This window comes from Aquarana catesbeiana, linkage group LG03 (assembly GCF_042186555.1).
Source record: "Aquarana catesbeiana isolate 2022-GZ linkage group LG03, ASM4218655v1, whole genome shotgun sequence".
Classification (NCBI taxonomy): domain Eukaryota; kingdom Metazoa; phylum Chordata; class Amphibia; order Anura; family Ranidae; genus Aquarana; species Aquarana catesbeiana.
Genome location: NC_133326.1, coordinates 312,831,784 through 312,966,968, shown reverse-complemented (window position 1 = coordinate 312,966,968; position 135,185 = coordinate 312,831,784). Strand labels below are relative to the sequence as shown.

Sequence of the window (135,185 nt, the reverse complement as noted above, 5' to 3'; positions counted from 1 at the left end):
TGTAGTGGGACTTTTATGACTTCATCAACCTGTGTCCACCATCCCAAGAGATGTGGATTCCGTAACTAGAATAACCAATACATCCAAATTGGTTAACGGTTTTAGGGTTAGAATAAAATACCCTATTAGTTGCTTATGGTTGGGCCCAACGAAAAGGGACGGGGAAGGAAGAAGTTGGGAAAGGGTAGAGGGGAGGGTAGGTATACTCAAAAATCGATAACAAGTCTGTCTGACAAACAGCACAACATTGTAAGTTATAAGTGCAGCAGCACTATGAAAAACCTGGGGACAAATATGCCGTGGGTCTCATCCTCTACATTTTTAAATAGCTCCATTCTATTAGACTTATAATGTATCCATGTGGCCCAGATAGCATAAAATTTGTCAAACCTATCTTTACATTTTGCCATCCACTCCTCCGCTGCCATAATTGAGTCAAGCAAACCCACCCATTCATTTCGCCCCGGAATGTGGGTCGACTTCCAGTGAACGGGAATCAGACGCCGGGCAGCATTTAAGAGGTGTGGGAGTATTGATTTTCGATATTGACTCAGTGGGGTGGATGGCACATGCAGTAAGAACTCCAACGGAGAGTCTGGTAAATCGACGTCTAGAATAATTTTTATCTGGGCTCTAACATCCTGCCAGAAGGGCCGAAGCCTCGGGCACTCCCACCAAATATATAGGAAAGTGCCCCGAAGCCCGCAGCCCCTCCAGCACGCAGCAGAGGTTGTCGGATACATTTTTGCCAATGTCGTTGGTACCCTATACCAGCGAGTTAACAATTTGAAACTATTTTCTTGCATTTTAGTGTCTATTGAGCACTTATGAGTGAGCTGATAGAGGTTGCTCAACTGGGCTTCCGTAAATGTGTGCCCCAGGTCCCTTTCCCACTCCCTTACATATGTAGGTTTATTCTGGGACTCCGCAGACTGCAACAACGCATAGAGCAAAGAGATAGCGTGAGAAATAGGGCCCTCGGATTTACATAGTTTTTCAAAGGAAGTTAGAGATGAGGGAGGTCGTACAGGAAGACCAAACTGGGAACGAAGCCAGTCCAGGGAAACCAACCCTTGTTCATGTACAAACCTTCCACAACGAACCTCCCCGTCCTCTGTCCAGGCGCGGAGATAAGAAAGGTGCTCTCCTGGAGTGAACCAGGGGAAGCCCCCCAGTGGTGCAAGCGGGGATATTGGTTGTGATAACCGCTCCCGTGTATTTATTGCATCCCATAATTTCAGCACGTGAACAGATATCGGGGACACGAAGCTCGAAAGGCCTCTGCTCTCTCGTGGGAGCCATGGGGCATGAGACAAGTTGCGCCCCGCCAGAAACTTCTCGAGAGGAACCCATGATTTTGTGATGGTGTGGTGTTGCCAGTCAAGAATTCTCTGCAAGGCCACTGCCTTGTAATACCTGCGTATAGAAGGGACTCCCAACCCTCCCATATTTTTAGGGTGTTGCAGCGTGTGGAGAGCCAAATGGGGTACATGACCCTGCCAAATAAATTTAACAAACAGGCTGTTGAAGGCCGAGAAAAGAGATCTGGGTAAAGCAATTGGTATCATCTGGAGAAAAAAAAGAATTCTTGGCAGTACGTTCATTTTCAGGATACTGACTCATCCCATCCACGAAAAGGTAGTGCAGTCCCACCTTGTTAAATCACCTTTAATAGTTGTGAGTAGAGGGGCGAAGTTACATGAATATAGTTGTGCTATGTTAGCTGGGAGGTCCCAAGTCTAATTCTAATTCTGTCCTCTGTTAGCCATGAGGGTGCTTCCTGTGATGTGTCATGAGGATAAACACTGCAGTTTTGGTTACTGAAGCCGCCCGATTCCCTTGTGAAGACTGAAGATAAGAATAAATTCAATACCTTCGCCATCTCCCCATCCTTTGATGTCCTTCCTCATTCTTTATGGGGCCAATATGGTCTGTCCTCCCTGTTTTACTGTTTACATACTTAAAGAATTTTGCTCTCCTCCGCTATGTGTCTTTCGTGTTCTATCTTAGCTGCCCTAATTGCACCCTTACATTTCTTGTTGTATTCTTTATAAAGTTGGAATGCTGATGATGATCCCTCAACCCAGTATTTTTTGAAGGCCTTCTCTTTTGCTTTTGTATGCTTTTATATGTATTTTAACATTGGTGTTAAGCCATCCAGGACTTTTGTTAATTCTTTTAAATTTATTACCCAATGGGATGCACTGGCTAATGCCCTTATTTAATATGCACTGAAGCCAATTGACCTGTGATCACTGTTACCTAAATTGCCCCGTATTTCCACATCCATGATCAGATCTGTATTGTTGGTAATCAGTAGATCCAGTAACGCTTTATTTCTAGTTGGGGAGTCTACCATCTGACCCATGAAATTGTCCTGCAAGACATTTAGGAACTGGCAAGCCTTAGACGAATGCATGGTTCCCTCCTCCCAGTCTATGTCTGGATAATTAAAATCCCCCATTATGATAACACTTCCCATCCTTGCTGCTAATCCAAATTGTAATAGGAGGTCTGCTTCCCCCTCCTCCCTCAGGTTAGGGGTCCTATAGCCAGGGGCGTAACTAGAAATAGCAGGGCCCCATAGCAAAATGTTGTATGGGGCCCCCCTGCAAACTGCCCCCCCCACAGCTGCCCTAGTGTCAATGCAGCGTGACCTGTGCCCAATGCAGCCTGACCTGTGCCCAATACAGTGTGACCTGTGCCCAATACAGCATGACCTGTGCCCCATACAGCGTGACCTGTGCCCCATACAGCGTGACCTGTGCCCCATACAGCATGACCTGTGCCCAATACAGCCTGGTCTGCCTGTGCCCCATACAGCTCCACCTATGCAGAGGAAGAGGCAAGCCACCTGGATCAGCAGAGAGCGGGATTGCCCACTGTAATAGCTTTCATTTGAATTTCCTGTCTTCCCGGGGCTCATCGTCACATAGCCCCACCTCATGGCCCAACGCCTTTGATGACGTCACATGTCCCGCATTGGATCGGCGTTCTGTCTATCAAAGGCACCAGTCCAAAAGGTGGAGCTATGTGACGTGAGCCCCGGGAACACTGGAAGTTCTAATGAAAGCTCTTACATCGGGCAATTCAGCTCTCTGCTGATGCGAACAGCTCGCCTCTTCCTTTCCTGTCTCTTCCCCTGGCTGGGAGACTGTGCCGGCAGTGCTCTTATCCTCACTGGGCCCCACTCGGCTGTGGGCCCCATAGCGCCCGCATGGGTCGCTATGGTGGTAGTTACGCCCCTGCCTATAGCAAACTCCCAGTATTATTTTCCCCTTAGCTTCATCCCTTTGGAGCTCTACCCATAAGGATTCCACCTCCTCCCTAGCTCCCTTAGTGATGTCATCTCTCACATTCACTTGTACATTATTCTTGATATACAGGCATACCCCTCCCCCTTTTTTACCCTCTCTATCCCTGCGATAAAGGGTATACCCTTGAATGGTTGCCAGCCAATCATGAGAGCTGAAATTCACACAAAATCCAAATCCTCCTCGTACAACAGTATCTCTAGTTCACCCATCTTGTTCGCCAGGCTCCCTGGCAATGGTGAACATGCCACGTAGTTTAGACTGGTTGCATACTATCCTCTTATTGGGTGTTCCGGGATTGTAACTAGGACTTGTTACTATACTTACCTTGGGTTTATGTGCTTTAGTCAACCTACCACTAATGCCCCCAATACTACCCTCTGGACTATGTTCCATGCTGACTATCTCTACCTCTGGACCCTCCCCCCCATTGCCTAGTTTAAAAACCCCTCTAACTTTTTGGCCATCTTTACTCCCAGCACATCTGCACACTCCTCATTAAGGTGCAGTCCGTCCCTTCTATAGTACTGGTGACCGACTGAGAAGTTGGCCCAGTCTTCCAGGAACCCAAACCCCTCCTTACTACACCAGATTCTCAGCCACTTGTTTACTTCCCTAATCTCCCTCTGCCTTTCTGGTGTGGCTTGATGTACCGGTAGTATTCCTGAGAATACTACCTTGGAGGTCCCTTTCCTCAATTTAGCTCCCAAATCCCTAAAATCATTCTTTAGGACATTTCATCTGCCTCTGACTTTGTCATTGGTGCCAAGCTGCACCATGACAGACTGGTCTTCCCCAACCCCTCCCAGCAATCTGTCCACCAGATCCATGTTGTGCCAAACCCAAGCACCCAGTAGACAGCATACAGTTCGGTGCTTCAGGTCTTTGTCACAGACTGCCCTCTCTGTCCTTCTAAGAATTGAGTTTCCTACCACCAGAAACTGTCTATCCTTTCCCTTCGTTTCCCCCCCACTCTCACTGAAGGAAGTTTTCATCTGACAGCTAGGAGAGTCCCTCAGCTCCAGCAGTGCTGGTCCCTGACTGGTTTCACCAATTTCACTCAATGGAGCGTACTTATTGGGATGCTCCAGCCCAGGATCAGCTTCCCTTGCACTTCCCCCCCTATCCTTCCTGACTGTCACCCATCTACTCTTTTCTGGTGCCTGCACCTCTTTGTCTCCACTTGTCTCTATGCTGGCCCCTGGTACGTTCCGGGCTCTCCTTTAGTATAGCGGGTCTTCTAGGTGCTGACAGTTGCTTCCCTAGATTCAGAACCTGGGCTTCCAGGAAAACAATGTGCTTACATTTTGCACAGCAGTATTCGGCCTCGATCAGATAATCAAGGAATGCATACATGCCGCAAGATGTACACCGAGTCGCATCTCCACACCCGCCGGGCATCGTACCTACCAATTTAATAAGGATTGGGATTATACCCTGTCCAAATTACCTAACAACTAGCTTCCTGACACTATTACTCAACAATACAATACACAGGTACTCAACAAGACAATACACAGGTACTTGCAGACTACGTGCACTCGCAGACCCACGTGCACTCGCAGACCCACGTGCACTCGTAGACCACTTGCACTCGCAGACCCACATGCACTCGCAGACCCACGTGCGCTGGCAGACCACTTGCACTCGCAGCCTACGTGCACTCGCAGCCCACATGAACTCGGAGCCTGTATACTGTATATACAAATAACCTTTTGGGGACAACAGCATACACAGACTGTACACACAAACATTTTATTTAGTCATAAGGACATAATTTTTTTTTTTGTCTGTGTAGTTAAAGCGTTTGTTAACCCAAAAAAATAAAAAATGGATCCTGCTCCTTCAAAGCATGTCATATGACACAGTGCTTGTTCTGTGTCATTTGCCCCCCTGTAGCACCTAAAAAACCTGGCTGAGCCTGCCAGTTTCTCCCCACCCCTCTGTAAACTGACCACGGTGCATCATGGCTGCTGAAACCAGACACCGTGGTCAGTTTATGTGCCTCTGTCATCAGCAGCCTGCTGCTCTCATAAAACTAACCTGTATACACTATCAGCACTGCCTCCTATTGCAGTGTCCCCCTCTGTGAATGATTTATAAATATAAATGCTGTAAATACCTAATTTAAGAGCTGAGATTGCGATCACATGACCAGCCAGCTCTCTCCTCCTCCCCTCCAGACTGACATCAGCAGAGGAATCTCAGCCCTGCCCGCTACATCTCTCAAAAGAGGAAAAGGAGAAAGCTGGCCAGTCATGTGATCGCAATATCAGCAGTGAAATTAGGTATTTGCAGCATTTATTTCTATAAATCAAACACAGAGGGGGATACTACAATAGGAGGTAGTGCTGATGGTGTATACAGGTTAGAGTGGCTTAACAACCACTTTAAGACATTTTACTTCCAGTATATCAGCTTACTATATTCTCTCGGACAGGCAAATACAGACTGGGGAAAGGAGGAAGCAGCAGTATGAGAACTCAGGTGCTACAGCACTACAGTGCAGTCAGCCTATGACTGTATGACAGGAAGCTTGTTGACAGGAGGAGAGTGAAGCTTGATGACATCAGTATGTTGTTGCTCCCTCCGTAGGCACCTTTAAAAAAGGCACCTGTCGTTTCAGCTAAACAGCAAATCTTAGATTAATCCTCTGCTAAGTCAGATCAGAAGGGTAACAGATAACATATATGTGACATCCGTGTCCATTAGGTTTTTCTTATCAGCTTGCCTTGGGGGGGAAATGTACATACGTAATCCTTATGGGTGGCTGGGTGTAAAAACGGATGGTGCATTTTCCAATGTCTACCCATGTCACGGAACGTCCCACACTCTGCTTGAGTGCTTCCGTCAGTATACCACTTCCGCCCAGTCTGGATATAGATATCAAAAAGGAAAAGAAAGGCGCCTCTAAGTGCAGTATGTAAAATTTAATAGTGACAGATGTATTATGAGGACGGCCAAGACGACCGTGCACTCGCAAAATGGATTATTAACGTCAGTGCTATATACAATGAAGTCCTGAAGGAATTTGAAACAGGGGTACAGGGCACAGATGTCAGTGGTTAAATTAACAATAATAAATAAATAAATATACAAACATAAGGTTGACATTGAATTAATATACAGGTGTGTTACATGGTCGGCCGGGTGTCTATATGAATGTGTTATAAAGGCGGCCGGGCATTTGTACACATGCAAATAGGGTCGTAAGTCTAATGTTGAGTTGACAATGAATAAATCTACAGCCGTGTTACAAGGGCGGCCAGGCGTATATACACATGTTTTACCGGGGCAGCCAGGCATCTATGTGCACGTGTTACAAAGGCAGCCGGGCGTTTGTACACATGCAAATAAGGTCGTAAGTCTAATGTTGAATTAACAGTGAATAAATAAAAAAAAAAAAATGTGTAGCCATGTTACAAGATTTTATCATGTCTTTTAACACTCAACAATCTTGTAAGTGCTTTTAACCCTTTGTGCACTCTATTAAATTTTACATACTGCACTTAGAGGCGCCTTTCTTTTCCTTTTTTATATCTTCAGAGTTGCTTCTCCTCTAACCAAAGTGCTGCCAGAAGTGCCATCTCATCACTATCATCCCTCTGACCAGCTACCCACCTCCACCAGAGCGCCCTTATCACCTCTCTGGATATAGATATCAGATATTCCAACCGCTCACAAGTACAAAACAAGGCGACACTTGTTTAGGTGCTAACATGGACTCATTTTTATGGACATGGACATTTATTAGAACCAAAATTACAAGTCTTTTTATACCGTTAAAGAGGAGGTTTCCCCCTCCTGCTAATATTACTCTAACAATACAACTGCAACCTAATTAACCTAATTAACATGAATGCGTTTTCTTGTTTGCTTATTTCTGTTCTGTTCTATCATTTTTAGATGTAAAATTCATCGTGACCAAACCTGCTACCCCTGAAGAAGAGGTCTAGCTATTATACCTCGAAACGTTGGGTCATTTTTCTATTGTTGTAAATCTATTTTCTCAATAGAATTGGTTATTGTCCTATGTTTATAATTCCCCCTTATTCATCAATGTGTATCCATTTTAATTATGCATAATTGTCATATGTCATGGTGACCTCTTTTTAAACTTTTTCTAATAAATATAATATATTTGAATATCTCTTTCCACTTTTGTACTTATATTGTGAGTGACCCATTCCAAAATTCCCATTAGAGGAGGCACGCTCCTTATGAGTATTTTTGTGTTTTGTACTATATAGGGATGTGGGATTATTTCACAATTCAAATTCATATTGGGGTGACATCATTTACTCGAATCCAAAGTAACACCACCTCAAGGGTCCCTAGGCATGCTACTCACAAAGCGCACCGTTCCCCCAAATGCCAGGGCCCATAATTGTAGGCAAGAGGCTGGCATTCAGTCCCCTCCAAAAGCCTGGATGAGTCTGTCACAACCCACATCTGGTCAGGTCCACGAAAGCAGACTGAAACTTCTTGCTCTCTGTCTGAATGGATGGACATCTGCTAACATCTGGTAGCCTATAGCAATACTTTGCAATCTATTTTTGATCCATTAGTGCTGCAGTCTTTCCCTATAATAGCCAAGTGCGCCCTTTTTTAATTGTACAAAGATAAATAATTTCAGAACTTTTTCCACCTTTAATGTGACCTATAAACTGTACAACTCAGTTGAACAACAAACTGAAATCTTTTAGGTGGAGGAAAGTAAAACTAAAAAACTAAAATAATAGGGTTGCATAAGTGTGCACACCCTTAAACTAATACTTTGTTGAAGCACCTTTTGATTTTATTACAGCACTTAGTCTTTTGGGGTATGAGTCTATCAGCATGGCACATCTTGACTTGGCAATATTTGCCCAATCTTCTTTGCAAAGACGCTCCAAATCTATCAGATTGCGAGGGCATCTCCTGTACACAGCCCTCTTCAGATCACCCCACAGATTTTCCAAAATGTTAATCTTCTGGTGAAGCCATTCTTTTGTTGATTTGGATATATGCTTTGGGTCATTTTCATGCTGAAAGATGAAGTTCCTCTTCATGTTCAGCTTTCCAGCAGAAGCCTGAAGGTTTTGTGCCAATATTGACTGGCATTTGGAACTGTTCATAATTCCCTCTACCTTGCCTAAGGCCCCTGTTCCAGCTAAAGAAAAACAGCCCCAAAGCATGATGCTGCCACCACCATGCTTCACTGTGGGTATGGTGTTCTTTTGGTGATGTGCAGTGTTGTTTTTGCGCCAAACATGTCTTTTGGAATTATGGCCAAAAAGTTCAACCTTGGTTTCATCAGACCATAACACATTTTCCCACATGCTTTTGGGAGACGTCAAATGTGTTTTTGCAAAATGTATTCGGGCTTGGATGTTTTTCTTCGTAAAAAAGGGCTTCCGTCTTGGCACTCTACCCCATAGCCCAGACATATGAAGAATACGGGGGATTCTTGTCACATGTACCACACAGCCAGTACTTGTCAGATATTCCTGCAGTTCCTTTAATGTTGCTGTAGGCCTCTTGGCAGCCTCCCTTACCAGTTTTCTGCTTGTCTTTTCATCAATTTTGGAGGGGCGTTCAGTTCTTGGTAATGTCTCTGTTGAGCCATATTTTCTCCACTTGATGATGACAGTCTTGACTGTGTTCCAAGGTATAGCTAATGTCATGGAAATTCTTTTGTACCCTTCTCCTGACTGATACCTTTTAACAATGAAATCTCTCTGATGCTTTGGAGGCTTTCTGCAGACCATGGCTTTTGCTGTAGGATGCGACTAAGAAAATGTCAGGAAAGACCTACTAGAACAGCTGAACTTTATTTGGGGTTAATCAGAGGCACTTTAAATGATAGCAGGTGTGTACTGACTCCTATTTAACATGAGTTTGAATGTGATTGCTTAATTCTGAACACAGCTACATCCACAGTTATAAGAGGGTGTGCACACTTATGCAACCACATTATTTTAGTTTTACTCCCCCCACCCCCCTAAAAGATTTCAGTTTGTTTTTCAATTGAGTTGTGCAGTTTATAGGTCACATTAAAGGTGGAAAAAGTTCTGAAATTATTTATCTTTTTCTCATTTTTTACATCACAGAAACCTGACATTTTAACAGGGGTGTGTAGACTTTTTATATCCACTGTCCATATTCAGGGGTCAGGAGTTTGTAATGTACACAATGCAAGGGTCAGGTGTACACGTCGGATTGTAGAGGTCAGAGGTATGTAACAAAGTGCAAAGGTCAGAAGTGTGTAATGTACAGATTGCAGGGATAAGGAGTGTTTACTGTACAGAATGCAAAAGTCTGAAATGTGTAATGTACAGTGCAGGGGACAAAAATCTATAATATACAAAGTGTAGGGGGGGGGGGGTCAAAGAATGGGCAATGTACAGAGTGCACAGATCAGGGGTAAAAGTAACTTACAACCTACTGAATAGAGTACAGGGGTCAGGAGTATGTAATGTACATAGCTCTGGAGTCAGGAATATATACACCCTGGTCCACAGAATCCTGTTATTCATTACACCTCCTTTATTCATGGCACAGCAGTACCCCTCTGAGGCATTCCAAAAACAAACACTCCCAAATACATACACAACTATTCACATACATACACATACTCACACCAACTTACATACATGCACAATAGCACACACTGTCATACGCATACCAGCTACCACTTCCTTTTCTCTTAAGTGCCTCTACTTGCATCACTGGCTGTTCTTCAAGCCCCTACAGTTCTATGTCCCTGCCAGAGGCGTATCTAGTGAAAATGGCGCCTATGGCAAGCACTGAAACTGCGCCCCTGTCAAAACATTTAAAACCCATCGCTCAGATAACCTTAACAAAAAAAAAACAGCTAACAAAACTACAAGTCAAGCTCTTGAATTACCCCTTACACCAGAGTCAATAGCGTTACATCTTATATATAGTTCCCCCTTACATCGAAATCCACAGAGTTCCCCTTCACACTGGGAAATCTGATCTAAAGAATGCTGTGGACTCCGGCGTCAAGTTTATATACACTGTAAGGGGGGGGGGACTCTGACACAAATGGGATCTCTGCGGACTGGGATGTAGGGGGGCCTCTGATGTGAGGGGGGTCTCTGGTTATCACAGAGTCCAGAGATCCCACTTACATCAGCGTTCCCCTTTACTCCAGAGTTTGCAGAGTTCCCCCTTAAAGCAGTGTGCCAGACAATAAGTATTTCTAGACAGGGGTCAGGTCAGCCATGGCAGCCCCCTCACAGCACAGAGCCTTTTACTTTATCTGACCAGCCTCCCTCCCCCCTCCCCAGTATGTGTGAGCATTTTCCCACCTCCATGGGACTACAAACTCCAGCATAGTAGGCTGTGCTCTTATTTCTCTGATGCTCCCCAGTGCCCCCCACATACAGTGTGACTGAGAATGATGACTGCACTAATGTACAAGACGACACCTCAAAAAATAATTCAGCTGTCTTCAAGTGATATTTCTCATCCCTTGTGATACCTTGGGTAGTGACATATCCTTTTTATGGAGAAATCTGGGGTTTATTAGACCCCTGATCCCTCCTCTGCCCTCCAAGGCATATTGGTTGCTTTCTTAGCTGGTACCAGCCAGGTAAATGCAGAACCGATATTGGAAGTGATGAAATCTTCATAACTTATGGCCTCAGTTTTCACAGAGGAGAGGGCGAGACTGATGTTCCTCCTTCTTTGTGCGCTGCCAATCCAACCAGATGGAATGGGAGAGCCTAGGAGAACAGGGGGGGGGCTGTGGCTGAATGTAGCAGGGATCATTTTTGCTGTGTAAAATGCTTCATGGCTACAGCATATATTATCCACCCTCGGCTGATGTGCAAAATAAGGGGAAGTGGTTGGGGACAATAAAAAGACACACATGATGTTTTTACCCCTCCCCCAAACACAAGTGTGAGGGCACATTCACATAGGGCACAGGAACCCATGTCTCATGCAGAGACTTTTACCGGCACAATGTTATGTCCATCCTCATGCTGATGTTCCATTTCTATTAGGACATGCACCCTCAGGACATATTGGGACACAGTGTCTTTGTCCATGCAGCTATGTGTCCCAAAATAAATGAATGGGACACTGGCATCAGGATGTACACAAAACTGTGCCAGTAAAAGTCTGTGCATGGGAGATGGATGTCTGTGCCTTGTGTGAACGAGCCCTAAATGAGGGCCAAGGATGTATGTCACTGTCTCATCATCATTACTTTAATAATTACACTCAGTACAGGAGAAGTGGCTTAAAACACCTGTAATATGTGACTATCATGATAATAATAATTGAAGTAAATAGCAGCCAAATGTGATCAACGAAGATGATCACATATAGCTGTGTATAATTCAGTCATGGGAACAAGCCAGGGCATGGCATGGGTGAAGGGGGCTTTGTGTGTGCTGTCTTCACTGTGACTATACCTTTTCAGAGAAAAATAATCCTCTGAAGTCTTCATGGTTCTCACTTCAGTTCCCTCACTCAGTAGAAATAGTGTGCTGCTGTGCTGTCACTTTCTTTGTGTTCACACAGACACTGCACTGATGAGGATGATGATGAGGAGGAGGACAGACACTGCACTGATGATGATAATGAGGAGGAGGAGGAGGAGGAGGAGGACAGACACTGCACTGATGATGATGAGGAGGAGGACAGACACTGCACTGATGAATGATGAAGAGGAGGAGGACAGACACTGCACTGATGATGATGAGGAGGAGAAGGACAGACACTGCACTTATGATGATGATGAGGAGGAGGAGGAGGAGGACAGACACTGCACTGATGATGATGATGAGGAGGAGGACAGACACTGCACTGATGATGATGATGAGGAGGAGGAGGAGGACAGACACTGCACTGATGATGAGGAGGAGGAGGACAGACACTGCACTGATGAATGATGAAGAGGAGGAGGACAGACACTGCACTGATGATGATGAGGAGGAGAAGGACAGACACTGCACTTATGATGATGATGATGAGGAGGAGGAGGAGGACAGACACTGCACTGATGATGATGATGAGGAGGAGGACAGACACTGCACTGATGATGATGATGAGGAGGAGGAGGAGGACAGACACTGCACTGATGATGAGGAGGAGGAGGAGGACAGACACTGCACTGATGATGATGAGGAGGAGGAGGAGAAGGACAGACAAGGCACTGATGATGATGATGAGGAGGAGGAGGAGGACAGACACTGCACTGATGATGAGGAGGAGGAGGAGGAGGAGGACAGACACTGCACTGATGGTGATGATGATAAGGAGGAGGAGGACAGACACTGCACTGATGATGATGAGGAGGACAGACACTGCACTGATGATGAGGAGGAGGAGGAGGACAGACACTGCACTGATGATGATGAGGAGGAGGACAGACACTGCACTGATGATGAGGAGGAGGAGCAGGACAGACACTGCACTGATGAGGAGGAGGAGGAGGAGGAGGACAGACACTGCACTGATGATGATGAGGAGGAGGACAGACACTGCACTGATGATGAGGAGGAGGAGGAGGAGGAGCAGGACAGACACTGCACTGATGATGATGAGGAGGAGGAGGACAGACACTGCACTGATGATGATGAGGAGGAGGAGAGACACTGCAATGATGATGATGAGGAGGAGGGGGAGGAGGACAGACACTGCACTGATGATGATGAGGAGGAGGAGGACAGACACTGCACTGATGAGGAGGAGGAGGAGGACAGACACTGCACTGATGATGATGATGATGAGGAGGAGGACAGACACTGCACTGATGATGATGATGAGGAGGAGGAGGAGGACAGACACTGCACTGATGATGATGAGGACAGACACTGCACTGATGATGATGAGGAGGAGGAGGAGGACAGACACTGCACTGATGATGATGAGGAGGAGGAGGACAGACACTGCACTGATGAGGAGGAGGAGGACAGACACTGCACTGATGATGATGAGGAAGAGGAGGACAGCCACTGCTGCTGATCTCCCCTCAGTCCTAGCCCGCCGTCTTCTCAAACTTATTTACTGGAGGAGTCAGGCAGTAAAGTAGTATTTTGATATCTCTCCGCCCAGCTGGAACTTTATTGCCATTAACTGCATACAAGGGGGAGGAGTTGATATTCCAGCAAGCCGAATTAGAAAAAAGAATCCCTCCATTCTACAGCCTCCTGGGACCCTATGATCGATCTCATGGGGCCCAAAAAAATATGATTTAGACTACACAGGAACCATGGCCTGCAGGGAGAGGGGAGTGCATGAAAATATTGCCTGCAGCTTCATCAAGAGGATCAGTCTCTGCATAAGCCACTGGCAGTACAGCCGTCCCTCCTGCTGGGCATGTGGCTGGGCTTTGCTTTTGCACTGATAGGACCCCGAGCCAGAAGGCCTGCCAGAGACATCTCCTGACTAAGTCCGCTCCACAGTCCTGTCGAGAAATACACCGGCCCCAATGCCACTGCTATAGTCCTGGCTGTAGCATCCCTGACAGCGGGTGGTGGAGTGATATTTAGCTGTCAGGGAGGCTGTAGCCAGAACTATAGAGGTAGCATCGGGAAATGCGGCCATCGGCCTGCTTACTCCGCGACCAGTGACTGCACTCACAGGAGTAACACAGCCAAATGAGAAATAGTCCCACTCGCAGCGGTGCCATTGTCCTTTAGCAAAGGTGCTGAAAAGGAGATCCTGCCTATGCTCGGGAGCCTGGAGGGAAGAAGAGACCCCCTGGTAAGTGCCTTGCTGCCCAGCCACTCACCAGCGCCCCTTTCATATGGCTGCCATACCCTAGATACGCCACTGGTCCCTGCTCCTACCGGTTTGAAAAGTCCTGAGGAGGGATGGCATGTTGGCTGTGCCCTGTTTTAGGCTACCCTCCTTGTGTGTGTGTGTGTGTGTGTGTACACAACTGTGACTGCAATGAAGACACATATCAAGTAGCCAAAACACCAGAAAACATAGGCAGAAGTGTCATCGGCACCTGGGGGCTCCAAGAAATAAATAAAGAGATACAGGCCATGTGCCCTTAAGTTCCAATGCTAGTAATATCTATGACAGTGGGATCATGATCTACCCATCACATGGGCGCAATCAATGGGTAGATTGTGTTTATCCTGTTGCAGAACCCTTGTACAGCTGCACAAAGAGTGCTTTTGAATTTACTGTGCCTTGAAAAATTATTCATACCCCTTGAAATTTTCCACATTTTGTCATTTAACAACCAAAAACGTAAATGTATTTTATTGGGATTTTATGTGATCAACACAAAGTGGCACATAATTGTGAAGTGGAAGGAAAATGATAAATGGTTTTCAATTTTTTTTACAAATAAATATGTGAAAAGTGTGGCGTGCATTTGTATTCCGCCCCCTGAGTCAATACTTTGTAGAACCACCTTTCACTGCAATTGCAGCTGCAAGTCCTTTTCGGTCTCTACCAGATTTGCACATCTAGAGAGGGAAATTTTTGCCCATTATTCTTTGCAAAATAGCTGAAGCTCTGTCAGATTGGATGGAGAGTGTCTGTAAACAGCAATTTTCAATTCTTGCCACATAGGGGGTAATTTACTATAGCGCCAAAAAATCTGGTATGGATATTAAGGGGAACCCCGGCCAAAATTTTAAAAAAAAATGCCGTGGGGTCCCCCTAAAAATCTATACTAGACCCTCCAGGTCTGGTATGGATTTTAAGGGGAACCCCGCGCCAAAATTAAAAAAAAAAAAATGGCGTGGGGTCCCCCAAAAATCTATACCAGACCCTTATCTGAGCACGCAACCTGGCAGGCCGCAGGAAAAGAGGGGGGGATGAGAAAGTGCCCCCCCTCCTGAACCGTACCAGGCCACATGCCCTCAACATTGGGATGGTGCTTTGGGGTAGCCCCCCAAAGCACCTTGTCCCCATGTTGATGGGGACAAGGGCCTCATCCCCACAACCCTTGCCCAGTGGTTGTGGGGGTCTGCGGGTGGGGGGCTTATCGGAATCTGGAAGCCCCCTTTAACAAGGGGACCCCCAGATCCCAGCCCCCCCGTGTGAAATGGTAAGGGGGTACAAAAGTACCCCTACCATTTCACAAAATAAGTGTCAAAAATTTTAAAAATGACAAGAGACAGTTTTTGACAATTCCTTTATTTGAATGCTTCTTCTTTCTTCTATCTTCTATCCTCTTTCTTCTATCTTCTAACTTCTATCTTCCTTCGGTTTCTTCCTCCATCTTCTTCCTCTTCTGGTTCTTCTGGTTTTCCTCAGGTGTTCTCGTCCGGCATCTTCCTCCACGGCGTCTTCTTCTCGGGCCGCTCTGCATCCACCATGATGGGAGGCTCCCGCTGTGTGACGCTTCTCGTCTTCTGACGGTTCTTAAATAATGGAGGGTGGGGCCACCCAGTGACCCCGCCCCCCTCTGACGCACGGGGACTTGACGGGGACTTCCCTGTGGCATTCCCCGTGACGTCAGAGGAGTTGTTTGTTATTTAAGAACCGTCTGTTATTTATGAACCGTCAGAAGACGAGAAGCATCACACAGCGGGAGCCTCCCATCATGGTGGATGCGGAGCAGCCTGAGAAGAAGAAGGGAAGAAGAGGCCGTGGAGGAAGATGCCAGACAAGAACACCGGAGGAAGAACCAGAAGAACCAGAAGAAGAAGAAGATGGAGGAAGAAACCGAAGAAAGATAGAAGTTAGAAGAAAGAAGATAGAAGAAAGAAGAAGCATTTAAATAAAGGAATTGTCAAAAACTGTCTCTTGTCATTTTTAACATTTTTGACACTTTTTTTGTGAAATGGTAGGGGTACTTTCGTATCCCATTACCATTTCACACAGGGGGGGCCGGGATCTGGGGGTCCCCTTGTTAAAGGGGGCTTCCAGATTCCGATAAGCCCCCCGCCCGCAGACCCCCACAACCACCGGGCAAGGGTTGTGGGGATGAGGCCCTTGTCCCCATCAACATGGGGACAAGGTGCTTTGGGGGGCTACCCCAAAGCACCCTCCCAATGTTGAGGGCATGTGGCCTGGTACGGTTCAGGAGGGGGGGTGCTCTCTCGTCCCCCCTCTTTTCCTGCGGCCTGCCAGGTTGCATGCTCGGATAAGGGTCTGGTATGGATTTTTGGGGGGACCCCACGCCATTTTTTTTTAAATTTTGGCGAGGGGTTCCCCTTAAAATCCATACCAGACCTGAAGGGTCTGGTACAGATTTTGTAGGGGACCCCACGCCATTTTTTTTTAAATTTTGGCCGGGGTTCCCCTTAATATCCATACCAGACCTGAAGGGCCTGGTATGGAATTTGGGGGGACCCCCACACATTTTTTTTTTTTTAATTTTGGTTTGGGGTTCCCCTTAATATTCATACCAGACCCAAAGGGCCTGGTAATGGACTGTGGGGGAATCCCAGGCTGTTTTTATCAATGAACTTTTATGTGTATTGTCGGGACCGACAATTCATTAATAGCCGGTGTCTTGCCGAGAAAGTTCCCCGGTGGATAAGGACCCCCATGTACTGCGCATGCGCTGCGCTTGCACAGTACGAACGACTGCGGAGCCGCCGAAAGTCTCCGAAGTTGAACAGCTGATCGTCAGCTCTACACGGCGCCTGCGCACTACATTCTGCCTTGAGTCCAGGTTCAAGCCCCACCTTCCAAGTGGACATAGAGTTAGAATAAAAATATGCCGAACGAAGCGAGGCCGTGCCTTAAGCGTGGCGAGCGAAGCGAGCCCGCGAGGGGCCCTGTTACAGGCGCCCTGCACAGCTGACTCACAGGTGTTCAGCTTCGGCTATTTTCGGTGGCTCGTACTGCGCAAGCACTGCGCCTGCGCAGTACAGGGGAGTCCTTATCCCCAGGGGGGGAACTTTCTTGGCAGAACACCGGCACTAGCGCTAGCACTTTTAAATGACTTTTTTCTTCCTTTAGAAATGTAATTTTGCTGTCAGACTGTTCTAAACACGGGAAACACGCGCCACTTTACAGGCATACTATAGACACCCCCCAGGTACGAAATTTAAAGGAATATTACACTTTTATTGTTTCACTTTAAGCATTATTAAAATCACTGCTCCCAAAAAAACAGCCATTTTTAAAACTTTTTTTACATTGATACATGTCCCCTGGGGCAGGACCCAGGTCCCCAAACACTTTTTATGACAATAACTTGCATATTAACCTTTAAAATTAGCACTTTTGATTATTCATGTTCGTGTCCCATAGACTTTAACTGTGTTTGCACAAATTTTTTGTCTCTTCGCATGTTCTGCTGCGAACCGAACAGTGGGGATGTTCGGCCCATCCCTAGTTATCATTGAGAGAATCATGGGGTACAACTTGTCAAGCAACTCGGAGGTCCAAAGTCGCCCAACTGTGAAACAAGTCATATATATTTTAATAGAAAGGAGCTCTCATTTATACTCATAAGAAATGGATGAGACCTCGTGAGCTGCCAAAAAACCATAAACTACCGTGAATTAAAACTAAAAAAAGCTGCCTGCACTTCCCACACTTCCCCACAATGTGAAAAAACAAATGTATATAAATGTGCCGCGCTACTCCTAACCAACAATCAATACAACCTAAACTGTAAAGAAAACTGGATGATTTGTGTAACATAAAACAGTGAATTGCAAAATAATCCAATCATAATATAAAGTGCTCGAAAAATAATAATCCAACCATAATGTAAAGTGCTCGTGCTCCGTGAATCACACACAGTCCATAATAATATAAATATAATCAACACAGTCCATATAAAGTAATAAGGTGTCTTCATGCAATGTGCACTCCTCCCCCTTCAGTTGTACCCTCACCTTAAGGGCTTACAAAATAAGCCAAAAGATGTTTTCAGCAGATATCCTGGACCATCCTTCTATCTCCTATAAGTATACTGGCTGCTGTGCGCTGGTACTTCTCCCTGGTCCCCTCCTGCTCCTGATGATAGCCCAGCTTTAAGGGGATACCTGTTTTCTCCTGGTCACTTCCAATAAGCCTCCTCGCATATGCCACATAGGAAGAATAATAGAGGCATACAATAGTGTGATACCATCTAAAAAATGTTTAATCTTAAAAACGCTCAAAGTTCATACAACTCACATTTACATAGTAACAAAATGCTTCTAAAGTGCTGTAATGCTGTGGTGGTGAGGGGGGGATAGGGTCACCTGAATCCCAGATCTGCAGCCCCTGTTTCTCAGCGTTCAATCTATTCTCTGCCTCCTCTCCAGATCACTTCATGCTTCCCACACGTCAGACAAGTGCAGGTTTCTGCACTGATATCAATACAAATTGCACCCCAAAGTCGCACCAATTAAAACAGTGCAATTGTCACCGCTTTGACATGTCAAATCGCACCAATGTGAACTAAAGCTGACACATACAACACTGCCTATGCACCAGCTGAATTCATCACCTGCAATTCTCTACAGCTGTTATTTATAAAGATTCCATCTTTATCATTAACTTGCAGGTGTGCAAAAGCCTAGGTTTACATTGGAGTGATTTGTCATGAGATTTGAGAAATCAAATCACATGACTATTGGCAGCAATGGCACTGTTCCAATCAATGCAACTTTTTTGTGGCGCCGCACCAATTTGCTAAAGTAGTTCCTGCACTACTTTTGCCGATTTCAGGTGCGACTTCAATAGACATTTGTGTACGAAGCCACACGGATGTCTATCAAGTCGCACCTGAAATCACGCTGACCTTGCCACTTTGAAAATCGTGCTACTTCAAGTGAAGTAGCACAATTTCAAAGTAGCATCAATGTGAACCAGGGCAAAGAGATTCGTTTTTTGGTGCACAAATACATATTGAAATAAAATATAAGATATTGCACTTTCCCAAAACCACCACCCACAAAAACTAAAGAGAAAGAAAAGTAGAAGAAAAAAAAACACCACAACAAAGCTCAATAATGTACTTTTAATTTACCAGCAGAAAAAAAAAAAAAAAATTACATTCATTTACTAGCTTCAAAAAAAATTTGGACAGGATATGATTTTAAGGGCCCTGCTCATAGGAGCTTACAATCTAAAATTTGACAAAACCTTAGAGTGGACACAGCTTTAATTTCAGTGTATAACGGGCAGCACCACATTTTTATCTGCAAGATTATAGAAACATACTTAACAGTCATTCTTACAAAGCATTCCAACATAATATTACAAAAGACTTATTCAAAACACCCACCACCAGCCCACAATCCACACATACATACATTGGTGACCATGTTCTGCTGGAAGCTGCATTTCGGTGTACACGATTAAACATGAGATCAAAAAGAGTAGGTCAGCAGATGCTTCCAAACGATGTTTACATGATCAGACAGGAACAATACATGCACAACATTGACAGCATGGCCACATAAACCCACTTTTGATTGAAGAAATGCACAAGAATTTCATCAAATCTATCTAGTTGGGCATTTGTCAATATGCACAATATCATTCCTTCTACCCCCACAAATCACAGCACAAAACCTGACCTTCTCAGGCCAAACAAACCCCCCTACTGCAGGCCTTTATATAAGAGAGGTTTTATTGTTAGAACACTGACACACCCAATAGAAGTACACGCCCACCAGTATCTTTCAATCTGTCTCTTCATGTATGTCTAAAGTGATTGCACCTGATGAGCAGGAACACATGATACTATTCGCAACTGTGTTAGCCCTTGGCTATGTGCATCAAATCTCCAACTACAGGACAAAGATCAAAGTCCATTTGCATCCACATAAACAAAGTAACAGTTTTCTAAGCATATGTACCTGTGAAGTGTAAACCCTAAAATTTGAAATGTCCAAGTCCCTGGGCATGATTAGTGCTAATAAACATTAACATCAGTCCCTGGCTGAAATGAGCTTCCAATCTAAAGTCCAAAATTTACTTTCTTACATTAGAACCTATTTCGACAGGAGACAAATAAAATGCCAGCATGTCTTTGGATTGTGGTGAGAAACCCACACAGGGAGAACATATAAACTTCAACACAAGGATTAGCATGTTGGGGAATTGAACCAACATCCCAGGTGCTGCTAGACAGATCTGCTACCCACTTAGTCACCAGGCAGCCCCACACATGTTCTCTGCGTCTCTGTGGTGTGAACCAGCCCTAAGTCCATAGCCATGCTCAGTGTCACAAGCAATTTGTCCTAAGTATTGGGACGCCTGCCTTTAAATGCACATGAACTGTAATGGCATCCCTGTCTTAGTATTGGGTTCAAAACTCATTTGGCCCACCCTTTGCAGCTATAACAGCTTCAACTCTTCTTGTCCACAAGGTTTAGGAGTGTGTCTATGGGAATGTTTGACCATTCTTCCAAGTGCATTTGTGAGGTCAGGCACTGATGTTGGACGAGAAGGCCTGACCTACAGTCTCCTCTCTAATTCATCCCCAAGGTGTTCTGTTGTGTTGAGGTCAGGACTCTGTCCAGGCCAGTCAAGTTCCTCCACCCCAAACTCCCTCATCCATGTCTTTATGGACCTTGCTTTGTGCACTGGTCCAAATGATTTGGTGGAGGGGGGATTATGGTGCGGGGTTGTTTTTCAGGGATTGGGCTTGGCCTCTTAGTTCCAGTTAAGGGAATTCTTAAGGCGTCAGCATACCAAGACATTTTGGACAATTTCATGCTTCCAACTTTGTGGGAACAGTTTGGGGAAAGCCCCTTCCTGTTCCAACATGACTGCACACAGTGCACAAACAAGGTCCATAAAGACATGGATGAGCAAGTTTGGGGTGGAGAAACTTGACTGGCCTGCACAGAGTCTTGGCCTCAACCCGATAGAACACCCTTTGGCTGAATTAGAGTAGAGACTGCGAGCCAGGCCTTCTCATCCAACATCAGTGCCTGGCCTCAAAAATGCACTTCTGGAAGAATGATCAAACATTCCCATAGGCACACTAAACCTTGTGGACAGCCTTCCCAGAAGCTGTTCTAGCTGCAAAAGGTGGGCCAAATCAAATTTTAACCCTACGGACTAAGACTGGGCTGCCATTAAAGTTCATGTGTGTGTAAAGGCAGGTGTCCCAATACTTTTGGCTAAATAATGTATCTGGAAAAGACTTACAATGGTGGTGGAATCCTCCTACACATAAATACTACATTTAGACATAGTTATAGGACCTGAGAGATGAGACAACTTCTCTACATGAAGCAACATGTTTGGGATTTGAACCCAGACACTCAGAGATACCAAGCAGAAGTTCTAACCTCTAAGCCACGGAGCTGCCACATGCAAGAACCTCCTACACATAACTACACATAAATACACATAAATACTGCATTTCTTTGGACATACAGGTGATGGAATTACATTACTCAAGAGTTATTCTTCTTGATTTATTCTGTGATATTTGGTGTTTTTTGTGGGTGAGAGTAGAATATTACCCTCAATTTTTTGGGAATTACATTTTGATTTCTGATGTTGGTACACATATCACATTTTTGGGCTCAAATTGTGAATATTTGGAAATAATAAAAAGCACAAAAAATTGTGATTCATTTTAAATTTTCAACAGCAATGGTATTGTTTGTGGATTGTAAAGACACCTGTGTGAGTTTGGGGTAAAGCTTGTTGTGAGATGAAGAGTTACAAGTGAAAGTGACAGAGAAAAATATATTTTACCAAAACATCAAAACATTCCACATTGTAGCATTCTTAAAAACAAAATATTTTAAGTAGAAGCAACAATATTGCAAAGGAAAATTTATTTCACAGAAAGATACATTTCATCTCAACATTAAAAGGTTTTTTTTTGTGAAAGTTAGAATTGTTCCATTAGAATCAATGGCTGAAACTTGATTTGGACTAAAATAGAGCAGATTTTCACTTCAAAAAAATGCTCTCTAATTAGCTCTCATTTTGGTATTTACTATAGCGCCGGGTAAAAAAGACACTGGAGCTAAAATGAGAGCTATTTTCAGGTCTGAGCATGCTCAGTTGTGTTGGCACCTAGTTGTCCAAAACGGGGAATTTTTCACTTCTCAGACTTTTAAAGATATTTCGGTGTAGAAATCACTTTTTCACAAAGTTTAAAAGCAGATTATCTTTCAATAATATACCGCATATTTCAGTACCATTTAGGCAATCATATCATGCTCTAAACATTATTTCCATGTGCACTACTCCAGGTTTTAGCAGAGTAAGGGTTTGGGCGCTATTTGGTTTCAGGGAACTATAGTAAATTCGATTTTGGGAGTATTTTCTCACCAGTGCTATAGTGAATACAGATTTAGCGCTAATTACCGCAAATTAGTGCTAATTTGCGGCAATTAGCGCCGCAGCTCTATAGTAAATGACCCCCTGTAAGTTTAGGGTCATTGTCCTGCTGGACGGTGAACCTCTGCCACAGTCTCAAGTCTTTTGCAGACTCTAATGCCGCACACACACGAGTGGACTTCTCGTCAGACTGAACTCCAAAGGACTTTTTCGACGGACTTCCGACGAAACGGACTTGCTTACACACGATCCCACCAAAGTCTGATTGTTTCGAATGTGATGACGTACGACCGGACTAGAAAAGGAAGTTCAATAGCCAGTAGCTGCCCTTGCGTTGTTTTCGGTCCGTTGGACTAGCATACAGACGAACGTTTTTTTCGATAGGAATCGAGTCCGTCGGAAAGATTTGAAACATGTTCTATTTCTAAGGTCTGTCAGATTTTTCGACAGAAAAGGTCTGATGAAGCCCACACATGATCGGAATGTCTGACAGATTCGTTCCGTCTGACCTTTTCTGGTCCGACGGAAAGTCCGGTCGTGTGTACACGGCATTACAGGTTTTCTTCTAAGATTGCCCTGTATTTGGCTCCATCCATCTTTCCATCAACTTTGACTAGGTTCCCTGCCCCTGCTAAAGAAAAGCATCCCCACAACATGATGCAGCTACCACCATGTTTCACAGTGGGGATGGTGTGTTCAGGGTGATGTGCAGTGTTAGTTTTCCGCCACACATAGCGTTTTGCTTTTAGGTCAAAAAGTTAAATTTTTGTCTTATCTGACCAGAACTCCTTCTTCCACATGATTGCTGTGTCCCCAGCATGGCTTCTCGCAAACTGCAAACAGAACTTCTTATGGCTTTATTTCAACAATTGAAAATTGAGGTAGTTGCACGCTAATATGGTGTGAAATGTGAAACTTAGAAAAACATATAATAGTGATAACTTTTTACTGCAGCTGTGACTAATGTGCTCCCACAAAAATCAGTAAAAAACAATATAGGTGTGACAGTGCTATAAAAGTGAAATAAACAATTATGGTGATAAACACTGATATTGCAATAATGTGAAAAAAGTCCAAAAAACATAGAATGAATGAATCCACGTTGTGCAAAAAAATAAAAAACAAAACAAAAACAAGCTTGTGTGATATCTTCAGACAACCTCCACAAACGGAGTGCTCCCACCACCTCATGCAATGCTTACTCACCTCCTTTAAACGACCCTGCAAGGGGTCAAACACGCCTTGCACCCTGTGCAAACATTCCCTCCCAGGGATCGTCAGAGAATCTTGGTGGCTCAAAGGATGAAAGTAATCAAAAGCAGGTAGGTACTCCACTGTGCTGCTTCAAACTTTAAATCCACAATGGCTACCGGTAACTTCAGCAACACATGCAAAAAAAAATAAAAATGAGAGAAAGTGCCTCCTATAGTGCAGTATCTGAGGGGATAAAAATGAAACCACTTCACCCCAGCTAGCATTGAACTCACATTTCATGAAATTTTAAAAGCATTAAAAATGACATAGTCTCACTCAGTAGTAGTAGTCCACCTCAAGTGCCCTCTGACAGTGGGAGCATTTTCAAGGGCCCCGAGGTCTCTAAAGATATGGAACTGTCACCTTCTTATAACAAAAGCTGTATTATACACACGTCTGTGGTGACAGATATTTCCTATATCCCCTCAGCGAACTTTTCCAGTAGTGTTGGATGAATGTGTCCCCTGCCACAACTCATGGTTTCATCCAGTAACCGCTACTTCATCACTGAGTCCTGTAGTTAGAGGACGGAACCATGATGTGTGGCAGGGGACACTCCCAGAACTTTTGCTGGAAGAGAACAAAGGTAGTATACTATTACTCCTCTTCTATAGCAGGGGGCTAATGTCTTTGGTGACCTGACAGGGTCTTGTCCACCTTGCCCTGACTGGAATAGAGACATGCACAATCTTTCTATTGCCTCTTTTTGAACCTGAAGTGAAGGGTGTGTTTTCTGAGGGACCTCAGTGTTTGCACTTGGTGACTTCTTCTACCAATGCACAAAACTGCAGGGAAATTTCTAACCATGACATGAATGAGGACATGCCTGGCCACCTATGGGGACCACCTACACTGTACTGCCAGCTGCCGAAATTGGTTATCCTATAGAGCCCTTTCCCTAGCTAGTCTCTATGGGAAGTACAGGGGTTCCTGAGTGAACATTCACATACAGCCGCTGATTGGGTCCATCCCGGCGGATAGCCCCGCCCCTGACAAGTCTCCTCCGTGCCACAGGTGGAGTCCCCAGCCAACTCGCACTGGTGACAATCCCCGCCTCCCCCCGCCGCTGCTCGCCCTGCTGGTGACCCCGCCGCCCCGCTGCATTATGGGATGGAGGATCGGAGGAGGCGGCTCGGGATCTGATGGCGGCGGATCCCATCCGGTTAAATTGGAGGCAGATGACCTCGGCCAGCGGTCCGGTCCCTCATTCCCGGCACGGGCATCGCGCTGTGGCCATCCGGGAGCTGATGATCGTCTTTGGAGGCGGAAATGAGGGCATAGCGGAGGAGCTGCACGTCTATAACACGGGTGAGAGGGGGGACCGGGGAGGGAGGAGGCCAGGAGGGGACAGGGATCAGGGCCTGAGCATTTCCCGTTATCTACAATGGCGGAGCACTGTGCACACTCAACTTGTCTGCAGGTATACCCATCTATACACAGAGAGAGGACATAGGACTGTATGAGAGGAGTCACTGATCCATCTATACACAGAGGACATAGGACTGTATGAGAGGAGTCACTGACCCATCTATACACAGGGAGAGGACATAGGACTGTAGGAGAGGAGTCACTGATTCATCTATACACAGAGAGAGGACATAGGACTGTATGAGAGGAGTCACTGACCCATCTATACACAGAGAGAGGACATAGGACTGTATGAGAGGAGTCACTGATTCATCTGTACACAGAGAGAGGACATAGGACTGTATGAGAGGAGTCACTGATCCATCTATACACAGACAGAGGACATAGGACTGTATGAGAGGAGTCACTGATCCATCTATACACAGAGAGAGGACATAGGACTGTAGGAGAGGAGTCACTGATTCATCTATACACAGAGAGAGGACATAGGACTGTATGAGAGGAGTCACTGACCCATCTATACACAGAGAGAGGACATAGGACTGTAGGAGAGGAGTCACTGATTCATCTATACACAGAGAGAGGACATAGGACTGTATGAGAGGAGTCACTGACCCATCTATACACAGAGAGAGGACATAGGACTGTATGAGAGGAGTCACTGATCCATCTATACACAGGGAGAGGACATAGGACTGTATGAGAGGAGTCACTGACCCATCTATACACAGAGAGAGGACATAGGACTGTATGAGAGGAGTCACTGACCCATCTATACACAGAGAGAGGACATAGGACTGTATGAGAGGAGTCACTGATCCATCTATACACAGAGAGAGGACATAGGACTGTATGAGAGGAGTCACTGATTCATCTATACACAGAGAGAGGACATAGGACTGTATGAGAGGAGTCACTGACCCATCTATACACAGAGAGACGACATAGGACTGTATGAGAGGAGTCACTGATCCATCTATACACAGAGAGAGGACATAGGACTGTATGAGAGGAGTCACTGATCCATCTATACACAGAGAGAGGACATAGGACTGTATGAGAGGAGTCACTGATCCATCTATACACAGGGAGAGGACATAGGACTGTATGAGAGGAGTCACTGATTCATCTATACACAGAGAGAGGACATAGGACTGTATGAGAGGAGTCACTGATCCATCTATACACAGAGAGAGGACATAGGACTGTATGAGAGGAGTCACTGATCCATCTATACACAGAGGACATAGGACTGTATGAGAGGAGTCACTGATCCATCTATACACAGAGAGAGGACATAGGACTGTATGAGAGGAGTCACTGACCCATCTATACACAGAGAGAGGACATAGGACTGTATGAGAGGAGTCACTGATCCTTCTAAACACAGAGAGAGGACATAGGACTGTATGAGAGGAGTCACTGATTCATCTATACACAGAGAGAGGACATAGGACTGTATGAGAGGAGTCACTGATCCATCTATACACAGAGAGAGGACATAGGACTGTATGAGAGGAGTCACTGATCCATCTATACTCAGAGGACATAGGACTGTATGAGAGGAGTCACTGACCCATCTATACACAGGGAGAGGACATAGGACTGTATGAGAGGAGTCACTGACCCATCTATACACAATAGGACTGTATGAGAGGAGTCACTGATCCATCTATACACAGAGAGAGGACATAGGACTGTATGAGAGAAGTCACTGATTCATCTATACACAGAGAGAGGACATAGGACTGTATGAGAGGAGTCACTGATCCATCTATACACAGAGGACATAGGACTGTATGAGAGGAGTCACTGATCCATCTATACACAGGGAGAGGACATAGGACTGTATGAGAGGAGTCACTGATTCATCTATACACAGAGAGAGGACATAGGACTGTATGAGAGGAGTCACTGATCCATCTATACACAGAGAGAGGACATAGGACTGTATGAGAGGAGTCACTGATCCATCTATACACAGAGAGAGGACATAGGACTGTATGAGAGGAGTCACTGATCCATCTATACACAGAGAGAGGACATAGGACTGTATGAGAGGAGTCACTGACCCATCTATACACAGAGAGAGGACATAGGACTGTATGAGAGGAGTCACTGACCCATCTATACACAGAGAGAGGACATAGGACTGTATGAGAGGAGTCACTGATTCATCTATACACAGAGAGAGGACATAGGACTGTATGAGAGGAGTCACTGATCCATCTATACACAGAGAGAGGACATAGGACTGTATGAGAGGAGTCACTGATCCATCTATACACAGAGGACATAGGACTGTATGAGAGGAGTCACTGATCCATCTATACACAGAGAGAGGACATAGGACTGTATGAGAGGAGTCACTGACCCATCTATACACAGAGAGAGGACATAGGACTGTATGAGAGGAGTCACTGATCCTTCTAAACACAGAGAGAGGACATAGGACTGTATGAGAGGAGTCACTGATTCATCTATACACAGAGAGAGGACATAGGACTGTATGAGAGGAGTCACTGATCCATCTATACACAGAGAGAGGACATAGGACTGTATGAGAGGAGTCACTGATCCATCTATACTCAGAGGACATAGGACTGTATGAGAGGAGTCACTGACCCATCTATACACAGGGAGAGGACATAGGGCTGTATGAGAGGAGTCACCCATCTATACACAGAGAGAGGAGTCACTGATCCCTCCCACCACCACCACCGTGCGCGCAGGGGAATCCCGCCGCCCACCACCACCACCGCCGCGCGCGCAGGGGAATCCCGCCGCCCACCACCACCGCGCGCGCAGGGGAATCCCGCCGCCCACCACCACCGCGCGCGCAGGGGAATCCCGCCGCCCACCACCACCGCGCGCGCAGGGGAATCCCGCCGCCCACCACCACCGCGCGCGGGAATCCCGCCGCCCACCACCACCACCGCGCGCGCGCGGGAATCCCGCCGCCCACCACCACCACCGCGCGCGCGCGGGAATCCCGCCGCCCACCACCACCACCGCGCGCGCGCGGGAATCCCGCCGCCCACCACCACCACCGCGCGCGCGCGGGAATCCCGCCGCCCACCACCACCACCGCGCGCGCGCGGGAATCCCGCCGCCCACCACCACCACCGCGCGCGCGCGGGAATCCCGCCGCCCACCACCACCACCGCGCGCGCGCGCGGGAATCCCGCCGCCCACCACCACCGCGCGCGCGCGGGAATCCCGCCGCCCACCACCACCACCGCGCGCGCGCGGGAATCCCGCCGCCCACCACCACCGCGCGCGCGCGGGAATCCCGCCGCCCACCACCACGCGCGGGAATCCCGCCGCCCCCACCACCACCACCGCGCGCGGGAATCCCGCCGCCCACCACCGCGCGCGCGCGGGAATCCCGCCGCCCACCACCGCGCGCGCGCGGGAATCCCGCCGCCCACCACCACCGCGCGCGGGAATCCCGCCGCCCACCACCACCACCGCGCGCGCGGGAATCCCGCCGCCCACCACCACCGCGCGCGGGAATCCCGCCGCCCACCACCACCGCGCGCGGGAATCCCGCCGCCCACCACCACCGCGCGCGGGAATCCCGCCGCCCACCACCACCGCGCGCGCGGGAATCCCGCCGCCCACCACCACCGCGCGCAGGGGAATCCCGCCCCCCCCACCCCCACCACGCGCGCAGGGGAATCCCGCCCCCCACCACGCGCGCAGGGGAATAAACCGCCCCCCCCCCACCGCGCGCGCAGGGGAATAAACCGCCCCCCCACCGCGCGCGCAGGGGAATAAACCGCCCCCCCCACCGCGCGCGCAGGGGAATAAACCGCCCCCCCCACCGCGCGCGCAGGGGAATAAACCGCCCCCCACCGCGCGCGCAGGGGAATAAACCGCCCCCCCCACCGCGCGCGCAGGGGAATAAACCGCCCCCCCCACCGCGCGCGCAGGGGAATAAACCGCCCCCCCCCCACCGCGCGCGCAGGGGAATAAACCGCCCCCCCACCGCGCGCGCAGGGGAATAAACCCGCCCCCACCGCGCGCGCAGGGGAATCCCGCCCCCCCCCCCCCCACCGCGCGCGCAGGGGAATCCCGCCCCCCCCCCCCCCACCGCGCGCGCAGGGGAATCCCGCCCCCCCCCCCACCGCGCGCGCGCAGGGGAATCCCGCCCCCCCCCCACCGCGCGCGCGCAGGGGAATCCCGCCCCCCCCCCCACCGCGCGCAGGGGAATCCCGCCCCCCCCACCGCGCGCGCGCAGGGGAATCCCGCCCCCCCCCCCCACCGCGCGCGCGGGAATCCCGCCCCCCCCCCACCGCGCGCAGGGGAATCCCGCCCCCCCCCCCCCCACCGCGCGCGCAGGGGAATAAACCGCCCCCCCCCACCGCGCGCGCAGGGGAATAAACCGCCCCCACCGCGCGCGCAGGGGAATCCCGCCCCACCGCGCGCGCAGGGGAATCCCGCCCCCCCCCCCACCGCGCGCGCAGGGGAATCCCGCCCCCCCCCACCGCGCGCAGGGGAATCCCGCCCCCCCCACCGCGCGCGCAGGGGAATACCGCCCCCCCCCCCCACCGCGCGCGCAGGGGAATCCCGCCCCCCCCCCACCGCGCGCGCAGGGGAATCCCGCCCCCCCCCCACCACCGCGCGCGCAGGGGAATCCCGCCCCCCCCCCACCACCGCGCGCGCAGGGAAATCCCCGCCCCCCCCACCACCGCACGCGCAGGGGAATCCCGCCCCCCCCCACCACCGCGCGCGCAGGGGAATCCCGCCCCCCCCACCACCGCGCGCGCAGGGGAATCCCGCCCCCCCCACCACCGCGCGCGCAGGGAAATCCCTCCCCACCTCGCGCGCAGGGAAATCCCCCCCCACACCTCGCGGGGGTAGCCCCCACCTTGCGTCCTCGCGCATAGGGAAACCCCCCGGGGTAGCCCCCACCTCGCGCGCAGGGAAACCCCCCGGGGTAGCCCCCACCTCGCGCGCAGGGAAAACCCCCCGGGGTAGCCCCCACCTCGCGCGCAGGGAAACCTCCCGGGGGTAGCCCCCACCTCGCGCGCAGGGAAACCCCCCGGGGGTAGCCCCCACCTCACGCGCAGGGAAACTCCCGGGTGAATCCCCGACCTCGCACTCAGGGGGCTTCCCTGCAAGCGCGAGGTGGGGGGATTCCCCTGGGGCTTCCAACTCTACAACTAGATCCCCATTAAAAGCAGCACACACATAAACACTTGTTAGGCACACATTTAACCCCTTGATCGCCCTAAATGTTAACCCCTTCTTGCCCTGTGTCATTAGTACAGTGACAGTGTATAATATTATAAGCACTGGTCACTTGATTTTTTTTTTTTTTTTTTTTTGAGGATAAGTTTTTATGTTTCTTCAAAATTGGCAGCTTTTTTGTTTATATAATAACAAATAAAAGAACCCACAGGTGATCAAATACCACCAAAAAGAAGATCTATTTGTGTAAAATTTTATGATGTTGTTTGGGTACAGCGTTGCATGACCGCGCAATTGTCAGTTAAAGTAGTGCAGTGCCTCATAATAAGAAATGTCCGGGTCATGAAGGGGGTAAAATCTTCCGGAGGTGAAGTGGTTAAAGTCCGATGAGCAGCATTGAAAGTGAAACTAAAGTTCTGCTGTCACAGTGAGCAGGCAGGCTTCCTATTGCAGAAGAGACATGCAGTTTGGAGGGTGGTAGTACCACAGCTTGTGATGGGGCAAGCAACAGGCTGCTGTGCAGGAACAGATGAGAGTTAGGAGACTTGACTGGGATAGGTGAGTTGGGAAAGGTCCTTCTCTTGTTGATATATATATTTTTAAAGGGGTGTTCGGGCCGCAATTTTTTTTTTTTTAAGTCAGAAGCTACAAACACTGTAGCTGCTGACTTTTAAGTAAGGACACTTAGCTGTCCAGCGAGCCTGCAATGTCGCCCCCCCCCCCCCCCCCCCCCCCCCCCCCCCCGAGGCCGATCCATCCCTCAGACGCCTCCATGCCGGCACCTCCATCTTAACGAAAGGAAACAGACAGTGGAGCCTTGCGGCTTCGCTGCCCGTTTCCTACTGCGCATGCGCGAGCCGTGCAGCACTTTGAATGGCCCCGTTGTTTTCTGGGACACACACGTCCCAGAAAGGCAACCGGGCCGCTCGCCGAAGAGGAGGAAGCGCCATGGAATAGGAAAAGGCAGATTAGGAAGACTGCCTAGCAACAGGGGTTTCAGGTAAGTTAAACTTTTTTTTTTTAAGAATATTAATTCAATTTTTTATTTTAGGGTTGCCCTCCGCTTTAAGAAACTGACAGTCTTTTAAGCTGTAGTGTTATGAAAAAGGTCTATTTAGCTTTTTTTTTCTGACAAAAGCCTTGCTCTTGATCCTGAAAACCCAAAGTGCTTTGTAGTTTTTTTTGTTTTTTTGAACTATTATTCAATTTCCCCCATTTCCCCTAAAGCTATACAGACGTTAAAATGTCACGAAAGTTCTGTTTTAACATGGGGTAATATATAATGCTATAACAATGCTCCACTTTTAAAGCATATGCAGTGTTTACAAGGTTACTGTATCAATTTCTACATCCCCAGAAACAGTGATTATTACAGCTGGTAGAAGCATAATATAAGATATTTTTTCTTAATTATATGCATTTGTTTCTCAACAGTTACGAATCAGTGGTTTCTCCCAGCAGTGAGGGGGGATATTCCTCCAGGTTGTGCTGCTCATGGATTTGTCTGTGATGGGACAAGGATTCTGGTTTTTGGTGGAATGGTGGAATATGGAAGATACAGCAATGATCTATTTGAATTGCAGGTAAGAGAAGGGTATAGTTTCCTGTGCCTAAGGAAAAATATGACTATAATAGCTCCATTTTCATATTTGATTAGTTGTCTGGGAAATATATTTATCTGTATTTCAGGGCCGGTTCACACTGGTATTGTCACAGGAGCGCACAGATTCACATGCAGTTCTGCGCAGTGCGATTTTAGCCCATTCATTTTGAATGGGCTGAAATCGTACCGCACCAAAAGTAGTGCATGCATACTTCTATACCATGCAATCCGATGCTGGCAAGCATAATGCGTTTGGGGTATTATTGACTTAATATTGACACCCGCTGCAGATTGCATTTTAAACGCGCACTGAAAGCGTGTTTCCCACAACACGTTCTGGTGTGAACGTGCCCTATATAAAAAAAAAAAGTATTTTGCAGCATAACATTATTAGATGTCTGCATTAGTTTTCTTTTTCTCAAGCTAAGTACACTTTCTGCAAGTACATAAAAATGCTTGTTGATAGAATTCTAGTATCCTTGTAGAAGAGGGGGGTGTGTTTGTCGTCAAATTAGGAGTGCAGCCTAAGTTAACAATGCTGTTCCTCCATGAATATAGCACAGTTAGTAAGAGTTGTCACCATAGGATAGGGAATAATGCGATTGCAGCCTTTTTTGTACCATGTACCATGAAGTGAAACTGTGTTTTGCACATGTAGGGAAATGCAGCATGTCCACTGCTGCCCTCTCCAGCTGCATACACTCATATTTCCTTTGCTCAATTTCCACTCTGTTCAGGCTCTGGGAGTGAGTTGACATATTTGGTACTTCCAAGCTCGGCAAGTATGTCGCTCGCTTCCCCGCCACCCATGTGGCAGGTCTGGTGCGTGACCACTCGGACCCAGACAGCAAGTCCTTTGTCCAATGTAAGCTCCATGTTGCGGTTTTGGAGCATAGACAGGCCATAATCTTCTCCCTGCTTGTGTTGACTGGCAGGGCGGTAAATGGAAGGCGCAAGTATGTGCAGTTGGGGAGGGACGCATTTTATGTCAATCTGTTACTTTTGAACAGTATTGAAAAAGCCATTGAGTAGTTGAACAAACATTTGTACGGGTTGTAAGGAGAGGGGAAATACTGCAGACTGGCCTGTGATGACAAACCTGCATTTGGCTGGGAAAATCTGTTCTGGCTGATCAGTGTTTCCCCCATGCAGGCTTGACCATCAGTCATTAGGGTGAAAGGTCTATAAATATACAAACTCTCAATGATCTGACAATGAATACCTAGATTCTGTGAACATTCTTTAAGGCCTGTTTCACACAGGTTTCAGCTTGTATAAGAGCAATGTGAACAGTAAGCTTTCACAATGCATTTGCAGAGTTTTCAGCAAGCTTTGTTGAAGTTTCTAAAGTACTTTTCAGCTCCAGTTTGTAAATGTTGAACACAGATCCCGATGGAAGTATTGATTGTCACTTTATGCAAGCTGCTAGCAGGCTTTCAACAATCTTCTAGAAGTGCTGAAGCCTGCTAGCGGCTTGTTTTAAAGTGTCAATCAGCACCCCATGAGGATCTGTGTTTAACATTCACAAACTGGAGCTGCATGGTGCTTTAAGGCCTGGTTCACACTTATGCAGGTTGCAGTTTGCATGTTCCAGGTGTATTTTGCTTTTTTCAATAGACGTTTGATCCATTGAAGTCTATGAAACCAAAAAAATAGAAAACAATCCATGGCCCTTTCCATAAAATGCACAGATGTGAACTACATTCATAGGAAAACATGTGAAATGGACTTTAGCGTGTTTCTTTAAAACTGAAAACGCACTAAAAAATGTGAACCAGGCCTAAAGGCTTCTACAAAGTTTGTTGAAAGTTCTGCAAATGCTTTGTCAAAGCTTGCTGTTTACACTGCTCTTATACAATATAAAGTCATGTGAAACAGGCCTAAAGGTTTAGTTCACATTCATGAAAAAACACATTATGCTGTACGATTCTGGCCAAAATGAGAATCACGATTTTTTTGCTTAGAATAAAGATCACGATTCTCTCATGATTCTTGCTGCGTAAAATCTTTTACATTATACAAAAAAAATTAGGCTAACTTTACTGGTTAGTTTTTTTTTTAATTCATTAACCACTTCCCGCCCGGCCTATAGCAGATTGACGGCCGGGCGGTGGTTTCGTTATCTGGGCGTCGTATGATGTCCAGCAGGATAACATGCCGCCGCGCACCCGCAGAGACGTGCATCGTGGCGATCGGTGGAGCGGTGTGTCAGTCTGACACACTGCTCCACCGATCTTGGTAAAGAGCCTCTGGCGGAGGCTCTTTACCACGTGATCAGCCGTGTCCAGTCACGGCTGATCACGATGTCAATAGGAAGAGCCATTGATCGGCTTTTCCTCACTCGCGTCTGATAGAAGTGGTATTGAAGTGGTTAAAGTATTTTTTTCCAAAGAAATTGCATTTGAAAGACCGCTGCGCAAATACAGTGTGACAGTGTGAAATATTGCAACAACCACCATTTTATTCTCTAGGGTATCTACTAAAACTATATATATATATATATATATATATATATATATATATATATATATATATATATATACACACTGAAGTCTATTCCTTTGACAAATTGTTACAATGTTTAGACTTAGTTCCACTGCTAAAGAATGTTGTGATACTTGGCAGACTGCTGTTTTTTTTTCTTCCTTTCTTTTGATGGCTGTGGCTTCAGAAGAGCAGAAAGAATTCTCTGCATAGAAAGAATCGGGAAATGCTTTTGTCAAGATCGCAACGGGAAAAAAATCGCGATAATGATTCTTGACGATTAATCGTGCAGCTCTAATGCTGTCCCATATGGGTAAAGCAGCATAGTGTGCTAAAATATGGGCCAAACCGATATTTATTTAATTTTTTTCAAAAAAGTTTTTATTTAGCATAACAAAAATGTTACATACAAAACACCGGGTGGGTAATACATACCGGTAGCAATAAATTCACAGTGATTCAGTCAAGGATATCAGTGCCATCATTCTGTGAGCACATAGTCCTGAATCCCAACCTTAGCCCTGTATAGTATTTACGCTCTTTTTTTAAAATTTTTATTAATTAAACCAAAACAGCAAACAAAAAACCCTGAACAACGAACAATTCCAGCCCCAACAATGCCTTTAGGGGGAAGAGGTGGCACGTCCCTTCCCCCTCCCATAAGGGTCAACTCCTTCCCCTCTCCCCACCTCAGGCGTCCCACCATTGAAACTCAGACCATAGATAGTGGGATAGAGTGCGAGCACCCTAATCCCCCTCAATCTCCATATTTTCAGTGTAGTGCACTCATATTCTCACCCTCCAGTGTAACCTCTCCAGCGGGCTCTCGCTAGTAACTTTGTTCACGGCTCTGGGCCCCTTCCTCCTCCTGGCCAAATCGGTATTAAAAAGAAACCTTCTTAAAATCATCCACAGCCTGTGATGATTCCTTTGGACTGAAAGGGAACCCTGGCTGGAAGGTAGGTTTACCACACTATGCTTCTATACCCATATAGGACAGCATGGTGTGCTTTTTTGTAAAGGTGAACTAAACCTTTAAAGAATGTTCACAGAATCCAGGCATATACAGTCAGATCACAGAGTGTTTGTAAGTTTATAGACCTGCTTTTTGGTGAACCTACACTTATTTGTGGAGTTGTCATGTAACATATACAGTAATTGACCATACCTTCTCATGCTACTTGTAATATGATATAAAGGTTGACCCTAGTACCTTAAATTTCTTTATCGTACATCACGGGAAACAGAGCAGCCATAATAACTAACTGGGTTAGACGCCACCTATAGGTGAATGGACACTGGCAAACCAAACAAACAGACAGGAAGTTCCTCCCCTATATAACCCCTCCTACACAGGAAGTACCTCAGTGTCTTCAAGGTGATGGTCACGGTTTGAAGAAGCTCTCCATGAGCTAGCTAAGAGATGGTCCCAGAACAGATCCTGAAGGATTTAAAAGGGCTATATAATTGGATCCATCCAAATGGTGATACACTAAAATGGTTGTTACCCGAACCTCGTTACACAAGAAGATTAAGAAGTTTTGCCTGTAATGTGACCCTTTGGTCACTGGACCCTGGAAGATCCGGATCCTTGATAAGAAATACAAAATCCCTAAGGAGTTCCGGCAGGGTGCTTTACAGGTCCAAGGGAGAGGCCCCATATTCAAGGGGACCCGGTCCTTGAAGGTCCTAGAGACAGAGACCCGCCGTGATGGGGGAAGATTGGAATCTAGCTTTTTAGCAGAATCCTGCGGCGGGACTGGTAAGTGTATTGAAAAAAAACTTTTTTTTGCACTTGTGATTTCGTAAATTGTATTTTCAGTCTCTTACCTTTTTCTTTAAAAAAAACCCAAAAAACAGGTGTCATAATTTTTCTATCCACCGGGGGCAGTGTTGTTGCGGACGGCGGTGCTTCTCTGTGGAGCTTCCAGCCAGGTTGAGTCTATCGGGAGGCGGGCGGTTCTTTAGGATTCCCTCACCCCTGTGCATCTAATTCTCACGCCGGCACCTTCGTTGGCCGGGCCACAGATTCCACTTCTGAGGAGTCAGGTTCTGAAGAACCATTTTTCAGCCTCTCAATCCTAGAGACTGCTGATCCAGTCCCTCACGGAGATGGTCCGATCAGGTTTCAAATTACCAGCTGTGGAGGTCCCTGAAGTTTCCTTTTCTTCTTTAGGATCTCTGCGGCCTCCACAGAGTTCACAGGCTTTTCCATTGCATCCGTTACTAGAGCAGATCATCTATGCTGACTGGGATCACCCGGATAAGCTGTTTCCACTTTTGTAACCTATGGAGGAAAAATTTTTAGGAAAATGGAGCATGCCATCTGTGGACGCAGCCATTTCTTCTGTGAATAAGAGTCTCACCTGTTGGGTAGATAATGCCCAGGTGTTTAAGGATCCAGCAGATAAGAAATTGGAGTCTTTATTAAAAACTTTATTTGCTATTTCCGGGTCTGCTGTACAACCGGCAGTAGCAGCTATCGGTATCTGTCAGTCTTTAAAGGACCAAGTGAAGCGGGTAACTGAGACTGTTCCCGATCAAGGGGTACCTGCTGAGGATTTGGCAGAATTACCTCGGCCTTATGTTTCACGGTGGCCAGTTAAGAAGAAGAGTAGACAACCCTCTTTCAAGGTGTCTAGTGCTTCAGTACCCAGCACTTCTAATTTCAGGCAGTATCGACAGCCTCAGCCGTCTGGTCCTAGAGGAAAGCCTCAAGGCAAGGGGCAGAAAAAGCCCTAGGCCCAGAGACCTCCTAAGGTCAGTCCCAAGCCTTCCTTATGAAGGGACGCCTCCACTCACGCGGGTGGGGGGGGCTATTAAGGTTCAAAGATGCCTGGGAAGAAGTGATCCGAGACAAGTGGGTTATTTCCACCGTATCTCAGGGGTACAAAATAGAATCCCGGGGGCTTCCCCCCTCTCGGTTCATAAGGTTCAATGTCCCCATAGACCCGGTAAAGAAGAGATCTTTTCTTCAGGCAATAGATCAGCTAAAGTTACAAGGAGTAATTTCAGAGGTTCCAATCATCGAAAGATTCAAGGGGTTTTACTCAAATCTTTTCATAATCCCAAAGCCAAATGGAGATGTAAGGTCTATTCTGGACCTCAAGGCTCTGGATCAATTTCTGGTCATTAGTTCTTTCCAAATGGAATCATTTCGTTCAGTGATAGCCTCCTTACATGGGGAGGAATTCCTGGCGTTTGTAGACATCAAGGACGCGTACCTACATGTGCCAATCTGCAGGTCCCATCGAAGGTTTCTGCGATTTGCGTGGGCGACCAACATCTTCAGTTTGTGGCACTACCCACTCAGAACTATCTTTGTTAATACCCAAGATCGCAGGGAATATCGGTTGCAGGGTACCTGGACGATCTACTACTGATAGATCAAACGGTTCCAGACCTGAGGCAGAATGTAGCTCGGGCGGTTCAATTCTTGAACAGCTGGGTTGGGTTCTGAATTGGTCAAAATTGGCCCTGCAACCGGTTCAGCGCCTAGAATATCGGGCTAATACTAGGTACAGTCAAGGCAAAGGTATTCTTACCGCCAGAGAAGGTCAGGGTCATGAAAAACCCCATCATAAAGAGGAAAGATATCCCTCCATTTGCCTGTGTATGAGGCTACTGGGGAAGATGGTGTTCTCATTCGAGGCAGTCCCTTATGCACAGTTTCACTCCAGTTCAAAGCAACATTCTATCTGTCTGGAACAAGACAGTCCCTCTGGTAAAAGGAAAGGTCCTTTTTACCCATGGTCTGGAAGGTGGTGACGACAGACGACAGTCTTTCTGGATGGGGGGGCAATCCTAGAGGAGGCCGCCGTCCAGGAAGAGTGGTCCTAGAGGGAGAAGAGCTTGCCCATCCACGTTTTGGAGATTTCGGCAGCTTGTTTGTCTCTAAGCTTCTGGACTTCCAGACTACAAGGATGTCCTGTGAGAATCCAGCTTGACAATGCCACGGCTGTGGCATATATCAATCACCAGGGGGGCACCAGGAGTCAGACAGCCCAGAAAGAAGTAGATCGCATGCTGACTTGGGCAGAAAAATTTGTTCCATCCTTATCAGCTGTGTTTATCCCTAGAGTGGAGAATTGGCAGGCAGACTTTCTGAGTCGCCAGCAGATGTTACCAGAGGAGTGGTCCCTAAATCCCGAGATCTTTGCATCAATCTGCCGCCGATGGGGGGTTCCAGATGTAGACATGCTGGCGTCCAGGTTCAACAGGAAACTAGACCGTTTTGTGTCCAGAACCAGGGTCCCACTGTCATTAGGGGCAGATGCCCTGATAATTTGGTGGGATCCGTTTTCCGTGATATATGCCTTTCCACCAATCCGGCTGTTGCCAATGTTACTACGCAGAATTCGGGAAAGAGAGAAAGCCGGTAATTCCAGTAGCTCTGGCCTGGCCCAGAAGGACTTGGTATGCACAGATTGTAAAAATGGCGGTGGGAAACCCCTGGGTTTTTCCACTCCGTCCGGATCTGCTCTCACAGGGTCCAATATTCCACCCTGCTTTACGGTCTCTAAGTTTAATGGTTTGGCTATTGAAACCAGGATCTTAAGGGACCGGGGCATTTCTGGGTCGGTATTGTCTACCATGTTGAATGCTAAAAAGCCAGTTTCCAGCAATATCTACAATAGAGTCTGGAGATCCTATATTGCCTGGTGTGAGGCCAGGAGGTGGCACGTAGATATGTCATCGGGAGAGTTTTGGCTTTTCTGCAAAAAGGGGTGGATATGAATCTGGCCTTAAGTACAATTAAGGGTCAAATCTCAACCTCAGCAATCTTTTTTCAGAGGCCTGTTGTTTCTCACTCCTTAGTACGAACATTTGTAAAGGGGATGGTTCGTGTGCTTCCACCGGTCAAGCCGCCTCTGTGCCCTTGGGATTTAAATTTAGTTCTGGGGGTTTTACAGAGGCAGTGGCAGTGACGTCGGCCAGGATGGTGTCAGAGTTGTCTGCTCTGTCCTGTAAAGAACCTTATTTGAGCTTGCACCAGGTTAGGGCGGTTTTGCGGCCACAACCAGAATTTTTGCCCAAGGTAGAGTCCAGTTTTCATCTAAATCAGGTTTTTATTCTACCTTCCTTTTTTACGAATCCACAGTCTGCAGAGGAGAGATTATTTCATTCTCTTGATGTAGTACGGGCTATCAGAGTCTATCTGAGAATATCAGCTCAGATGCGAAAGACTGATGTTCTGTTTATTTTGCCAGAAGGTCCCAAGATGGGGCAGGCAGCATCTAAGTCAACTATTTGTCAATGGATCTGCCCAGTGATTGTTCAGGCATATGGTGTAAGAGGTAAGGCCCTGCCTATTCCAATAAAGGCACACACTACCAGAAGAGTGAGTGCTTCATGGGCGGTTTGTCATCAAGCATCGATGGCTCAGATTTGCAAGGCTGCTACTTGGGTCTTCGGTACATACATTCACTAGGTTTTATCAAGTAGATGTTAGGACTCAGGAGGATATTGCATTTGGATGCAGTGTACTGCAGGCAACAATATAGATCATGTTGTTCTGATGGTGTTTCTTTGGTCATAATGGGTTCCCTCCCCTCAAAGAGCATTGCTTGGGGACATCCCAGTTAGTTATTATGGCTGCTCTGTGTCCCATGATGTACGATAAAGAAATCAGGATTTTTACTGCAGCTCACCTGTAAAATCCTTTTCTTGGAGTACATCATGGGACACAGAGATCCCTCCCCTCTTGTTTGGGAAGTTTATTGCTTGCTACAAAACTGAGGTACTTCCTGTGTAGGAGGGGTTATATATGGGAGGACTTTCCTATCTGTTTGTTTGGTTTGCCAGTGTCCATTCACCTATAGGCGTATAACCCAGTTAGTAATTATGGCTGCTCTGTGTCCCGTGATGTACTCCCAAGAAAAGGATTTTACAGGTAAGCTGTAGTAAAAATCCAAACTTTTCATTAAATGTTATTATAACCATTTCAAGACCGCCGCACGACGATGTATGTCCAAACTTTGAGCGGGGATATCGTTGTTATGGCAGCAGCTAGCTGCCATAACCCCGGTATCCCCGTTTTTGTGCGGCGGCCGGCTGTCAGATAAAAGTGGTCCCTGCGGCGGATTCGCCGCGAGATCACTTTTATCGGTGGCGGGAGAGGGCCTCCCCCCTCCCGCCGCGATCCGGTGCCCTCCGCCACTTACCGGAGCCGTCGGTAGCGGCGGAGGCGATCGCGTCCTACTCCGTGGTTTGTCTGGAGACGAGTGAGGCCAAGATGGCGCTCACTCGTCTCCATGACACTGCTGGGCGGAAGCGACGTCAAAACGTCACTTCCGTCCACGCCTCTTGAAGGCACATTTTTTCAAATGTCATTTTTCTAAATGACCTTTTTTTTTTTATTGCATTTTAGTGTAAATATGAGATCTGAAGTCTTTTTGACCCCAGATCTCATATTTAAGAGGTCCTGCCATGCTTTTTTCTATTACAAGGGATGTTTACATTCCTTGTAATAGGAATAAAAGTGACACCATTTTTTTTTTTTTAAAAACAGTGTAAAAATAAATAAGATATTGTAAAATAAATAATAAAAATAAAAAAACATTTTTTAAAACCCCCCTGTCCCTACGAGCTCGCGCGCAGAAGCAAACGCATACGCGAGTAGCGCCCGCATATGAAAACGGTGGTCAAACCACACATGTGAGGTATCACAGCGACCGGTAGAGCGAGAGCAATAATTCTAGCCCTAGACCTCCTCTGTACCGCAAAATATGCAACCTGTAGAATTTTTTAAACGTCGCCTATGGAGATTTTTGAGGGTAAAAGTTTGACGCCATTCCACGAGCGGGCGCAATTTTCAAGCGTGACATGTTGGGTATCAATTTACTTGGCGCAACATAATATTTCACAATATAAAAAAAAATTGGGTTAACTTTACTGTTGTCTTATTTTTTTATTCAAAAAAGTGCATTTTTTCCAAAAAAAGTGCACTTTTAAGACCGCTGCGCAAATACGGTGCAAAAAAAAGTATTTCAATGACCGCTATTTTATTCTCTAGGGTGTTAGAAGAAAAACCATATATAATGTTTGGGCGTTCTAAGTAATTTTCTAGCAGAAAAACCTGTTTTAAACATGTAAACACCTAAAATCCAAAACGAGGCTGGTCCTTAAGTGGTTAAATAAATATTGCCACATATATTGTTTTCATACAAAATGAAAGCATGCGTGTTAGGCCTCATGTACACTGCTGCTGCTCAACGGACGTTTAGGAGCAGTTGGGCATTTTTTTCAACTGCTCCTGAAATCTCCTCCATGTTATCTTATCAGTACATGTACACAGGTTGTTTACAGTCGTTTCTAGGCAGTTGAGTTTAGAGGCTTTTTTTGGAACCCAAAAAAATGCGTTCAGAAGCTGAGTTAAGAGGCATTTCAAGCGCTAAATGCGGCTAAACATGGTAACTTGCGTTTAACCACATTCCGTTTATAGACGTTTTTCATTTTTGGCTAAATTAAAAAAAAAAAAAATTTTTTTTTCAACCGATTCTAAACATGAATGCCGCTAAACGTGGCAAAACTGATATTTTAAACGTGGGTTACTATCTGTCAAGTTAAATCATTCAGGAGAGGTTGTAAAAACATCCTGTGTACATTAAGCCTAAATGTTCATGTGTTTTATTTGAGTAAATAGAATGTTGGTTTACTCTTCAGGCAAGTCGTTGGCTGTGGAGGAAATTAAAGCCTCAACCTTCATCTAATGGATCCCTGCCTTGTCCTCGACTAGGGCACAGCTTTTCTCTTCATGGTAATAAATGTTATTTGTTTGGTGGCCTGGCCAACGAGAGTGAAGACACCAACAACAATATTCCCAGGTAAACATGTTTTTCTGATTAGCATAGTTGCAGACAAAGTATTATTCTGGAATGAGGATTTAATATTTCATTGTATAACTTGGGCCATAATCTTAGGCTAGTAATGCACACCTTGACCTCCGACTTATGCTGAAGATATAAAGTAACTGTTTTGTCTTTGCAGTGCTGCTTTTAGGTTACTCTGCTTGCTGATGTATATTTTTTTACTCTAGATCAGTATGGAAAAGGTCTTTGGCTTAACTATCTGATACATTTTACTGTTAGGCCCCTTACACACAAGGCATAATCCGTCCAAACGGATCCGCCTGCTCAGTGGGGAATCTGCATCTATTGAAATTGTGCTGCTACCCCAAAATAGCTCTTAATGATGACATGAGATAGAGACTCGTGCTCGGATGGCCCCCATACTCAGGCATTCAAACGTCCAATCAAAGAGAAAAAAATCCGGCACCACAATGTCTCAAAAATAAAACATAAACGATTTAATTAGATCCATCCATTAAAAGGAATCAATACCTTTAATTATGCCTGTAACGAATCTGATGCGTTTCAGACACTTACATAGGCCTTTCATTCCTTTTAATGGATGGATGTAAAAAAAACATCTTTGTTTTAATTTTGAGCCATCGTGGTGCTGGATTTTTTTCTATTTGTTCAGCGGGGGATCTGTCTGCTGATCCCTGCTGAGCAGGCGGATGACAGGTTCACTGTTTTCTATGGGGCGGTCCGTTTTCATCCGATTGCCATCTGATCCGCTGGACAGATGCCAAACATATCCCCATCTGGCTGTTTTTAGCGGACTGGATTGAATCACATGTCCGCTGACATCCGTTGTCCCATAAAGAACAATGGCTAGTCCGATGGGGTCCGCCTGAAAAACGGACAGATGGACCTGATTGTTCCGCTGGTGTGAATGGGGCCTTAAAGGTAAACTCCAGGCTGTTCTTCTCTCCCATGCTGTCCTCCCCCCAACCTGCCTTTGAACTAATTGCTGGCATCAAAAAGTTCCCCTTGTACGCAAATCAATAGTCATGTGATGTTCAGGTCTTGAGTTTTTTGCAATTCTCCTTGCACAGGAGGCTTCTTTGGGTGTACATGTCACTGCCTGCGAGACATGGACACTTTCTATTGACTTTCCTCTCGGGATCCAAAAGAGAGACTGCAGACCAAGTGGACATAATCTGCGTGTGTCTCGCGCACATTGTTCGATCGAGATCGGGCTTAGGTAAGTATTAGGAGGAAGCTGCACACTGAAGGTTTTTTACCTTCATGCATAGAAGGTAAAAAAACCTTCAGCCTTTACAACCACTTTAATGATTTAAAGAGAGGCAGAGGGAAGGGGTAGATGGGAGGCTAAAGTTTGCCCAGAGATGGGCTTTAAATTTTGCTGCTTTTGGACATTTACATGCCAACAGTGTGATCCTCTCACTGCAAAACAGCCACCTCTCAGAACCCTAGAACTAGTGCTTGCAGCTTTCATATACGTTTAGAAAGGATTAATTTAGTGCTTAATACTTTTTCAAAGCAAATCATTTTTTTACTTGCACAAGCTAAAACATCATCCTTTTCCCAAGTATTATTCTAACTTTTAAAAGTTGGTATTTTCCTAAACCTTCCAATATATAGTGCTACATTGCATGAGGATATATACTGACTTAGCAGAGATTGGTCAGGCAGCAGTAAGATATGCACATGATTGGGAAAGAAGAAAAGCCATTGCAAGCTTTGTATGTGAACTTTTTTTTTTATCAAACTTGAAGCTTTGAGAGGAGCCTACCAATTTATTTTCCTAATTATATATATATATATATATATATATATATATATATTTATTACACATTAGGTACCTAAATGATTTTTATGAACTTGAGTTGCGTCCAGGAAGTGGAGTGGTTGGCTGGAATATTCCACAGACCAAAGGAACTTCTCCATGTCCACGAGAGTCCCACTCAGCTGTCATATACAGCAGAAAGGATAATCGGAAACCTAAGCTTTACATCTTTGGAGGAATGTCCGGATGTCGTCTTGACGACCTGTGGGAGCTCGATATTGGTGAGCTTTGAAAGGTTTTCTATTCAAATTTGTTTTTCATATACAGGAAAATGTCAATTTTTAGATGTAAGCATGTAATTGAATAGCTCTCCTGCTAGGTGTTTATTATGCAGCCTTTGCTAAACCAGGGCACCTATCTGTGGATTTTTTTTTTTTTTTTTTTTTCTAGTTACTGGTTCTTAACAACAGTGGTAGAAGTAAATTTCCCACAGATGCATTCTAGAAAATAAGAGAACATAGCTCCATCAGTTCAAAGCAGGAGGAGCACAAGGGAGGGCAGTCCTGTTAAGGCAGGCCATACATTATACAATTTTCTTTTACAGTTTTCCTTTAGATTTACCAACACCATATAATTTAAGGTCAAACCTAAACACTTTTAATTTGTATGCAGTCAGACAGGCCCTTGCACTACATAGTTACATAGAAAGTAAATCTAAAGGAAATTGAATAAAAATATTGTATAATGTATGGCCAGCCTTTTTTTTTTTTTTAAACATTTAGGCCTCACTCACAATGGTATTCCTCTGTTTAGGTTTTCTAAAGCCAGTTATAGCAAATTTGAATCTCGGCCAGTTCAGCAGGGACCAGCCAAGATTCGAGGGCAGGCTGAATGTACCCAAGTTAATCAATTGATCAACTTGGGTACAACCAGCCTGTCAGACATTTCATGCGATTATTGACATTGGCGATAGCCGCTAGCAATGATCACTGTGTGTTCTCCTGGCCAGGATGGCTTCCCCCGTCTGGGTAATACTATGGTTTTGTGGGAGGGATAACCCCATCAACACAGTCAGTGATGATAACACGTGGTTGCAAGAAAAAATCGCTCCATCTATGGCCGGCATAAGTGCAGGAGACGTCATCTGAGAGTTAGGAACAACTTTTATTCCTCCCAGATCATTTTTCCTGCATTTAGGTGTTATTGCTTTAAAGCAGGTATAGGTGCGTTTAGAAACATTTAGGCTCCATTCATACCAATGCATTTTTTCCTGATTTTTGCAGAAATGCAGGTCATTTTTTTAGCATGTGTTCCTATGGAACATGTTCACATCGATGCATTTTTGAACCTCTGCGTTTTTGGAAAGGGTCAGGGACTTTTTTCCTGCAGCATGCAGCATTTTGCATGTAATAGACTTCAATGGACCTGCATCCAAAACGCAAGTACTGCGTTTTTGCTGCGATTTGCGTCTTTTGCTTTCCATTCACTGTATATAGCTGGTTGCTTAAAAAATTCAAGAAAAAAATGGTGTGGGCCCCCCCCCCCCCACCAAGCCATACCGGACCGAAGTATTGAGGGGAAACCCCACACCAAGGAAAAAAAAAACGCTGTGGGGTCCCGGCAGAGATCCATACCAGACCCTTATCTGAGCACCCCCCCCCCCCCCCCCCAATGTTGATGGGGACAAGGGCTTCATCCCTGTGGTTGCGGGGGTCTGCGGGCAGGGGGCTTATTGGAATCTGAGAGATGCTGCCCCCCTTCTTCCTCCACCGCTGACCCCCTGAAAAAAAGTGATCATCCTCTGACTGGCTCCCGCCTTTCTGTTCGCTCCGATGTCTGATATTTCTAATATAACTATGGGGCCTGGCCATTGGGTGACATCATCCAGAATGAGTATGAGAGGTAATGTGGGAGAAGAGTGGCGCTGCCCTAAAAATATTTATTGGTAAATGAATTACAACCTATATTCATTAACATAAGTGCTTATATGGGCTGTCTCCTTAATGTACCTAGGTATGGTCATATCTCAACCACTAACTTTGTATGTGTGAATCCCAAATAATAAACCAAAAAATAATAATAAACCAAAGAATAAGTGAAAAATTGAGGGTTGAAATCCTATTACCCTATTAGCAAAGGGTGCTTACTATATTCAAATTGACATAAATAATGTGAAAAAAGACCAATAATCCTTTAGAAATTAGATAAACTAAAAGTTGACCCCAGAGTTCAAAAATATTGGGACACTAAAACATCCTATAAAGTGCAGTATAAAAAGTGTTTCATATGTTCAGATTAGCATGAATATTGTGAAAATGACAAAAGTTTCTTTAAAAATTAAATAAAATAAAAATTAACCCCAAGGTTCAAAAGTATTGTGACACTATAGCATCTTATAAAGTGCAAAAATATTCTTTTAATTGAAGAAATGTGTGTGATATATATAGGGTGTCAATGTATGAGGATGTTGAAATAAGTTAGTTCGGTGATTTATATAAATATTAAATGAAAGTCATCCCAAACTCCAAAACTATTGGGACAGTGTGGCAGGGGCAAATTGCCAATTAAATATAAATATAAAGTGTCAGTGCCAAATTCTATTCGTTGTGGTTCTCTGAGAAATTGTTGGTATACCCATAAATTGAAATTACATTAAGATAGTACACATGGCAAATCGCTTGAGAATAGCGAGACCCTTGTATTATAATATGTCAGCAATTACAATAAGGATTTTGAGATGTTTCCAGCCGGACAATATAGTTAGCAGAGTTCAGTATTATATGCAGTTCATCAGCCACAGGAACATAAAACAGTGACTTCTGTGTGTAGTAGTTCAAACGGTGACTCGAGGTGCTCACCCCCCGTGCTCCCCCACTCACCAGAAAGAAACACCCCTACAGGGGTACCGAGCGATAGAGTGGGTGCCTTTGGGGATAGGTATGGATCATTCCAGTACTCCTACTGTTCCTCAGATCTGTATGGTTCCTCCGCTGATTACAGAAAAAACTGTGCGTTCCAGATAACCAGGTTCCTCCACCTCTTGCCAGTTACTAGCTGTTAGACTCTCCAGTACACCCAGAGAAAGAAAAAACTTTTGAACCTTGGGGTTAATTTTTATTTTATTTCATTTTTAAAGAAACTGTTGTCATTTTCACAATATTCATGCTAATCTGAACATATGAAACACTTTTTATACTGCACTTTATAGGATGTTTTAGTGTCCCAATATTTTTGAACTCTGGGGTCAACTTTTAGTTTATCTAATTTCTAAAGGATTATTGGTCTTTTTTCACATTATTTATGTCAATTTGAATATAGTAAGCACCCTTTGCTAATAGGGTAATAGGATTTCAACCCTCAATTTTTCACTTATTCTTTGGTTTATTATTATTTTTTGGTTTATTATTTGGGATTCACACATACAAAGTTAGTGGTTGAGATATGACCATACCTAGGTACATTAAGGAGACAGCCCATATAAGCACTTATGTTAATGAATATAGGTTGTAATTCATTTACCAATAAATATTTTTAGGGCAGCGCCACTCTTCTCCCACATTACCTCTCATATCTATTCAATTAGAACCCTACGGGGAACTAATTAGGGAGGGGCTGCAGCTCACACATTGTCTGAAGCGCGGATTTTTTACCTAACATCATCCAGAATAACCGCCACTTGTGACGTCACAGACCCATCAACAAGGGGCGGGGGCTCCGATTGATGTCACCCGATGGCCACGCCCATAGTTATATAAGAAATGTCAGACATCAGAGCGAACAGAAAGTTGGGGGCTAGTCAGAGGATGATCGCTTTTTTTCTTTTCAGCGGGTCTGGCGGCGGCAGTGGCGGCGGAGGAAGAAGACATTTTTAATAAAGGAATTGTCAAAAACTGTCACTTGTTTTTTGTCACACTACACTACTTTTTTTGGGGTGAATAGGTAGAGGTACAATGTACCCCATACTCATTCACATGGGGGGGCGGGATCTGGGGGCCCCCTTCCCGCTTTTTAGCAACCGGCTATATACAGTGAATGAAAAGCAAAAAAAACACCCGCGCATTGCGGTCAAATCACGGTTAAAGACCCACGGAAAGCACAGCAAAAAGCACTGCAGAAAAACTCAAAAGCAACATGCATAGATGTGAATCGAGCCTTACACTCATTGACCTGCATTTAGCCACATCTAGAGTGTCTAATCAAATCCTGGATGCACAGAATTTTATTTTCTCTAAATACAGACCAACACACAATGTGCAGGGCATCTTAAAAAATCATTACATGCATTTATATGCTTGTAGAAATGTCCTCTAAATGCAGGTTTGACAGTGTCATGGTGAGTGAGACCGAATATTAACAGAAAGTATCATTTTACTGCACTCCACACATAACTAGGTAAATAAGGCTACATAATTGCAATTTTTGTTTTCTTTTTTTCATTTTATCTTTAATTTTGTTTTTATAGAAACTATGACCTGGAATAGTCCAGAAGCTAAAGGGGTATCACCTTTACCTAGAAGCCTGCACACAGCTAATGTGATAGGGAATAGGTATGTCCCTTTAATAATATATATAATTTTCTTTAATTAAATTATAAATAAATGGCATATGACCATGATATAGATACATAATCATACATCTACAATATGGCCTAAAGTTAGGGTCAGCAACCTGTAGATCGCAATCTACCAGTAGATCACGAACAGGTGACTGGTAGATCGCAGTCTGGGCTTGCTGACCCGCGACTCAACCGCAGGGTTTTACCACCACCTCAACTTTCTGTTTGAACGAGTCCTAAGGGTGCCGCTGCCAAATGAAACTAAGGGCTCATTCCAAAGTGCAGCAAGCAGTGCTGCTCCTCTGGACAGCAATCTGGGTGTATTTAACAGGTGGTGAGGAGGCAATATGTTGTCTCCTTACCACCTGATTTAAATCAATGATTGCCATGCAATGCACGTGATTGCGACACGGTAGTACGGCAATTAAAAGTTAAAGTTTAGATCAGGTGTGAGGGGGCGACACTGTGCCCAGTGATCTTTGACTTCTCCCATGTTGTTCACCTCTTTAAGGTTGCCTACCCCTGGCCTAAATTATGTGGGCATCCCTCATACTGTGGAGTTCAGATGCACATAACAAGGTTTATAAAGACATAGAGGTTGATTTACTAATGGCAAAAATAGACCGTGCACTTTGCAAAGTGAAGTTGCCCTCTGCAAGTGCACTTATTACAGAGTTTAGTAAATGAGGTAAAGCTTCACTTTGCAAAGAATACCCAATCATGTGCAAGGAAAAAAAACCTGCATTTTTGCTTGTACATGATTGGATGATGAAGTCAGCAGAGCTTCTGCTAATTTATTAAGCTCTGGAGCAACTGCTCTTGCAGAGGGCAACCGCTCTTTTCAAAGTGCACAGTCTATTTGCCTTAGTAAATCAACCTCATAGTTTGTTGAGGAGGAACTCAAGTAACCTGCACAGAGCCATGACCACCTCTACCCTATTGAACATCCTGCAAATGAACTGGAACACCAACAGTCAGCCTGTTTTGTCTTCCAACATCAGTACCTGACCATGTAAATGTGTCTTTGGCAGAATGGGCACAAATTCCCAGACATTTAGAGATCTTCTGGAAAGCCTTTCTGGAAGAGTAGAGATTATTATAGCTGTAAAGGAGATGGTGGTGGGGGCATGGCAACTCCATATTAATGCCCATGTTTTTGGAATAGAATCTATAACAAGTTTATATGTGTGGTGGTCAGGGGTCCACATATGTTTGGCTCATAACTGTATATACGCACACATATATTTTGTCAAGGTGACTCTTAAAGAAGAACCACACACAATAATTCAACTGTTTCCCAAAACCGTTACAATTAAGGCATGTTATGAATGATAAATGTCATGCCATGAGTGATAAACGCTTTCTCGGCACCGCTGCCATTTTAGAGAACTCCTTGTGCATTCTCTGATTGGACAGTTGTCCTGTGTGTTTCCACTCTACCTCCCCTCTCTTTTTCCCTCCTTGTCCACTTTACTACAGATAACATTTATTCCACCCTGGAGCTAGCGATCTTGTGCACTTAATCACTTGCAGAGATGCAGGCAATCTGTAGCCTGAGGCTTGGCTCGGAGCAGCATCTCATGCCTCCCAGTGTTCACTTGCACCCCTTTAGACTGCATCCCTCTCCCATACTACCTCTTCCCCATTCAGACAAAATTCCTTCCCCAACCAAAAAGCATTCCCACCCACCTTACCCTCCCACTCAGCTCACAGCTCATTTCTCCCCACTCAGGGCGCGTCCCCCTCTGCCCACCTTAGCCCCCATTCAGAGCACACCACTCACTGGCCACCTTAGCCTTCACTTATAGGGTATCCCCCTCCCCCCCCCCTTCCTGATAGCCCTTGTTCACAGTACATCTTTCTCCAGTAACCTCACTTCCCCACTAAGTGCATACCTCCCTAGTCATTTCACTTTGGTCACATTGTTCCACAGCTCTCTCAGTGTATTCGCTCTGCGAATCGGCTCTACTCTACCCATTCTGGAGCAGGCTCACTTTGAGCTAGTTATTATTATTGTTTGGTAATAAATCAAAATGGAGATTATGCAGCTTGGATAAGATTATGTAACTTGAAAAGAAAAGCAAAAAGCTGTTTGTCTAATTTCATTGCATCTTTTGTATTGTGTTTTGTCTTTTGTTGCTCAATGTCTTTAAATTTAATCTGGTTTCCCTTTGGAATAATCTGTATGATAGAAAAACATAGGATATTTACTGTGAAAAGTGTTCTTTTTTCTATCCTAATGCATAGTTTGATCTATTTTAGAATGTATATATTTGGTGGCTGGGTCCCACAAAGTGAAAATGGTGACAGCGTGCCTGCTCAAGAGAATCAATGGAAGTGCACTAACTCTTTTTCCTGCTTAGATCTTGGTGTGTATAATTGATTTTCATATAGTTTATTGGTAGCTGGATACCGTGTACAGCATGCTTCCGTGTTTATATAATTGCAAGCTGATTTTTATTTTTACTGTATGTGTCTCACTTTGTTGAGCAGACTCCATGGAGTGGACCATGTTAATGGCAGACAGCTCAGAAGAGAAAGTTAACTGGCCAAGACCAAGAGCAGGACACTGCGCAGTCACAGTTGGAAAACGCCTGTACATTTGGAGTGGAAGGGATGGTTACAAAAAGGCATGGAATTACCAAGTGTGTTGCAAAGACCTTTGGTACATTGACACAGGTAGGACACACCAGACTGATACAGGTTATCTTGTAGCAATGTGCTTTAAAGCCCTGGTTGCAAGCACTTTTATGTGTCTTTTTCAGAAAAGCCGTCAACATCTTCACAAGTTCAGCTAATACTGGCTACCACAAACTCCTTTCATGTAAAATGGGATGAACTGCCAACTGTTGAAAGATATCTCCTGCAACTAAGCCCTGAAATACCGGTGTCTCCATGTGCTGGAAAACCTGCCCACCTCAGTGAACTTTCAACACAGAGTTCTTGTATTTCACCATACGCAGCTCCATTGCACTTACTTCAGAGTGGACTTTCATACCCACAAAATGTGGAAGAAAGTAAGTTACAGTCTGAGAAATATGTTTTAGTAACATGGAAAAAGCAGTACATCCCTTGCTTCAAAGAATAGGTTCAGCTCTAGCAACATGTTACACGTTAAACCCATATTTGGGATGTAACATGTTGCTATGCACCACCACCCCTTCAGCACCTGAGGCCCTCACCTACAAGTGCCATCTACCACTGCAGCAGACTGCTTGTAGCTCTCGATGGACTTCAAGAGCACTGATCAGCCCCATCATAGTCCATTGACACTTCCTGCAGCTGAGTAACTGTCTGCCCGTATGAAGGTAAGGCAGAGAGCTGTATGAAGTGTCTGCAGGAGCCTGACATTGCACCCATGATCCACTGATTGCAGGTGCAGTGCTTTGCAGACTACTGTGTAAAAAAAATAATAAATGCACGTGGATTTTTTTTTTTTTTAATTATTTACCATGACTGAAAGTGGATGGTAGATTTGTTGCAGAACCCCGCTTTCAGAATTTGAAATATGATGGAGCAGCCATCATTTTGACATTCATACTGCCGTTTCTTTTTTCTTTTCAAGCTTCTCCCTTTAATTCACTTGGTAATCCTGCAGATGAAACATTTCTGTCCCTTTGTGGCTACACTCCCCTCTTCAGTGTATTGATTGAGTCAGTCATTGTTGTCACACTGGCTAGCCTCTAGCTTTTGAATATGTTTGCCTTTTGTTAATCTCCATTATTGAAGAGATTGTTGGGACTATTAGCTTACAGAAGAAAGAGAGCATTGTTTTTTTGTATTTTTTCAGCTCACAAAAAATGACAAGGGCACTACATTTCTGGCAAGATCAACTGATATAACTTAAAGTAGAACTATTAGGCAAAACAATTTTTTTGGATAGAGTAAGGGAGGGTTATAACCTCTGTAAGGTTTATTTTTGCCATCTTTATCCCATTGGGGAGATTTACCTCCATGTCCTGTCCTGTAGCCAAACAGGAAGTGAGAGGTAATCCCTGCTAATTAAGGGAATCTCTTGGGGATCCCCAGGTCGCTAGAACCAGTGTCCACATTGGAAATTTCCCCTCTATTACGTTTCTGGAGACAATCCAAAATTTGGGATTTTCTTTTACTTTCAATTTCAATGATAATGGTAAACAGGACAAATAGAGAGGGTAATTCTCCCTAATGGGGGCACAGACAGCAATCAAAACTGACAGGTGTTCTTATTTCTCTCCACTCTATTCAAAACTAAAAAAAAGTTTTGCCTTTAGTTATACTTTATTTGTACAATACAGGACACTGTAACTGATTCTTAAATCGTTGGTTATGCTGCTACGTTTAGGTGATAGGATGCTAGCAAAAGCTTTGCTGGGACTGCCGACTAATGTATCCATATAACCCCGCTCAGTCCGTGAGGCTCCAATTTTTAGTTAGTACCTTTAGGTGATGAATCACTTCTCCTGTGGCGAGATTTTTTTTTTTCTGTTCTTCACCAGTTTTTCCTTCTATCAAGGACAGGTTGCTTATTGCCTTATAAGTCATAAGCAGTTTCCAGATTAGTTTCCCTCGATGTACATTTTGGGAACCGTACCCGGATACCACAACAGCGGGGCCGGCCTGTAATTTTTGCTTTGAACATGTGGTGCAATGAGCGAGTTAGTCACAAGGTGCTAAACAAGTCCAGGGCCATCATCTATTCCTATGGCACCTAGACACTGAATACCCCTTCGGGGGTTTGCCCACCGTAATGGGCAAAGCCTGGACCCTGGACGGGACCAGTGAAATGGACAAGGTAAGACAGGGCTTACATTTACTCTGAGGAAGAAGATACTCCTTTGAAACGCGTCAGCTAGCAGTGGCCCTGATGTCCTCTCCTTCACCATCTTGAGACTGACTGATCACCACGATTAGGTGGCTTTTACAAAGCAATTTTTCTTCACATGTTTGTGAGTAGTTTTTAATTTGTGTTTATCAATAAATTTGCTTAGGCTAATGCACAAGGCCGGTGCGCCCTCTTTTCTTTACTCTTTTTTTTACATTTACATGCTAGTTCCGTGCTATACGTTTCTTGTTAGATCATTACTTGGATTTGTTGTAAACACTTTGTCCTTTTTTGGGGGGTTCATTGACTTATGTGGGAATGGTATTCTCACTATCCACGTCCCTCCCTGAATGCATGTCAAAAAAAAAAAAAATCCACATCTAGTGTGTGGATATGTGGATAGAGAAATCGGGTGATTTTTAAAAAAATTTTTTCAACCCACTGGAAAAAAAAAAAAATGAATGGGCTGCCCAGGGTATCTGCCCTCAGGGAATGAGTCCCCTTTTCCCTACCTGAGCCCATTTTCCCTGACATGTCTGGGTTATTGGGCTTTTTATCGCATCTAGCATCTGTTTTTCTCACAAAGTTGCCTGGCCACCACCTTGTTTTTTTTGTTCACGTTTCAAAACTGTTTTTTTTAATTTTCTTACCAGGTGGTTTTTTTAACATCTGTTAATATGTGCTTCTGTGGTCAAATGCATGTTTGGGACTGTTGACTGACTAACCTTGTTTTCCGGCAGCCTGTCACTGCTCTTTTGACTATTTTGTTGTCCACCCCTTGAATTATTGTTTGGGGACGTCATATGATCTAAGAATCAATCCCTGTGTCCTGTACTGTACTATTGAGAATAAGTGGAATTTTAAAATACCTGTAAATTCCATATCTTGAAGTACAGTACATGACACAGATCCCTTCCCTCTTTCTCTTGCTAAAGAAAAACTGGAGCCTCGTGGAATTGGAGGGGTTACATGGATACATATAAAGCTTTTGCCAGGATACAATCATCTGAAGATAGTGGCATATAACCCATGGTCTAGAAATATCTTTATATGTCCTGTAATTAACTCTGAGATTTGGAATTTACAGATACATCAAAATTCCTATTTTTCTGTACTTACCGAAAGTTTTTTTTAAAAATTAAACCTAATGCAACCACCACCTCCTAAGGACTGCAGTTTATTACATTATTGTTTTGGGTTTAGATACACTTTAAGATCAATATATATCTCATATATATATATCTGCATGCTGAGTTTAAAATTATTTATTAAAGTTTACATATAGCTACATTTTTTTTGGTTTTGGATCGAGTAGGGAAGGGTTAAACCTTTCTCTGCTTGGTGTTTTTTTTGTTCTGATTGCAGCGCCAACATTTTGGACTTCTTGTCTTGGTGCCAATGGTCACCAGTACAGATATTGAGGCTAAATCTATCTAGCGGGGACACATGAAAATAAAACTCTCCCTGCTCTATCCAAAAAAAAAAATAACACCCCCAAAAATTTGGATTTACAAGCAGTTTAACCCATTTGCTGCCACCAAGATAACTATTACTTCAGAGGCAGCACTAGCATATATACATACTCCTAACCATTATAGAAGCTGGGAGTAATATTATATTTTTACATTTGGATGTCACATAGAAGTGATTCGGGTGGCTATAAAGCTACTCAGTTACTTCTATACACTTATAACGCTACACCTTTTTTGGTTGCAAAATTTAGAATTCTTGCCGAGACCCTGTCAGTAATACAATATTGAATGGGTATTATGGGTTGATCATAAAAAGCTGTCATTGAGAGTTTTTAGCTGCCCCTTCCTCCCTGTGTCACGCAATATCTCAAGAGGTTTTTCAGTTTAATTATGTGGGTGGGTTATTATAGTTTTTATATTTTTACTGCATTTTACTGTGTTTTTATAGTTTGTTACTGAAGCTTCTTTTTAAAGTATATGTGATGTGTGTGTATACAGAAATAGAAGTGCTGATAGTTTATTTTTTATCAATTAACAAAATGCAAAGTAAACAAAAAGAAGAGAAATCCAAATCAAATCAATATTTGGTGTGAACACTTTTTGCCTTCAAAACAGCATCAGTTTTTCTAGGTACAATTGCACATAGTTTTTGAAGAACTAACCACAGATCTTTTGTGAATGCAGACTGCCTCAGATCCTTTTGTCTCTTCATGTAATCCCAGACAGACTCCATGATGTTGAGATCGGGGCTCTGTGTGGGCCAATCCATCACTTCCAGAACTCCTTGTTTTTTGTTTTTTTTTACACTGAAAATAGTTCTTAATTACATTGGCTGTATGTTTGTTTGGGGTTGTCAACATTGAGGACACCATTGATCCTGACCAAATCTCCAAATCCATTTGCAGAAATGCAGCCCTAAACATGCAAGGAACTTCTATCATGCTTCACTGTTGCCTGCAGACGCTCATTTTTGTACCGCACTGCTTCCTGCTACAGCCAAATATTTCAAATTTTGACTCGTCAGTCCAGAGCACCTGCTGCCAATTTTCTGCACTGCAGTTCCTATGTTTCTTTCTCGAACATCACGGGACACAGAGCCACAGTAATTACTGATGGGTTATATAGGTATTACTGGTGATTGGACACTGGCACACCCTATCAGGAAGTTCAACCCCCTATATAATCCCTCCCCCTTGCAGGGATACCTCAGTTTTTACGCCAGTGTCTTAGGTGATGGACGTGTAAAGATGTCCTGTGCTGAGCTCCAAAGGGAATATCCTAAGATCCTATACTGGGGCAAGCCAGGCGAACCGGATCCATTCAAAGTGTCTTTTCATGGCCGAATTGAATGGTACCCGGGCCTCGTGTCCGAAGAAACGAGGTTTTACCCGTAATGCTTCTCTTTTTAGAGAGCTGGACCCCGCAGATCAGAAAATGGCTTTAAACTTCCTAATTTCTGGCGAGGTGCTTTACGGTCCCAGAACTGTTGGATCCCCCTACTGATGGGGGCCCCAGTCTCTGACGGTTTTTTCAAACGGAGCCCACCGTGAGAGGTGAAGATTGGGTCTGTGTAAACAGCACCCTGCGGCTGGATAAGGTAAGAGGAGATTCCACAGAATTTTTGAGTTCTAGTGGCTTTTCTCCTTTAAGGTAAATGCATGCTATGCCTATTGTGACCACCGGGGGCTGCCAAGAGCACAAACCTACACATGCTGAATGTCTGTCTCAGGTGTTGTAATCGCTGTGTATGTCCCAGCGTATCAAGCAGGCTGCAAGCAGGTAAGGTGGATGGGGGGATTTCTCATGTTTGAATGTTCCCCCCCAGGCTAGAGAGGGGCCACAGGGGTCTAGAAAGTGGTTATACCACCCGGGCTCTGTGGCCTAATGGCCACCATCTCTGAAGATAGCCGTTCAGGCAAATCTTGTTACCAGTCTCCCTCCTTCCCCCCCCCCCATCCCCAGCCTTTTCTCCAGAGCATGACAGGAGAGTCGGCAGTGTGGGAAGCGCTCGTTTTTTTCAAAACTCGAGGGGGGGGGGGCGGTAGGGAAGGGGGCGGGATGTCAGCACAGAGTGTTTAGACTCCCACTCAGGCCAGCTGCAGGCTATTAAAGGCACTCTGTACAGGTGCACTCAGCCTTCTGAGAGACACAGAGCTGACGGTCGCATGTAAGGTGGGACACAGGCATTCTCCTAGGCAGCATTTACTGAAGTAACACCAGACTGAGCATTGGGTAGCAAGGCTTTTAGCCAGACTACATCGCTCAGCGGACAGTGTTCATTTGTATACCTCACACCTTGTTGCTTTGCACTATGGGTAGAAGAGGTTCAAGCACCCCAGGAACCAGAGACACTAGGGGATCTCGTTCAGGTTCTGAGGGCCCCCTGTCGGCAGCATCCTTCCCCCCTAAAGATGGGCCAGGGACGGCTAGCCAGGGAGAGCCATTTGGGTCAGGGGCTACACCTGCTTCTGGCACTTCAGCCCCTGTATATATTACACAAGAGGTTTTTTCCTCAACCATTAATGGTCTAGAGGAAAGATTAATGGCCGTGATTACGTCTTCACTCAGTGGAAGAAAACGCACTAGGCTTTCCTCTGTTCCCCAAGACCCTCAGACAGAGGAGCTCTGGGATAAAGGAGATGAATCCCTTTCAGAGGATCGGGATGGGATGGATGATTCCTCTTCGGAGGATTCAGGTGGAGAGGGACCCTCTGCGACTTCCCAAGAGGAGAAAGTCTTAGTGCAGATCCTCACTGGATTGGTCCGCTCCACATTTAAGTTGCCCATACCTGAAACTGCTAAAGAATCCTCTTCTGCTTTGGGGTCACTGAAACCTTTCCAAGCAGCACATGCTTTTCCTGTTCATACTTTACTTGAAAAGCTTATTTATTCTGAGTGGGATCACCCAGACAAACGTTTTTTTCCGCCGAGAAAGTTTTCAACACTTTATCCGATGGAAGAAAAGTTTATTAAAATGTGGGGAATTCCGGCTATTGATGCCGCCATTTCCTCAATAAATAATAGCCTGACTTGTCCTGTAGACAATGCTCAGATGCTCAGGGATCCTGTAGATAAAAGGATGGAATCCCTATTGAAGGATGTTTTCTCCTTAGCAGGATCAGTGGCCCAACCTGCAATAGCAGCGATTGGAGTCTGTCAATACTTAAGAGACCATGTTAAGCAGGTCATCAAAGTATTACCTGAACAGCAGGCCCAGGGGTTTGCTAACCTTCCAGCGGCCTTATGCTTTGTGGTTGACGCCATTAGAGATTCTATCGTGCAAACCTCCCGTCTTTCACTGGGGTTGGTGCATATACGTAGAATCCTATGGTTGAAAAATTGGTCAGCCGAAGCACCATGTAAGAAGCTACTGGCTGGGTTTCCATTTCGTGGTGCAAGGTTGTTTGGAGAGGACTTGGATAACTATATCAAGAGAATCTCTTGTGGGAAAAGCACTCTCTTACCTGTCAAGAAGAAGAGTAAGCGTCCCTCTTTCAAACGGACTCTTTCCCCAGCGCCGGGGGCTTCAGCCTCCAGGCAGTCTCGACGGCCGCCTCCATCGGGGTCCAGAGACAAGAGTCAACCCCAGGGACAAAAGAAGTCCTGGGGAAAGAAGCCTACTAGGCAAAACACTAAGACCTCTGCATGAGGGGGCGCCCCCGCTCACTCGAGTGGGGGGAAGACTGCGACAATTCTCAGAGCTCTGGCAGGAGGACTTCCAGGACAGATGGGTAGTCTCCACGGTAACCTTAGGGTACAAGCTGGAGTTTCAGGAATTCCCTTCTCCTCGGTTCCTCAGATCAAATGTTCCCAGAGACCAAGAGAAGAAGCAGTCGCTCCTTCTAGCGTTAGAGCGACTTTTGTCGCAGGAGGTCATTATGATAGTTCCCGCAAAGGACCAGGGATTGGGCTTCTATTCCAACCTTTTTACGGTCCAAAAGCCAAATGGGGTTGTCAGGCCCATTTTGGACTTAAGGGATCTGAACCGATTCCTAAGGATTCAATCCTTCCGCATGGAATCAATTCGAACAGTAGTTCCCACCCTGCAGGGAGGAGAATTTCTGGCATCAATAGACATCAGAGATGCATATCTGCATGTGCCCATTTTTCCTGCTCATCAGAAGTTTCTGCGCTTCGAGGTAGGAGGGCGCCATTTCCAGTTTATGGCTCTGCCCTTTGGGATAGCCACTTCACCTCGAGTGTTCACAAAGATCTTGGCTCCTCCTCTGGCCAGATTAAGGGCTCAGGGTATAGCTGTCATAGCATACCTAGACGACCTGCTCTTGATAGACCGGTCGGTAGCCTCTTTGAATGGAAACTTGAGGACCACGGTCAGGTATCTAGAACACCTGGGTTGGATCCTCAACTTAGAAAAGTCTTTCCTAAAACCAGTAAGAAGACTGGAATATTTAGGTCTGATTATACATACAAGCCAGGAGAAAATATTTCTACCCCAGGCAAAGATCACTGCTTTGAGAGAGCTGATTCTGACAGTAAGGACCAAGAAGGGTCCCTCAGTCCGCCTTTGTATGAGGCTACTAGGGAAGATGGTGTCTTCATTCGAAGCAGTTCCCTATGCTCAGTTTCACTCACTCCATTCGCCGATGGAGGCGGCCGTCGAGACTGCCTGGAGGCTGAAGCCCCCGGCGCTGGGGAAAGAGTCCGTTTGAAAGAGGGACGCTTACACAGTATTCTGTCGACCTGGAACAAGAAGGTTCAGGCATTAGACTTTCCGATGCACCTGTCGCATGCGGTGCGTCAGAGCCTCAATTGGTGGCTCATACCCGAAAACCTGCAGAAGGGGAAATCCTTTCTACCGGTTACCTGGACGGTGGTAACAACAGATGCCAGTCTGTCAGGTTGGGGAGCAGTTCTGGAACAGGCTGCGGTCCAAGGGGTATGGTCCAAGACAGAGAGGACCTTACCCATCAACATTCTGGAGATCCGGGAGATACATCTAGCTCTAAAGGCCTGGACTATCAGGCTACAGGGTTGTCCGGTCAGGATCCAGTCCGACAATGCCACAGCAGTGGCTTATGTCAATCATCAGGGAGGCACCCGGAGCCGAGCTGCTCAAAAAGAGGTGAACCAGATCTTAGTCTGGGCAGAGATGCATGTGCCATGCATATCGGCAGTTTTCATCCCGGGAATAGAGAATTGGCAGGCGGACTATCTAAGTCGCCAGCAGTTACTTCCAGGGGAATGGTCTCTGCATCCCGACGTCTTTTGGGCCATATGCCAAAGATGGGGGGTTCCAGATGTAGATCTCTTTGCATCCCGATTCAACAAAAAGATAGACAGATTTGTGGCAAGGACAAAAGATCCTCTTGCATGCGGGACGGATGCGTTGGTGATTCCGTGGCATCGGTTCTCACTGATTTATGCATTCCCGCCTATTCTGCTACTACCACGACTCCTTCGCAGGATCAGGCAGGAAAGGAAGTCGGTACTTCTGGTGGCCCCCGCTTGGCCCAGAAGGACTTGGTATGCAGAAATAGTAAGGATGACGGTGGGTTCCCCGTGGACCCTACCGGTACGCCCAGACCTGTTATCTCAAGGTCCAGTGTTCCATCCTGCCTTACAAACGATAAATTTGACGGTTTGGCTATTGAGACCCACGTTCTGAAGAGTCGTGGGCTCTCAGGTCCTGTCATATCTACCTTGATTAATGCAAGGAAGCCAGCTTCCAGGATGATTTATCATAGAGTCTGGAAAGCTTATATAACCTGGTGTGAATCCAGAGGTTGGCATCCCAGGAAATATGTCATAGGTAGAATCCTTGATTTTCTACAGATGGGATTAGAGATGAAGCTGGCCTTGAGTACCATCAAGGGCCAGGTCTCTGCTTTATTAGTATTATTTCAGCGGCCACTTGCTTCGCATTCTTTGGTCCGAAACTTTATGCAGGGGGTGATGCGTCTTAATCCTCCGGTTAAAGCGTCCCTAAACCCCTGGGACTTGAATTTGGTCCTGGCTGTGTTACAGAAACGGCCTTTTGAACCAATAAGTCAGATTCCTTTGGTCTTGTTGACAAGGAAATTAATTTTTCTGGTGGCCATCTCTTCTGCTAGAAGAGTATCAGAATTAGCAGCCCTTTCCTGTAAGGAGCCTTATTTGATTATACACAAGGATAGAGTGGTACTACGCCCTCATCCTAGTTTTTTACCGAAGGTGGTTTCTGATTTTCATTTAAACCAAGACATTGTTCTACCTTCCTTTTTTCCAGATCCCTGTTCTCCGGAAGAGAGATCTCTACATTCGTTGGATGTAGTAAGAGCAGTTAAGGCCTATCTAGGGGCAACTACTCAGATCCGCAAGACGGATGTTTTGTTTGTGCTGCCAGAGGGTCCCAATAGAGGACAGGCAGCGTCAAAAGCTACCATTTCTAAATGGATTCGACAGTTGATCATTCAAGCTTACGGTTTGAAACAGAAGATTCCTCCGTTTCAGATCAGGGCACATTCCACAAGGGCTATTGGTGCTTCTTGGGCAGTGCATCACCGGGCCTCTATGGCTCAAATCTGCAAGGCCGCAACCTGGTCTTCAGTTCATACATTCACCAGATTCTATCAGGTGGATGTGAGAAGGCATGAGGATATCGCCTTTGGGCGTAGTGTGCTGCAGGCAGCAGTACAGGGTCCTCAGGTCTGATTGCACCCTACTTGGTCGTGGTTCCCCCCCCTCAGGTAGCATTGCTCTGGGACATCCCATCAGTAATTACTGTGGCTCTGTGTCCCGTGATGTTCGAGAAAGAAAATAGGATTTTTTAAAACAGCTTACCTGTAAAATCCTTTTCTTTCGAAGGACATCACGGGACACAGAGGTCCCACCCCTCTTCTAATACACTATATTGCTTGGCTACAAAACTGAGGTATCCCTGCAAGGGGGAGGGATTATATAGGGGGTTGAACTTCCTGATAGGGTGTGCCAGTGTCCAATCACCAGTGATACCTATATAACCCATCAGTAATTACTGTGGCTCTGTGTCCCGTGATGTCCTTCGAAAGAAAAGGATTTTACAGGTAAGCTCTTTTAAAAAATCCTATTTTTCATGCATAGTTGAGTCACTTAGCCTTGTTTCCACGTCAGAGGTATGGCTTCTTGGCTGCAATTCTTCCATGAAGATTAGGTCTGTCCAGAATTCTCCAGACAGTAGATGGGTGTACCTGGGTCCCACTGGTTTCCTACAGTTCTGTGCTGATGGCACCGCTGAACATCTTTTTGATTTTGAAAGGGAAAAAAGCATGATGTGATTTTCATCTGCTGCATTAAGTTTCCTTGGCCAAGCACTGTATCTACGGTTCACAACATTGCATGTTTCTTTGTGCTTCTTCAAAAGAGCTTGAACAGCACACCTTGAAATCCCAATTTGCTTGGAAATCTTTGCCTGGGAGAGACTTTGCTGATACAGTTTAACTACCTTGTGTCTTGTTGCTGTGCTCAGTCTTGCCATGGTGTATGACCTGTGACATGAAACGGTCTTCCACAACCTCACCCAGTAGCAGAGTTTGGCTTTTTCTCACCCAATTTTAAAGTCGTAAAGTCAGAAGGTTTTTTTATCTTAATGCATTCTATTCATTAAGATAAAATGGCTTCTGTGTGCAGCTCTCCCCTCAGCCCCCCTAATACTTGAGCCCATTTCAATCTAGTGATGTTGGAGTGTCTCTGCTCCCTCCTCATTGGTTTGTTATTCTTAAAGAAAAATAAAAACGTGACTTTAGTATCACTTTCAGCCTCCTACACAGCTGTTTCTGTTTAATGACGGTGTTTCAACCTACATATAAAATTGATGACCATTAGCACCTCCTTTGGTATAATTGGTTAATCATACATCTGACTCTAATACATAGTTACATAGTTAGTCTAGTTGAAAAAAAAACACAAGTCCATCTAGTTAACCAATAAAGGGAAAACGTTTTTTATACAATCCTATATACACAATCCTATACCTACAGTTGATCCAGAGGAAAGAAATCATACAAAATCCCTGACTTTGTGCAAGTGTACACATAGTACAAGTGTAAGAACTGATGCTAGTTTGAAGCCAGAGGGTAGTCGCACTAAATATTGATTTGATTTTGATTTTTCTTCTCTTCGCTCACTTTTGCATTTTGTAAATTGAAAAAAAATAAACATCATAAAAATGAAATGAATGAAAGCATTCTTGCCTTTCTTCTCACCTGCCTAAAACTTTTGCACAGTACTGTGTGTATGTATATATAATATACACACTGTTATTGCTCAACATCTGAGAGACATTTCTAAAATGTACTTGCTAGCACAATTGGCTTCATGCTTGAGAGTACCAGATCTTCCTGTCCTGATATTCCAATTGGACACATCAGTGTACTGCAGTATGGCTTAAAGAGGTTGTTAAGCCATGCAACAACCTTGCAACAATCCCCTCTGCTATGTTAATGTCCCCAGTGCATTTGTTTTTAAAAAAACCTGCCGCTGTGTACCTGATTTCAAAGAGGCCATTGGCGCTCACATGACCGGCCGCATCTCTTCTCTCTGGAACTGACAGCAAAGCGGGCGAGGCTGAGAAACTGCCACTGACATCAGCCAGGAGTTGCAGAGGAGGAGAGAGGAGGCCAGTCACATGAGCGCTCTGAAATCGGGTAAACAGCGGCATTTAAAAAAAATAAATCTGCTGGGGACATTATTTAACGTGGCACAGGGGATTGTTGCAAGCTTGTTGTATCATGAAAGCAGTAGGATGGGAGGATTGTGAAGTGGACAGAGCTGACAGGCAGGGAGGGGGGTGGGAGGGGAGGAGGATAGAGGGAGACACAGGAGAGCTGCAGAAAGCAGCGGATGACAGACACACATAAACTGACCATGGTGTCAGGGCTCAGCAGCCATGATATACCGTGGTCAGTTTACAGGGGGAGGGCAGAACCAGGCAGGATCAGCCAGGTATTTCAGGTGATAGAAAGGGCCAAATTAAACAGCACTGTGCTGTATAACATGCTTTAATGTAACAGGATCCAGTTCTGGCTGCTGTACTGTAACTAGACTCATGAAACCATATGTTTTACATGTAATTTAATGTTTACAAGAATGACCATGTCCCTGCTAATATTATAGATGCAGTTAGCCAAGTATCTCCCGCAAGCTGCATATTTCCTCCTGAACATAAAGTGGACACTTGTCACCAGAAAAGCAGTAGTGGACCAGTTAGCCAGGTAAGTGGCTGATAAGTTTATAATGATTTACATGTATTAGGCCATATCAATGTCGGTGCCATGCCACTAATTTAGCTTTGTGCCAATGTTTGTATATATGGGGTCCAATAAAATCATATGCACGTACAAAAAAATAACCTGTTAAAATGTTACTAAGCATGCTTTCATATTTTTTAACCGTGGCAATAAAATTAATCCAGGGTAGATTACATAGAAATAATTAATATAAATGCCTCCATTAAATTTTTTTTTTTTTTTGCGCTGTGGTCATGCTGTTTGCCTACTCCACACCACACTGTTCAATAGGTGTGCGGAGCAAGCAGTGAACTCCTCAGTCTGCAGACGTCTGTGTCATGTTAAGCAGCTCTTAGTATAAAGCATCAGTCACTCCTGTGGCTCCATTCTGCAGTATTGTCAGCACATGTGGGCGAATGGGAGGGGAGGAGGGGAAGATGCTGCTATAGAAATAGTTGGAGCCTCCCCACAAGACTATGAACAAAGTCATGTGGGAGCGGCTTGAGGAAAAAATTGAGGAAGTGAGAAGCCTCCTAAAAGGCAGACTGGAGCATGTGCATTGCGAGTGACAATGCAGTACATAGAGGATCACCTGCTATTTTGTTGCCACTGAGGAGAGGGGAGATCCATGGAAAAAAAGGCAGGATCAACCAGGCATGTAAAACTAAACATTAAAGTGGTTGTAAACCTCAGACATGAAATATGTACAAAGCATATATCTCTATAGTGTGTCATTGTCTCAGTCCACAGCATTAAAGGGGTTGTAAAGGTTTGTTTGTTTTTTTGTTTTTTTTATATAACAAACATGTCATACTTCTCTCCACTGTGCAAGGGTTTTGCACAGAGCGGCCTTGATCCTCCTCTTCTGGGGTCCCTCAGCGGTGCTTCCGGCTCCTCCTCTTCTCGAGTGCCCCCACAGAGATCGCATTCCATGGGGGCACTTGTGCGCGCATGCTCCCGCGTCCTGCTGCTGCGTTCATTGACACAGACAGAAGGACTAAGCTCCGCCCACGGCTCCCGGGTTACTGGATTTGATTGACAGTAGCGGGAGCCAATGGCTCCTGCTGCTATCAATCTATCCAATGAGGACCCGAGAGACCGGCTGGAGCTGCTGTGCTCGTCCCCGTCACTGGAACGACCGGGTTCAGGTAAGTAAAAGGGGGGCTCTGGGGGGCTGCTGCACTACAAAAGGTTTTTCACCTTAATGCATAGAATGCATTAAGGTGAAAAACCTTGAGGTTTTACAAACCCTTTAAGTGTAATTTCTCTGCTATATGCATAAGTCATTTCTAACAAGTTTTTCTTGACATCAAAAGAAAAAAGGTGACAGGAGAGGGAGCTCCAGCACACAGCCTGTGATTGACAGCCTCAGCAGCTTTCAGCGTTGTCGCACTTTGAATTACAATTGCGAGCTCATGCAACACTGTACCAACATAACATTTTTACAATTTTTTTTTGAGACCGATGGTTTTCCTTTGGTAGTATTCCATCACCCCTGGGTTTTTTATGTTTTGCTAAACAAAAGAAAAAAACACAGAAAAAAATGTGAAAAAAACAAAAACGTTTTCTGTTATAAATTTCTGCAAATACGTAATTTTTCTTCTTCACTAATGTGCGCTGATGGGGATTCACTGATGATTAGTGCCCTGATTATCATTGTAAATGTCCCCCTGTTAGAGGAAAGCCGGTTATCAGCTTTCCTCTCCTCAGACCGTGACAGCGCTGAGGAAATAAAGTGCCGATACCCGGCATTTGTTTACATGTGATCAGCTGTAGTTGGACACAGCTGATCACATGGTAAAGAGCCAATGTTATTGATCGGTGATGCGATGTGTCTGAGGGACACAGCTCAACACTGATCAGGGAGGGCACACATGAGCGGCAAGAATGGGAGGATGTCATTGGATGTCCTCCCAGAACAAGAGCAGTCCCGCCCAGCCGTCTTTGTAAAATGGGGTGGGCAGGAACCCGTTAATGACACTTTAGGCACTTTTACACTTATTGACAAATATTTCCTTTATATGTGATGACATATATTTCTTTTGTCACTGAACTAGAATTCCACACCCAGCTCTTTAGTAAAGTCCACTGCTAATGACCATGGTGTTATTGGAATGAAGATAACCTTAACAGAGAAACAAGCACTTTCCAGTGGAACTGTAGAATTAAATGGCAAATTACAAGACTCACCTGGGACTAATACAGCAGGTAAGAATAAAGTATTGGTATGTTCCAAGTGCAAACGTTAGTCCTTTATAATGTTTCTGTAATAAATACAGATAGAATTGAAATTTTATCTTGCATATGTTGTATAAAATTGATATTCAATATTCCTGAGTAAAAAGTGTAAAGGTATCAGATCCAGAGAGTCAATACCATTCTCCTGTGACCATGGCTTGGCGTGATCCATAGATCTAAAAAGGTTTTACATTGCGTTGTAAATGGTCAGTTTGATGATCAAGTGGATCCAAAAACACATTTAATGGGTTGTCATTTACTTTGTGTCCTAGGTCCTCATACATCATCTAATTTGAATGATGTGCATGCCTTGGACATAGGAATTTTAACACCTGAGGTTTCAGCATCCTGCATTGTCTCCAGTGCACAATCTATGGTAACCCAGCAGCGCATTAAAAATGAGACATCACGTACAAATGGGGCACTTGTTAGAGATGAAACTTCACAAACTACACTCAGTACACAACGTGAAGGTTTGAAATGAGTTTCACATACTGTATTCTCAGCCATTTGTCTGTCAAAGCAGTTGAATTGCAGGGTGGACATTAACATTGCATGCGTATTGAAATGTGTATAAAGGTACAAAGTAAAAATGTTTGCATGACCGATCAGTATTTGCAGTTAACAGTATTTTGTGTTCAGCTCATCAGCTATCAAAGTTGATGTAAAATGTTTGTTTTTATCACCTCAAGCAGAGATGCTCCCAATTCCCTTTCTCAATTTGTAATTTTTAATGAACATTACATTGTCATACCACCTGCAGATGTTAAATGAAACATTATTACATGTCATTGGCTGTTACAGCAATGGTCACCTCCACAGAAATTTTATTTTAATGGTAATTAGGTTTTTTCTGGCTCATGGGATAGGCAATTAATTAAATAATTGTAAGACTAGACTAGCATTCATCAGTATGGAGAAAAAAAAAATACTCTATAGGAGGTTTGGTAATAAATGATAGTAATCCTGGGTACACCTATACATTGAAAACACATATTCATGCTGTTCCACAAAGAGCAGTTATATAGCTATGGCCTCCAATCTGTATACATCTTGTATCTGATTAAAGTACAGCACTGTATAATTGCTAACATATAAGGTATTAAAATGTACCTCAAACTGAAATGTCAGATATGGACTGACCCTTGGATAGGCCAGCTTCTCCTCTCCTCCTATGTGCAACAAAGGGGAATGTGCTTTAAAGAATAAGTTCACCTTTTCAAAAAAAATGTGCATTTATTTTTTTTACTTTACTTTAAAGCATTACATCCATGATCAGCAGATCATAGCTGCCACGCAGGACTCGTCAGTATATCTATCTGCTCATATCTCATACAGGCAGGCAGATACACACTGACCGGAAGAGGCAATGAACTACCAGAGTGTTCAACAGTGCCCTGGTAGTTCATTGAGAACTACAAGCCAACGGCTGTCTGTAGTTTCCCATTCACAGAACTTCTTTTTTTTTTTTTTCTTTAAAAGTGACCCCAAGCAGGGGGGGGGGTGCTTGCTGTCACTAAATGCAGCAGATCAGGGAGACGTTGCAGGAGTGAAAACATGTTACGTGTTCCACCCTAAAGATGGGTGGAACATGTTCCCAAAGTTGCATGTAACTTGTGGCAGCCCATCAGGAATCATATACAGTGACTGGAAAAAGTATTCACACCCCTTGAAATTTTCCACATTTTGTCATATTACAACCAAAAATGTAAATATATTTTATTGGAATTTTATGTGATAGACCAACACAAAGTGGCACATAATTGTGAAGTGGAAGGAAAATGATAAATGGTTTTCAAAATTTTTCACAAATAAATATGTGAAAAGTTGGGCGTGCATTTGTATTCAGCCCCCCTGAGTCAATACTTTGTAGATCCACCTTTCGCTACAATTACAGCTGCAAGTCTTTTTGGGTATGTCTCTACCAGCTTTGCACATCTAGAGAGTGACATTTTTGCCCATACTTCTTTGCAAAATAGCTCAACCTCTGTCAGATTGGATGGAGAGAGTCTGTGCACAGCAATTTTCAAGTCTTGCTACAGATTCTCAATTGGATTTAGGTCTGGACTTTGACTGGGCCATGATCTAAACCAGAGGTCTCTAAACTTTTTAGCCCGAGGGCCACATTGTAGATTTTACAAATATTTGTGAGCCAAAAAAATGAGTTATAAATGAATGAATAAAAATGTAAATATTCACGTCTGTGTCCCCATCAGAGCCTTTCCGCATGTCTGTATCCCCCATCAAAGCCTTTCTGCATGTCTGTGTCCCCCATCAGAGTCTCCCACACGTCTGTGTCCCCCATCAGAGTCTCCCACACGTCTGCATCCCCCATCAGAGTCTCCCACACGTCTGCATCCCCCATCAGAGTCTCCCACACGTCTGCGTCCCCCATCAGAGTCTCCCACACGTCTGCGTCCCCCATCAGAGTCTCCCACACGTCTGCGTCCCCCATCAGAGTCTCCCACACGTCTGCGTCCCCCATCAGAGTCTCCCACACGTCTGCGTCCCCCATCAGAGTCTCCCACACGTCTGCGTCCCCCATCAGAGTCTCCCACACGTCTGCGTCCCCCATCAGAGTCTCCTGCATGTCTGTGTCCCCCATCAGAGTCTCCTACATGCCAGTGTCACCTATCAGAGTCTCCTACATGTCTGTGTCCCCCATCAGAGTCTCCCACAGGTCTGGGTCCCCCATCAGAGTCTCCCATGCGTCTGGGTCCCCCATCAGAGTCTCCCATGCGTCTGGGTCCCCCATCAGAGTCTCCCACGCGTCTGGGTCCCCCATCAGAGTCTCCCACACGTCTGGGTCCCCCATCAGAGTCTCCCACACGTCTGGGTCCCCCATCAGAGTCTCCCACACGTCTGGGTCCCCCATCAGAGTCTCCCACACGTCTGGGTCCCCCATCAGAGTCTCCCACACGTCTGGGTCCCCCATCAGAGTCTCCCACACGTCTGGGTCCCCCATCAGAGTCTCCCACACGTCTGGGTCCCCCATCAGAGTCTCCCACACGTCTGGGTCCCCCATCAGAGTCTCCCACACGTCTGGGTCCCCCATCAGAGTCTCCCACACGTCTGGGTCCCCCATCAGAGTCTCCCACACGTCTGGGTCCCCCATCAGAGTCTCCCACACGTCTGGGTCCCCCATCAGAGTCTCCCACACGTCTGGGTCCCCCATCAGAGTCTCCCACACGTCTGGGTCCCCCATCAGAATCTCTAACACGTCTGTGTCCCCCATCAGAGTTTCCCACATGTCTGTGTCCCCCATCAGAGTCTCCCACACGTCTAGGTCCCCCATCAGAGTCTCCCACACGTCTGTGTTCCCCATCAGATGTCACACACCATTGAAAATTGAGCTGTATTGAACTTAGACTAAATGGCAGTGTGTAATGAGGGGTGGGGTTATGCATTCCTCACTTCCCCTCACTGGCCACAGGCAGCTGGCAGGCAAGGCCAACAAAAACTTCCAATGGCTGGATTCCTCCATAAGCAAACTCCCAGATCACACCCCCCAGATACCCCTACACTGATTACACCCCCAGATACCCCCCACTCCGATCACACCCCTATATTCAACCCCCCATATCTCTCCACTCTGATAACTCCCCCCCCCCCCCATATCTCTCCACTCTGATCGCACCCCCCCACACAAACATACCTCTCCCTTAACACACACCCCCAGTTACCCCCCACTCCGATCACCCCCAGCCTGATCACCACCCCTCCAGGTACCCCCAGTCTTATCACACCCCCATATCTCTCCACTCTCACACCCCCGATACCTCTCTCCTAACACACACCCACCACCCCAGCCTGACTCTAGCATGCACAGCCAGCCCACACCTCTGAGCTGTCTGACAGCAGGGCCCGCCTCCTCCCTGCATACATGGGAATATGCCCACTGCTCCTTCATCCTCTGCCTCATTGTATCTGCTCTGACAGCGGTACACACACATCGCCCCTTCTGCTCTCGCCAGCGGTCCTGGAAAATAATCCACAGCATGAATGGCATAGTGGGAGGGAGTGTGGGGGAGCTGCTGTCTCTGTTTGTCGGGACTTCCTATGGGGTGGGGGAAGGCGCAGACCGGCAGTTCTGTGCCTGCATTCTCTGCAGTATCTAAAGGAGCTGTGGGCTGGATAGAACATACAAGCGGGCCAGGGTTTGGAGACCCCTGATCTAAACCATTCCATTGTGCTCTGGCTGTATGTTTAGGGTCATTGTACTGCTGGAAGGTGAACCTCCACCCCAGTCTCAAGCCTTTTTTTGCAGACTCTAACAGGTTTTCTTCTAGGATTGCCCTGTATTTGGCTCCATCCTTCTTACCATCAACTCTGACCAGCTTCCCTGTCCCTGCTGAAGAAAAGCATCCCCACAACATGCCGCTGCCACCACCATGTTTCATGGTGGGTATGGTGTGTTTAGAGTGATGTGCAATGTTAGTTTTTCGCCATACATAGTATTTTGCTTTTAGGCCAAAAAGTTAAATTTTGGTCTCATCTGACCAGAGCACCTTCTTCCACATGTTTTCTGTGTCCCCCACATGTCTTCTCGCAAACTGCAAATTGGACTTCTTATGGCTTTCTTCTTTCCACTCTTCCATAAAGGCCAGATTTGTGGAGTGCACGACTAATAGTTGTCCTGTGGAAAAATTCTCCCAAATGAGCTGTGCAGCTCCTTCACAGTTACCATGGCCTCTTGGCTGCTTCTCTGATTAATGCTCTCCTTGCCCGGCTTGTTAGTTTAGGTGGACGGCCATGTCCACCTAAACTAAACAGGTTTGCAGTTGTGTATATATAGGATAAAAATGGTCTATCACAGTTAAAACCTCAAACGTAAAAGAACATCATATCCAAGCGGCGTTTCTGTCAAAATTCTAAATAATGACACATCTGCATATAAACTAATATACATACATGCATTAGTGGTAGCCAAACAGTAAATCGCAGATACGGAAGTGAATAAACGTGAAAATCAAGTCCGTGGCAGGTTTCATATGTAGATATATAGGGGAAATATTCGGATAGTGCACCAATCACCGTATTCCATGGCCCTTTGGGGTTCAAACTCACCACAAAGATGTAGATAACAAGCATTCACGATATCCCACTAGTTAACGGTGTCGGCCAGCTCGGAAGATCACAGCATCCAAGGATATAGAAAAAGATAAACTCCACATAGAGTAGTTCTATTTTCAAGATGCCCCTTTGACAAAGTCGGAATGACGAAATTGATCAGGGAGTGACCTTACGGCGGACTGAACACACGCATTTGACGCTGCGCTCTATTATCCAGCACACATTCCGGAAGAGATTAGTACTGAGCGATGAGCGGACCTACAGTGTCCCCCCGCAGTACTTTCAGACATCTCTGGTCCTTTGGTGAACCGTCGCTAGTGTTGTACTTGACATCAAGCCATCGGATGTACTGGTAATGATAGCAGCTGTATGGAACAGAAGTTTTTTAACGCTTTGGATGACTAACATCTTTAATAAAACAACTTGAAAATAGAACTACTCTATGTGGAGTTTATCTTTTTCTATATCCTTGGATGCTATGATCTTCCGAGCTGGCCGACACAGGAAACTAGTGGGATATTGTGAATGCTTGTTATCTACATCTTTGTGGTGAGTTTGAACCCCAAAGGGGCGTGTGGAGCATGGGGTGTGGAATAAGGTGATTGGTGCACTATTCGAATATTTTCCCTCTATATCTACATATGAAACCTGCCACAGACTTGATTTTCACGTTTATTCACTTCCGTATCTGCGATTTACTGTTTGGCTACCACTATTGCATGTATATTAGTTTATATACAGATTTGTCATTATTTAGAATTTTGACAGAAGCGCCGCTTGGATATGATGTTCTTTTACGTTTGAGGTTTTAACTGTGATAGACCATTTCTATCATATATATATACATGTGTGTGTTTTTTTAAGCTTAAATGGCAGGTAAATATAATTTGTTTCGCATTGTGAGCAATCACAACACTGCTACCTGTTGAATCTGCAGATTGGGACCGCATTGCGCTGAGTTGGGAAGAAATAAGGGAGCCAGTATTTTCTTTCTTCTTTTTGAGGTTTGCAGTTGTGCCATACTCTTTCCATTTTCGGATGATGGCTTGAACAGTGCTTCGTGAGATGTTCAAAACGTGGGATATTTTTTTTTATAACTTAACCCTGCTTTAAACTTCTCCACAACTTTATCCCTGATATGTCTGGTGTATTCCTTGGCCTTCAAGATGCTGTTTGTTCACTAAGGTTCTCTAACAAACCTCTGAAGGCTTCACAGAATGGCTGTATTTATACTGTGATTAAATTACACCCAGGTGGACTCTATTTACTAATCAGGTGACTTCTGAAGGCAATTGGTTCCACTAGATTTTAGTTAGTAAAGGGGGCTGAATACAAATGCATGCCATACTTTTTAGATATTTATTTGTAAAAAATGTTGAAAACTATTTAGCATTTTCCTTCCACTTCACAATTATGTGCCACATTGTGTTGTTCTATTACATAAAATACATTTATGTTTTTGGTTGTAACATGACAAAATGTGGAAAATTTCAAGGGGTATGAATACTTTTTCAAGCCACTGTATGTTGTAAATAATGCTGAAGGGGTCCAAAGTCAATGCATGTATGCATTTGGTACACGAAAAACAAAAATCCGGTACAGACTGAAGTTTGGTACACTTTTTTTATTTATATACAAGTTCAACTATTACATTTCATAATTACTGAGACCTTTTTCTTTATAGCTACAGGCTCCACATCGACTTTACATACAAGTGAGAAAGTGATGTCCCAGTCAAAGAGCTCGCTGGTAAGTTTTACCTGTTAACAACAGAGAATCAAGTACACATCAGTATATAGAACTATTGTTTTGATTCTTTAAGGCAAAATTTAATTAATTTGAATACAGAATTACTGGTCACTGATACACTGGAGAACTAAAAAAAAGTTTGATAATTTTTTTCTCCTGCATTCTGGAGAATATGCCAATTTGCTTAACACGTGCATGTATCTCTTCCTAGAAATGGATAATAACACTTCTAATGGGTAAACTGAAGAATTTTTACTTTGCTGACAGGCAAATGGGCAGGTTACAGAAAAGTCTGCAGTAAAGAATGGCCAGAGGAAGTGGTATGATGTTGGGATCTTCCAAACCAATAGTGCTGTGGTCAGTCACTTCTTTGTGCTTCCAGAAGCGAACCAGGGCACCTCAGGCAAGGTAGTGTGTCTACATCAGATGTGTACAGTTTCTGTCTTTAAGTTAGGTGTATATCTCTAAGGCTTATTAGCAGTGTTAGTTTCATCAACAAAAATATTTTCAACATCGTTTTCGTCAGATGCATGTTTTCAGTGAGGAAAACTAAACAAAAATTAAAATTCGAGATAAGTCAGTTGACGAAAACTAGGATGGAAATCAATTTCAATTTTCATTTAGTCGCCTAAAATCCAATTGGTTTAGTTAAATTGTAATGCATTATTTAAGCCAGGGGTGTCCAAACTTTTTTCAAAGAGGGCCAGATTTGATGAAGTGAACACGCGTGAGGGCCGACCATTTTGCCTGACATTCTTTGAGCCATTAAAATTTGGTCTAAGTGTGTTCGTCCGAGCACTAATACACTGCCCAACAAGAATTCTCTTGCCTTTGTGGCTTTGTATGAGTAAAGAAATGAGCTTGGGCGTGTTATTTGGATATACCGTATTTATTGGTATATAACACGCACCTTCACTTTAAGAGGTGAAGTTTCAGGAAAAAAACCTTAAATTTTAAATAAAGAACTGTGAAGCAAAATAAGGGTCAGTGCCCATCTGCAGCCTTACAAGTGCCATGAATTCAGCTCCACCATTGCCATCAGTGCAGCACCCCCATTGCCATGAATGCAGCACCCCCATTTCCATCAGTGCAGCACCTCCATTGCCATGAATGCACCCCCACCATTGCCATGAATGCAGCACCCCCATTGCCAGGAATGTAGCACCCACCAATGCCAGGAATGCAGTACCTACCATTGCCAGGAATGCAGCACCCACCACCAACCATTGCCAGGAATGTAGCACCCACCAATGCCAGGAATGCAGTACCCACCATTGCCAGGAATGCAGCACCCACCACCAACCATTGCCAGGAATGCAGCACCCACCATTGCCAGGAATGCAGCACCCCCATTGCCATGAATGTAGACTCACCATTACCATTAGTGCAGTCTGATTGATGCCCATCTATCTGCAGCCTTGGAGGGGACAGAGAGGGGGCGGGACGAGCGGCAAAAGATTACGTACAGGAAAAACTCTCTCGGCTGCCTCTTTAATACAAATGCCACCTCCTATGATGGACAGAACAGTCATCCAATGGCAGCGCAGAAGACAGGACTTCCTATTACAGAGGCTGCCGTGTAAACAGGAAATTCTCCTGTGTGTATGGCACTCGTCCCGCCTCCTCCCTGTCCCCTCCAAAGCAGCCAGCATATATATCTTTTGTGGCCCTGGCGCTGGGAGATCGTTGGGGGCCACAACAGATATATATGTCCAAATAACCAGGCGGGCCATTAGAAACCGGAACGCGGGCCAGACTTTGGACATGCCTGATTTAAGCATTTCTCTAGAATTGCCAAACTCATTATATACTACAGGAGTAAAAATCTAATAACATTTTATTATTTATGGTATTAAGGTTTGAACGTGCACTACAGACACAGATTTAGCCTTTGTAATAAATAATGACTTTATAAATAAAACCAAATTTCATAAACAAAAATATTACTTTTTGACAAACAGAGGTACAACTTAGAAAAAAAAAACAACTGTAAAAATTATTGGCTGTATTGCTAGGCTGCAAGTTGGGATAGGGAAGTAAATGGGAGTGAGGGAGTGCACAGGGCAGAGAACTGGACAGTCTGGGGAGGATGTTATTTTACACAGTGCTAAGCATTGCTACCTTGCTAGGGGGGAAAACACACTCACCATGTCACATCCAGACAGACACAAATCTGACAGCGGAGTTCCTCTTGTGTGGTTTGCAGGGCATTGTTCCAGAACTCCCAGACAGCAGGCAGACAGAGGAAGCCTGCGTCTCTTAGCCAGTACAGCTTGCCAATAGAGTTAGGGTGAAGGGGCTTTAACAGACAGGCGGAGCTCCAAGGAAAGCTGAAGTTCAAGTGGGTACTGGAAATTTAAGTCGACTAAAATACACTGGAGATTTTAGTCTACTAAAATATGACTAAAACTAAAACAATTTAGATGACTAAAATTAAAATGGCATTTTAGTCCAAAGACTATGACTAAAACTAAATTGAAATTTGACGTCAAAATTAACACTGCTTGTCAGTCATATTTTATGTATGGCAGTCTACAACTGTTAAATGCAGAGTGGTTATTGTTTGTGTGTGTGTGTGTTTTTTTTTTTTTTCTTTTTTTTATGATGGATTAAAAATTGTATTGCCATTATACAATCTAAGGTCATACAATAAAAGTGCATTAAAAATGCGTTAAGGTAAAAAGCCTTCTGTGTACAGCAGCTCCCCTCAGCCCCCCTAACACTTATCTTAGGTTCCTCCCTGTCTAGTGATATCCACGAGTGTGTCAGCCGTCCGAGATTTTCCTTCCTGATTGGCTGAGACACAGAAGCGGCGACATTGGCTTCCGCTGCTGTCAATCAAGGTCAGCTTGCCAATCAGGGAAGAGAGGGGATGAGGCTCTGTGTCTGAATGGACACAGGGAGCTGTGACTCGGCTCAGGTGCTCCCATAGCAAGCTGCTCACAAAAGAGGGACTCAAGAAGAGGAGGATCTGGGCTACTCTGTGCAAATCCACTGCAACAGAGCAGGGAAGTATAACATGTTTGTTATTTTTATAGGGAAAAAAAAAATAACCTTTACAATTACGTTAATTGAACAAGTGGAGGTTAGAGGTTGATTGGTTTCTATGCAGAAGTAAGTCTGATTTTGCATCTCCAGCTTTAGTAAATAAACCCCATAGTGCACTCTACTTGTATAAGAATTTAAGATAACATAACACAGCCACACAGTGACATTTAAAAACAACATATACATAAAACAATAGATATTAAAATGTAAGTCATGTCCCCACCCTATCCCATACGTTTAAATTTGTTAAATGTAAACTAAAGGACCAAATATGCAATAACATTCTAACAACTGAAAAACTCTTGCTTTTCTTCCTCAGGATGCTGATGCGCCTTGCTACACTTTGTTAAAGAAACATGGACTCAGTCCCGGCAGTGTGTACAGATTTAGAGTTGCTGCAATTAATGGATATGGAATTGGTTCCTTCAGTAAAATTTGTGAGTTTAAGACTTGCATTCCTGGATTTCCTGGAGCTCCATCATCGGTAAAAGTCACCAAGGTGAGACTCTAAGAAAATACTTGCAAAAATTTAACAAAATGTATTTATATATGAAAAATTATTTGTTGGTTCACAATAGCCTGCAACATTTACTAAGTATATAATATTTAGTTTAGCAAACCTACCTTGACATAAGCATACCCAGTTCCTTTTACAGCACATTACAAAATGGTGTCTAATAATTGATAGACAGTCATCTCACTGAGTACAACAGGAGAGACATATGCCTGTGCTAGAATACATCACTGGCATGTGAGAACTGCCCTATTTCTCTTCTGTTTCTTTTCATGATTGAAGTCAACTTTTACTTGGAAGTGTTTGCTCCATTTTTTCATATACTGCAACACATGGATTCTACCCACAACATTCAGTCATTGCTGTCTCTTGTATAATCACCCAAGTTAATGGATACAATACAAAAGGAAATGTAAAAAGTAAATAAAGAAAATGTAGTGTTTATGATGGCAGATTAGTCCCAGGTGGTCTGTAGCAACACAGTATTCCACTGGGAACACAATGGGGGGGGGGGGGGGGGGGGGTAAAAGGGAGACGGCCTGGGGAAGTTATTCTCAATTATAACTTGGAAGATGTGATCTAATGCTGTTTGCTGGATCAGATGTACCATTGTGCACAGTAGGTCTGAGGCAAGGAGGCATATTTTTTCTCAGTGTGGGTGTAAATGGCCACGCTTGTTTTTTCCTATTACCTCTAAAAATGCAGTGATTTTCACTTATCTTTTTATGCATCGTCAGAGTATTCTAAGCCAGGATAGGACCAATAAAACTGGAAAATGCTCTAGAAAAATAAGGCAATCCTAGCAGAGTAGTGTTGCATTAGCCACTTAAGTTTGTGTATACATATTCCAAAGGTGGAACTTCTGCCCTGGCAGTTAGTAAAAACTTCAGCCGAAAAATGGAGTTGGCCTGCCAAGAATAGGTTCTAGGTGCCAGATCAATCTCGCTCTTTATGAGCCATTTGGGTCTTTTACATGTTCAGAGAGCCTCCCCACCTTCCTCTTTGTAGTTGTAGTGTAGGGCTTCTGATCCACTCAGGCTGCACAGGGCCTATCTATCCCTACAAGCTTAAGAGAAGTTTCTTCCATTCCACTGTAGATTGCACCTCGTTTGCTTGATTGAAAGCTTTCCTAAAGAATTGAGTCTGGTTATCTAATGCAACTTATGTAATTATTTCAGAGTACAGACTGTGTCCATATTTCATGGGAAACACCTTCTTCACCAACGGGAAACATTTTAGAATATTCTGCCTTCTTAGCTATACGTACTTCACTTCCTGAGGCTCAGAACCAGCTGGCATTCATGAAGATTTACAGTGGTGTGAAGACATCCTGTACTGTAACCTCTGCTCAGCTGGCAAATGCTCACGTTGACTGCAGCTCCCGACCTGCTGTTGTTTTCAGGATTTCTGCAAAGAATGAAAAGGGTTATGGACCAGCTATACAAGTGCGCTGGCTTCAAGGTAAGCACAGGAACAATTGTTATATGAACATTATGCTGCCACCTTCAGGTGAATAGACAGTGGCCAAAAAAGGCAGGAATGCCTTGCAAAGGGGCTGCCTTGGTCTTTAAAGATGCCTCAGATAAGGGATTAGAAGGTCTCGTCTAGGTTTCCTCTCTGGTAGCAGTGATTCTGCAGCCTGCGATAACTGCAGTGGGAATTTTGCAAGCCATGGGTGAAGCATATGCCCTGTTCCTGAGACACTGATCTGAAAGATCCTGTCTTCAGGCAGCTCCTGTTAGCCAATCTAAGAGCCTTGAGCTTCAAGGTTGATTCCTAGGAACAATCCATACATCTGTTTTCTAGAGTGAGCAGCAGGGCTTTCCAAATGAGATGGAACTTATGCCTCAAGTGTTGGTTGGTAGAACTTCTCTGCAAGAAGCAAATTGAGTGGCTGCCTTTTGAGGGCGATCACTGGTTCTCCTAAGGAGAAGGCAAAGGTGACACCAGTGGAACCTTCAAAATTCAAGAAGAGTTCCTTTCATAAGCAACAATCCTCGGGTTCCAAGCAGAAGCCTCCATCCGAGTTTAGTGAGGAAAAAACGGACTCCCAAATCCTCTCCTTCTGGAGGCAAAACATCCTCACAGTGAAGGGGTGCCCTGCACTTCTTGCATGGGAGGGGGGTGCTTATGGGCCTTCATAGCCTCCTGGAGTCAGGAAGTAACAGATGACTGGGTCTGCAGCGTGGTATCCAGAGACTGGGTACTATAGCTTTACTTCTTCCCCCTCCATTCTTTATGCGCTCAAGGATATCTTCGGATCCTGGAAAGACTGTTGTACCAGGGGGTCATCACTCCTGTGCCAGCTGGAGAGAGGTCTCACAACTTTTATTGCAACCTGTTAACGGTTCCCAAGCCAGAGACATCTGGCCTATTCTGGATCTCAAGGGTGTTAACAAGTTTCTGCAAGTACAGAAATTCAGGATTGAGTCCACCTAATCTGTGATTGCTTTGCTCTATTAGGGGACTCCCTAGTGGCAGTGGATATCAAGGATGTTTATCTTTACATCCAAGTTTTGCTGCCATTTGCAGTGGAAGATTGACACTATCCATTTGTGGCATTACCTTTTGACCTGTCCACAGCACCAAGAGTGTGGGCTCCAGTCCTCGGGTTGGTGAGGACTAGAGATATTCCCATTGGGAGATACCTGGATGACCTACTGCTCAGGGAGCATTTGACACAAAAACTAACTTCACATGTCCAGCAGACGTTACTAAGAGTCCTAGAGTTGTTCGACTGGGTGCTAAACATCCAGAAGTCGGCGTTGCTTATAGCGCAAGGTCTGGAGTACCTAATATTAGTGCTTAACATGGAGCAGTGCTGCATCCACAAAAGAAATGCCCAGGTAGAGTCCCAGAAAAATTCCCTCAATTTACACCTGTATCAAGGTGCTGGGTAAAATGGTAGCTGCCATTGATGCAATCCTCTATGCCCAGTCTCATTCCTGAGCTCTACAGCTTGGTATTCTGCTGGTATGGGATAGACATCAGAAGTCCTTGAATCTACATATGCATCTGACTTCCAAAACCAGGCTGACTCTGGGCTGGTGGATATCCACACAGATGCTGGATACTGGGAAATCCCTCCTTCCCATGAATTGAAAGATCATGATGACGCTTGTCAGCCTGTTGTGCTCGGAAGGAGTTATAGAGAACCTATATCCAACCTTCTACCTTCAGGCGTTTCCCATCAGGGTGCAGTTGGACAATGCCATGACTGCATACATTGGCCATCAAGGAAGGGACATGAAGTCGCAGACCTGATCTTCTCTTGGGCAGAACATTCCAGCCCTCTCGCTATGCACATTACTGGCATGGAAAATTGGCAGGAGAATTTTCTTATCCATCAATAGATTAACCAGGAGAATGGCCACTTGACCTGAAAGTGTTTGCAGAGATTTGTCTGTGGTGGCGGTGCCAGCTTTGGTGGAGATCTTGACATCCAACAAACTAGACAGATTTGTTTGCCATACCAGGGATCCTCAAGCAAGAGATGCCCTTGTGACTTGAGATCAGTTTTCCCTAATCTATGCCTTCCCTCCACTGCAGCTTCCTCACCTATTGTGGAGGGCGTTCTGGCATTAGCGCCTGCCTGGCCAAAAAGAATACAGACATAAATCTTGAAAGACCAGCTACTGACTCTTCCAGATTGACCAGATTTACTGTTGCAGTGTCCAATCTACCATCCTGCTTTATGGTCGCATGGCTGTTGAAACCCAAATTCTGAGGGAAATGGGTGTTTGTCGATCCCTACCCTCCTTAAGGCTAGAAATTGACCTCCAGGAGGGTGTACCAGTGTAAATGGAAGGCTTACTTCGCCTGGTGTGAGGCTTGTAAGTTTCATCTTCAACGGTATGTTGTTGGGTGCATTTTGGCTTTTCTGCAGTCTGGTGTGGGGGATGTTTCTGGCTCCTATAATGTCTCATTCCTTGTTGAAAGTCTTTGTGCAGGATGCCTGTGCGGCCTCAGTTGTCTCCATCAGACTTTAACTTGGTGTTGTCTGTTTTGCAGGCTTCTCCATTAGAAACTCCTGCGAGAGATTCTATTGTCGCTCCTTAGTTCCTCCTTGTGGTGTGCCATCGCCATAGGTTCCTCCATCACCTTAAATTAGTTTTTCTTGGAGAACCAAATCCTAATGGGAGGGGGATATTGCTTGCTTCCAAAATAATGGAATGCATGCTTTGGCCGCATTAAGCAGATGTAACAATAGGGAGCACTTGTAGCGTTTCAATGACATTTGGGGTTAGATGACAGAACAGAATAACAGAAAGGCGGCATTGTCGTCCGGCATCTGAATGTAAATTTCAAGATCCGATATTTAACCTGAAATCGGATCTCTTTGAGACTTTCACAGGACCAGAAGATGTGGAGCATTGAGCCTTCCTCCCTCTGTCATATCCAGCACAATGAGGAGCTCTGTGGGAAAAATGTATTTAGGGTTTTGGGCCATGTACCATCTAGTTAAAATTTTTCATTCCACAGGCGTGTGCAGTTTTAAAGCATGACATGTTTGGTATCTTTTTTCTTTTTTTATTTTTATTTATATAGGTCTCTTTTTATTCTGTGCAACATCATCTTTTATATTTTAGCAAAATAGGTATTATATTGTGTTTATGTGCATTAAAATCCATTTTAATATAAATTAAATAAATTGCATTTAAAAAATGGCTGCACATATATTGTGTGTGACGTAAAAAATTGCAACAACCACCATGGCCTCTGCTTCATAAAATATATATAATGTTGGGGGGGGGGGGTGTTCTAAGTAATTATCTAGCAAAAAGATGCAGATTTTTACATGTACAGTGGATATAAAAAGTCTATACACTCCTGTTAAAATGTTAGGTTTCAGTGATGTAAAAAAATGAGACAAAGATAAATCATTTCAGAACTTTTTCCACCTTTTAATATGACCTATAAACTGTACAACTCAGTTTAACAAGAAACTGAAATCTTTTAGGTGCAGGGAAGTAAAACTTAAAAACTTAAATAATAGGGTTGCATAAGTGTGCACAACCTTAAACTAATACTTTGTTGAAGCACCTTTTGATTTTATTACAGCACTCAGTCTTTTTGGGTATGAGTCTATCAGCATGGCACATCTTGACTTGTCACTATTTGCCCACTCTTCTTTGCAAAAACACTCACCCCACCGATTATCAATCAAATTCAGGTCTGGGCTCTGGCTGGGCCATTCCAAAACTTTAGTCTCCCTCTGGTGAAGCCATTCCTTTGTTGATTTGGATGTATGATGTGGGTCATTGTCATGCTGAAAGATGAAGTTCCTCTTCATGTTCAGCTTTCTAGCAGAAGCCTGAAGGTTTTGTGCCAATATTGACTGGTATTTGGAACTGTTTATAATTCCCTCCAACTTGACTAAGGCCCCTGTTCCAGCTGAAGAAAAACAGCCCCAAAGCATGATGATGCCACCACCATGCTTCACTGTGGGCATGGTGTTCTTTTGGTGAGGTGCAGTGTTGTTTTTGCTCCAAACGTATCTTTTGGAATTTATGGCTAAAAAGTTCAACCTTGGTTTCATCAGACGATAACACATTTCCCCACATGCTTTTGGGTGACTTCAGATGTGTTTTTGCAAAATTTATCCGGGCTTGGATGTTTTTCTTGGTAAGAAAAGGCTTTCGTGTTGCCACTCTACCCATTGCCCAGACATATGAAGAATACAGGAAATTGTTGTCACATGTATCACACAGCCAGTACTTGCCAGATATTCCTGCAGCTCCTTTTAATGTTCCTGTAGGCCTCTTGGTAACCTCCCAGCCCAGTTTTCTTCTCGTCTTTTCATCAATTTTGGAGGGACGCCCAGTTCTTGGTAAGTAATGTCTCTGTTGTGCCATATTTTCTCCACTTGATGATGACTGTCTTCATTGTGTTCCATGGTATATCTAATGCCTTGGAAATTCTTTTGTACCCTTCTCACTGAAGTTATAAAAGAGCGCGCACACTTATGCAACCAAATTATTTTATTTTTTTTTATTTTTAACCCCCCCCCCTAAAAGATTTCAGTTTGTTTTTCAGCTGAGTTGTACAGTTTATATGTCACATTAAAAGTGAAAAAAGTACTGAAATGATTTCTTTCTTTCTCATTTTTTTTACAACCCAGAAACCTGACATTTTAACAGGGGCGTGTAGACTTTTTATATCCACTGTAAGCATGTGATAAATGCATGTCAGAATTGTACTCATTTAATTTTGTGATTACTACTGTGATATTAGCTACTCTAAATATACCACTGGTAAAAAAAAAGTGCCCCCATTAAATTGAAATGTTGGCAACTATGCACTTGGCCCTTAAATGATATATTGCTTAAACATACCATGGAATGTCAAGATAGCACAAAACCCCCAAATGATCCCTTTTCGGAAAATAAGGTCATTTTGGGGGGGTTGGACTGTCCTTCCATTTTATGCCCAACATTACAAGCTTATGCCACACATCACCCACTCTTCTAACCAATTGAACCACCAAGTTCTTTCGGACACTTAATTTCCTTAAAAAATTTTTTTTTTGTTGTTAGAAAATTATTTTGAACCCCCAAACATTATATATTTTATTAAAGCAGAGGCCCTATAGATTAAAATGGTGGATGTTGCAAATTTTTTTTCACACAGTATTTACGCAGTGATTTTCCAAACGCAATTTTTTTAAAAAACAAAATGCTTTTCTGAATTTTAATGTACAAAAACACACTATATTGCCCAAATGTTTTGTAAAAAAAACAACAAGATGATCTTATGCCGAGTACATAGATACCAAACACGACATGCTTTAATATGACGCACACCCGTACAGCGATGCCAAATTACATATATTTTTTAAAAGCCTTTACAGGTTACCACTTTAAATTTACAGAGGAGGTCTACTGCTAGAATTACTGCCCTTGATCTGAAGTTCGTGGTTCACATGCATGGTGCAATTGCTGTTTACATAGGACATGAGACCGATGCTGACAGGGGTGGTTTAAATTTTTTTTAATTTAGCTTTTTCATCTTATTTTTACACTATCCCTTATTTATTTATTTTATTTATTTATTTTTTTTTATAATTTTTATTGTTATCACAGGGAATGTAAATATCCCCTATGATAACAATAGGTGGTGACAGGTACTCTTTTTTGAAAAATTTGGGATCTATTAAACTCTAGATCTCTCCTCAGCTCTTAAAGCGGGGTTCCACTCAAATTTTTAACTTAATCTTACCCCCTTCCGTTAATTGCATCGATGTTCAAATGCCGCATGAAAATTTTGTTATCTCTGTAATTACCTTTATATTGTACTTTATTGTAGCACTTCCTGTCTCTCCTCCCATGGGAGTAGGCGTGTTAATGTTTATTGCCTTTCCCCGGCGCCGCACTATCTCCTGGGAACTTAGTGTCAGGCTTCCCAAGATTCAGTGCGGGAAACAATGATCATGCGTGTGAACAAGCTGTGAATGAACAGCATTCACCGCATCCAGGAAATCAATGCTTGTGGGCTTCACATGCCCACAAGCAAGATGGAAACAGCCAGCATCACATTTTTTAAGTTATTCTTCAGTACGAAAACAGACAGAGGCGGAAATATTACACCCAAACTGTGAGTATTATTTTGGGGTTAGCAAAGTGTCTCAATGACCTAAAAAAAAAAAAAAGATTGGTCGCCGGACTCCCACTTTAAAGCATTTGACCACACCAAGATCGGTGTGATAAGGTGCTTTCCCAATTTCCCAATGGCACTGTTTTTATCCGGTGAAACCGAAGTCATGAAATACTTGTAGCTTTCAGTTTCTCAGACCATAGAGATAATTGGAGCCGTTCTGGTCTCAGATCAGCTTTATGGTCGGCTAGTAGAAAACTGGAAAAAAAAAAACCCTGGGAATCAAAACACCCCATCCCTAAGGATCCTCCATTGGCTAGCCATGAAGGACCGGGTTACATTTAAGACCCTCTGCCTCACTTACAAATTTACACAAGGAAAAGCCCTGCAATACCTCAGCGACAAAATAAAGCACTACACCCCAGGTGGCTCCCTCCGGTCAACTAACCAGAGCCTCCTCCACATCCCCAAGACCCGTTATAAATTAAAAGACGAACAAAGGTTCGCAGTCCCAGGACCACGGCTATGGAACGTTCTACCTGCGGACATCCGCGCGGAAGAAAACCATCTGGCCTTCGGGAAGAAGCTCAAGACCCATCTCTTCTGAAGATCCAGATGGACACTGGCGGCAAAAGCGTCTTAAGGCGATTTAGTTTGCATATGTAGCGCTATACAAGTTATTCATTCAACCACCGCCTGCATTTTTGGGTTCCCCGGTGGGACAGGGAAGCCCGAAAAAACCATGGAAGACGGCGGGAGGGGGGATTATGTTCCTCCCACTGCTTGTAAAAGCAGTCTAGAGGCTAATTAGCCACTTGGATTGCTTTTACATGAAAACGGACCGCCGGCTGAAAAAAACAATACCAAGATGATGCCTAAACCTGCAAGCATCATTCTGGTATAACCACTCAAATTCCAGCAACATACTAGTACGTCGCTGGTCCTTGTTGGGCATATATTGTCATGTTCTTTTTTTTTTTTCATGCAGCCTGTGGGTTACATGAAAAAAAGAGAACCTAACAGATTGCTCCATTCATATTGATCAATTGGTGGTATGCCCACCATTAGAATACTACCCTGCATCCACCCACTTCTAACAATGGGTATACATGCATCGTTCTTTGGGCTGTGCGAAAAAAAAAAAAGAATCAGATTCCTCCATTCACATCAATCAATGTGGATGAAGAAATCTCTGCCAAGAAAAGTATGTAGTACCCTGGAGTTTAGGCAGGGTTGCTCCTCACAAATTCACTTGCCAGGAATAATTATCCTGGTTGATTGTTAGAGATCTATTGATTTCTCCCTAAAGTTGGCCTTGTTGCACTTTTCTCTTCTACCGCTAGGTGGCCGGGTACTTGGTGGTACTAGTTATGAAAAGGGTAATGCAAGGTCAAGTTATGGGTACATAGGGGTGTCTCAGCTAATGGGCAGGGGTTTTCTTAAATCCCTTGACCTGCTGGGAGATACTATATATTTGGATGGAGTCAGGTGATCTATGTTCTGTGCCACCTGGACGGCTGTCTGGGTGGACATGTGTTGTCCTGCCCGGGCTGCTAGGCCAAAGATGGGGCCTATCCTGGGCACATCTGGCTGCTAGGCTTTCTGGGGGCCTACCAGAAGCAAGAGAGCAGCGCGGGGTTGGGACTGCAGCTTGCAGTCCAACTGAATGTGACGGTTCTGCCGGCCGGAGAACCTGTTGTGGTTGGAGGTAGAGGGGAAGCAGTCACCAGTAAGGGACTATCCGCCTTATTACCAGGGACCTCAGTGAGTAACTGAAGCAAGTACCAGAGCAGCATTCTCACCAACTGGGGACGGTGAAGAATCAGGAAACTTCAGTGGGTATCAAGCCAGTACGTATCGTGAGAGAAAACCCTGTTGCTGTCAAAATAAACAAATCAGTGCTGCAACTGAATGGCGTACCTGCAAAGCAAACAATGGTTAACAATAAAACACAGTAACAGTACAGTAAAACAGTAGAATGACATACCTGCAAAGCAAACACAATAAAACAGTAACAATAAAACATTACAGTATAGCAAAAAATACAGTAAAACAGTAAGAACACTAAAACAACTATTTTTTTCTTTTTTTTTTTACACTTTTATTAGTTCCAGGTTAGGGTCTCTCAAAATGTGATGGCCATCTAACATCTTACGAGACCCTGTGTAAGTGTGCCCTCAGACTGTGGGGGACGCTAGTATAGTTCTGATCAGATCAAAGATATTGATCTGTTCAGACACTATACTAGTAATGGAGATGTGTGGTGTGTGTGTTAGTGCTACTAGCAATCAAAGGGTTAAAATCTGACGTTGTCTGGGAGTGACGCTACCACTAACTGACGCTAACACCTAACTGATGTCAACCGTGACACTATTACAGTGATCAGAAAATAGATCTGTACACTATACTAGTGACACTGTGACAGGGAGTGAAAGGGTTAACTGGGGGTGATCAAGGGGTATGATACCCTAAACCTACCTGGGCCTACTAACTACCACTAACAGCCCTAACGTGATTTAGAGTCACAAGTGACACCAATGCAGTGATCAGTGAAAAATCTGACAACTGCACTTGGTGACACTGTGACAGGGAGTGAAAAGGTTAACTGGGGGACGATCAGGGGGCTAAAGGTGTGCGTATGTGTCCTAATGTCAGTGTAGTGTTGATGTACTCACAGTAGATGTCTTCTCCTCGCTCGCTGGAACCAAAAAGGGCTCCACGAGGGGAAATTACATCACTTCCTCTGCCTGTGTTTACATTACACAGGCAGAGGAGGCTCTTTCATTCGCCAGAACCGATCAGCAGGCCCAGGCCAGAAATCATTGACCTGGACCTGAAGATCGATCGGTTCTGTTCTGTCAGTTCACCCAGCCGGGCCGCCCTGCCGCAGTATATGTGCGGTGGGCAGTCCTGAACTGATTAATTTGCACAGACAAGGGGCAGGATTGCTTTCTAATTACTGATAGATTTTAGCTGGTGTCTTAGCTTTCTATGTCTTTTTGCACCTCCCTTTCTTCATGTGCCCCGTCTCATTCTATTTTATTACAAAGAACTTCATGTCTGAACTTATTTGTTTTGGTGTCTTTGTATTAGGGTTGTACTGATACCGGTATCGGTGACGATACTAAACATTTTCACGAGTATGGGTATTCGTGAAATTGTACTGATACTGCAAAACCGATGCCTTCTGGCTCGGTTCTTTCAGCTATCAGCAGGATTTCCCTGCCAACAGCTGAAGTGTGAAGAAAAGAATGCCGGTAATTATTGGTTGTTAAGGAGCGGGGCCGCCGGGTCCTTAACCAATCACTTTTCAGCTGTCCAGGATTTCCCTCCTGCCAGCTGTCACCGGGCCCGGACTGGTCTGGTCGTGCCACATGTACTAGTAAAAGCTGGCTAATGTGACAGCAGAACCGGCGCCAGCATAATGCTGTGTAGACAAAACAATAATCCTTGCAGCAGCTCGCCCTATGCTCTCTCCTCTGCCCGCTCCACTGTGTTTCATACCGCATATAATGGGGCGTCCATTCTGTCAGCCAGCTCTGATTGCAACCAGGAGATGCAGTCACCCACAGCATCCAATCACATCACTCGTCACAGCCCCAACCACACTAGCCCTCACCTACCCTACCCTCGCTTACCCTCCTACTCCCCCCCACCCTGCCCTCGCTTACCATACTACCCCCCCACCCTGCCCTCGCTTACCCTCCTACTTCTCCCCACCCTGCCCTCGCTTATCCTCCTACTTCCCCCCACCCTGCCCTCGCTTATCCTCCTACTTCTCCCCACCCTGCCCTCACTTACCCCCCCTACCCTCACTTACCCCCCCCCCACCCTACCCTCACTTACCCCCACCCTACCCTCACTTACCCCCACCCTACCCTCACTTACCCCCCACCCTACCCTCACTTACCCCCCCCACCCTCACTTACCCCCCCACACTCTACCCTCACTTACCCCCCCACCCTACCCTCACTTACCCCCCCACACCCTACCCTCACTTACCCCCCAACCCTACCTTCACTTACCCCCCTCCTACCCTCACTTACCCCCCCTCCCACCCTACCCTCACTTACCCCCCCTCCCACCCTACCCTCACTTACCCCCCCTCCCACCCTACCCTCACTTACCCCCCCTCCCACCCTACCCTCACTTACCCCCCTCCCACCCTACCCTCACTTACCCCCCCCTCCCACCCTGCCCTCACTTACCCCCCTCCTACCCTCACTTACCCCCCCTCCCACCCTACCCTCAATTACCCCCCCTCCCACCCTACCCTCACTTACCCCCCCTCCCACCCTACCCTCACTTACCCCCCCCTCCCACCCTGCCCTCACTTACCCCACCCTGCCCTCACTTACCCCCCCCCACCCTGCCCTCACTTACCCCCCCCTGCCCTCACTTACCCCCCCCTGCCCTCACTTACCCCCCCTGCCCTCACTTACCCCCCCTGCCCTCACGCCCCCCCCCCACCCTGCCCTCACTTACCCCCTACCCCTCTTCACCCTGCCCTCGCTTCCCCCCCCCTGCTTCAATAAAGACTTTACACTTTACTTTCTGTGTGGGTGTGCTGCCGATCCAAAGATTCTCTGTTCCATATTTTCTGCTGCAGTGGCAGGGCGTGCACCCCACCTCACAGAAGCAACATTGGAGTGTTACCGATTGCATCACCTGTGAGCAGCAATCTCTTTTTGTCACCATTTAGTGTAATGGTCCCTATAGGTGTATAGTGTAATGGTCCCTATAGGTGTATAGTGTGAGAGGTGATGGTGAGATACAATACATCAGATTGCAATGACCAGCCGTCTCCTGTGTTGATGGTTTTTGGGTATAAGATGTGCGTTTTACCTTGTTTGGGGGAAATAACTGGCAGGGAAAGGGTTAAAAGATTACCCAGCAGCCCACAAGTACTCTGAGCTGTACCTACCCAGACTGGTCCTGGTCCTCAGTAGACCCCCCACAGCAGAAGAAGACACCCATACAATAAACCAAAACCTGTAATACTTACCAGCCACATGAATGATGACCTTCTTGAATGGGTCGTGCTGGACGTTGTCCACGGTGAGGTGGACCTCGTAGGTTCCGATGTCTCTTTGAAGGACGGGGCCGATGACTAAGGAGCAATCCTCTTCATCTGAGCGAGTCAGACACAGATGAAACCTTTTACTTTGGTGCTTCTGCAGGTTGCCCCGATTATGGTACAGGATAGGTGTGTAGGGACCGCCTCCTTCTGGAGTCATTCCCCATTCGATCCCAACACTGCTTGCACCAGAGAGATGATTGGTGGTGACCACACATGGGATCACCAGTTTAGAGCCGGCTTTCACCTCTAGACAAGTGTACAATGGCCGAGCATGAGCAAATTCTACACCAAATGCCAGGTGCAGAAAGCAGAAAATGGCAAGCACTTTAAAAAGGATCATTTTCCAAATTTGGCACAAATAATACAGAAAAGTGGCAAACAAATTAAGTTAAAAGTATTTGCTTAGCTAATCAGAAAGATATCTGAATATTCACCTATTAAATCAAATGAGTCAGGCTGAAACTGACACACAGCCAACATTGAGGTTGTTTACCTCAGCTCAGAAATCTCTGCCACTATCATGTCATCAGTGGCAGTTGGGCTGCACCTCGCTTTACCGCATTGCTGCAAATGGTTTGTTCAGCAGATTTCCTGCCAGCAGCACTGCATTGCAGACAAAGGGTTCATCTTCCCATGTTGTTTATCCCAATGTGGTGGTGGGGGGGGGGGGTATTTTATTTGCTTGTTTTCAATTTTCAAATCTCACTGACCTGAGCTAAAAATAAATCCAACATTTTTGTTCAGTTGGCCATAATTAACGGTCACTTTGAGAAAAAAAATGTCGGGGGAGGGGGCTGGAGATGGGGCTTATGCCGCGTACACACGGCCGGACTTCCCGACAGAAAAAGTCCAATGGGAGCTCTCGGTTGGACATTACGACCGTGTGTATGCCCCATCGGACTTTTTCTGTCGGCATTTCAGACGGACTCAGATATAGAACACGGTCTAAATCTTTCTGACGGAAATGCCGACGGAGTTTAGCCCGTTGGTAAGTCCGGCCGTGTATGCGGCATTAGGAATGGATTTTTCTGCCTGTCTTCAATTTTAAAATTTCACTGACCTCCGCTAAAAATAGATCCAACGTTTTTTTTTTTTTTTTCAGATGGCCGAAATTAACAGTCACTTTGTTTGGAGGGGGGGGGAGTCTGTTAGGCTTCAGAAATAAGCATCTGGGTGTGAATTAAAAGACACCATGGAAATCATGAAATGACTGTGCTGATTGAATGTATATCTATATCTATATATCTATATATATCTATCTATATCTATATATATATAGATATAGATAGATATAGATAGATATATATAGATATACATTCAATGTGTGTATATGTATATATATATATATATTTAAAATATAATATTAGATATATATTTTTTTTTTTGTTATTTATATTTATTAATACATTATGGTTTGTTACAGCAGAGAAAACGTGAAAAGCCTTGTGGGAGCGCCTTGACAAGATTAAGCAGCAAAGTGCCACTTCCAATGGATGTTTGCCACTAATGTAACTGAAAAGGAATCATTTTCAGCGTGTACTAAGTGTAGCTATATGTTTTACTTTTTGTAATCTTTTGTAAATCTCAGAATGTTTATTTTTACATTATGCTACCTGTTGTAAAGCGATACATATATAAATATATACTTTTATTCATGTGTTTTTGCAAAGGATTAGTGACATACTCAGGTGGGACTACACAATGCAGTTTCTTTGTACTGGAAACTGGCTTTGACTTCCTTTTTTTTTTTTTTTTATCACTTAAGTGTATTTGTGAGTATCTAGTTTTAAGCAATAAAATAGAGTAAAAGGGATGGATCGACGGTTACAGTGCAATACTTTAGGCACAATGCACTTCCCTGACTGCAGGGGCTCCGTGCCTATACTTCAGCATGGAATCATTAAGGAATGTGCAAGGGGAATTGTATAAAGTTAATTTAGGCCTTTTTAGTTTTCTAGAAGAGTGTGTGTTGAATAACTTGCACTTTTCAAATAGCCTTTTTTATCAAATAAGTTGTATGCAAAAAGAAACGTTGGTAAATTTTATATAGCGGTAAATTTATAGAGCATCAGTCTGGTCATTCAGTATACCAGATTATTCTGGGAGTTGTACAGACAAAATCATCAAACCAATGTTCTTAACTAGGCTTTTACTGGATTGTGCAGTTTAAAGGGGTCTCCAACCAAAATGAGAATTTCTAATGCTTTACCCCAGACAGATCCCAGGAAAACCCCAGTGTGATCCATTGTGGTATCCATGTGTTCAGACCAGCCATTTACACAAGATTGTGTTTACTTTACATTTCTGAATGGCTGGTGCCAATGGAATCTGAACTCGCATCTCCCTATCCCAGCAAAACAGAGGAGAAGGGGCTTTCTTGGGGAACTTTTTTGGGGAAGTTAGAAGCAAGTGTTAACACTTTCAGTTTTGCTGGAAAACCCATTTATACAGAGTAGTATCTTGTAGAAGCAGTTTAATTGTTGTATCAAAACTAATCACATGTTAGTGAATAAACTGATGTCCTATGTAATCTAGGTAGGCAGTCTATTAACTAAGGTTAGTGGATCAATTTGCTTAGCAGACAAACATCTTGGTATGTTGTGCACGTCACTGCCCAGCAGTACCTTTTTGTCAGACGAAAGCACATTTTTAAGTGAATATTTCAAGGAAAAACATGTCTGTTATAGAAAATTGCAGTAAAGTGGGTTTTGCTCACTATGAGGAATGCTATATTCACCAGAGGTGCTTTAGCGCAATCGGCGTACCACAAACTCTTGTAACTTTAGGTCCATATACATATTATTGAGCTGCTTTTCACAGACGCAGCTTGATATCTACTAAGGTTGACAGTACTGACCCATGTTGGGGTATACCTAATGCTTGTTTTCTCTAGGTCAGGCATGTCAAACTTTATTATTGGCTGCATGCAGCCCTCATTGGTCTAACGTTCAAAACAAAACTACTAAAATGAATGCACCTCCAGCTGTTTTTCAGTTTATAAGTTACACTTCTTTACATAATTTTGTAGCTTAATACTTTCTTATGGCCCCTTTCTCTGTAATTAAATATTATGAATTGAAATGTTTACTATAATGTTAGGAGAATGTTTCTGAGGTATCAGAATGGTGTTCTGGAGTTAAGGCCAAGTTCACCTTTCAGGAAAAAATAATAAATGCACATATTTTTGCAGAAAAAAAAAAATACCATTTATTATTTTTTTCTACAGAAGCCTTCAAAGCATTGCACCCGCAATCAGTGGATAATGTGTACAAAGTCGAGCTCCTGCTGACATGTCCTCAGCTTTCTTGCCCATACGCACAGACTTTCTCTTAGAAGCTGGAGTAGGAGTCGGTGGACTACAGGGGGGCTCATCCATGGCCTTGCAGTCCAGTAAGACATCCGTCTGCCGCAGTGGCAGACAGGGCTTGTAGTTTCTTCATTTACAGATTTCTGTGAATGAATTTTGCGGCTGTGCGGGCAGATTTTGAATGTGGGAGGGAGAAAGAACCCCCGCCAATTGTCACAGATGAGGGGGGTTGTTGGAATATGTTCCAGTGGTGAACTCATCTCTTAAGTAGGTGTGGCCCCCTTTGAAGATTATGGGCCAGTTCCCACTGCTGCGATGTCAGACATTGCATGTGATTCGCACCGCACTGCTGTGCAAATCACATGCAATGTCTGTGCGATGCAAATTCAGCCATGCAGATTGTATCGCATTTGGAACCAAACTCGTGCAGGACCCTTTTTTTGGTCCTCACCAGAATCGGATCGCATGGGTGTTCACATCCATGTGATCTTATTCATGTCCGAATTAACAGTTCACACTGCGATATGCGAACCGATCTGGGGGTGTCATTAACTTTGTATTGACACTACCAGCGGTTCGCATAGGGCAGTGTGAACTGCCTGCGGGAGACATGTGATGCAGGAACCCGTACTGAATTTGCAGGGTTCCTGCACCACTGCAGTGTGAACTGACTGTTTTATCTGCTCATGCTGTAATACATAGGACAGGTCAGTGCTGCCATGAGTTCCAGAGGACACAATTAGTACAGAGGTGATTTCTTGTGTCTGCCAAAATGCACAGCAGTGCATGCTCCATTAATATGTAAATAGGGGTTGTTGTATGCCCGCCAAGAAGAAGCTTGATTTGCCACCTATGTGTATGAGCTCTAAGATATTATACTTGAAAATTTTAGCAGTATTTGTGAATTACAGATGTAGTTACTGTAAGCAAACCTAATACAAAATCAAAATGTTACCCCTCCTCTTCCCCCAACACATATTATGATAGGGCCATTTAAAAGGAAGTTATAGATAGTGCTAGGAAATAAATCATAAAATTGTATAGCAATATGTCCCTCATTCTGAAGATACAAGTGCATTAAATTTGTGGCATTATGGATTATATATTTCTACTTCCTTACTTCTAACATACAGGCAGTCCCTGAGTTACGAACAACTCCTACTTATGAACGGCCTCAAATGCCAGCCATTTGTGCTCCACGCTGGTCCTGGATACCTCCGGACACATCCCATACTGTAGTACTACATGTACCGCATGGCCAGAAGAGCCCCAGATAACATAACAAGCGCCCGGAACATCCCACATCCATGCACAGGCGGACGTTACACTTACGAACGCAATGTTCCGACCAGAAGTTACACTTACGAACGCAATATTGTGACTTACGAACAACTTCGACTTACGAATAAACCTATAGTCCTTATTGTGTTCGTAACTCGGGGACTTCCTGTACTTAATTCTATAACATGTTTTTTATACAGGTATAGATAATGCATAGTTTCTGATAATTGTTAATGACAGAAAAAGTTATAATTGTATAGAGAGAAGGCAAATAGTGGATTTCCATCTTTCATGTGGAAAGGCCTTTTCTTTCCTTATTTATCTCGGTAATCTGTTATCATCAGTAACATGAAACACTTGGAATTTGTTTTTGGATTTTTCCTCATTATTTGAAGTACCACCACTCCTTTAAAAACGCTGCTTAGCATTTCAAATGTATCACTGCACTCACTCCTCACCCATAGTTCATCTTAAAGAGAGAGAGCTGTAGACCGTCATTGCTGGTTACAATTTGGAAATCTGCAGGTAGCCTAATTGCTTTTATACAAACTGAAGCCTGTATGTACTAGACAAGTATTCGGCAAGCTTTAAGCAGATTTGTTAAAACTTTTAGAACCAACCCTGAGCTGCAGTTTAGGGGTAAATATAGTGGTTCTAAAGACAGGGCATATTTTACCTGCATTTCCTGCATTAAATAAAAAATGTCCCAGGAAGCGGGGGTGGGGCAGAGCCGGGCTGCGCGTGTTTATGGACACACACACAGATTGGGGGCAAGCCTGCAGGTGTGCCCTCATGGCAAGCAGCTTGCAATGGGGACACAAAGAAGAGGGGGAGCTGAGAGCGCCACTGGGGGACCCCAGAAGAGGCAGTTTGGGGCTGCTCTGTGCAATGCCATTGCACTTAGCAAGCAAGTATAGCATGTTTTATAATTAAAAAAAAAAACACTTTAATGCAAGTGCCTACTAAACAAGCAGCAAGCATGTTATAGTATGCTTTAGCACTACTTTAAAGTGATTTGTAAGTGGAAAAGTTTAAAAAAAAAAGATGTTATACATACTTAGCTGCACAGAGCAGCCCCATCCTCCTCTTCTCTGGTTCCCTGCTGGTGCTCCAGGGTCTTCCCCCACTGCTGAGTGCTCCCCATAGCAAGCTGCTTGCTATGGGGGCACTCACGCAGGCATGTTCCTAAGCTGCGCTTTGTGTGTCCATTGATACACACAGTGCGGCTCGGCTCAGCCCCTGGCTTTCTGCTGTGATTGACTATGATTGACAGCAGCAGGAGCCAATGGCTGACGTTGCTATGCCCGAGCCACTGATGAGAGAGAGAGCGCAGCAATCCTGTTCTCGTGCACAGAGCTGGATCAACACTGGGCTCTGGTAAGGGGGAGTGCACACAGAAGGTTTTTTACCTTAATGCATACAGTGCATTAAGGTAAAAAACCCTCTGACTTTAGAACCACTTTAATCCAGTTAAAATCCTCCCGAAGCCTACTAGCAGCCTACTAGCACACTATTAAAGTAAACTTTAAAAATTCACAGAAGGGTAGGGGCTATTGGTAGAATAGAATTTACAAGTTTCTTCTCTCAAAAAAAAAATCTGCAGTTTTTATTTTTTAAATCTGGACTCTGACTAATGTGGGAAGCTCATTGCTGCTGGAGAGCACACTCAGAGGTAAATATGTCATAATGTGCATGTATGATGTGCACACATACTGACCACCCCAACCATGGTTTTCTTCTTTCTGCCATGAGAGCTATTTAACATTCCTGATGTTTGTCCTAAAGGTTTTAACAAATCTACTGGAAACTTGCTGAAAACTTTGCAATAATGTAAGACTTGATTCACATCTATGCATGTTGCTTTTGAGCATTTCTGCAGTGCTTTTGCTGTGCTTTCCACTTTTTTTCCCACAATTTGCATTTTTTTTATGCTTTTTCTTTTTGGAAAATTTGTTGTTGGGCAGATATATAAACTCAAATCACGGTAAAAACACACTACGTGCTTTTCTGCAGCTTCTCCGTTGAAGTCTATTGAACCAAAAAAAAGCACCGTTTTCCATTTAAAAAGTCACTGGCCCTTTCCAAAAACGCAGAGGCACAAAAATGCATTGATGTGACAGTGTTCCATAGGAAACTCATGTTAACAAAATGTCCTGCGTTTCTGTTATGCCCTGTACACACGAGCGGACTTTTCGACCGGACTGGTTCAAAGGACCGAATCCGGCAGACAATCCGACCGTGTGTGGGCTTCATCAGACCTTCAGCGGACTGTTTCTGTCGAAAATCTGACGGACTTTAGATTTGGAGCATGTTTCAAATATTTACGTCGGAACTCTGCCGGACCCAGTTCCTATAGAAAAATCCGCTCATCTGTATGCTAGTCCGACGGATGAAAACCAAAGCTAGGGCAGCTATTGGCTACTGGCTATGAACTTCCTTATTTTAGTCCAGTCGTACGTCATCACGTACGAATCCATCAGACTTTGGTGTGATCGTGTGTAGACAAGTCCGTTTGTTCGAAAGTCCATCAGAAGTCCGTCGGAAAGACTGTTGGACCTTTGTTGCCGAAAAGTCCGCTCGTGTGTACACGGCATAAAGAGCATGAAAAAATGCATTGGTGTGAATGGAGCTTAAACGCTAGCCATACGCGCACTGGTTTTTCACATACTGAAGCCCATATATGTGCAGGCCTATAGATGTTCAAATATTCCAAAATAAATTGGGAAAATTATATTGGAGAAAATTGCTAGTCAAATTTTACATAGCTTAAGAAATGAAGTCATTTAAATACACAATTTAAATATTGTATATTGATACTTGTGTGATTTTTAATGTGGATCATTTTGGCATATAGATTATATATCGTAATTAGTTTCCGTTTATATGCCTGAGCATGAAACATTCCGTTGGACATCTAACACGCATACTATCGTATTGTATCATCTCCACAGTTAGTTTAGGGCAGATCTTGAACACTATATAGGAAATCTCCTCTGCAATAATAAAGTTTGTATGTGAGGTCTGTAAATGTATATTTTATATTTACACAGAGGTTATTGTTTTTAACGTAGCCATTTATATTGGCTATGGAAAATGTATTTTTGCTTCCAAGTTTTGTAAACATTTGTAAAGTATATATCATAGCAATATAGATTTGCTAAAATGAGGTCATGTGCTCGACGTTTGGTTTTAAAGACAGACTTGGCAGATCCTGGCCGGTGTGGATATGGTAAATATTTTCAGGTTAATATTAGAAAAGTGGGCAGTTGCTTCATATGGGTCCTCTTTCCCCATTTTCACTTGGTCGGCATCAGCTGCATGGGAAATTCGGGAACTCTCGCCACTGATGCACAAAATGCTTGCCTTGTGTCTGTGCATTACTGGATAGGAAAGTGTTAGCCCACCAAGGTGATATGAACGGCTGTGGGATGAGAGGGACTCATGCATGTTGCTTTACAGACTCGTCTTCAACGGGTAAAAATGTCTGACCTATTTTTTTTAAATATGCACTTTTCACTGCTGTTTTATTGCCAGTGTTCCTTCCATCTGTACAGAAGCTTGTACTCTTGTTGTTAGTGCTACAGTTGAAGTGGCTTAGTGATCGCAGTACATATTTCTATATTGTACTATTTGCATTGTGTATCATGCAGCTTCTGTGTGCAGTGCTGCTGCTGTTCTGTAGTCATGAATACAAGCCTTGTTGGTGAGCCTTATGTGTCAGTGTTTACAAAGCCATCTTTACTCCTTATGCTGAGGGAATGTTGTTTGCTACTATAGTTTTAGCTTCAAGTTTGCTTTGCACTTGTATAAATGTTATTAAGCTCACACATGTGGGCTTTTTATTTTACAGCACTTTACAATTGTCCAGTCATCTGACTTTTAAGTAATCATGTCAAGGAATTATTCTTCAAGTAATCATGCAGTAACACCGTGTAGTTGTGTTCTATGTAGGTATGCAATTGCAACTGACAGTGTTAACCGTAATGTACAATCAGTGTGGCTGCTGTTTTTAAACACACACACACACACAATTCCTAAAAGCATGTATACTGCAAAACAGAGCTATTCATTTAGGATAATTGACCATTTCAATGTGCAATTTCAGTTGTAAAGTTAGGAATTTGTGGTCTTCTGTTTGTGACGATGATTGTGATGTGTGTCTAATCAAAGAAAGTAACATGGGAAGTAAGGAAACCAGAACCAGCCGAAATTTGAACCATCTATGGCCAGCCTTAAGGCTTGTGTAGATGGGCAAAAAAGAGCATGCTGGCATGTGCATTCAGGATTATTTTAACCCCTTCCCACCCGCCTTTGCATCCCCTTTAAAAGTTAACGCTCAGGGGAGCGGAAAGGATTGGTGATCATGTGACCATCGTGTTTGGCTATCACAGTGGTGACATGATTGGGAGCCAGTCTCGCCAGCTACCAATATCTTCTCGGAACCAAGAGGCATTTTCAGCAGCGCACTCCCAGCACATAAACATTGCCTGCCCAAGTGATGCATATATGCGCTAAAGCCCAGCATTTTGCCACCACACTTATGGGTTACTGGGGCCTAAATCGGTTAAAAATGATTTTGAGCTCCTTCAAAGATGCTTCTCACCCTGATGCTTTAGCATTCCTACTGCCTTGTAAGGAGAGAATAGCAGTTTTGATGCACATGCCCATGTAACATCCAAGCTTTGAAGATCAAGTTCTTAAAGCGAAAGTAAACCCATCGATTTAATTGTTTCAAAAAACAGTTACATTCCCGGCATGCCAGAAATGCTAACTGTCACATTGGTTGTGCTCTCAACCAAACTGTCAAACCATCCAATGGCTGGTGTCATAACTGATCACATGTGCAGCATCATAACAGTTGAAGATTGAACCGAGGCCAAGATGGCAGCTTCCTTGTCTAAAAAACGATAGGAGGGTTTACTTCCACTTTAAGCCTTTGGTACACTCCATCAGTTGAGGGATCATTCTTGCACTTATACCACTTGAAGCTGCTTGGGGCACAGCATACACCCACCAAAGTTTAGTATTTCAGTTCTAGGTGAAGATTAGAGAACTGATTAACACAGTAACATGTTTTTTTGAGAAAGCTAGGGACCAGGTTTATTTGTCTGGAGATCCTGTTTCTGTTCTATATTCCCACCTAGAACTGAGGTAAAGGTAGATCTTAAAGTATAACTAAAGGATAAACTTTTGTTTGTAGTTTTGGATAGAGGGATTAGAACTGTCAGTTTTGATTGCTGTGTACCCCGATTAAGGAGAATTACCTTCTCTATTTGTCCTGCTTACCGTTATCATTAAAAGTAAAAAAAAAATCCCAAATTTTGGGTTGCCCCCAGAAAAGTAATAGAAGGGAAATCTTCCCTTCTGTGGACACTAGTTCTGGTGACCTGGGGGTCCCCAAGGAATTCCTTTTATTTGCAGAGATTTCCTCTCACTTCCTGTTTGGCTATGGGACAGGAAGTGAAGGGAAATCTCCGCGATGGGACACAGATCAGGAAAAAAAATATCTGACAGGGGTTATAGCCCTTCCTTATACTATCCTAAATTAAAAAAAAAAAAAAAAAAGTTTTGCCTATAGTTCTACTTTAACTCTATGCTTTAGTCTCACCTAAAGCATGTTTTAGATTTTCTTATACTTGCCTTTCTCTGAAGTCTTCAAGCCGGGGAGGTAATGCACCGGGTCTTCTTTAGAACTTCACTACAAAGAGTGGTAATGATGGCTTCTACATCATTACACTGAGTGCTGGTTGCTGTGGTGATGCCCCCTTCCCTTAGGTGGCTGGTCCAGGACACTCACAGTATATTATGGGTGCCATTTAATGCAAAAGACTGATGAGGACATTTTGTGGTTGGGGGAAGAGCATTGAAGAGAAGGTGAGTATTGCAGTCAGAGCTGCATTTTACTGGCTGGGAGATCCAAAATATCAGTTATGGTTGTATTGAACTTATTAAAGTATTACTTCATGACCATAATTTCTTCAAAGAAGACTTAGGTGCTCAATTTGCACACAAAAATCCAGAAATCCAGTAGACTTAAAAACTGCAGTTGTTTGCAACCATATTCCAGCATAGCAGCTATAAAAGTTGAAACCAAACTCCAGTGTGTGTGTGTGTGTGTGTGTGTGTGTGTATATATATATATATATATATATATATATATATATATATATATATAGGATTAGAAACTCTTTGGAGAGTTTTTTTTTTACTTTCTGTTCCATCTGACACTTTTACAGGAAGGGAGAGGGAATCTCCACTAGGGCATGCAGACAGAAATAAAACTTCAGGGGTTCCAACTTTTCCGTATTCTGCAATAAACTATAAAATAGGTTAGAGTTGGGGTTTCATGTGTGATTTGCTGCTATGGGCATATGTAGAACAATTTATCTTCTACAAAGCAGCCAATGTATGTAAGCATCAGATCACTGAATCAGGGTATTTTGGAGGAATATAGTAAACCATATTTTTACTTGTTGCTGTATGTTGCCTTACACATTTTATTTTTACTTTTTATACAGGGTATATGTAATTATCATTTACTGATTGGCACTTTCAATGACCATGCATTTCAGAGAAAAATATGCTTTTATCAAGCTGACAAATATTTATATACTGTTGTCATTTTGATTTGTTATTCTTCATATGACCAATACATGTTTTAAGATTCTTTTACTCATTTGCAAAGTTAATGCTTGAAATATTATGCCATAATTGTATTAAATAAACTTGCTTTATATTGTTTACGTGATCACAGTGTTGAAATAGTTTGTCTTTATTTCCATCATATTTTTTAATAATAAATAAATCTAAGTTTTATCAAGGCAGCCCAACTGACCAAATAAAATTCAGGACTATGCAGAGTTGGCTTTGTTGTTGAGGCAAACTGTCAGGAGTAAAATGGAATAACAATGTGCAAACTCCACTTTTGTGTTGAGAAGAAAACATTCTCCTCTAGGTGATCTGTGTACAATACAAGGATTTAAACCCACAACAGTAAAATCAGTCTGTATATGCAGTAAAGCATGCTTCTCCTCACTGTGGAACCTAAGGGGTTAATCCTCTGCATTGTGTAAAAAAAAGGCTGTTTGATCCTGTCTCCTCTGGTCCTCCCCTTCCTCCACAGTCCCCAGTTCATCTCCTGATAGTACAGAGCTAGGGGACAAGCTGCACATGCTCAGTTTGGTGTGGTATTCCTAGATAGTTTTTTTTGGGAGAGTGTATGTGATCAGCACAGGGCCAATCATCACTGTCCAGACAGAGAGGGTCAGGGGTCCTACATCCTTATAGGAAATCAAGGGAGAATGAAAACTCCTCTTACAAACTTTAACTAGACGCTGATAGAAGTTACAAGACTGCTATATACTGTTGATGAGAAAAGGTATTTAGCGGTTTATATTTACTAAAATAATTGCATTTCTGTGTACTGTGGGAGACCAGATATAATAAATGCATGCTCCTGGGTTTTGTAAGACTTTAAACATTGTTGCAGATTCCGGGAGCGGAGCTCATATAGGTACAGATCGGAAGATTTTTTTTACATAACACAGACACAGGGACACTTGTTATTATGGTACAGAGGGGATAAGACGATTTAGTTGCAGTTATGAGGGGGGGGGCAACGACACAGATAGCAGGGCTGCGGATGACGGAGGCATGTACTCTGACCACAGTGTCAGGGCTCAGCAGCCATAATACACCATGGTCAGTTTGCAGGGGGTTGGGTATAACCAGGGAGGATCAGCCAGGTTTTTTAGGTATTACAGGGGACCAAATTACACAGCGCAAGCACTGTGCTGTATAACATGCTTTAGGGGAACAGGATCGTTTTTTTTTTTTTTTTTTTTTAACATTCAATTACAAAATTGCTTGTATAGCAATTGTATATGCTAGATACATTTTTTATATGCTTTTTTTTTCCCCCATGAAAGTGGAGTTACCTTTTAAGTGGGGGAAAAAGAAGGAAATGGAAGAGGATGTGGCACAGGCGTTAAATGTGGTTAGTCCTGGGGTGTCAGGTGTAACTGATTTATAGGTTATCTACGTGGAGCACATTCAACTCCAGTTGGGCATATACAATCCTAAGCTTCTCCTTGTATAAATACTTATCCTGCTATTCTGAATGGATACTAGAGAACCTTTATTAACCACTTAAGGACTACCCTACATACATAGACTGCAGCAGGGTGGCCCTTTAGCACTTAATCGCATACCTGTGTGTGTGATTGTTTTTTCAGGGTCTCGAGCGCGCACATGCGCCCCTGGCGATCCACTCCCGTTGTGTTTGGAGACAGCGGGAGCCAATCAGCGAGTCCGGCAGACCTGCCGATCGTTCCCGAGGCAGACAGAACATCGGTCTGCCTATGTAAACAAAGCGGATCGCCGTTCTGTGACAAGAGAAGACAGAGATCCTGTGTTTCTGCTAAGCAGGAACACAGATCTCTGTCTTCTTACAGTTAAAGCATCCCCAACAGTTAGAAAGCACTCCCAGGGAACACATTTAACCCTTAGATTTCCCCTGATATTAACCCCTTCCCTGCCAGTGTCATTAGTACAATGTTTGTTCGCCACAATGTTGCAGTCCCACTATAAGTCGCTGATCGCCGCTATTACTAGTAAAAAAAATTCCATAAAAATATCCCATAGTTTGGCAGCGCTATAAATTATGCGCAAACTAATCAACATATGCTTATTGGGGTTTTTTTTAACCAAAAATATGTAGCATATTGGCCTAAATTGTTGAATAAACTCAATTTTTTTACATTTTTTTTTTATTGGATATGTTTTATAGCAGAAAGTACTTTTTTTTTTTTTTTAAATTGTTGGTCTTTTTTTGATTATAGAGCAAAAAATAACAACCACAGAGGTGCTCAAATACCACCAAAAGAACATTCTATTTGTGTGGAAAAAAAGAACATCATTTATAAAAAAAAAAAAAAGGACAATTTTATTTGGGTACGGCTTCAAACGACCACGCAATTGTCCGTTAAAGTAACGCAGTGCTGTATTGCAAAAAATGGCCTGGTCATGAAGGGGGTAAAACCTTCCGGGGCTGAAGTCGTTACTAAACCCACAACAATAAAATCAGTCTGTATATGCAGTAAAGCATGCTTGTTATACTCACTGTGGAACTTGTCTTCTCCGATCCTCCCCTTCTCTCACAGTCCCCAATATATCTGCTGATAGAACAGAGCAAGCTGCACATGCTCAGTTTGATGTGTTTTGCTAGAGAATTTTTTTTTTTTTTTCATGGGAGAGTGCATGTGATTAGCACAGGGCCAATCAGCACTGTCCAGACAGAGGGTCAGGGGTCATGCAGCCTCATAGGACAATCAGGGGATAATGAAAACTCCTCCTACAAGCGTCAGCCAAACACTGATAGAAGTCACAAGACTACAATATACTGCGTATTTAACGCCACTGATAAAAGTATGATAATATACTGTCGTCCTCTAAATTTAGGAAAAACAAAAGGCAGAGGGTCTAAGGCAACTGTGGACTCTCATGGTACGGTAAGGCCTTACATACACATTTGTATCAAAATATATACATTTATTAAGACAAAGACATGATTAAAAAGGTCCTAAGAAGAGAGAGTATACAATACATACAAATTAATTCTCTGACGAAGAACTGAGCAATTGTACGTGCATCCATCCAGGGAAAGGAATCGGAATGTCGTCTTAGATCAGTTCAGATTCAACATGTTTTGCGGTGTGACCGCTTCATCAGGAGTATGCTTCCAGAGACATTATATGCAGTTATCTCTATAAAGGACAGACATATACATAATCAAGCTTATAAACAAACCAATCAAAAATACATGCAATGATGATTGTAAGGATTTAAACATTTATGGACACTCCTCAAATCTGCCATAGAGGTGAGCAAGTTCAAAAATCCAAACAATACTAAGAATAATATGTCATATAAACAGTTCCAACCCACAACTGCATCCCCATATAGAATGGACATAGAAGCTTACCGCGGCTGGACCAACCAACCAACCAACCAAACCAGGGGACATCTATAGGCCCCTAAGGGCAAATTCCGGTGGGAGCCAGGACAAAGTACAAGAAATGGGCGCCAGGACTATTTAATGGGATTGTTTTCCCATTATGGGGTCAAATGTCAGCAGGGATAGTGGCAGTTTGCTCCCTCCTGGAGCTCTTTTGAGGTAGGCTTGTTTGGTGCAGCACTTGACTATGTGCATGCTTTTATATTGGCCTTTTGGCTTCTTTGTGTCCATCTCTCTTGTTTTGTGCTTCACTGCCTCCTATCTATTGCCAATTCTAGGAAATCTCCTGGCTATGGTGGATTTCACTACATCTTAAACCATCTGTATGGATTGTTTCCCTTCCCGCAATGATGAAACATTCCATGCATTGTACCTATTCCACCAGGGTAAGCAACTTTATATCAGCCCCGTTTCTTGATTGAACCCTTGGATATTGCTTAGGCAGTATCTTTATTGGCTAATGCACAGGTGTATGAATATTTTTGGTGTGTTACACATATATAGAGAGACATATATTCTTCCTACAGCTTTTCCTCTTTGTGTGAGGCTCTCTGTTCCATTTCTATGGGCATCTAATTCAGGTGCGTATTAATGAGACACTATACATATATATTTTTGATTGTATATAAAAGTCTCTATTAAATCAGAGACATATTTTATCAGCAAGTTCTTGCTGTGTTACCTCTATCTATCTATCTATCTATCTATCTATCTATCTATCTATCTATCTATCTAAATATATATATATATATATACACACACACACACATATATTTTTCTCTCTTTATTTTTTGACAGTTTGTGTATTTCTTGTACTTTAAAAAAGAGAGAAAACCGCGCTATAAGTGATATAAGAGTCCAATTATGAAGTCCCATATAACATAAAATGAATAGTCCCAATGGTAGTCCAGACAAGCAGGATCAATAGGTGATAAAATTCTTCCAAAGGAAACAGTAATAGTGGACACAATCAGCGGAACACTCCAACATATATCGCGCTTACCAGAAGTAAGGCTTTAAAGGGCGAGTGGCTTAAACCCAGGCTGGGCCTTTAGATGTACACTCCAGGTGAAGCAGGAAGGGCGCCCTCATCCCGTGTATCCACAGATATAATACAAAAGAATATAACAAAAATATAGCGTAATATTGTTTTAAAAAATACGCCACACCAGAAAGAGAAAATGACACTCAAATACCCTTAAATCACGTGTGATCATATGAAATCCTGTGCTAAATAGCTAGGACAATGGGGTGGGTGTTATGCAATCATGCAAACATAAGTGGAAAAAATATTTTTTAAAGTGAAGGTAAATAGTATAGGTGTAAACTGCAACGACTTCCAAAATCTGCTTACCAGATATAATTGGACAGTCGGCGTGTGTAAAGCACTCCAAAATACGTGAAGGGTTGTGGAAAGAACTCCCAACAGGTGCTGGGACAACTAATAATGCGAGCTGCTTACCAGAGGGCAAACCCTCGTATGCAGATATAGTGAAAAAACGGGAACCAACACCAAAGAATAGATATTAAACGGACCTTCGGGATTGTCCCCTTACCAGACAAATAAGCAAAAAGGCAGATGTACTACGATCCCAGCCATACTCCCGACCAGAATGGTATACCTCGTCTTGCCCTCTCGGTCCAGACTCGGCAGCACATATATAATGAAGAGCCAATAGTGTGATACTGTATATAGTAAATTTATTATAAAGGAATAACACTTACATAAGTCGGATTTTAAAAGCTGAAAAGATAGTAAAAACGAAGCCGGCCGGCCTCCGAACACACTCCCGTCCTCAATCGAACGACGTGGTGACGTCAGCACGCCCCTCCCAGACGCGTTTCGTCATACGTTTGACGTTCTCAATGGGGAACGGGCAGCGTGCTGAGCCACCACGTTATAAGCCCTACTCAAGCCTCGCTCTGAGTCCCGTTAGGGAGACAGGCGGCGCCATCTTGAGTTTGGGCATCATTCTCTGCCTGATAAACAAACAGCGCCATCTTGAGTGTGGGCATCCTCATTGTTTAACATACAGAGCGAAGTCATATAGACATTCCACAGACAAGGTTCTCACACCTCTGGTAGTTAAAAAGTAGCTAAAATAGCATATAATTAGACTAAATATTATATATTCTAAAGACCATGGCAGAGAAAACAGCACATTTATATCCCACTCTCCGAAAGCTGATACATAACCCATGTATACTGTATGAAGTGTAGTGACTCCAAACTTTAACTAAACAGGTAAACTTAGGGCTATATAATCATATAAAATAAGCACATAGAAAAAAATAAAAATTAAAAATTAAAAATAATCCCATATTTCAAAAGGACTAAAAGCAAAAAAACTAAACCCAAAGTATATCTTAGTGATATTAATCCATAATTGCAGTCTATACTAGGTCTCCCTCTAGGGTGATAACAGAACCAGCATAAACCACAATATGAAAGTATAAAAATTGTGAAATAAAAAAAAAAAAATAAAAAAAAAAAAATTGTGAAATAAAAAAAAAAAAAATATTTAAAATAAATGACCTTGAAATAAAAAATCTTAAATTTCAAGAGAGGAGGAGACACCATAAATAAGAAATGAGACTCAGATGGAACAGCCTCATAGGCGGAGTCAATGCCTGTTTAGACAATATTAATCCCCGATTCCAGTATATGCTATTCCCCCAAAATGAGTGGCCGTAAAAACAGCACATTAGGAATTGTCTATAAAGGCATTAACGTCCACATCTATATTCAATCCATGTGGCGTATAACATTTTAATCTATGGACCCAAGACATCTCTAGCTTTGAAATGTCTCGTACCAAAGAGCTCCCTCGCCAATAAGGTCTATATCGATCAATGCCAACAAAGAGAGTGTTGGAGGGGTCTCTGTCATGTACCAAACGGTAATGTTTTGAAACTGAATGGTTTTTGAACCCTGTCAGAATATTGGTGATATGCTCGTTGAGCCTTACCTGAAGGGGGCGTTTAGTTCGTCCCACATATTGCAAGCCACAAGGGCATTGCAACATGTAGACTACCCCAAGAGTGGTACAAGTAATAAATGGAATAATAGAATGGGTTTGGGCAGTTGTTGTAGACACAAAGGTCTGAGTTCTCCTGTTCGGACAGGAATTAAAGGAACATACACGACATCGGTTGCATTTATAAAAACCGGTCAGCTGGTCAAAAAAAGTGGTTCTTACAATTGGAGGATCTAGAACACCGGGGGCCAAATTATTCCTAAAGGTAGGTGCCCCTCTAAAGACAGTTAAGGGTTTTGGCGGTAAGACTTCCCTCAAAACCCTGTCATTAGTGATGATATGCCAGTGCTTAGAAATTAGTTGTTTTACCTCCTTGTGTTGGAGAGAATAGGTGGTGATAAAGGGAACTCCCAGATTTTGATTTAAGTTACTAGGTCGTGGTCTGTCCTGTAATAAGAGTTCTCTATCCATACTCCGTACATTTTCCAAAATAGGTAAAAGATTTTCCCTGGTATATCCCTTTTCAAGGAATCTCTGTGAGAGTATTGCTCTGTGTTAAAAAAGTAACAGGGTCCGAACAATTTCTGCGAATTCTCATATACTGGCTTTTGGGGATTCCATTAAGCCAAGGTCTGTGGTGACAACTTCCCAATGGGATATAAGAATTACGGTCACTTTCCTTAAAAAAAGTGGATGTAGACAGACGATTACCATCTATATTTAAAGTAAGGTCCAAAAATGGATCTGGGTTTGGCTCAACTCGAAATTCAAATGTATACCTCGGTTGTTAACATTGAGGGAGGACAGGAACTCACGGAGCTCCTGGCCATCGCCATCCCATAGGAGGAGGATGTCATCTATATACCTGGCCCACAGGACAAGATGGGGACTCCTGCGGGCATAGATGACATCCTCCTCCCACTTGGCCATAAAAAGATTCGCCAAACTGGGGGCATATTTAGCCCCCATAGCGACACCACGGCTTTGGCGATAAAAACAATCTGAAAACCAAAAATAATTATGGGAGGCCGCAAAGCCCAGCAATTCCATAATAAAGGAAATCTGATCAATGTGAAGGCCAGAGTCCCTGACTAGAGCATCATTAACTGCCTCCAAACCCATATCGTGGGGGATAATGGTATATAGGGAAGTGACATCAGCACTTCCCATCCACATACCAGGTTTTATAGAAATATTGGAAAGAAGGTTTAACACATAACGTGTATCCTTAATGTAGGAGGGCATTCTCTGCACAAGGGGCTGTAAAAAGAAATCAATATATCTGCCCACCCGGGACGTGACCGAATCGATGCCACTCACAATGGGACGTCCCGGGGGGCAGACCGGGTTCTTATGAACCTTTGGTAAATAATAAATGATGGGAGTCTTAGGAGCCTTGGGAATTAGAAATAAACTTTCCTTTTCTTTAAGGATTCCCAAAGTGGAGCCCCTAGAGATGATCTTACGGAGCTCTCTCATGTAGCCATTTTTTGGGTCAGAAGGGAGGGGAGTGTAGGTGTCAGTATCCCCAAGAATCCTAGCCATTTCGCCCATATAATCCTTCCGGTCCAGAACGACTATCCCTCCCCCTTTATCCGCGGGGCGGATAACAAGATCCTTATTTTTACATAAAGTCTCCAGGCCCTCTTGTATGGTTTTCGAGTTTTTTGCTTTTTTGATTTCTAACCTCTCTAAATCCCTAAGGACTACATCCCTGAACACTTTTAATGTAGGAGCAAGTGTTCCTGGAGGATTGAACAGCGATGCATTGGCCAAACCTGAATGGGTGAACCGGTCAGGGAACTGGGAATTTCTCATAATGGGATTTCCTACCAAATATCGTTTGATGTTAAGTTTGCGAACAAACTTGTGTACATCCATGTAAGTCTGGAAACGGTTAAGGCTCCTTGGGGGGGCAAATTTGAGGCCCTTATCTAAAACCACTTTTTCAGAATGGGATAACTCCTTAGTGCTCAGGTTAAAGATACCCTGCCCAATTACACCCTGGCTCTTTTTTGTTGTTCGCAGTCGCCTCCCCCCTCTAGTTCCTCGTTTCTTTCTACTGGCCTTTTTAGGCCTTGGCCCGGTCTGGAAAAACCCCAAGTCCTGGGGCCGCCAGAGGATGTGGATGGGAAGTGCTGATGTCACTTCCCTATATACCATTATCCCCCACGATATGGGTTTGGAGGCAGTTAATGATGCTCTAGTCAGGGACTCTGGCCTTCACATTGATCAGATTTCCTTTATTATGGAATTGCTGGGCTTTGCGGCCTCCCATAATTATTTTTGGTTTTCAGATTGTTTTTATCGCCAAAGCCGTGGTGTCGCTATGGGGGCTAAATATGCCCCCAGTTTGGCGAATCTTTTTATGGCCAAGTGGGAGGAGGATGTCATCTATGCCCGCAGGAGTCCCCATCTTGTCCTGTGGGCCAGGTATATAGATGACATCCTCCTCCTATGGGATGGCGATGGCCAGGAGCTCCGTGAGTTCCTGTCCTCCCTCAATGTTAACAACCGAGGTATACATTTGAATTTCGAGTTGAGCCAAACCCAGATCCATTTTTTGGACCTTACTTTAAATATAGATGGTAACCGTCTGTCTACAGCCACTTTTTTTAAGGAAAGTGACCATAATTCTTATATCCCATTGGGAAGTTGTCACCACAGACCTTGGCTTAATGGAATCCCCAAAAGCCAGTATATGAGAATTCGCAGAAATTGTTCGGACCCTGTTACTTTTTTATCACAGAGCAATACTCTCACTGAGAGATTCCTTGAAAAGGGATATACCAGGGAAAATCTTTTACCTATTTTGGAAAATGTACGGAGTATGGATAGAGAACTCTTATTACAGGACAGACCACGACCTAGTAACTTAAATCAAAATCTGGGAGTTCCCTTTATCACCACCTATTCTCTCCAACACAAGGAGGTAAAACAACTAATTTCTAAGCACTGGCATATCATCACTAATGACAGGGTTTTGAGGGAAGTCTTACCGCCAAAACCCTTAACTGTCTTTAGAGGGGCACCTACCTTTAGGAATAATTTGGCCCCCGGTGTTCTAGATCCTCCAATTGTAAGAACCACTTTTTTTGACCAGCTGACCGGTTTTTATAAATGCAACCGATGTCGTGTATGTTCCTTTAATTCCTGTCCGAACAGGAGAACTCAGACCTTTGTGTCTACAACAACTGCCCAAACCCATTCTATTATTCCATTTATTACTTGTACCACTCTTGGGGTAGTCTACATGTTGCAATGCCCTTGTGGCTTGCAATATGTGGGACGAACTAAACGCCCCCTTCAGGTAAGGCTCAACGAGCATATCACCAATATTCTGACAGGGTTCAAAAACCATTCATTCTCAAAACATTACTGTTTGGTACATGACAGAGACCCCTCCAACACTCTCTTTGTTGGCATTGATCGATATAGACCTTATTGGCGAGGGAGCTCTTTGGTACGAGACATTTCAAAGCTAGAGATGTCTTGGGTCCATAGATTAAAATGTTATACGCCACATGGATTGAATATAGATGTGGACGTTAACGCCTTTATAGACAATTCCTAATGTGCTGTTTTTACGGCCACTCATTTTGGGGGAATAGCATATACTGGAATCGGGGATTAATATTGTCTAAACAGGCATTGACTCCGCCTATGAGGCTGTTCCATCTGAGTCTCAATTCTTATTTATGGTGTCTCCTCCTCTCTTGAAATTTAAGATTTTTTATTTCAAGGTCATTTATTTTAAATATTTATTTATTTATTTATTTTATTTCACAATTTTTTTTTTTTTTTTTTTTAATTTCACAATTTTTATACTTTCATATTGTGGTTTATGCTGGTTCTGTTATCACCCTAGAGGGAGACCTAGTATAGACTGCAATTATGGATTAATATCACTAAGATATACTTTGTCTTTGGCTTTAGTTTTTTTGCTTTTAGTCCTTTTGAAATATGGGATTATTTTTAATTTTTAATTTTTATTTTTTTCTATGTGCTTATTTTATATGATTATATAGCCCTAAGTTTACCTGTTTAGTTAAAGTTTGGAGTCACTACACTTCATACAGTATACATGGGTTATGTATCAGCTTCCGGAGAGAGTGGGATATAAATGTGCTGTTTTCTCTGCCATGGTCTTTAGAATATATAATATTTAGTCTAATTATATGCTATTTTAGCTACTTTTTAACTACCAGAGGTGTGAGCACCTTGTCTGTGGAATGTCTATATGACTTCGCTCTGTATGTTAAACAATGAGGATGCCCACACTCAAGATGGCGCTGTTTGTTTATCAGGCAGAGAATGATGCCCAAACTCAAGATGGCGCCGCCTGTCTCCCTAACGGGACTCAGAGCGAGGCTTGAGTAGGGCTTATAACGTGGTGGCTCAGCACGCTGCCCGTTCCCCATTGAGAACGTCAAACGTATGACGAAACGCATCTGGGAGGGGCGTGCTGACGTCACCACGTCGTTCGATTGAGGACGGGAGTGTGTTCGGAGGCCGGCCGGCTTCGTTTTTACTATCTTTTCAGCTTTTAAAATCCGACTTATGTAAGTGTTATTCCTTTATAATAAATTTACTATATACAGTATCACACTATTGGCTCTTCATTATATATGTGCTGCCGAGTCTGGACCGAGAGGGCAAGACGAGGTATACCATTCTGGTCGGGAGTATGGCTGGGATCGTAGTACATCTGCCTTTTTGCTTATTTGTCTGGTAAGGGGACAATCCCGAAGGTCCGTTTAATATCTATTCTTTGGTGTTGGTTCCCGTTTTTTCACTATATCTGCATACGAGGGTTTGCCCTCTGGTAAGCAGCTCGCACTATTAGTTGTCCCAGCACCTGTTGGGAGTTCTTTCCTCAACCCTTCACGTATTTTGGAGTGCTTTACACACGCCGACTGTCCAATTATATCTGGTAAGCAGATTTTGGAAGTCGTTGCAGTTTACACCTATACTATTTACCTTCACTTTAAAAAATATTTTTTCCACTTATGTTTGCATGATTGCATGACACCCACCCCATTGTCCTAGCTATTTAGAGCAGGATTTCATATGATCACACGTGATTTAAGGGTATTTGAGTGTCATTTTCTCTTTCTGGTGTGGCGTATTTTTTAAAACAATATTACGCTATATTTTTGTTATATTCTTTTGTATTATATCTGTGGATACACGGGACGAGGGCGCCCTTCCTGCTTCACCTGGAGTGTACATCTAAAGGCCCAGGCTGGGTTTAAGCCACTCGCCCTTTAAAGCCTTACTTCTGGTAAGCGCGATATATGTTGGAGTGTTCCGCTGATTGTGTCCACTATTACTGTTTCCTTTGGAAGAATTTTATCACCTATTGATCCTGCTTGTCTGGACTACCATTGGGACTATTCATTTTATGTTATATGGGACTTCATAATTGGACTCTTGTATCACTTATAGCGCGGTTTTCTCTCTTTTTTAATTTGATTTGGTGGGTTACACTTATAACCGCAGCTTGTTCTTTTCTTCCTTTTTTTTCTTTCTAAGCGCAGTTTTTTCTCTTTATATTTCTTGTACTTTGTCCTGGCTCCCACACTTGCCCAGGAATTCGCCCTTAGGGGCCTATAGATGTCCCCTGATTTGGTTGGTCCAGCCGGGGAAAGCTTCTATGTCCATTCTATATGTGGATGCAGTTATGGGTTGGAACTGTTTATATGACATATTATTCTTAGTATTGTTTGGATTTTTGAACTTGCTCACCTCTATGGCAGATTTGAGGAGTGTCCATATATATTCTTACAATCATCATTGCATGTAATTTTGATTGGTTTGTTTATAAGCTTGATTATTTATATGTCTGTCCTTTATAGACATAACTGCATATAATGTCTCTGGAAGCATACTCCTCACACCGCGAAACATGACGAGTTTGAACTGATCTAAGACGACATTCCGATTCCTTTCCCCGGATGGATGCATGTCCAATTGCTCAGTTCTTCTTCAGAGACTTAATTTATGTGTATTGTATACTCCCTCTTCTTAGGACCTTTTTAATCATGTCTTTGTCTTAATAAATGTATATATTTTTATACAAATGTGTATGTAAGTCCTTACCGTACCATGAGAGTCCACAGTTGCCTTAGACCCTCTGCCTTTTGTTTTTCCTACAATATACTGCTAATGAGAAATGGTATTAAGCACAGTGGCGGCCTGTGCATTGAGGGTGTACGGGCGTTGCCGCCTCCCTATCCATGCGCCCGGCCCCTTTCAGGACGCCAGCATAGATTCCTTTGGTGGGGGTGTGCTTTTTGAAGCACGTGATTAAAGCCAGAGGCTCTAATAGCCTTCAAAAAAGGGTGGGCTCAGAGAATGCTCCCTGATCCCACCTAATTGTGTGACCATAGTGAATGAATTTTTGCTATTTTTCACACTACAGTGCCTCCCCACCAATCAGGAGGCAGGTCAGTGAGACCTGTTTCCTGATTGGCCAAAGCGCCAGGCGTTCCTATTGGATGCCTAGCGGCGCACTATGGAGGAGAGGAGAGTGGAGGCACAGCAGGATCCTGTCCACAGCCCGGTAAGTGCTGGACCTCTCGGGGCGCGGGGGGGATGAGGGGTGCAGCCAGTCCCACGAGCGCTGTGGGGGGCCACTATTGCAGGCAGTCAGGCAGCGGGGGTTCTGTAATGCTGCCCCAAATAGTTGCTGAACCATATATTAATCGAGTTATGTATGAGCACCCTTAGATCTTACCTAGCACACCTGAGACCTCTACGATCGGATACAGATCTTTCATGCAGTTGCAATTGGAGACATGCAGAGTACTTACACGAAGACCCCAAAGAGCAGCGCTTGGATGCCGAGCTCCTCCAGCAGTGCCCACATCATATCCGCAGTGATCAACAGGGGGGAACTCTCCACTGACAGATCGATCTCACGCAGCGCTCACAGGTCCTCCACTGACAGATGGATCCCAGTATTGGGGCAGCTCTCTACTACTAGATTCTACTCAGCAATCACCGGGGGACCCCCCCACTGGCAGATCAATCCCGATCAGATCCTCACCCTTGAAGTGCACAGTGCATTTGATGGCACAGTGGCTGCGTTTGATGGTAAAGTGGGGCTGCAATTGATGGGAATTTTTTTCAGTTTGTTTGCGCCCCCCCCCCCCAAAAAAATTTGGAGCACCAGCCGCCACTGATTTTGTAGTTTATTTTTACTAAAATAATTGCATTTCCATTTACTTTGAGACCATACATAGTGAATGTAGGGTCCTGGGTTTAGTAACATTTTGAAGCAGATGCTGGGAGCAATCAGGTGGAGCCAGCACATAACTGAAGTAACTTACACCGATTAGAGATAACATGATGACCACTGATAGTTAAAGTAAAAAAAATCATTTTGTTTCAATGGCACCTAAAGGTGGGTGAGACATACAGTATTAGGCAGCAAATATAGTTACATAGTAGGTGAGGTTGAAAAAAGACACAAGTCCATCAAGTCCAACCTATGTGTAATTATGTGTCAGCATTACATTACATATCCCTGTATATTGCGGTTATTCAGGTGATTATCTAATAGTTTCTTGAAGCTATCAATGCTCCCCGCTGAGACCACCGCCTGTGGAAGGGAATTCCACATCCTTGCCGCTCTTACAGTAAAGAACCCTCTACGTAGTTTAAGGTTAAACCTCTTTTCTTCTAATTGTAATGAGTGGCCATGAGTCTTATTAAACTCTCTTCTGCGAAAAAGTTTTATCCCTATTGTGGGGTCACCAGTACAGTATTTGTAAATTGAAATCATATCCCCTCTCAAGCGTCTCTTCTCCAGAGAGAATAAGTTCAGTGCTCGCAACCTTTCCTCATAACTAATATCCTCCAGACCCTTTATTAGCTTTGTTGCCCTTCTTTGTACTCGCTCCATTTCCAGTACAGTAAATAAACATGTTATCCTTTAAGGCTGGATTCACACCTAAGCATTTTTAGTGCCTTTTGCATTTTGCACTACAGAACGTGTTCCATAGGAAACCTTGTTAAATGGACTGTAGTGCAAATCTTCAAAATGCACTAAAAATGCATTGGTGTGAATCCAGCCTAAGTTGATGAGTTGAAAGCAGAAAACATTTGGCATTGCATTTGTGTATGGGGCTGCATAGCCTCTGACTGGTCAGAGTGGCCATGCTGACTTGTGTCCACTGGGGTTTTTTTCCCCCTAAACAAATGAAAAAAATACCAAAATTGTTGAGGGGAAAAAACAAAAAAAAAACATTTGCTCAATTTTATAACAAAAAAAATTTTTTTTTTCTTCACTGATGATCAGTGCCCTGTCACAGGATAGCTGGTTATCATCTTTCCTTTTCTCAGACAGTGACAGTGCTAAGGAAGGGAACTGCTGATAACTGGCATTCTTTTTGCGATTGGACACAGCTGATCACATGGTAAAGGGCCGCTGTGATTGGCCCTTTCCCTCAATCTGTGATCAGCTGTGTCTGATGGCACAGCGATCAGAGCGCACCCCGGGGGCACCTGGTTCTGGGAGGACATCAATAGATGCCCCCCCCCAGAAATGTGCACCCATGCTGTAGCCGTCATTTGGTTATAGCCCAGTTGGCAAGAGATTAACCAGATGCTGTGTGTTACACGAGGTGCAGTCTGGATCACACTGCACAGCAGGGGTTTTATATCACTGGTCTACACAAAACAGTTAATAATGTGCTTATTCCCTATGTAATGTTATACTGGCCCAGATTGCTGGGTCATGTGCAGGGTTCTAAGAAGATGGAACTAGCACCGGGAAAATTTGGGATATCTGGCAGCAGGGTGTGGGGAAAAGCAAGGTTCCATTTTCTGGTGACGGTATTTCCGAGAAATCTTCCAGGACAGTTACTGGAGAGATGATTGTATTTCCTGTTGAAGGCAGAGCCAAACGAGAAAGATTTAAAAGTCCTCGCCCCCTAGTTGTTGTAAGTAAATAAGCTCCACCAATGTCCACCAGGGAAATTTTTAGATTAAAATGCAACAATGTCAAACACAATTACTTTAAAGTGGATGTAAACCCGAAAAAAAAAAATAATTTATATCATACTGTAGAGTATAAGATTTCCTATCATTTGAGCCCAGTCTTGCCACACAGAGTTAATCCATCTCTGAGCAATCCTCTTTTATTGTTCAGTGAGATAAATCTTGACAAACAGAGAAAAACTTTGTCAAATCCTCACCCTTGCTGTGAGTGACAGGTGATTTACATATCTTGTGCACTAGCCTAAGACACAGGCAGTATTTTTTAATTCCCTCCCCCACTCCTTTCTTCAGCAACTCTGCAAGGATTGGCTGTTCCACACCTCACCATGATTTGGCATGCTGAAGTCATGTGGTTACTTTCCTGTCTTTTCACTGGATGTTAGAGATCATAGCAGAAGTTCAATGTAAGAAATACACAGGAGAAAATGCATATTGACAAGGGGGGTGTAGAGGTGGGCGGGGAGTCTACTGACATCATGACTCCACCCACCAAGCTCCAGACAACAGACCCACCCACAGAATCTGCAGTTTTTCGGGTCTCATAACAGACAGAGGGGAGACATTTGACAGGTAAAGATACATGCAGGAGGCATGTATATCCTTATAGATAACCCCTATGGCAGTAGTTTAGAAAGGATGACATTGGGTTTACATCCACTTTAAACGAAAAAGATCTGCATGGGAATTTGGAGGCTGTCCTGGAAGGTTTTTAGAATCGTCTTGGGGGAAGGGGGAACACCTTCGTTCTGAATGACAAGTCCTGGCTGGACAACATTTCCAAAGGGTAGCGCTTCCTGAAAGCATGGCATGGCTTGATGACCATACCACAGTCTTAGAGATTTCTTCCCTTAAAAGCACCTGCAAACTTTTCCTGATGCATTCATTGACCTTGACCTCTAATTCTAGCAGGTAGAAAGTGAAAAGAACTGATGAATGCTGAAAAAATATGTTTAATCCATCAGGGCATGGCACTGAACCCTAGAAGGGACCACTATACAAGATTTGAAGTTGAATAGATCTTTGTCACTTTACTTTCCAGAAAAATAAAATGGACACCAACCTGCACCCTTAGGCCCCCTTTCACACTAGCAGACCAGTCGGGTCCGCCCCAGTCAGTTTTTCAAACAGACCTGATAAACCGGTTAGTCTCCACTATGGAGAACCGGTTGTCAACAGACAGGTCTCTTAACACCCGCTGCAATCTGATAAAAACCCTTCCCTTCCTCATTCGTCTGGCAGATCGGATAGCAGTAGGGTGTAAATGGACAGGCAGTTCGTTTACATCAGACTACCTTGTGGAGGAGAACAGGCTGTGTCTTCTCTGCATAAGCGGAGCAGACACAGACAAGCCATCTACCTGCTCAATGGGGATCGGTGGACAGATTCCCCACAGAGCAGGCAGACTGCAGCAGAGCCTGCTCCGTGTGAAAGGGGCCTAAAAAGGTACCCTTTTTAACTTCTTCCTGAATCCAGAACTGTAGGAATAGAATATGAATGTATGACTTTTTTTTTGCCAGGAATAAAAAGGTCTTCCAAACTTTAGTGTATAGTTTCCTGGTATTCACTTTACAGTTAAAGAGAAGTGTGTAATCCTTTTCCAAACATCCTCATTTCTCAAGAATACTCCTCCAGGCTATTAGGCAGAAGAGCTGAGAATTCAGATGGAACACAAGGCCCTGTGATAATCCAGACAATTCTGTAGAATCCAGAATGTGAAAGTGTACAATCCAAGCACATCAGTTTGATGAAGCATTCCACCACACATAGACTTCATAAAAGCCCCCTATGCTAATGGAAGATTCTAATCCGGTGTGAAAGGGGCCTAAATAGACAACCTCCACATTCTTAATAGGCTAGACCAGTGTTTCTCAACTCCAGTCCTCAAGGCACTCCAACAGGTAATGTTTTCAGGCTTTCCATTATTTTGCACAGGTGATTTGATCACTTTCACTGGCTTAGTAATTACCACAGGCATTTCATCTGAGGGAAATCCTGAATACACGACCTGTTGGGGCGCCTTGAGGACTGGAGTTGAGTAATACTGGGCTAGACTACCTAAACAACAGGAGTAGAAAAGCCTTGCTAAGAGCCCAGTAACCTAAAGCAATCACAAGCTGCTTGGTATGACCTTAAGAGCACAGCTCTGAAAGTAGGAGGTGGACACCAATCTAGCCTGCCCAGGAGATTTCATTGCTCCCTGGTGGCTTCCCAACTTGCTCCATAGACAGGTGATACTTTAAAAGGCTTGCTGTCTGAACCCTGCACACAGCCTCGGACCCACAGCAGTATGTCCTCCACTCCTGCAGCCTATAGTATGGGCTGACCCAGCCTTTTTTGGCAATCAGAGACCAGAATAGCGATGGAGTGTAAACATCTGTGCTTTTAAAGAGGAGCAGCAGGCTCACCCCCAAAAAAATTTAAAGTTGCAAATACTGTATTGCTGTTTTAATATTAGAGCACTTACCTGCCCAGGCAGCGGTGTCCTCACCCAAGCCGATTCTTCAGTCACCCATCAGGTGCTGGCGCCACCATCCTGACTAAGGGAAACTGACAGTGAAGCCGCAAGGCTTCACATCCGGTTTCCTAATGCGCTGTGCTTTGTAAATGGCCCATAGTCTTCTGGGACCTGTGAAGTGTCTCAGAAGGCTTAGGGGGGGGAGGGGGCGGCAAACTTCCATCTCAGTTCGCCACAGTGAACTGAGCCGGAAGTGGGAACGGGTACCTGTCAAAACCAGGTTACCCGCTCCCCCCCCCGCCACAAAATATGCCAAATGTGGCAGCATAGTGGAGGGGAGTTCTGCTTTAAGTGCCTGGGTGGAAATACACATCCTGTGCACTGGGAAGTGTTGTCATCTGGTGGCGTGCCATCTTGGTCCTCCTCCAGCCTATCGTACAGGAGACCTGCCCGGAGGTGCTACACTGCGGGAAAAATGACCGATGGCCACCATCGCCACTACCACAACCAAAGGAACAGGCCTAAAAGGCAACGGGCTGCCTGAGTTTCCTGCATCAGTCAAGCAGCAAGGTCCAGCATGTCTTTACGAAAAAAACAAAAAAAAACCCTCAGGTAAGAAATTTGACTAGAAACACAGGCACACCAGGACCTAGCCACCTTGAGACTGCATTCACACCTCAGCGTTTTGAATCACAGGCAGATTTGCTGTGATTTTAAAGCACTGAGGTGTGAATGACAAATCGCAGAATGCACGTTTGAGATACCATTCATTTGAAAGGCATCTAAAATTGCGGTGCAGCTCTGGCACGATAAATTGCACTGCAATTGTGGTAACCCGCATTGTGGGAAGCTTGTCACACAAAAATACGAGGAGCGGGTTGCTGCGATTGCAGCGCAACAATCACGGCAGAACCGCACAGTGATTTTAGGTGCCATTCAAATGAATGGCATCTCAAATGTGCCTTCTGCGATTTGTCATTCACACCTCGGCGCTTTGAAATCGTGGGCAGAATAGTGGCAATTCTACCTGCAATTCAAAATAGAGCCTTAGGGGGCCCTGCAACTACAAAAAACAAACATGACAAAGTGTACTCCTGGATGGTTGGAAACACCAAACAATTGAGGATGAGGGGGAGGGAGGGGCTTTTTAACCTTTGAGGTTTGTGTTTCCTGTTGAAGGTGGAGTCAGTCATTTCTCAAGTAGCCGTCCTGGAAGATGATTTGGGAAGACCATTTTAGAAGACCTTATTATTAACCCTTTATGTATTAAAGGGTTATTATACCTTTTACGTTTGTCTAGTATGGCTAAAGCACGTTTGCTTAAAATCCATGATTAAAGAGAATGTTATTTTAATAGAAAAAAAAAGCCTTTACAAACATGTCATACTTCTCTGCTCTGTGCAGTTGGTTTTGCAGAGAGAAGCCTGGATCCGCCTCTTCTCCGGTCTCTGGCTGCAGCTCCTGGCCCCTCCCGAGCTGCAGCCTGGCTCTGCCCCCTCACTGATTAGCTAACTGAGTTTGATTGACAGCAGCGGGAACCAATGGTGGTGCTGCTGCTGTGTCTAAGCCAATCAGCAGAGAGAGTGGCAGACGGCCGATGGACTCGTGGACATTGCTGGATAGAGATGGGGCTCAGGTAAGTATTAGGGGGAGGGCTGATGCACACTGAAGTTTTTTTTATTTTAATGCATTAAGATAAAAAAAAAAAAACCCTAACTTTATAACCAACTTTAAAATTATAAAAGTGGAAAGACCACAGAAGCATGAGTCTGCTTACAAATTGCAATTTACAAAAACTCAGTAACTGGTTAACAAAGGCAAAACCTTTTGTTTTAGTTTTGGATAGAGATGAGAAGGGGTGTCTGTCACTTCACTGTTTTATTATTGTCTGTGTCTCCATTAGCAAGATTCACCCCTCTATTCATACTGGCGACTATTCTCAAAAAAGTGAGTGGAAAGTGAAAATTTTAGCGTCCTAAAACAAGAGGTGAGGGGAAATCTTCTAGTGGGGACATCTGTTCTGAGGACAAATGTCTATGAGGTGAATTCCCTTCATTTTGGGAGATATCCTCTAGCTTTCTGTTACGTCTCTGTTTCCCCCAATAGTACATAGACAGCAAAAATAAACCGACAAGACTTTTAACAAGGGATGCAACGATACCAGTTTAAGACCGAGTACAAGTACCTTTTCTCCAGTACTTGCTGATAGCAATTACCGATACTTATTTTGCCCTTAGATGCATTTTATTTTATTTCTGGTTTACAACCAGTGCGATTTGTCAGTTCAAAAATTGCAGGACAAGTCACACTACATTTTCAATTTCATTGCGACTTGCATTGAGTTCTGTTAAATGAAATTGCAAGCCGCAATGAAATTGGGGAGGTACAAATCGCACTGATCGGCAGCTTTGAAATTGCACTAAAGTAGCGAGATTTCAAAGCTGCACTGTGCGCCTTTGAATTTGCGCTACTTTAGCGTGATTTCAAAGCTGCAGATCAGTGTGACTTGGATCTCCGATTTCATCGTGGCTTGCAATTTCATTTAACAGAAATCAATGCAAGTCGCAATGAGATCGCAAAAAAAAAAAAAACTTTTTTTTTTTTTAGTATCAGAGCATTTGCACAATTACTTGTGCAAATGCTTAGTATCGACACAGATACTAGTATCAGGGCAATATTAGTTTTAACTCTACTCTAACAAAACGTTATACACACTTTAAACAGAGTATTAGTGAAGCAGCCAGGGAAATTATGGGCACCTATAACCCACACATTCCACAGAGCTGTGCCTTATGGAAGAGTGAAAAGGGTAAAGCTATTGGGAAAAAAGTTTTCTTTTCCGATAAGACCAACATTTAACACTGTGGCCATTGTGCAAATTGTCATGTGTGGCAGTAGTATCATGGGATAGGGATGCTTGCGCTTGTAGTCCTGACCAGTTTCCAAGTCCCTGCCAATGAAAATGAATAATGCTAATATAGGGTCATTCTACAGGAAAACACACTTCAGTCTGAACTAAGAAGAAGGTCTCCTCTTCCAGCAGGCCAATTCATCCAAGTACAGTATAGCAAAGGTTGTACACTGGTAAAACATGGAAGAAAAAAAAAGAAAAAAAAACACTGGTCTTAGAATGGTTATACTTTAATATAGTTGAGAATCTGGCTTGATAAATGTGTCTTACTACATAATTAGTATTTTGAACTTTTCTTTCTGCAATATGTACAAAAACTATATTTCTATAGCTCTCTTACAGTACAGAACACTCATCGTCATATTCATAGATGACTGGGTTATATGCAGCTACCTAATAGAGGTGCACATCTTCACTGGTCTCACGATTTGATTACGGTTATCTGGTCAACGATTCGATAGAATTCGATTCTGCGATGCATCAGGATAACGATGATGGTTTCCATAAAAAAAAAAAAAATTCATGCATTTAGAAGAACTTGGTTTTGACAGGTACCCAGCTCAAACTTCCACTCGGGCCACCTAGGCGGCCCCTCCCTCCCTGCAATCTTCTGGGAGACGTCACAGAAGATTGCCCGGCCATTCAGTACAGAGCAGCGAGACGTGCACCCAGGTGTGAAGTTGCAAGCTGTCACAGCCGGGTGCCCACAGTAGTATTGCCAGTGCTACGGACAGGTGGGGGAGAGAACGGAGGGTTTGGGTAGCCACGTTGCTGGATCGTGGGACAAATGAGTGTGTGTTTATTAAAAGACTTAATAAACCAAAAATTGACTGGAACTCTACTTTGAATTAAAAATAACCTTACTCACTTTAAAAAGTGCACTAATCCAGGGGGACTGTCAGCACGGAGCCTGTACAAGGTGTAAGTAGAGTACAAACTCATATGTACTCTACGTACTGCTGTTAAAATAACTGTTTTAATAAATAGTTTGTTAGAATCCATTAAGTGTCCCATTGTATGTGCTTTTTAAAAAATATGGAGCTACATACCGCATTTCTTAGCGTGCTCGTACACGCCGCTCATGTGACTGTCCGGCCCGCCTCTCTTCTCTCACGTCTCTCCTAACGTCAGCGGGGAATTCTCAGCCCCGCCCGCCTCTTCTGATAGCTACAGTCAGTGGGATGGGCTGAGAATTCCCCGCTGATGTCAGGAGACACGTGAGAGGCGGGCCGGGCAGTCACATGAGTGGCGTGTACACACACTGAGAAATGCGGTATGTAGCTCCATATTTTTTAAAAAGCACATAAGTGGGGCACTTAATGGATTGTAACATGGGATTTATTAAAACACAGTTATTTTAAAAACTATATGCTTAGAGCGTTCTCCCGGGAGGGGCGGGTCAAGTCGGGATGACCTCACCCGCCAACCGATTTTCCCGGTCGTATGCATCGATGCCACATTGGGGACACCCGAATAGCGATGCATCGATGCTGCGGTTACTTTCAGCACCCCTACTACCTAAGTGTCTATGACTATGCCTATGTCTCATACTCTAAGAAAAGGATTTTACAGGCAAGTCAAAACTCCTATTTGTGTGTTATGGACCTGTATTGTAACCTAGAGTAAAAGAACAATTCAGCAGTCACAGATTTCCTAGCAGCACTACACAGCACCTACATAACAGCAGGCTCATAATTTTTAGGGTAAGACTTTCTAAAAAGTACAATGCAAAATCCACTAAGCATGAAACATAAAAATCAATACATTACACTTTTAAGTCATTTCTTTTATTTGATTTACAAAAAGAAGTTACATGGTTCAATATGAAAATAATAAACTGTCTAAAAAAAATCTCAGACAGTAATAAATCATTAATTTACAATGCATACAGGAGTCAGAAAAACAACTCTTGTACAAAAAAAAAAAAAAACCCTAACAGTTTTAAAACCCAATACTTAAAATCGATGGAGGGAAAAATAAACCACAAAAAAGGTGGAGGTTATCACCCTATGCAACACACCCAGGGAAGCTACATTACAGCAACTTAATATACAAAAAAGTTAAATTAAAACAAAAACAAAATAGAAAATAAAAAAAACTCTCACTCCATTGCAATCCAACATGGCATTCAAATACTTATAGCTTTCTTCCTGACTCAAGTTTGCAGATAGAAGCATCTCTTTAAAAATCAGGAGAACTGGATTTGCTGAACACCTGATATCTGCAAATAAAGACGATAAATTAGGAAAGGTTGTGGTAAACACAGACTACTTCAATCTAAATGAATATTTTAAGTTGACTTACAAATCACGCTTAACATTAATACAGCAAATGTAAGCAACACCATTTTTTATTTTTTAGTAAAAGTAACCATTTCTTACCATGAACAGAAATGTAGCCGTGTTATAACAAGTCAGCCTAGCAAGAGAGAACATAGGGCTACTATGTGCATTGTGGGTCTTCCACTTCATTAGAGACCACAAAGTCTGTTTTCAGACAGATCTCATCAGTGGGATAAGCAAATCAGCAATAAGCAGGGCCTAAACATGTAATGGCAAATATGGATAACTCCATTTACATACAAGTTAAAAAACAACACTTTGATGCGATTTACACTTGGAGACTTTTACACAAGTGCATCGCAAACATTTAGGGTACAGGCACACCCGTAAAGAGTTCGTGCTACATGTGTAACATTTGCATAATGGTTACATGCAAACAGTGTGGAAACATAAATGGCCTTCTGTTGCTAGGACACAGGCAGTTTCTGAAAGAAGCACTACATAAGATTCATTGGAGCACAGATGACACATCCACTGCTTTTTAGACCCCAGATGTCTCATTAAAGAGAAATCACATAGGGACATTTCTCCCATATGATTAAGAAAAAAATAAATAAATAAAAGTTTAAAAAAAAAAAAATTGTACAAAACGTTAAAGTTATACCCAAGCACATAAAATCCTTCTTCCACTTTTTTTTTTAGGCCCCCCTCACCCCCAAATAAAAAACACACTTATGTACAAGAAAAAAAAAAAAAAAAAAAAAAAAAAAAAAAAAAAAGTAGTGTTGTGGTGCCTACGCTAGAAGCACTGATTAAGATACACGTTACATATCCCCATGCGCGCCGGCACCAGACCTCCTCCTTAACGCTAAACTGTTGACCTATTGGGGACTTTTAAAGAGCCGCCTTGTGTGTATCTATTTACTCGGTGCGCCCTCATCTTTTATTTTACCGGAAAAAAACAAAAAAGGTAATTTATTGCGTTTGTGTGCCATAAAATTAACTTGTAACGTGTATTTTTTACCTTTGTGGTAATATTGTGTGGCAAAAAAATTGGAACCACCGCCATTTTATTCTCTACGGTGTCCGATTTCACAAAGTATATAATGTTTTGGGGGTTTATGCAATCTTCCGTCCCAGAGTGATTAAACGTGTGCGGAAAATGTAAAAACTGCTCTGGCAGCGAAAGGGTTAATGGACCTGAACGCAACACAAGTTTGCCAATCTTTACACATGGGCAGCATGGAAACTATACGTTCAGACCTATAAAAACAAACAATTTATTTTCCCATGTGCATAAGCCTTTAAAAGACTACATGCTGCAAGATAGTGATATGCTCATAATTCATGCTAAACACAACATTTTAAAAGAAAAAAAAAAAAAAAAAAAACTGCACAGATGCTCAGAATACATGCATTAAATTATTTACATTTTCTTAAAAAACAGTAATGAGCTATAAAACAAGACATTCCTGATCTTTCTAACTGTTTGTAATGTGAAGCAATTTGTTTTGTAAAGATCACAACAAAAACCCTAAGGCTCGGTTCAGATATATGCACTTTTGTGGGCTGCGTTTGCTCGGACACGGCAGCTGCCTGTGTTTTCCAGAGAAAAAGGTGCATGAGCCTTTCAAAACGCATGTGATTTCTCTGCGGTCCCAGCACCCAAACGCACTGCATTTTTACATGCGTGGGGGTGCCATTCAGAATGAATGCCAGCCCCGTGCATTCTCACTGCAGGTGGTTGCAAGAATCGCTGCGATTCCCGCACCTGCCTGCACATATGTGAACCAAAACCAAAGTCAGCTTCAGTTGGTTTTTAACAGCTGAGAAACATCTGCTGTTTGTTTACATTAGATCCATTTTTTGGAGTCCATTGAGGACACAGGAATTCAGATACGGTCAGGATATACTGCCACCTACAGGAAACTAAACACCAAAAAAAAAAAAATCATAAGCCAGCCCCAGCATAACCCCTCCTTCACACAGCATTACTCTAGATCAGGGGTGTCCAACTCAATTTCACCGCGAGCCACTTCAGCAGTATGTTTGCCCTCAAAGGGCCAGTTGTATCTGGGGTGTGCTACATACAGAGTGCAGGGTTCAGGAATGCGCTATGTGCATAATGAAGTTCCAGAGGTGCCCTATGCATAAACTTCAGAGTTCAGGGGTGCACTATGTACAGACTGCAGGGTTTAGGGGTGCAATATGCACAGAATGCTTCTGTCTTTACAAGTAACAGTGGGGAGCAAGAGCGAAGGGTGAGAGCTGGAGGTGGTGGAATGAAGTTCCAAAACTGGGTGCAAGGACCATATGACAAGGCCTGGCGGGCCGCATTCAGCCTGCGGGCCTTGTGTTTGACATATGCGTTTTAGATGCACAGGTCCTGTGTGCTGCGTTTGTGTTGGCACAGCAGCTCATTCATTCGGGCTACTGTACCTGCGGGAAACATGGGGAAAAAAAGCCCCTAACCCCCTTTTTAAACAGTGACCACACATAACTTCATGGCGTTGCAGCACCATGTGGTTTTGAGCGCCTGAAAACACAGCATTTTTTGATACATGGGGGTACCATTAAGAAATAATAACATCCCCACGCATCTACCAAAAAGCGGTGCATTTTGTCTGCGTGTCAAGAAACGCATGAGATTAGCACGCGTTCCCTGACTCGGATATGTGTGAACCTAGCCTTACTCAGTCTTGTGGTAAAGCAATACTAAGGACAGGAACAAAAACACAAAAAAGGAGGAGGATGTGTCCCCCCCAATGGACTACAAATATGGATTTTACAGTAGGTACATAAATCCCATGTTCATACTCATCCTATTGAGGGACAAAGGAATTCAGATACAGTCAAGATGTCCTTAATAGATGTGGTGTTATACTGGGGGGCTGGCTTATGAGAATATGGAATATGAGAAAGCACTACAGAAGTGGTTTTCTTTTAAATTCCCTCTTTTTAGTAAAGTATTTAAGATTGGTCAAAATGGGCCCAGAACATTTCCTTTGCACTAGAAAAAAAAGCAAAGCATTCAAGTGCAATATTTCATGCTTGCCAGGCCATAAATGACAAATATTTAAAAAAAATTATCTACAAAAAACCCTGTACAATCCCTTTGGTGAAGGCTGTACCTGTTGATATGAGGTTGTATACACCATAACATTTTGCTGCTGTCCATCTGTAGTTATCAAGCCTGCTGGCAATTGGCCCGCTGTAAAGTAAAATAAACAACGCATATTAGTGATCCTATATATCCTGCTTCAGTTCAAAGTGTAAAAATACCTGAATCTGACAAGAGTATTTAAAATATTTGTTCATTGTAATATTATCAGTACCATCCCTTCCATTTATTTATATAGCAAGGTACTTACTAAAGGCTTCCTCTGATAGCTCTTCTCCAAGACCATCTCCTCCCGTGACCGTGCCACCGAGGCCCTTCTCACCTTTCATTGCCTTTGAGTATACCAAAAAAAATATATATATTATTATTTATGTGGCTAAAGAGGTTGCAAATTAATGTAAAATAGGTCTGTCTTTCTAATGTGCTTTATTATACACGGGAGTAGAAAGCACAAACACTTAATTGCATAACTCCTGTTAAATATGTACAGTTCTTTATACAAGAAATAGCACCTCTTGAACATTTCCACACAGTCTAGTGTTAAAACCTGGAATGAATATACACTAAATTCCAAAAGATCTCTACATATTATTGCTGACACATTTACCTTGATTATCTCAGAATTATACACATTGAGTAGTACAGATAGGAATATTTCTTTAGCCACTTTTGACCTCTGTAAGATTTATCCCCCTTCATGATCGGGCCATTTTTTTGCAATACGACACTGCGTTACTTTTTTAAAAAAATGTGCTTACTTTAACTGACAATTGCTTGGACATGCAACGCTACAAGTAAAATTTATGTCCTTTTCCCTCAAATAGAGTTTTCTTTTGGTGATATTTGATCTCCACTGCGTTTTTTTTTTTTTTTGCAGCACAAAAAATAAAAAAAGAATTTCTTCATAAATTTACACCAATATGTATTCTGCTACATATTTTTGGTAAAATAAAATACCAATAAGCTAGAATCCAAAATCTTTAAAACTATTGTAGATGTTGCCTGAAACAGGGACTTACTATTGTTATATAAAGGCTGTCACATATAGGAATACAGCAAACCTTTGCACTGACTGGTAAACCCAATAAGAATTCACTTTTAAGAGACCTTTAAAATGTTGAAAAAGAGCACTGCACCCCCATAGTTCCTGGAAAACGAGTTCTGTTTCTGAGAGGAACAATCCTGCCAATGTGCATACATTTTATCGGGCCAAGCTAATAAAAAAGATCATTGGAGATTGTGCTACTGTGCTCTTCGTGCAATGTCTAAGAAATCCAGCATTGTTCTAGTGATAGATCTGTTAATCTATAGCCACCTTAGATCACCTGGTAAAATAAATGCTGTGGAAGTATCATGTTGCATTATCAGGGGGTAATCCATGGCTCATAAAAAATAAATTAAAAAAAAAAATAATAATAATAATAATAATAATAATAATAATAATAAATTATATTTCGGTAGCGCAGTAAAGAAAAAAAAAAAATTACCAGGCCATACCAACCTCTCTGAATTTCTGGAGGTACAATTTTAATGGTTCCACATAGCTATCAAAACCTAGGGTAGACATGGCAAACAAAATGTCTTCGCCATTGATGGTTTTTCGCTTTTCTTGATGACACCTTTCACTGGCTTCAGAGGTTATAAAGCTTATAAATTCACTCACGCATTCTTGTACACATTCCTTGGCATCTTTTGCGATCTGAAAACAAAAAAAAAAAAAAAGTATTAAAATATACATTTAATTTACATTATATCATAACAAAACTGAGCTTTACCATTGTCAGCCACAGTGGTAATTCTGGGGTCACAAATCCCACAATAATGTGTTGTCTTTTCCGTACACAGCAGAGTGTAAGGTCAGTTGGCGCACTATAAAATTTCCAACATTAACCCACTAAGGCTCGGTTCACACCTAATGCCGATGCGGCTCACAGCAGGGGTCTGGTGCGTCACTGTTCACCGTTTCAGGTCCGATTTCAGCCCAAAAAAAAAACGGACCAAAAGACGCACAGGACTTCTGTGCAAATTTGCACCGGAGCCGCATCGGAGAAATGTGAATTGACTTCATAGAGAGCCGGTCACAAGAGCCAGCGGTCAGCTCTCTTGTAAGAGCAATCAGAGCAGCTACCACCCTCCCGCCGCTTTCCACGGCTTACTCAGGCTCTCCCTTCCCACGGGTAGACCCGAGCTACCAGTCGTCACATCCGCCAGCTAGTCAGGCACCCAAGCAAAGCCAGGATCGGCTTTGATCGGGTCTCCTCTATGGTAACCCGGAAGCGATGACCTGACATCACTTCCAGTTTACCCTGATGTCATCTGCGCCATTTTCAAAAAATCAAAAGCATTCAAAAACAGATTTTGGTGTTCTGAATGCTTTTAAATGCAGAGAAGGGATTTGGTGTCTTATTGACCCCAGATCCCTCCATGAAGAGTACCGGTCACATGCCTATTGCTGTCACAAAGATGTTTACAATCCTTGTGACGGCAATAAAATTGATTTAAAAAAAATAAAATAAATAATAATAATTTTTAAAGAAACAGTACAAAAAGACTTGAAAAAAAGTAAAATAAAAGTGTCCCCGCCCCTGTGCTTGCATGCAAACATGAACGCATGCATCGGTCCCGTATGCACGCAAAGAGCGACCATCCCACACACCTGAAGTATCACTGCAAACATCAGATCATGGGCAATAATTCTAGCACCAGACCTCCTCTGTAAATCTAATGTAGTAAAATTTATGTCATTTGTCACTGTAGCAATTTTAAAGCATGACATATTTGACATATTTACTCTGTGTAGCATCATCTTTTACATAAAAAAAAAAAGTTATGTGTTGTGTTTTTTTTTTGCATTAAATTTTTTTTAAAAAGGTGTATTTTTTTTTTACCCCAAAAAAATTGCGTATAAAAAAAAAAAAAAAAGCCAGAAAAGCCTGGTCTTCAAGTGGTTATTAAATAAAGAGAACAGGAACCAGACATCTGTGCCAGATGTGTCAGTCTGACATGGTGCATTCACTTTTCATTGGTGAATCATGGCATGACACAGTATGCAGAAATGCAGAAACCTGTAATACATATTAGGTGTCCTGTCTAATAGATGGCTACAATGGGGCAGTAGTGGTTCCAACTGACTTTACACCCTTTCCCAGTAAAAGTACATATACTACCAAGAATCATTACAGAATTTGGGGACAGACAGCATATATCTCACCATAACACCATTCAAGCCCTGAGGTCATAATCATCATCCTACTAGTATGCAAGTCACTGACCTGGAACAAAGCATGTGCATTTCAGACACCCCAAAACTTTTTTTACTTGTATACTTATTCCGGGTCAGCAACTCACTAAGCGAATAGAAAACAGGCAGAAAGCCAGATCCTTCATTTTTTTAGTCTGCATTGGCATCTCAAAATATCTCTATCCAAACAGGCAACTATTAAAATCCCATCTGGTGCGTCTTCTGTGTAGCAAACAGATTTCTACCGCCTTCAGTGAAAACTGAACTGGATTTTTTTATTTATTTTTTGCTACTGGTAAAAAATGTTATCACAGCATGATCATAAAGATACAAAAAAAAAAAAAAAAAAAAAAAAAAGGGGGGGGGCTTTATAACTTTCAGTTTCTGAAAAGGTGTAAGCCCACTCGAATAATTAGATTCAGCCCACCATACACTGTACCCTTGATGGAGATCTCTCCAATTTGCTACATTGAAGGGTATCAACAGCGAGTTTCCATTCCTTAAAATTTCCCCTAACAGAAACATTAACTGAATACAATTATGTTCCATAAACAAAATGCCAAAATGGAAGTCTTAGTTATTTCATCTAGAAAATCAGCAGAAAAAAAAAAAATGAAAAACAAAAACAAAACAAAACAAAAAAAAGAACAAAAATGACACACTGACAGCTGAGAGGCCAAACAGCTAGTGTACATATGGGATTTATTATCCCTAGGTAAGGAAGTTTAAATCCCAGATCTGTTTTCTACACCTACAAAATACTAAATTACTTTTAAAACTGCCTATACCTTCCTGGACTTTTTAAGGGACACTGATGTGTTTCAGTTAACAAATCCCATACCTAGACAACATTGAAGACAATGTTTCTGTAAAGCCACATGCTACAAAATGTTTCCGGGAGAAAAAAAAAAAAAAGACACGTATTGATAGTAAACAACTGTATAGTCCTGGACAGGAACAAACACAAAAGCCTATGTTATGAAATGTATATATTGTATACTACAATAAGTTGAGCACAAAAAAAAAAAAAAAAAAAAAAAAAAAAAATAAAAAGTTTTAAAACAAATTCTGCCCAAGGAGGTGGTGAAATGTGAATAATAAATTACTTTCTTCTATAGGTGGTTTCCAGAGGAAATAGTCTAAACAACTCCGCACCTCTTCTATCTGAAGCTTATCATTGACTGAGGGTGCAAAATTAGGCTGTACGGCAAATTAGAAAAAGTGGAATCTGTAGACATTACTTTTCCTGTTTGTGGTATAGCATTTTTCATTATCCGTGCCACATTGGCAATTGGCAGATAAATATCTTGTTCTCTGAAAGTCTCTTTAGAGCCATTTGTGTCATCTGGGTCATTTAAGCTATCTTCTGTGTCTCCTGAAAAAAAAAAAACAAACAAAAAAAAAAAAAAACACAGAAATAGAGGAAAGTCAAACATACCTTTTTATAAGATTACATTAGTTATAAATATTAGTAGGAATATGCATTTGTAAACTGGAAAGTGAATGGGAAAGGCTGTTTTAAAGTGTTATTAAACCCAGGCCCCTGCATTCACTATGTCTGGTCTCCCACAGTACACAGAACATGGAAATGCAATTATTTTAGTAAAATATAAACTGCTAAATACCTTTTCTCATCAGCAGTATATAGCAGTCTTGCAGTCCTGCTTTATGTATACACTATGACATTTGGGAATGTGTTTTAATATGCATTTTGTTTTATAGAGGAAATTTACTAAAACTTTTTAAACCTACCTTGAAGAAGAAGCGTATAGAACTCCGAAACATGTTGGTGTCAGGTTTACACATTGATTCCATCATTGCCTAGCGACCTACAGTATTTGCACCTTGTGGGCATTCGCCTTTTTGTTTATTGTACTTCTTCGTATTTTTTAGTTATTTTTTTACATTTTGATATGAATACTTAAATTTTACTGCTACTTTCATGTGTTTGTATACTCTTTGAGCCTGAAAAGTCCCGCCTATTTGTTTTTTTGGGGAAATTTCCTTTTCAATTATATAGCAGTCTTAGGACTTCTATCAGTGTCTTGGTTAAAGCTTGTAGGAGGAGTTTTCATTCTACTCCTATTGTCCTATGAGGACCCTCTGTCTGGACAGTACAGATTGGCCCTATGCCGACCATAAGCACTCTAGCAATACACACCAAACTGATCATGTTCAGAGTGCCCCCAAAGCTCTGTTCTATCAGGAGATGGGTTGAGGACAGTGGAAGAAAGGGAGGATCAGAGAAGACAGGATCAAACAGCCTTTTTACACAATGCAGAGGATTAACCCGTTCAACAGTGAGTATAAACAAGTATAACTGATTTGTGTTGTTGTGGGTTTAGTAACACTCAATGCCCATGGTGAGAACCACGATGAAATAAAGGTCAAGTAGCTTTTCATGGCGTTAACCTGACCCAAGTATATGGTGTGCTGATTTATAATAAATATATATATATATATATATATATATATATATATATATATATATATATATATATATATATATATATATATATATATATATATATATGTGTATATGTATGTATGTATGTATGTATGTATGTATGTATGTATGTATGTATGTATGTATGTATGTATGTATGTATGTATATGTATGAAGAAAGGATAGAGGTACCAAAAAAGCATGCTGTCAGTTGTGCAATATGCACAAGATAAATGCTTTTAGCGTTGGGGATTCCAAAATTTCCCACTAGTCTTAAAGATAGTGACATTTCTAGGAAGAGTTGACTGGTCCTACCCTCAACAGGAAACACCAGCTTTTTAACCCCTTTGCACACACACAAAACCCTTCACCCCTCAGTTCAGTTTAGAAGCAGATCACCTCCACCATTGCAGGAGGAGAAATTACAACTTAATCCAAAAGGTGGAAATTAGGCATGCTCTCCTGCAGGTTTCCTAGACATATCAGCAAGACTAATGTGGAATTTCCTGAATCATCTTCCAGGGCAGCAACAAGAGAGGCAAATACTCAAACCATAGGCCTTGCTTTTAAAGAACCAACACTCTGTAACACTTGGTGTCCTGCAGCCCTGCAGATCTCCTCTACTGATGTCCCTGCTATTGCCAAAGAATGGGTAGAGTGTGCCTGGAGAGATGAAATCTCTATCTTGTAGGCAAAAGTAATATGTAAATTCAACTTGCTAAAAATTTTTGGAATCCAACACACTGTATATATTGGCCTCTACAAAACTCAAACCACAGTGTGCACATTATTCAGGACATATATTGGGAGGTAAAAAACAACCTTCTGGCTTTAGAACCACTTAAAAAAATTCTTACAACACACAGCTTGTGGATACTATCACTGTAAATTGCAACACAAGTATCTGAATAATATTTGGTCTGAAGACTTACCATCATGTGGCTGAATCACGTAATGACTTCCTCCAATATAGTCTGCAGAAATTCCTAACTGGGATGTATCTGTTGTAGAGCTATCACCGTCCATCTGCAAATAGTAGTAAAATGTATAGACTTACTCTATTTTCTTTAACTCATGAACTGGGTTGTCAGATGTTTACGGGTGAGCTTTTTTTTAAAATTTATAGACAGAAGAAATACTGTACATAGCCTTTACTCCACTGAATAAATGTTACAGGTCATTACGTTGAAGAAGCACACAGCTAAACACAATTTGCATACATACTGACTACACATCCTGTAAATAAAGAACCCAAGAAAAAACATTTCAGCAAGACCCTAAATTGCGTCAAAGTGATTATAAAGTCTCACTTTACAACTTTTTAAAAAATGTTTTATTTACCTGCTCTGTTGCAGTGGATTTGCACAGAGCAACCTGGATCTTCCTCTTGTCGGGTCCCTCTTCCCTGCTCCTGGCCCCTCCCTCCTGAGTGCCCCCCATAGACTGGCAGCTTGCTATGGGTGCACCTGAGCTGAGTCAGAGCTCCATGTATCCATTCAGACACAGAGCCCCAACCCGGCCCTGCCCCCTCACTCCTGATTGGCTAACTTAGGAGAGTCCCGGATGGCCAAGGGAATCGTGGACAGCACTGGATAGAGATGGGGCTCAGGGTAAGTATTAGGGGATGCTGGGGGGCCTGCTATACACAAAAGGTTTTTCATCTTAATGCATTAAGATAAAAAAAACCTTTTGCCTTTACAACCCCTTTAAGGCCCCTTCCACACGGGGCGGACTCCGCCCACTCAGTGAGGAATAAGTCCATTAATCCCCGCTGAGCAGGCAGATGGCTGGTCAGTGTCTGCTCCACTTATGCAGAGCAAACACAGACACAGCCTGCTCTCCTTTATTAGCTGTAAACGGACTACCTGTCTTTTACACTGGACTGCCAACCGATCAGATGAACACATTTGTTGACACCTGACGCTCCATAGAGACTGGAGGGTCTGATCGGGTTCACCTGCAAAAAAATTACAGATAGCCCTGATCAGACCCTCCATTCTTCTCTATGGAGCAGCGGATGTAAAACGGACATGTGTCCGTTTACACCCGACTGTCATCCGATCCGCTACAAGGAAGTCTGTTTTTAGCAGTTTGGATTGGATGTCAGCAGGGGTAAAAGGAACACATGTCCATTTACATCCGCAGTGGATCACTTAACAAAAAGTCTGGTGCCTGAGGAAAATTTTAATACTGGGGTTATGGCATCTAGCTGCAGCCATAACCCCAGATGTTTCCCAGTTAGGTGGTGTTTTTAACCAGTTGTTGAAGAAAGGCTGGAGAATGTGGGACTTTATATGAATCATGCAGCCAAGGAGATAACAAGGCAGGATGTGTCTGGTGGGTAATACATAACTCATAAGAACCACATATGTTACATAGTAGCACGCTGCAAAAAAATATGTTAAAGTAAATAAAGTTCATTCCATACAGATTGATTACATGATAATAGTTATAACTACCCCTATATCACTGTCATTTTTAATAATAAATATCATTGTTACAGACTCCTGCCTTTCTTCTGCTCCTGATGAGCGGCATTTAGCCACGAAACGCGTCGAGCTATCAGACGCCTATCCTAATACAATTCAAGACTACCATTCTATCAATATTATATATGCTAGGCTTATTGGAGTGTACCGATTCAGAGCTATCAGATGCCTTTAATACAATTCAAAGTTATCATCTTATCACTATTACATATGCTAGGCTTATTGGAGTGTACCGTTTCAGTCAATTTTAAAATTTTTTACCATGGAGATACAGGTCAATGAGTTAAGTTTTTATCCTTGCCTACAATATGAACTTA

At 43.5% G+C, this 135,185-nt stretch overlaps 2 protein-coding genes across 4 annotated transcripts in view; one reads left to right on the top strand and one right to left on the bottom strand.

The window, feature by feature from the left end:
• Window positions 1–24,737: 24,737 nt before the first annotated feature.
• HCFC2 (host cell factor C2) lies at window positions 24,738–99,566 on the top strand. Of its 3 annotated transcripts, none has more exons than XM_073620295.1 (16): window positions 24,738–25,067; window positions 31,758–31,906; window positions 42,076–42,236; window positions 44,080–44,288; window positions 48,470–48,554; window positions 50,825–50,931; window positions 51,056–51,241; window positions 51,328–51,579; window positions 63,929–64,026; window positions 66,099–66,249; window positions 66,552–66,752; window positions 73,037–73,101; window positions 73,369–73,509; window positions 76,469–76,648; window positions 77,842–78,124; window positions 90,763–99,566. In XM_073620295.1, the coding sequence occupies exons 1-16, from the start codon at window positions 24,902–24,904 to the stop codon at window positions 90,771–90,773; spliced, it is 2,445 nt and encodes an 814-aa protein (XP_073476396.1). In that variant the 5' UTR covers window positions 24,738–24,901; the 3' UTR covers window positions 90,774–99,566. The 3 variants fall into 3 exon arrangements, with proteins under 3 accessions (XP_073476396.1, XP_073476395.1, XP_073476397.1); XM_073620294.1 differs by having other exon boundaries at window positions 24,739–25,067; window positions 90,760–99,566; XM_073620296.1 differs by lacking the exon at window positions 66,552–66,752 and having other exon boundaries at window positions 24,739–25,067; window positions 90,760–99,566.
• Window positions 99,567–123,060: 23,494 nt separating this feature from the next.
• The window catches only part of NFYB (nuclear transcription factor Y subunit beta), a 31,068-nt gene continuing 18,943 nt past the window's right edge, over window positions 123,061–135,185 (bottom strand). The window contains exons 2-7 of the mRNA XM_073620293.1: window positions 133,312–133,405; window positions 131,175–131,308; window positions 128,194–128,391; window positions 126,943–127,024; window positions 126,703–126,782; window positions 123,061–123,510 (exon numbers count right to left, since the gene is read on the bottom strand). Of these exons, the coding sequence (XP_073476394.1) occupies window positions 123,478–123,510; window positions 126,703–126,782; window positions 126,943–127,024; window positions 128,194–128,391; window positions 131,175–131,308; window positions 133,312–133,405 (621 nt within the window). The 3' untranslated portion in view covers window positions 123,061–123,477. The remainder of the gene's footprint in view (window positions 123,511–126,702; window positions 126,783–126,942; window positions 127,025–128,193; window positions 128,392–131,174; window positions 131,309–133,311; window positions 133,406–135,185) is intronic.

Bases quoted from the DNA above. Each gene is read 5' to 3' on its own strand.
- HCFC2 (XM_073620294.1), top strand. From the start codon at position 24,902: ATGGCGGCGGATCCCATCCGGTTAAATTGGAGGCAGATGACCTCGGCC. The intron at 48,555-50,824 runs GTATGTCCCTTT...GATCTATTTTAG, and splicing joins GCTAATGTGATAGGGAATAG to AATGTATATATTTGGTGGCT. The intron at 51,580-63,928 runs GTAAGTTACAGT...CTAATATTATAG, and splicing joins CCCACAAAATGTGGAAGAAA to ATGCAGTTAGCCAAGTATCT.